A 137,369-nucleotide genomic window follows, 5' to 3' on the forward strand; every position below is an offset into this window, starting at 1 on the left:
GTTATCTCGTGGTTATTTGTCCAATTTGTGTAGAAACACCAAGTCTGGGTGGAAGAATGCATTAAGACAGCGTTCCCCATCTGAAGGGTCGCGACTCGCCACCGGAACACGAAAATAAAATTCCGGATCGCACAAATATCTCCCTGTCCTAATTGACAGTTTACAATTACGTATGCTATTAAATAAGCACATTTTAGTAATACTATTTTAATTGAAAAAACTTAGTTTCTACAGGGAGTCATAAGACAGTTGTATACAGGGGCGCCGATTTATAAAAATATTGGGGAGGGGGGGGGGGCTATATTGCGGGTCTTGCCCCGGGAAATTTTCAAAATTTTAGATGAAAAACAGTGAGCTTTAAAGTTTTTTAAAGCATTTTAGAGTCATATGATCAACATTAGAACCCCGAAAACTGGACTCTCGATAACTCGACACTCCGGGAAACTCGATAAGCATGACACATTTTTTGGCTTTGAAAAAAGGAACAATACATAAACACGCACGGAATTTTCGTAAAAATCTAATTTAATTTGCAGTAATAATCATGCTTATAGACAAAACGGCCTTGCTGTGCTGGTACTGCGAACGGCTGAAAGCAAGGGGAAACTACAGCCGTAATTTTTCCCGAGGACATGCAGCTTTACTGTATGGATAAATCATGATGGCGTCCTCTTGGGTAAAATATTCCGGAGGTAAAATAGTCCCCCATTCGGATCTCCGGGCGGGGACTACTCAAGAGGACGTCGTTATCAGGAGAATGAAAACTGGCGTTCTGCGGATCGGAGCGTGGAATGTCAGATCCCTTAATCGGGCAAGCAGCTTAGAAAACTTAAAAAGGGAAATGGATAGGTTAAAGTTAGATATAGTGGGAAACAGTGAAGTTCGGTGGCAGGAGGAACAAGACTTTTGGTCAGGTGAATACAGGGTTATAAATACAAAATCAAATAGGGGTAATGCAGGAGTAGGTTTAATAATGAATAAAAAAAATAGGAATGCGGGTAAGCTACTACAAACAGCATAGTCAACGCATTATTGTGGCCAAGATAGACACGAAACCCACACCTACTACAATAGTACAAGTTTATATGCCAACTAGCTCTGCAGATGATGAAGAAATTGATTAAATGTATGATGAGATAAAAGAAATTATTCAGGTAGTGAAGGGCGACGAAAATTTAATAGTCATGGGTGACTGGAATTCGAGAGTAGGAAAAGGGAGAGAAGGAAACATAGTAGGTGAATATTGATTGGGGGAAAGAAATGAAAGAGGAAGCCGTCTGGTAGAATTTTGCACAGAGCATAATTTAATCATAGCTAACACTTGGTTCAAGAATCATAAAAGAAGGTTGTACACATGGAAGAATCCTGGAAATACTAGAACGTATTAGATAGATTATATAATGGTAAGACAGAGATTTAGGAACCAGGTTTTAATTTGTAAGACATTTCCAGGGGCAGATGTGGACTCAGACCACAATCTTTTGGTTATGAACTGTAGATTAAAACTGAAGAAACTGCAAAAAGGTGGGAATTTAAGGAGATGGGACCTGGATAAACTGAAAGAACCAGAGGTTGTACAGAGTTTCAGGGAGAGCATAAGGGAACAATTTACAGGAATGGGGGAAAGAAGTACAGTAGAAGAAGAATGGGTAGCTCTGAGGGATGAAGTAGTGAAGGCAGCAGAGGATCAAGTAGGTAAAAACACGAGGACTAGTAGAACTGCTTGGGTAACAGAAGAAATACTGAATTTAATTGATGAAAGGAGAAAATATAAAAATGCAGTAAATGAAGCAAGCAAAAAGGAATACAAACGTCTCAAAAACGAGATCGACAGGAAGTGCAAAATGGCTAAGCAGGGATGGCTACAGGACAACTGTAAGGATGTAGAGGGTTATCTCACTAGGGGTAAGATAGATACTGCCTACAGGAAGATTAAAGAGACCTTTGGAGAAAAGAGAACCACTTGTATGAATATCAAGAGCTCAGATGGAAACCCAGTTCTAAGCAAAGAAGGGAAAGCAGAGAGATGGAAGGAGTTTATAGAGGGTCTATACAAGGGCGATATACTTGAGGACAGTATTATGGAAATGGAAGAGGATGCAGATGGAGATGAAATGGGAGATACGATACTGCGTGAAGATTTTGACAGAGCACTGAAAGACCTGAGTCGAAACAAGGCCCCGGGAGTAGACAACATTCCATTAGAACTACTGACGGCCTTGGGAGAGCCAGTCCTGACAAAACTCTACCATCTGGTGAGCAAGATGTATGAGACAGGCGAAATACCCTCAGACTTCAAGAAGAATATAATAATTCCAATCCCAAAGAAAGCAGGTGTTGACAGATGTGAAAATTACCGAACTATCAGTTTAATAAGTCACAGCTGCAAAATACTAACGCGAATTCTTTACAGACGAATGGTAAAACTGGTAGAAGCTGACCTCGGGGAAGATCAGTTTGGATTCCGTAGAAATATTGGAACACGTGAGGCAATACTGACCTTAAGACTTATCTTAGAAGAAAGATTAAGGAAAGGCAAACCTACATTTCTAGCATTTGTAGAGTTAGAGAAAGCTTTTGTCAATGTTGACTGGAATACTCTCTTTCAAATTCTAAAGGTGGCATGGGTAAAATACAGGGAGCGAAAGGCTATTTACAATTTGTACAGAAACCAGATGGCAGTTATAAGAGTCGAGGGGCATGATAGGGAAGCAGTGGTTGGGAAGGGAGTGAGACAGGGTTGTAGCCTCTCCCCGATGTTATTCAATCTGTATATTGAGCAAGCAGTAAAGGAAACAAAAGAAAAATTCGGAGTAGGTATTAAAATCCATGGAGAAGAAATAAAAACTTTGAGGTTCGCCGATGACATTGTAATTCTGTCAGAGACAGCAAAAGGACTTGGAAGAGCAGTTGAACGGAATGGACAGTGTCATGAAAGGAGGGTATAAGATGAACATCAACAAAAGCAAAACAAGGATAATGGAATGTAGTCGAATTAAGTCTGGTGACGCTGAGGGAATTAGATTAGGAAATGAGACACTTAAAGTAGTAAAGGAGTTTTGCTATTTGGGGAGCAAAATAACTGATGATGGTCGAAGTAGAGAGGATATAAAATGTAGACTGGCAATGGCAAGGAAAGCGTTTCTGAAGAAGAGAAATTTGTTAACATCGAGTATAGATTTAAGTGTCAGGAAGTCGTTTCTGATAGCATTTGTGTGCAGTGTAGCCATGTATGGAAGTGAAACATGGACGAAAATAGTTTGGACAAGAAGAGAATAGAAGCTTTCGAAATGTGGTGTTACAGAAGAATGCTAAAGATTAGATGGGTAGATCATATAACTAATGAGGAGGTATTGAATAGGATTGCGGAGAAGAGAAGTTTGTGGCACAACAACTAGAAGAAGGGATAGGTTGGTAGGACATGTTCTGAGGCATCAAGGGATCACCAATTTAACTTTGGAGGGCAGCGTGGAGGGTAAAAATCGTAGAGGGAGACCAAGAAATGAATAAGCTAAACAGATTGAGAAGGATGTAGGTTGCAGTAGGTACTGGGAGATGAAGAAGCTTGCACAGGATAGAGTAGCATGGAGAGCTGCATCAAACCAGTCTCAGGACCGAAGACTACAACAACAACAATATGTGTAATATCTGAACGAGCATTCTGTCACAGACAATCCGTTTTATAATTTTTTTGGTAACTGGTTCCGTCTGAGTGTAGCGTTTGGGTTTATGGTGGGAGTAACAGTTGCAGATAACAATGGATCTCCGACTGTCATTGTTCCCTAGCAGATCATTCATCCGAGTTTCTCCTGTCCCAGGCGTCGGACTTCGTAGCCTAGTAAGAAACTAGTTTACAAAAAGGGACGGTAGGGAAGCGACAGACAGTGAAAGTCGGGATAATCTGGCGAAGCATATATTCAGGAATGAACACATACATTCACAAGTATTCGTAATTTGTTACTCACGGAATGTAGCCGCTGGGCGAGCACACTGGCTGTAGGACAAGTAGAAAGCACACAGGATCTCTCACAAACCTGCCTTGAGTATGAAGACCAGTCCCCAGAGAGAGCACAGAAATGAAGTAGCGGCATCAATATAACCAGAGAAACTAATGTTGGCTGACGCTAACAGCAGCAACAGGCATCGGCCAAGACAGTTTACTGCGCTACATACCGGTCTGCAGCGCTAGTACCTTGCGTAAAGACGTAGCGGAGCGCTTCAGAAACATCACGAGTGGTTCCCGGATGGCTAAAAGTATGCAGTTCCCAGGGCAACGGGAAGCACTAGCCATCAAATGGCATTAACTGCCGAACACTGAAATTTGCTGTATTGATTCTTCTCGTAACGGCATCGTAATGGGGCTGGTGAGCTGCTCTCCAGGTTATTTAAAGCTCGGTCGATGAGCTACAGTGCACCTCAGCGGTACGCGAAAAGGTGCTCGTAACCAACCTAAAAGGGATGAGAGATGGAACCGCTCCTGCTGTTCTGACCGCAGAGTTCGGCCCCTCACGTTGGTTGCCCTGAACCGGCGAGAATTCTCAGAAGGCAGAAGACTGAGGAGACTCTGTGTACATCTACATCTACATGGTTACTCTGCAATTCACACTTAAGTGCCTGGCAGAGGGTTCATCGAACCATTTTCATACTACTTCTCTAGCATTCCACTCTCGAATGACGCGTGGGAAAAAGGAACACCTAAATCTTTCCGTTCGAGCTCTGATTTCTCTTATTTTATTATGATGATCATTTCTCCCTAAGTAGGTGGGTGTCGACAAAATATTTTCGCATTCGGAAGAGAAAGTTGGTGATTGAAATTTCGCAAGCAGATCTCGCCGCAAAGAAAACCGCCTTTGTTTCAGTGACTGCCACCGCAACTCGAATATCGTATCAGTGACAGTCTCCCCCCTACTGCGCGATAACACGAAACGAGCTGCCCTTCTTTGCAATTTTTCGATGTCCTCCGTCAATCCTACCTGGTAAGGATCCCACACCGCGCAGCAATATTCAAGCCGAGGACGGACAAGTCTAATGTAGGCTGTCTCTTTACTGGGTTTGTTACATAAGTGTTCTGCTGACAAAGCGCAGTCTTTGTTTCGCCTTCCCCATAATACAGGGTGATTCAAAAAGAATACCACAACTTTAAAAATGTGTATTTAATGAAAGAAACATAATATAACCTTCTGTTATACATCATTACAAAGAGTATTTAAAAAGGTTTTTTTTTCACTCAAAAACAAGTTCAGAGATGTTCAATATGGCCCCCTCCAGACACACGAGCAATATCAACCCGATACTCCAACTCGTTCCCCACTCTCTGTAGCATATCAGGCGTAACAGTTTGGATAGCTGCTGTTATTTCTCGTTTCAAATCATCAATGGTAGCTGGGAGAGGTGGCCGAAACACCATATCCTTAACATACCCCCATAAGAAAAAATCGCAGGGGGTAAGATCAGGGCTTCTTGGAGGCCAGTGATGAAGTGCTCTGTCACGGGCTGCCTGGCGGCCGATCCATCCATAACTAACCTTTTTCGTAGGACTCTCCATACAGTTGATTGTGGAATTTGCAGCTCTCTGCTAGCTCTGCGAGTCGATTTTCCTGGGCTGCGAACAAATGCTTGCTGGATGCGTGCTACATTTTCATCACTCGTTCTCGGCCGTCCAGAACTTTTCCCTTTGCACAAACACCCATTCTCTGTAAACTGTTTATACCAACGTTTAATACACCACCTATCAGGAGGTTTAACACCATACTTCGTTCGAAATGCACGCTGAACAACTGTCGTCGATTCACTTCTGCCGTACTGAATAACACAAAAAGCTTTCTGTTGAGCGGTCGCCATCTTAGCATCAGCTGACGCTGACGCCTAGTCAACAGCGCCTCAAGCGAACAAATGTACAACTAAATGAAACTTCATAGCTCCCTTAATTCGCCGACAGATAGTGCTTAGCTCTGCCTTTTGTCGTTGCAGAGTTTTAAATTACTAAAGTTGTGGTATTCTTTTTGAATCACCCTGTATTATCTATGTGGTCTTTCCAACTTAAGTTGCTCGTAATTGTAATTCCTAGATATTCAGTCGAACTGACAGCCCTTAGATTTGTGCCATTTATCGTATACCCAAAATTTATCAGATTTCTTTTAGTACCCATGGGGATGAACTCGCACTTGTCATTGTTTAGTGCCAATTGGTACTTTTCGCACCATACAGAAATTCTCTCTAGATCATTTTGTAATTGGAATTGATCGTCTTATGATTTCACTAGACGGTAAATTACTGCGATATCGGCAAACAATCTAAGGGGGCTGCTCAGATTATCGCCTAGATCATTTATGTAAATCAGGAACAGCAGAGGGCCTATGACACAACCTTGCGGAACGCCAAATATCACTTCTCTTCTACTGGATGATTTACCGTCCATCACTACGAACTGTGACCTCTCTGAGAAGAAATCACGAATCTAGTAAGACAACTGAGACGATACTCCATATACACGCAATTTGATTAATAGTCGCTTTTGAGGAACGGTATCAAAAACCTTCTGGAAATCTTGGACTATGTAGTCTATGTGAGATCCCTTGTCGACAGCACTCATTACTTCATGGGAATAAAGAGCTAGCTGCGTTGCATAAGAACGATATTAAGACTCAGTGTTGGTTATGTGTCAATAAGTTATTTTCTTCAAGGTGATTCATAATGTTCGAATACAGTATATGCTCCAAAATCCTACTGCAAATTGAGGTCAGTGATATGGGTCTGTGATTCATTGGGTTACTCCTATTTCCTTTCTTGAATATTGGTGTGACCTGTGCTACTTTCCAGTCTTTAAGAACTGACCTTTCGTCAAGTGAGCGGTTGTATATGATTGCTAAGAAAGGCGCTATTGTGTCTGCATATTCTGAAAGTAACCTGATTGGTATACCATCTGGACCGGAAGAATTGCCTTTCTTAAGTGATTTGAGTTGTTTCGCAACATCTAAGATATCTACTTTTATGTCACTCACGCTAACAGCTGTTCTGGTTTCGAATTCTGGAATATTTACTTCGTCTTCTTTCGTGAAGGAATTACGGAAAACCTCCGCCACAGCCTGCTCCAACGACGATTTCAAATAACGGCCAGAACAGCAAGCTAGATTTCGCCATCTTCGACCTTTTCTATATTAATTTAACGGGGAATCTAGAAAATATACTGCCCCCTCTAACCGATGGTCCTCTACGTAGACCGTACCTCGGTACTGTCTGTGGACTTGGGAAAATTAATTTAGTGATATTAATTCATTGATCAAGCATTATGACTTGTTAATTAATTCTTCGAACGGTGGGAGCTGGGTATCAGTTTACTCAGAATTTCATATGGAGTTCGAATCTATAATCAGAATTAAAGGAATCGTTTTATTTATTGGTGTTGAGGATTGGTCTGGACAGATGCTGTGGCACTGACACGTGCTTGACAAAGTCACTGCGTTACATGAGTGTCGAAACTGTATCTTAAGATTGGCGTAGACTGGGCGGTGCTTTTGCATCGAACAAGTGTTAAAAAAAGATGCGGCCAAACTTTCAGGAAACATTCCTCACACACAAATAAAGAAAAGATGTTATGTGGTCATGTGTCCGGAAACGCTTAATTTCCATGTTAGAGCTAATTTTAGTTTCGTCAGTATGTACTGTACTTCCTCGATTCACCGCCAGTTGGCCCAATTGAAGGAAGGTAATGTTGACTTCGGTGCTTGTGTTGACATGCGACTCATTGCTCTACAGTGCTAGCATCAAGCACATCAGTAGGTAGCATCAACAGTTTAGTGTTCATCACGAACGTGGTTTTGCAGTCAGTGCAATGTTTACAAATGCGGAGTTGGCAGATGCCCATTTGATGTATGGATTAGCACGGGGCAATACCCGTGGCGCGGTACGTTTGTATCGAGACAGATTTCCAGAACGAAGGTGTCCCGACAGGAAGACGTTCGAAGCAATTGATCGGCGTCTTAGGGAGCACGGAACATTCCAGCCTATGACTCGCGACTGGGGAAGACCTAGAACGACGAGGACACCTGCAATGGACGAGGCAATTCTTCGTGCAGTTGACGATAACCCTAATGTCAGCGTCAGAGAAATTGCTGCTGTACAAGGTAACGTTGACCACGTCACTGTATGGAGAGTGCTACGGGAGAACCAGTTGTTTCCGTACCATGTACAGCGTGTGCAGGCACTATCAGCAGCTGATTGGCCTCCACGGGTACACTTCTGCGAATGGTTCATCCAACAATGTTTCAATCCTCATTTCAGTGCAAATGTTCTCTTTACGGATGAGGTTTCATTCCAACGTGATCAAATTGTAAATTTTCACAATCAACATGTGTGGGCTGACGAGAATTCGCACGCAATTGTGCAATCACGTCATCAACACAGATTTTCTGTGAACGTTTGGGCAGGCATTGTTGGTGATGTCTTGATTGGGCCCTATGTTCTTCCACCTACGCTCAAAGGAGCACGTTATCATGATTTCATACGGGATACTCTAACTGTGCTGCTAGAACATGTGCCTTTACAAGTACGACACAACATGTGGTTCATGCACGATGGAGCTCCTGCACATTTCAGTCGAAGTGTTCCTACGCTTCTCAACAACAGATTCGGTGACCGATGGATTGGTAAAGGCGGACCAATTCCATGGCCTCCACGCTCTCCTGACCTCAACCCTCTTGACTTTCATTTATGAGGGCATTTGAAAGCTCTTATCTACGCAACCCCGGTACCAGATGTAGAGACTTTTCTTGCTCGTATTGTGGACGGCTGTGATACAATACGCCATTCTGCAGCGCTGCATCAGCGCATCAGGGATTCCATGCGACGGAGGGTGGATGCATGTATCCTCGCTAACGGAGGACATTTTGAACATTTCCTGTAACAAAGTGTTTGAAGTCACGCTGGTACGTTCTGTTGCTGTGTGTTTCCATTCCACGATTAATGTGATTTGAAGAGAAGTAATAAAATGAGCTCTAACATGGATAGTAAGCGTTTCCGGACACATGTCCGCATAACATATTTTTACTCTTTGTGTGTGAGGAATGTTTCCTGAAAGTTTGGCCGTACCCTCTATAGCTTGTCCAGTTGAGCAACACTAATTCGTTGCTAACAGAGAAGGCTTGCGTTCGAGCTGCAGAAGACGAGGAGATCACCGCAAAGTGAGTGTAAATTTTCTGTAGGACGAACAATAAGAGCTGCGACGTTGTAAATTGGGGTGTCAAATGTGTTTGTGTTAAGTTGCGACATTTAAATTAGTCGAGTTTTGTCACTAGAGCTTGACAACTGTGTTTCATCTAGAGATATCCATGGCACTTACAGGGTCAAATTTCAAATTTGCCTCGACCGATAATCGTGAGAAAAAGTTTTACCTTGCTATTTTTCATGGTCGCAAGTGAATATTTTTCTAGTTCCGACATCACTTATTGGTCAAAGTCAACTAGGCTTTATAGTTTTATAAAAAATTCCGTAAGTGACAAGCTCCTGTCACCCCTTGGTAACTCCTTCGTTAATGTCGTCTGTCATCATTTCGTACCGCGCATTGTCATACGGCTGAAGCTGCTATTGTACAGCAGCATGCGTTCCTGTCTAAGTTCCATTGTAATCCTCCAAGTGATAATAACATCCTTAGGTGGTATCAGTAAGTTTGCAGACACTAGCTGTCTTTACAAGAGGTAGACTATGGGACGACCAGGAGTGACTCAAGAACATGGTGGATGACTGAGAGAGTGTTTCATGACCAGCCCCAAGAAATCAGTTCGGAAGGCTAGACCTGGATTAGTGATTTCAATGTCTAGTAGCGGTACGGGGTACCCTCCGCCACTCGCCATAAGGTGAATCGCGGAGTATCGATGTAGATGTAGAAGAATCGTAAAGGGCAAAGCACCTCCAGCTTCTCGCAGCACAATAAATAACTTCCCAGCCAACCTACCATCCAGTCGGCATGATTCTATAGAAATGCGTTACGGCATTGATGTTAGTTAATCTTGACACAACTCCCTTGGTACCTCTGATTTAAGGATACGTCCTTATCGTTTTACAGTTGTTACGAGTTGCAAGAGCTACAGCTTAAGGTTTACATGCCAACTTTGCAAACTAAATGTTTAAATGTTGAGTGCTATTGACAAGGGATTTCAAATTGATTCCGTATTTGTAGATTTCCAAAAGTCTTTTGACACTGTGCCGCACAAGCGGCTTGTAGTGAAATTGCGTGCTTATGGAATATGGTCTCAGTTATGTGACTGGAGACAGAGAGGTCACAGTTCGTAGTAACTGACGGAAAGTCATCAAGTAAAACAGAAGTGATTTCTGACGTTCCCCAAGGTAGTGTTATAGGCCCTTTGCTGGCCCTTATCTATATAAACGTTTTAGGAGGCAATCTGAGCAGCCGGCTTGGTTCGTTTGCAGATGATCCTGTCGTTTATCATGTAGTCAACTCATCAGAAGATCAAAACAAACTGCAAAACGATTTAGAAAAGATATCTGAATGGTGCGAAAATTGGCAGTTGACCCTAAATAATGAAATGTGTGAGGTCATCCACATGAATGATAAAAGGAATCGGTTGAAGTTTGGTTACACAATAAATCAGTCAGATCTTAAGGCCGCAAATTCAACTAAGTACCTAGAAATTACAATTACGAGCAGTTTAAATTGGAAAGAACACATAGAAAATGTTGTGGGGAAGACGAAGCAAAGACTGCGTTTTATTCGCAGAACACTCAGAAAACGTAGCAGATCTACTAAAAGACTGCCTAACTATGCTTGTAAGTCCTCTTTTGGAGTACTGCTGCGCGGTGTGGGATCTTTACCAGATAGGACTGACGGAGTACATCGAGAAGGTTCAAAGAATAGCAGAACGTTTTGTATTAGCGCGAAGTAGGGGAGAGAGCGTCACGGACACGATAGAGGACTTGGGGCGGACGTCGTCAAAACAAAGTCGTTTTTCGTTGCGGCGGAATCTTTTCACGAAATTTCAGTCACCAACTTTCTCCTCCGAATGCGAAAATATTTCGTTGACGCCGACCTACATAGGAAGAAACGGTCATCATAATAAAATAAGGGAAATTAGAGCTCGCACGGGAAGATTAGGTGTTCGTTGTTTTCGCGCGCTGTTCGACAGTGGAAAGAGAACTATTGTAAAGGTGGTTCGATGAACCCTGTACCGGGCACTTAAGTGTGATTTCCAGAGTATCCATGTAGATGTAGATGTAGATGAAGGTTCTGTGGATCGTTTATCTTCAATAATTAAGGGATATTGCACCTGTGGAACGATGAACGCATCTGTGGGTTAACCAAGTTGCCATGAAATGCAACAAGTGCAGTGAGACTCCCGAAATTATTTTGTTATTTGTGCCACATCACGGCAGAAAGTTTATGGGCCTTTTTTTCGGTGAAGCAACTGCAACTGGCATTTCATATCTTGATGCACCAGAACTATGACCCCTCGACTGGAAGAAGTTGAACCGCAGAACTTATGCTAGCAAGATGACGTGCTGCCTCACTGACACGACTGAGTACGTGATTAAAAACGACGGCGCTAGGGGCCAGGTGACACAACCTGTTTCGTATGACCTGGACGTTCATCCGATCTGACGCCATGCGAGTTTTGACTTCGGGGACTCATGAAAGATCATGTGTATGTGACTCCGCTACCATCTAATCTTCCCGATTTAAAGAAACAGGACTGAAGCGGTTATCGCAACAAATTTACTCGAGACACAATGATCAATTTTTGAGGAGAATTCGGCTATCGACTCGACGTGTACCGTGTGTCATGAATGGCGCTCATATTGAACACCTGTAAGAAAAATTGTTTGTTTTGCTCTTTCATTTGATGTATTATTTACAGTTGTAAGTTGAATTACTGAATGCTACAAAGTCTTAAAATCCCGATTTTCAGTTTGAAACACTCGGTATAATATGAGAATTGTCGCAAGATGTGCTTCGAACTGTCGTCACAGGAATGTAGTAGCTACACACTTTGACAGCTATGATGAGTCGTGTTTCAAAGTGAAAGCCCTTCACACATGGTTATTGTTGACTTGAAGTAATCCACTGGAAGAAAGCAAAGTACTATTTTGCACTGAAATTAGTAGAAAAGGGCCGAAGGCTGAGTAGCCAGTGCTACGAAACGTGCATCTTCAAGTATACTGGTGTCCAAAATTAAAGTAACAAACCGCTATTTCCCCGCCCTACGTCTAATTTACGATATAATCGTGCAAATTGTCAACATACATCCGTATGATCATGGTCTGCACGGAAGATGGCTTTCCGGTCAACGGACATTCTCGCCAACGATGACGTCAGGGCTCCTACCAAATGGCCAAAAGGGGTAGTGTGTGCCGGATAGTCCCACATCCACAATCGCTGTGTGCACAGTCACAGGTAGTGCAGAATGGCACAGAGAAGAAGCCCTCCAGACACTGTGGTGGAGGGCCACAGGAAGGATGGAAGCAGGACAGTCGCAAGATGATGTAGCCTGGCGGCTTAAAGTGAATCGTTCTGTTGCTCCTCCGTGGTATCGGCAGTTTATAGAGACCGAAACTGTATACCGAAGACCAGGGCAGGGCCGACCGTTTGTGACATCAGAGAGAGAGAGAGAGAGAGAGAGAGAGAGAGGACAGTTATTTGGCTGCAAGGGCTCGACGGTACCGCCTTAGCACTGCACGGCAACTGGCATCTGACCTCTCAACATCCACTGGACGTGTTGTATCGAGGCAAACGCTGTACAGAAGACTTCGACAGAGTGGCCTTTATTGCCGGAGACCTGCTGATTGAGTGCCTCTGACGTGTCTTCACAGAAGGGAACGTCTAGAGTCGAGTCGCCAAGCCGGTTGGTGTGGCCGAGCGGTTGTAGGCGCTTCAGTCTGGAGCCGCGCGACCGCTACGGTCGCAGGTTCGAATCCTGCCTCGGGCACGGATGTGTGTGATGTCCTTAGGTTAGTTAGGTTTAAGTAGTTCTGAGTTCTAGGGGACTGATGACCACAGATGTTAAGTCCCATAGCACTCAGAGCCATTTTTCGAGTCGCCAGCGTACTACCTGGGTCGAGTATCATGACATCTTGGGACCTCACGTGCTGCTGTTGTGAGGTGGTGTGGGCCCAGACTTCGCGCTGACGTACGATAATGATCGACATCATAGAGCAAGAGCTGTTGATGTTTCCTTGGAAACGGAAGATACTGCACTCACGGCGTGGCCTGTTCGCTCTCCAAATTTGAACCCCTTAGAGCGTGTCTGGGGTGCACTTTGGAGACGGGTTGTATCACGTCAACATCAAATGGTTCAAATGGCTCTGAGCGCTATGGGACTTAACGTCTGTGGTCATCACTCCCCTAGAACTTAGAACTACTTAAACCTAACTAACCTAAAGACATCACACACATCCATGCCCGAGGCAGGATTCGAACCTGCGACCTTAGCAGTCGCGCGGTTCCGGACTGAGCGCCTAGAACCGCTAGACCACCGCGGCCGGCACGTCAACATCCACCAAGCACTCTCCAAGACTTGCGAGCAGCTCTGCAGGAAGAATGAGCGTTATTGCCTCGGCGTGAGCCTAACGACATCATTCACAGCATTCCCCGACGTTGCTGCCAAAGGTAGTTACACCCCATACTGAGCACATTAACTGTGTGCAAATCCGTTGAGTTCGGAAGAAAAACGAAGAACATTTATGTCTATCATTATACATGTTGCAGCTGTTGACGATCTGAATTTTTTACATTGATTCTACTATACTACCACATATTTATGTTGTTTCGTGCCAAAATAAACGCAACCTTGCAAAATTTCCGTTTGTTGCTTTAATTTTGGACACCAGTGTATTTATATCTTTCAGAATGAGATTTTCACTCTACTGCGGAGTGTGCGCTTATATGAAACTTCCTGGTAGATTAAAACTGTGTGCCGGACCGAGACTCGAACTCGGGACCATTGCCTTTCGCGGGCAAGTGCTCTACCATCTGAGCTACCCAAGCACGACTCACGACCCCTCCTCACAGCTTCAGTTCTGCCAGTACCTCGTCTCCTACCTTCCAAACTTCACAGAAGCTCTTCTGCAAACCTTGTAGAACTAGCACTCCTGGAAGAAAGAATATTGCGGAGACGTGGCTTAGCCACAGCCTGGTGGATGTTTCCAGAATGAGATTTTCACTTTGCAGCGGAGTGTGCGCTGATATGAAACTTCCTGGTAGACTAAAACTGTGTGCCGGACCGAGACTCGAACTCGGGACCTTTGCCTTTCACGGGCAAGTGCTCTACCAACTGAGCTACCCAAGCACGACTCACGATACATCCTCACAGCTTCAATTCTGCCAGTACCTCGTCTCCTACCTTCCAAACTTTTTTATTTATATCTTTTATGAAAATAAAGAACCTGCCTTTGCTTTTATGCGAATTACGGCCATCCTTCCAAAAATAGTGAATGATAAAATGTCCCTGGCAACTGAACAGGGCGTAACAGAGTGAGACATCAGTACGAACGGCAGTGGGATTAGCTCCTCTGTGTTGCCACAGACGGTGAGTGTGTGCTGGAGTAGCAAGCGTTGTCGTGTCACAGCGAGACACAGACTTTCAAAAACGTCCACCAGCCTGGCGTCTTCAAGTGACGTCGTCGTCCCAGCACAGAAGACCACCCAAATATTGAGTACAGGGTTTAATGTAACTACCAAGGTGCGCTCTAAGGCTCTCTCTTACGTAAATAATGAAGTGCGTATGTCATTGCCAGGAGATCCTATGGATAGTCTGGCTGCCTGGACCATACACTATGCTTTAAACAACACCTTCTTAACTTAGCTCAAAAGTTGAAACAACATCCTCCATAAGCTATGCGGAACTACCTGGGGATATTCAGCAACCACCGTGCGGTCTTCAGCTCTGGGCTTGGTGTACTCAAGTGCTGAGTATTGTGCACCCGTTTGGATGAACAGTCATCATACAAGGCTTGTTGACACCCGGCTGAACGCCATTGGCTTCCACTGTTAACCAGTATAATGCCTCCTGATCTAGGCAGACGTACTGCCCTTATGAGAGAATTCCGCAAGATCTCCAGGAATTCTAACCTACCTGTGCATAGCGACCTTCCACTTTTAAATCGTAAGAGACTGAAATCAGCCCGCATCTCGTGGTCGTGCGGTAGCGTTCTCGCTTCCCACGACCGGGTTCCCGGGTTCGATTCCCGGCGGGGTCAGGGATTTTCTCTGCCTCGTGATGGCTGGGTGTTGTGTGCTGTCCTTAGGTTAGTTAGGTTTAAGTAGTTCTAAGTTCTAGGGGACTTTTGACCACAGCAGTTGAGTCCCATAGTGCTCAGAGCCATTTGAACCATTTGACTGAAATCACGCCATCCAACTCTGTGCGATGCTGCTGACATGGTTGCTAAGGATTTCAAATCTCTTGAAGAATGGATAGGTCGGTGCGTCTGCGTGCTAAACTTCCAAGTGGATTCGACCTACCACGCAAGACCTGGACTACTCTCAACAGAATCCGTAACGGCCATGGCCAATCCAGGGATGCTCTCTTTAAGTGGAAGAAGCTGCCTGATCCAGCCTGTCATTGCGGGGCTCCATACCAGACTGTTCACCACATTGTCAGTGAATGCAGGATTCGAGCCTATCACGGTGCTGAAGAGGGCTTCCTGCTAGCAACTCCAGATGCAGTGCGCTGGATTGAATGACTTGATATTCAATTGTAAAGGCAACCTTAAGTTTATTGTGTGTCAGCGTGTACATATGTATGTGTAATTTAATTTTATGATATGTCTGTATTAGCCATAAGCTAAATAAAAAAATGAAGTGCGTAGTTTAATGGGATGCAGCAATATATTTTATTATGTAAAATTCTTCATATAAAATTTCAAACTGGGGAACGATATCACGTAATAACGGGTAAGACTACTGAAATCACACGCAAAGTTACTAACCATTGTTATCGAGCAAAGTACGACTCATTTCCACTTGCAAACTGAATAGTGAACATTGTTGACATTTCATAAACCAAATTACTTTCATTAACTGCAGTCATACACTGCACTGGTCGCAGAGCCGGATCTTCGACGCGCACTCCTATCCATCCCTCCTAACTGTTCAGCTACACCACTTAACGAGTGAACCCTCCGGAGCGAAGCTCTGCACTAGTTGTTCATCCCGCGCTAGGCCGATGACGCACAAAGTGATTCGGCTCTTTCTAGTTACTCACGTGTTATTCTAAAATTTGACAATAAAAAGATGTTTTGATTATGTAATGATGACACAGTATTAAGACATTCATCCATACTCTTATAAACAAGGTCTCAATGTTAATTTGGCAGAAATTGATAAACGAAAACACGAGTTTTGGTGCGCAGGCCAGAGAGTAATGCTCCGTCTTTTTTTATTATAGCAGCTGTCAGAACGCATGTCGATTCAGCTGGCGCCGCTTTCCACGACAGGGGTGATTGAGAAGGCAACTGCGCCATAAATTTCCTCCAGATTTATGGTCTATGCAGGGCTTGACCAAAACTGAAACTGACAGAAGTGGCAGCTCCATACGGTCAAGTGTTCATACGAAACAGCGTTTTTGGCGATGGTCGGGCCAGATATTTATGTTAGCGACGTTTCGATGTAGCGGAAAGAGTACAAAATGTTAATCCGAGGGTCGTGGGTTCGAGTCTCCAAGCGGAAATTTTTTAACTTCAATTTTTACGTTACTTACACTGCAAAAAACCGAAATAATGACCATCATACTGTATTCAATAATATTTTCGTAAAAGGCGTGAAAAGGAAACTTGCACCGAGGATTCACAAAATCGGCGGATAAGCATTCAGAAAAATATACGCGTAGGAATGTCGCCATTACTTCATCAAAATCTGAACTTTCACAGTCTTATACAATTATTTTTTACTAAAGTGATGAAGCACTGCGTGCAACAGCGTCGTTGGGGAAGACTCGTGGGGAAGACAGACAAATTCACAATTACACGACGAGATTTTCTACGACGAAGGGGGACTGCCACCGTGCAGTATCAAAGTGATCTCCCCAAGTGCACTCCGCTAGAGCAAACCAGTGGTGTATTTTTATTGCCAGGTAAAGAATATCATCAAAAAGCTTCAAAAGTGCTCTTTCCTCACACAGAGATGAAAAGAAACCACATCCCGAGAAGACTGTATAAACACACATTCCACTGTCTGACCGCCTGCGAAATGAAGTGTTACGCGTGGTTTGCTGTCAAACTGTATGATGAGAGACAAACTTTTGTGAATGTAAACCAAGTTTGCTTTTCCGCAGAAACTTTACAACTTCCACATAACTGTAAAAATGTGGCGTTTTTAACGAGTGCAAGATGCTGGGAAAGTTACTGACTCCCCTATTTTTACAATGAATATCGCACCGGCACGTATAAATCGTCAACTGTAAAGTAATGAAAGTATCTAATTTTGTATACGAATTTCTTGCGTGCGTGGTACAGACTTTTCCTGGAAATTTATTTGCAATCACAAATTTTCCTTCGTCTTTCCTTTTCGTGCATTTGATGACAACATTATTAAATACACTCCTGGAAATTGAAATAAGAACACCGTGAATTCATTGTCCCAGGAAGGGGAAACTTTATTGACACATTCCTGGGGTCAGATACATCACATGATCACACTGACAGAACCACAGGCACATAGACACAGGCAACAGAGCATGCACAATGTCGGCACTAGTACAGTGTATATCCACCTTTCGCAGCAATGCAGGCTGCTATTCTCCCATGGAGACGATCGTAGAGATGCTGGATGTAGTCCTGTGGAACGGCTTGCCATGCCATTTCCACCTGGCGCCTCAGTTGGACCAGCGTTCGTGCTGGACGTGCAGACCGCGTGAGACGACGCTTCATCCAGTCCCAAACATGCTCAATGGGGGACAGATCCGGAGATCTTGCTGGCCAGGGTAGTTGACTTACACCTTCTAGACCACGTTGGGTGGCACGGGATACATGCGGACGTGCATTGTCCTGTTGGAACAGCAAGTTCCCTTGCCGGTCTAGGAATGGTAGAACGATGGGTTCGATGACGGTTTGGATGTACCGTGCACTATTCAGTGTCCCCTCGACGATCACCAGTGGTGTACGGCCGGTGTAGGAGATCGCTCCCCACACCATGATGCCGGGTGTTGGCCCTGTGTGCCTCGGTCGTATGCAGTCCTGATTGTGGCGCTCACCTGCACGGCGCCAAACACGCATACGACCATCATTGGCACCAAGGCAGAAGCGACTCTCATCGCTGAAGACGACACGTCTCCATTCGTCCCTCCATTCACGCCTGTCGCGACACCACTGGAGGCGGGCTGCACGATGTTGGGGCGTGAGCGGAAGACGGCCTAACGGTGTGCGGGACCGTATCCCAGCTTCATGGAGACGGTTGCGAATGGTCCTCGCCGATACCCCAGGAGCAACAGTGTCCCTAATTTGCTGGGAAGTGGCGGTGCGGTCCCCTACGGCACTGCGTAGGATCCTACGGTCTTGGCGTGCATCCGTGCGTCGCTGCGGTCCGGTCCCAGGTCGACGGGCACGTGCACCTTCCGCCGACCACTGGCGACAACATCGATGTACTGTGGAGACCTCACGCCCCACGTGTTGAGCAATTCGGCGGTACGTCCACCCGGCCTCCCGCATGCCCACTATACGCCCTCGCTCAAAGTCCGTCAACTGCACATACGGTTCACGTCCACGCTGTCGCGGCATGCTACCAGTGTTAAAGACTGCGATGGAGCTCCGTATGCCACGGCAAACTGGCTGACACTGACGGCGGCGGTGCACAAATGCTGCGCAGCTAGCGCCATTCGACGGCCAACACCGCGGTTCCTGGTGTGTCCGCTGTGCCGTGCGTGTGATCATTGCTTGTACAGCCCTCTCGCAGTGTCCGGAGCAAGTATGGTGGGTCTGACACACCGGTGTCAATGTGTTCTTTTTTCCATTTCCAGGAGTGTATATTATATTGAGCATTATTTCGTTTTATTTGCAGTAAGACGCAAAAAGTGAAAACAGAAAAAAAATTTCCCACACATGGACTCGACCCAGCTACACTGGGATTATTGTTCTGTACTCTTTCCACTGCGCCAACCTCGTCCCAGAAATGGCTGATGCTTCCCCCGATCTGGATCTGCCACTTCTGTCACTATCATTAGTGGCCAAGCCCTTCCTATACCATAAATTTGGACGAAATCTGTGACGATGAGTAGGCGCGGTCCCCTTGTGACAAGAATATCGTTTGTCGTTCTACCTCACTCAGCTTAATGGCGTCATGAGTGACTTACTACTGTATCTCTGCTCAAGTGAGATGTGGCAAGAGGGAATAAAGCTATGCCTCCAAGAGCCAGAAATATTACAATACGATGAAGACAAAGTTACGTGACGAACTCTCACGCGCTTGTTGCAGTCCGTAGCGCTCACGATCGAGGATCCCGAGAACCGACGGGCAGTACCGAAGATTCCCGAAGTCTGCGAGCACGCCGGAGGCAGCCGCGATCGGGCTGTAGACATCACAACTCAGTGACCCTCTTCTCCTTTACTTACGCGACTTCACAACCGATCGTTTCCAGGTGGCTTCTAGCAGTATGGTATTTCATTCCGTGAACGAAGGGCTCAACACCCTCTAGAGCAGGGCTTCACAACATACGTGCTCGCGGAGCAAGCTGTGAGCAGCAAGGCGCGAGCACGGACCAGCGCGAGCACGCTACCCCCACTACCGGACCAGAGCGGAGAGTGGGGAGAGTCACGTGGGGCACACAACAGCTGCCGCCAGTCAATGTAAATCCGCGGCCACCTGCAGGGATGTCACTCACGAATTATTACTGCGACAATTGAAACAAATAAAGGAGAATATACACGTGCCACATAATTTTATTAGCTTAGTGTATGCCTCTACATTCGTATTAATTTGTGAACTATTACACAATAAAAGGTGTCACTGAAGTGTGGGATTCTCGATTATCTTGTACTTTTTGCCCTTTACAATTGCGTCTATGTTCGGAGTAATTGTTCTTGTGCATCGTAGGCGCAGCGTGCAGTTTAAATTTCGATCAGACAATGCGTTTCTCAGGCGCGTCTTGTTACATTTCATTGCAGAGAACAGTTGTTCACAAACATACCTGGAACCGATCATTTATATTATTGTAGCCGCCAGTTTGTGCAAACGGCGAAATCTATCCTGAGGGAAGTGTATGTAGAATTCCAAAATGTTTTTCTTGTTCTGAAATTTGTCTCTGTGTTCTCTGTCACACTGCAGGTCAAGAATTTCTAGTTGCAGCTCAGGACGAATCAAGCCATAAAATCTATACAGATATTTGCAAGCTGGCTCTGGACGTCGTCTGCCATGTCCTGTATGGGACGCATAATGGTCATGTTAAGTATCAAAGGTGGGTCAGATATGATAGTCGGATGCTTCTATAGACCACCTGCATCAGCAACCGTAGTAGTTGAGCGCCTCAGAGAGAACCTGCAGAACGTCGTGAAGAAGTTTCGTGATCATACTATTGTAATAGGGGGAGACTTCAATCTACCAGGTATAGAATGGGATAGTCACACAATCAGAACTGGAGCCAGGGACAGAGACTCTTGTGACATTATCCTGACTGCCTTGTCCGAGAATTACTTCGAGCAGATAGTTAGAGAACCAACTCGTGAAGCTAACGTTTTAGACCTCATAGCAACAAATAGACCGGAACTTTTCGACTCCGTGAATGTAGAAGAGGGTATCAGTGATCATAAGTCAGTGGTTGCATCAATGACTACAAGTGTAATAAGAAATGCCAAGAAAGGAAGGAAAATATATTTGCTTAACAAGAGTGATAGGGCACAAATCGCAGAATATCTGAGTGACCACCATCAAACGTTCATTTCTGAGGAAGAGGATGTGGAACAAAAATGGAAAAAATTCAGAAACATCGTCCAGTACGCCTTAGATAAGTTCGTACCGACTAAGGTCCAAAGCGAGGGGAAAGATCCACCGTGGTATAACAATCATGTACGAAAGGTACTACGGAAACAAAGAAAGCTTCATCATAGGTTTAAGAGTAGTCGAATCATAGCTGATAAGGAAAAGCTGAACGAAGCGAAAAAGAGCGTAAAGAGAGCAATGAGAGAAGCATTCAACGAATTCGAACATAAAACATTGGCAAACAATCTAAACAAGAACCCTAAAAAGTTTTGGTCATATGTAAAATCGGTAAGCGGATCTAAATCCCCTATTCAGTCACTCGTTGACCACGATGGCACCGAAACAGAGGACGACCGAAGAAAGGCAGAAATACTGAATTCAGTGTTCCGAAACTGTTTCACTGCGGAAAATCGTAACACGGTCCCTTACTTCGGCCGTCGCACGGACGCCAAAATGGAAAATATTGAAATAAACGATATCGGAATTGAAAAACAACTGCTATCACTTAGTAGCGGAAAAGCATCCGGACCAGACGAGATACCCGTAAGATTCTACAGTGATTATGCTAAAGAACTTGCCCCCTTTCTATCAGCAATTTATCGTAGATCTCTGGAAGAACGTAAAGTACCTAGCGACTGGAAGAAAGCGCAGGTCGTTCCCATTTTCAAGAAGGGTCATAAATCAGATGCGAATAATTATAGGCCTATTTCGCTTACGTCAATCTGTTGTAGAATAATGGAACATGTTTTATGTTCTCGTATTATGACGTTCTTAGATAATACAAATCTCCTTCATCATAACCAACATGGATTCCGCAAACAGAGATCATGTGAAACTCAGCTCGCCCTATTTGTCCAAGAAATTCACAGTGCCGTAGACACTGGCGAGCAGATTGATGCCGTATTCCTGGACTTCAGGAAGGCATTTGATACGGTTCCGCACTTACGTTTAGTGAAAAAAATACGAGCTTACGGAATATCGGACCAGGTTTGTGATTGGATTCAGGATTTCCTAGAAGAAAGAACACAACATGTCATTCTTAACGGTTCAAAATCTGCAGATGTAGAGGTAATTTCGGGAGTACCGCAAGGAAGCGTGATAGGACCTTTATTGTTTACAATATACATAAATGACTTAGTTGACAACATCGGTAGCTCCGTGAGGCTATTTGCAGATGACACGGTTGTCTACAAGAAAGTAGCAACATCAGAAGACTCGTACGTACTCCAGGAAGACCTGCAGAGGATTAATGAATGGTGCGACGGCTGGCAGCTTTCCCTAAACGTAGATAAATGTAATATAATGCGCATACATAGGGGCAGAAATCCATTCCAGTACGATTATGCCATAGGTGGTAAATCATTGGAAGCGGTAACGACCGTAAAATACATAGGAGTTACTATCCGGAGCAATCTGAAGTGGAATGATCACATAAAACAAATAGTGGGAAAAGCAGGCGCCAGGTTGAGATTCATAGGAAGAATTCTAAGAAAATGTGACTCATCGACGAAAGAAGTAGCTTACAAAACGCTTGTTCGTCCGATTCTTGAGTATTGCTCATCAGTATGGGACCCTTACCAGGTTGGATTAATAGAAGAGATAGACATGATCCAGCGAAAAGCAGCGCGATTCGTCATGGGGACATTTAGTCAGCGCGAGAGCGTTACGGAGATGCTGAACAAGCTCCAGTGGCGGACACTTCAAGAAAGGCGTTACGCAATACGGAGAGGTTTATTATCGAAATTACGAGAGAGCACATTCCGGGAAGAGATGGGCAACATATTACTACCGCCCACATATATCTCGCGTAATGATCACAACGAAAAGATCCGAGAAATTAGAGCAAATACGGAGACTTACAAGCAGTCGTTCTTCCCACGCACAATTCGTGAATGGAACAGGGAAGGGGGGATCAGATAGTGGTACAATAAGTACCCTCCGCCACACACCGTAAGGTGGCTCGCGGAGTATAAATGTAGATGTAGATGTAGATGTTAGATAATGGCACAATCCGAAACTGTTCAACTTGAGATGGACACAAATGTTCCGCTGCAACTACCAAACATTCTTTTATTAAATCGCCATCAGTGAAGGGGCGCAGGGATTTTGCTAAAAGCAAAGCAATTTTGTAACTCACTCTGAGAGCTGCCTCAGTTGATTTTCCTTCGTCGTCCAGATCTTCTTCGGATAGCTTTCTTTTAAGTTTAATAACTTCCTGTGCACGATCTGGTCCATCACATTTTCCACTTCCGTAGTTTTTCGCGTGGTACGACATATAATGTCGCTGCAAATTAAATTTCCTAAAAGAATTCAGCGTTTTGTGACATACAAAACATTTTGCAACACCATCTTTTTCTGTAAACAGATACAATTCCTCCCAACTGCGAAAGCATGGTTGGGGTTACACAATGGCAACTTGACATGATTCTTAACCAGCGAAGTGACTGTTAGAGCTGATCGTAGTACTTTAAACGTTACACAGTCAGCGCTATTTCAATAGGCAAGCTGCGGCCCTATTCAAACGTGCGCGCGCATTTCCCCTCCTTCCCCTCCCTCCCTACTCCACGACCTTGCACCTGCTTGCGAGCACGTGCCTGAGCAGACGCGAGTACTCGCGCTCAAAACCGGCCAGTTGTTAAGCCCTGCTCTAGAGTCTCTCAGCACAATTCCCCGAGAGTTTCGGAAATCTGTTACCCTTCCGCTGTGTCTGTACCCTCGGGTGAGGGTTACAAACACACGTAGTTTGCCACAGAATTCGCAGACTACAGCAACTGACTCTGTCCCTTGAAGAGGAAATCTGAGGCAGTAAAGGATATTTGATTTCCTGCTCAGTCTCGATCATGAGTGGCTATTGACTTCGTCCGTACTTTCAGGCGTTCCCAATTAATTACGAGACGTGGGGTTCAACATTAATAAAACAGGTTAAAGATTAACAAAAAAATGGACCAAATGGCTCTGAGCACTATGGGACCTAACATCTGAGGTCATCAGTCGCCTAGAACTTAGAACTACTTAAACCTAACTAACCTGAGGACATCACACACATCCATGCCCGAGGTAGGATTCGAACCTGCGACTTTAGCAGTCGCGCTGTTCCGGACTGAAAAGATTAACAATGAGATGTATTATATCAGAATACACAGACATAAAGCCGAGGGCAGCTTCTACCTACATCTACATTTATACTCCGCAAGCCACCCAACTGTGTGTGGCGGAGGGCACTTTACGTGCCACTGTCATTACCTCCCTTTCCTGTTCCAGTCGCGTATGGTTTGCGGGAAGAACGACTGTCTGAAAGCCTCCGTGCGCGCTCTAATCTCTCTAATTTTACATTCGTGATCTCCTCGGGAGGTATAAGTAGGGGGAAGTAATATATTCGATACCTCATCCAGAAACGCACCCTCTCGAAACCTGGCGAGCAAGCTACACCGCGATGCAGAGCGCCTCTCTTGCAGACTCTGCCACTTGAGTTTATTAAACATCTCCGTAACGCTATCACGGTTACCAAATAACCCTGTGATGAAACGCGCCGCTCTTCTTTGGATCTTCTCTATCTCCTCCGTCAACCCGATCTGGTACGGATCCCACACTGATGAGCAATACTCAAGTATAGGTCGAACGAGTGTTTTGTAAGCCACCTCCTTTGTTGATGGACTACATTTTCTAAGCACTATCCCAATAAATCTCAACCTGGTACCCGCCTTACCAACAATTAATTTTATATGATCATTCCACTTCAAATCGTTCCGCACGCATACTCCCAGATATTTTACAGAAGTAACTGCTACCAGTGTTCGTTCCGCTATCATATAATCATACAATAAAGGATCCTTCTTTCTATGTATTCGCAATACATTACATTTGTCTATGTTAAGGGACAGTTGCCACTCCCTGCACCAAGTGCCTATCTGCTGCAGATCTTCCTGCATTTCGCTACAATTTTCTAATGCTGCAACTTCTCTGTATACTACAGCATCATCCGCGAAAAGCCGCATGGAACTTCCGACACTATCTACTAGGTCATTTATATATATTGTGAAAAGCAATGGTCCCATAACACTCCCCTGTGGCACGCCAGAGGTTACTTTAACGTCTGTAGACGTCTCTCCATTGATAACAACATGCTGTGTTCTGTTTGCTAAAAACTCTTCAATCCAGCCACACAGCTGGTCTGATAATCCGTAGGCTCTTACTTTGTTTATCAGGCGACAGTGCGGAACTGTATCGAACGCCTTCCGGAAGTCGAGAAAAATAGCATCTACCTGGGAGCCTGTATCTAATATTTTCTGGGTCTCATGAACAAATAACGCGAGTTGGGTCTCACACGATCGCTGTTTCCGGAATCCATGTTGATTCCTACATAGTAGATTCTGAGTTTCCAAAAACGACATGATACTCGAGCAAAAAACATGTTCTAAAATTCTACAACAGATCGACGTCAGAGATATAGGTCTATAGTTTTGCGCATCTGCTCGACGACCCTTCTTGAAGACTGGGACTACCTGTGCTCTTTTCCAATCATTTGGAACCCTCCGTTCCTCTAGAGACTTGCGGTACACGGCTGTTAGAAGGGGGGCAAGTTCTTTCGCGTACTCTGTGTGGAATCGAATTGGTATCCCGTCAGGTCCAATGGACTTTGTTGAGTGATTCCAGTTGCTTTTCTATTCCTTGGACACTGATTTCGATGTCAGCCATTTTTTTGTTTGTGCGAGGATTTAGAGAAGGAACTGCAGTGCGGTCTTCCTCTGTGAAACAGCTTTGGAAAAAGGTGTTTAGTATTTCAGCTTTACGCGTGTCATTCTCTGTTTCAATGCCATCATCATCCCGGAGTGTCTGGATATGCTGTTTCGAGCCACTTACTGATTTAACGTAAGACCAGAACTTCCTAGGATTTTCTGTCGTCGGTACATAGAATTTTACTTTCGAATTCACTGAACGCTTCTCGCATAGCCCTCCTTACGCTAACTTTGACATCGCTTAGCTTCTGTTTGTCTGAGAGGTTTTGGCTGCGTTTAAACTTTGAGTGAAGCTCTCTTTGCTTTCGCAGTAGTTTCCTAACTTCGTTGTTGTACCACGGTGGGTTTTTCCCGTCCCTCACAGTTTTACTCGGCACGTGCCTGTCTAAAACGCATTTTACGATTGCCTTGAACTTTTCCCATAAACACTCAACATTGTCAGTGTCGGAACAGAAATTTTCGTTTTGATCTGTTAGGTAGTCTGAAAGCTGCCTTCTATTACTCTTGCTAAACAGATAAACCTTCCTCCCTTTTTTTATATTCCTATTAACTTCCATATTCAGGGATGCTGCAACGGCCTTATGATCACTGATTCCCTGTTCTGCACTTACAGAGTCGAAAAGTTCGGGTCTGTTTGTTATCAGTAGGTCCAAGATGTTATCTCCACGAGTCGGTTCTCTATTTAATTGCTCGAAGTAATTTTCGGATAGTGCACTCAGTATAATGTCACTCGATGCTCTGTCCCTACCACCCGTCCTAAACATCTGAGTGTCCCAGTCTATATCTGGTAAATTGAAATCTCCATCTACGACTATAACATGCTAAGGAAATTTATGTGAAATGTATTCCAAATTTTCTCTCAGTTGTTCTGCCACTAACGCTGCTGAGTCGGGAGGTCGGTAAAAGGAGCTAATTATTAACCTAGCTCGGTTGTTGAGTGTAACCTCCACCCATAATAATTCACAGGAACTATCCACTTCTACTTCACTACAGGATAAACTACTACTAACAGCGACGAACACTCCACCACCGGCTGCATGCAATCTATCCTTCCTAAACACCGTCTGTACCTTTGTAAAAATTTCGGCAGAATTTATCTCTGGCTTAAGCCAGCTTTCTGTACCTATAACGATTTCAGCTTCGGTGCTTTCTATCAGCGCTTGAAGTTCCGGTACTTTACCAACGCAGCTTCGACAGTTGACAATTACAATACCGATTGCTGCTTGGTCCCCGCATGTCCTGACTTTGCCCCGCACCCGTTGAGGCTGTTGCCCTTTCTGTACTTGCCCAAGGCCATCTAACCTAAAAAACCGCCCAGCCCACGCCACACAACCCCTGCTACCCGTGTAGCCGCTTGTTGCGTGTAGTGGACTCCTGACCTATCCAGCGGAACCCGAAACCCCACCACCCTATGGCGCAAGTCACTGACGTTCTAATACAACTCTCATACAAGGGAGACTTTGACAGATATATCAACCGATGAATACTGGAATCAATACATGAAACTCCAAGATGCCACTCCAGGCGGGTGTAAAATGAATGTGCGCAACGGAAAATAATAAACGCTAAAATGATGATTTGGCCCTGTTTAACTACCCCCTGAAGCAGATCTTAGGATCTCTTAATTCTATAAATTACAATGTAAACATAAATGGATGATGAAGGCAACTAGTACTGCTAAATTATAAACATTGTTCCGGCTTATATATTTATTGTAGATTAAAAAAACCTTTATATTACAAAGTCTACATTTCATAAGTAAAATTACTAATCAGTTGCCCAACTCTGCCCCTTATTATGACTGCGCGGTCTAATATCAGTAACGCGAAAGGACTGACATCGTCTACGTACCAAACACTAGAAGACACTACTTTCAAAGATGATCTACGGTGGCGTGGAACCTCAGTGGAAATAAACTAATGTGATCACAGCTGTTTGAATTTGATAGCCCTAATAAGCCGAAGCAATTTGCGATATCACCGTATGTACTGCGTCCGGTGCGTCGAAGTGATGGTTCTCGTACTCGTCTGCGACGATGGAAGAACTCCAGCCACAAATAAACTCTTTCAAACACTAGGACGGCAGAAGGCGGTCCTCTGACTGATATACTCTAATACTGTCTTCTCCTCTCTGTGTTCTACAGACGAGAAACGCGCACTCCCAACCACAAGGACGGAGTTCAGGTAACGTCTCAACGTAAGTATAGACAGAAGAAGTGCACTGAATTACCGAACGCTGCGTACTCAACGACGACTTCCCACCCGGAGGTGAAGTCCAGAATCGTATAGGTTCGCAACAGTACAGTTCCTAACTGTTCTAACTATAAACTATACTGAGAGCAAAGACAGCAAGTCCGTCTGTACCAACAAAAGCTGATATCGCGCGACCGTCACACACGGGCGCTCACAATGGAAGGCCTCTCCTCTCCAGTGCTGGCTTCCCAGCAAGACTCGGCTCCCCATCATCGTAATTCCGAAAACGAATCATATTCCCGAAACCACTAAGTATTCTCTCTCTCTACAGATTGCTCCGAACGCCGACTAATCATATTTTAGTCTTTTGTCGTCCAGCGCGGAAAGTTTGCGAGGAAAAACCTATACTCGTACAATAGTACGCTTCTGAGTAAAAATCCTTGGAAATAAGCCAGCCTGCGTGGTTTCCGAGGTGCCGCTTCTTCGTTCCTCTCATCTGCGTCCAAGATTTCCGTAGTTTCCGAAGTGTAATCCTTCCGGTTTGGCTACAACACCATGGCCGGTCGCGACTCTATTGTGCTCCAGCGCTTAGGTGCTACGACGTCCGTCTTGCTATTTCCTGTGTTTAAGCAGGACCAACACACCTGTGTGGGCCTCCCACCCAGGGCTTCAGTTCCGGCTGCCGTTTCATTTCCACTGTCGTTCCAACCTCTACTAGTATGATAATAAAGACACTCCGCCACCTTTCATGCAATAAGCATTAACAGTTATTTACAAGCGTATGTGACAATGTCAGTCTCCTTTAGATAGTCATATATATGACATACTACCTACCAAATAATACCGAATGTGGTTGTAGATCACGGTAAATCACGTGGATGAGTGCTTGTAAGGTACGAAATTATAGACACCTTACAAAACTTCTACGTTTTCTTGTGCTTTCGTCCCGTATCAGCATCTGTATTTACAGAAATGGTACAGTTACTTTAAGGGGTGCTCGAAATGCGCATCTTGTCGCCACCCCATTACCCCCAGAATGGTACGTGTGATCCCCAAACTGTGTGCACTGTTATTTGTGTGAAAGTGAGTGAAAGTTTTCTAAATTTTGCGAACTGAGTAACTGAGGGGGGTCTTTGGTACCACCCAGTATTCACCTAGCGGAATGTGGGAAACCGCCTAAATACCACAGACAGGCCGGCCGGCAGACTGAGCCTCGTTAAATTCGCCGGCTGGATTCGACCCCTATACGGCGCATCTCGCCTTCCCGGAAGCGGCACTTGCTAGGGGTAGGCAGAGGAGGAGGGAGGGGGAGAGAAGGAGGGAGAGAGAGAGAGCGAGAGAGAAACTGGAAGAGAGGGAGCTGAATCCTCGAGTTATCAATCGAGGTGACAAAGGGAATGGTTCCGGCGACTTTTTACCGCATTGCTCGAGAAATCCTCTCACGACAGCAGCATAAGGTACTATCACTAGGCGTATGAAAACGGTGACACCTGAGTTAGAGAGACATGGCTGTCTTCTGCTCAAGCACAACTGTAATCTGACACAACTCACGAAGTGCCAACAGCAGAGCGCGTTCACACCGGAGTCGTCTGGACGCATCCGAAGAGGAGCTGGGAAATGGTGAGACACGAGTGTCGTATGACCTCACAAGGAACGCCTTGAGTGCGAGGTCGCAAGTTCAGTCTTTAGCTATTGTTGTGTTGTGCTGGTTGTGTCAACAGCTTTGACAGGAAAAACGTTAGCTGCTAATGACTCGCCACGTGCATCTGCAAGGCGACAGAAAATGAGTGTCGGGTAGGTATGTACATCTATGTTATGTACGTATTACACTTCACAAAATTGACATCGTCGGCATTCAAGAAATGTTCAAAACAAAACATTAACATGCGCCATGATCAACGAATAAAAAACGGCGCGCCACAGTGATCACAAAGGTTCACCCCATCAAGATCGAAGGCGAACTCATTGGGAGTTACAAACCATGCAGGACGTTCAGGTAGGTATCCACTCTTAAAGAAAGCATATACACTACTGGCCATTAAAATTGCTACACCACGAAGATGACGTGCTACAGACGCGAAATTTAACCGACAGGAAGAAGAAGCTGTGATATGCAAATAATTAGCTTTTCAGAGCATTCACACAAGCCTGGCGCCGATGGCGACACCTACAACGTGCTCACATGAGGAAAGTTTCCAACCGATTTATCATACACAAACAGCAGTTGACTGGCGTTTCCTGGTGAAACGTTGTTGAGATGCCTCATGTAAGGAGAAGAAATGCGTACCATCACGTTTCCGACTTTGATAAAGGTCGGATTGTAGCCTATCGCGATTGCGGTTTATCGTATCGCGACATTGCTGCTCACGTTGGTCCAGATCCAATGACTGTCAGCAGAATATGGAATCGGTGGGTTCAGGAGTGTAATACGGAACGCCGTGCTGGCCTCGTATCACTAGCAGTCGAGATGACAGGCATCTTATCCGCATGGCTGTAACGGATCGTGCAGCCACGAGTCAACAGATGAGGACGTTTGGAAGACAACAACCATCTGCACGAACAGTTCGACGACGTTTGCAGCAGCCTGAACTATCAGCTCGGAGACCATGGCTGCAGTTACCCTTGACGCTGCATCACAGGCAGGAGTGCCTACGATGGTCTACTCAACGACGAACCTGGGTGCAGGAATGGCAAAACGTCATTTTTTCGGATGAATCGAGGTTCTGTTTACAGCATCATGATGGTCGCATCCGTGTTTGGCGACACTGCGGTGAACGCACATTGGAAGCGTGTATTCTTCATCGCCATACTGGCGTATCACCCAGCGTGAAGCTATGGGGTGCCATTGGTTACACATCTCAGTCACCTCTTGTTCGTATTGACGGCACTTTGAACAGTGGACGTTACATTTCAGATGTTTTACGACCCGTGGCTCTATCCTTCATTCGATCCCTCGGAAACTCTACATTTCAACAGGATAATGCACGACCGCGTGTTGCAGGTCCTGTACAGGCCTTTCTGGATACAGAAAATGTTCGACTGCTGCCCTGACCAGCACATTCTCCAGATCTCTCACCAATTGAAAACGTCTGGTCAACGGTGGCAGAGCAACTGGCTCGTCCCAATACGCCAGTCACTACTCTTGATGAAGTATGGTATCGTGTTGAAGCTGCATGGGCAGCTGTACCTGTACACGCCATCCAGGCTCTGTTTGACTCGATGCCCAGGCGTATGAAGGCCGTTATTACGGCCAGAGGTGGTTCTTCTGGGTACTGATTTCTCAGGATCTATGCACCCAAATTGCGTGAAAATGTAATCACATGTCAGTTCTAGTATAACATATTTGTCCAATGAATACCCATTTATCATCTGCATTTCTTCTTGGTGTAGCAATTTTAATGGCCAGTAGTGTACAAAGTCATTCAGGAAGATATGCAAATATTTTAATACGCTATTCTACAAGTATCCGGGATCTCCTGCTTACATGGCAGACGCTCTATCCATCTGAGCCACCGAAGGCACAGAAGATAGCGCGACTGCAGGGACTTACATCTTGCACGCTTCCCGTGAGATTCACATTCCCAACTGTCCACAACCTACATTCGTAATGTTCCGAAAGGATATTTGCCCATTCACTCATTACTCGCGCCAACTAAGGTGACGATTCACGTAGAAAGGAACGATAATTAATCGAAACCCTCAGCTGCCAACATCCCGAGTTCGAGTCCCGGTCGGGGTACACATTTTCGGCTGTCCCTATTGAGGTATATCAACAAACCTGTTGACAACTGAGGGTTTCAATTAATTATCATTTATTTCTAAAGAAGCTGCATGGCCATCATTGGTGTCTGTTATTTATGAATAGTTACTATCTTCATATGAAGAAAATCTTCAGTACAAACAAAGACGCTATGACGACGTTAGAGGACTTCTCGTATTTCGAGATGGGCGTGTTCAAACGCTTCCTTATCGTGGAGGGGGCTCCGATTTCAGAGCTAGAGGATGGCACGGATTAGGTGTGTGAGGGGCTTTCAGTAAGTAATGCAACACATTTTTTTCCTTGGCCAATTTCCATTAAAGTGCGGAATTTGGTATGAAACATCGTGGAGTATTCCCACTTCAGCACCTATGGTTTCAAGAAGCTCCAGTAGGTGCCAGCACTATACATGGCCTTCAAAGTGGCGTCTGTAACGGAGATATGTTCCAAGCAGAGAGATGTCACTGCTTTTTTTAGCGGAAAACAAGAGCATCGCAGATATTCATAGGCGCTTGTAGAGTGTCTACAGAGGCTTGGCAGTGAACAGAACTACAATGAGTCATAACAAGGTTGCACAAACGTGTTCGGTTTGGAACATGCGGACACTCGCATTCGAGATCATCGATAGATCATAATCTCTCGCTGCTTAGCTGGGCGTCTCTGTTGGTAGTGCTGACCCACTCGTCCACAAAAATTCATTGGAATGTTCTTCCTTAGCTGCCCTACAGCCAGGACCGCACCTACCGACTTTCATCTGTTTAGCCCAATGAAGGATGCACTCCGCAAGAAACGATACATGGATGATGGAGAGGTTACTAATGCAGCAAGATGTTGGCTCAGACATCGACCGGTAGAGTGGTACCATGTGGACATACAGGCGCTTCCAGTTAAGTGGCGTAAGGCCGTCGCATTGAACGGAAATTACATCAAAAAATAGGGTTTTGTAGCCAAAAGAGTGAGGAATAATATGATGCATTGGAATCGTGAATAAATCCAACATGCTTCCAGAAAATAAATATGTTGCATTGCTTATTGAGCACCCCGCGAATGTACTGCAGTTGAGAACACACAAAAGACACCAATCAACCACCCACGTGATGTGGAATGGGATTTAGACACAGGTGAACCATATACATCCCTCTGTTGATCAATAGTCCTCATCGGCCATAGTTTCAACACAAAGATGTTGCCTTGTCATGTTCATTAAGCTCCTCATTACTTACCAATGCTCATACTCACAGACATGACCTCCCAGAAGAAGTCCAGCTTGAAATACACTCTAAAACAAAAACAAAAAACAAAAAAAAAAAATGAGCCACCTCGAAGGAATTATCCGAATGGGGTGGAAATCGGTAGCTGTGACAAACGAATGGTTGCAATTTCAGAAAAAAATGGATGATTTATTCAACAGAAGGAGCTGCACGAATACAGCAAGTCAGTAACGCTTTGGTCCACCTCTGGCTCTTATGCAAGCAGTTATTCGGCTTGGCAGTGATTGATAGAGTTGAATGTCCTCCTGAGGGATACCATGCCAAATTCTGTCCAATTGACGAGATAGATCGTCAAAATCCCAAGCTGATTGGAGGGCCCGGCCCACAATTCTACAAATCAAATGTTCAAATGTGTATGAAATCTTATGGGACTTAACTGCTAAGGTCATCAGTCCCTAAGCTTACACACTACTTAACCTAAATTATCATAAGGACAAACACACACACCCATGCCCGAGAGTGGACTCGAACCTCTGTCGGGATCAGCTGCACAGCACAATGCTCCAAATGTTCTTAGTTGCGGAGAGATCCGGTAACCTTATTGGCCAAGGTAGTGTTTGGCAAGCAGCAGAAGCTCTCACCATGTGCAGGCAGGCGGTATCTAGATGAAATTTAAGCCCAGGATGGCTTGCTATGAAGAGGACAAAACAGGGCATAGAATACTGTCGACTTAATGCTGCGCTGTAATGGTGCCACTGATGACAACCAAATGGGTTTTGCCACGAATGACAACCCAGACCTTCACTCTACATTGTGCCCCACTACTGTCCAGGGCGTCCCCAGGCACGCCTTCAGCCTGGAATCTCATTTACTGGATTAGAATTATCTTCAGTGATGTCCTGATGACCAGCCAAGATGCCTCTGGAGACGCCCTGAACGGTGGTGTTGTACGAACCTGATTGTCCCCCTCCATATGCACTGACAGACAAGAGTGATGATCTGGGGTGCCATTTTTCTTATAGCAGAACTAATTCGGTTTCCATTCACAGTACCCTTACAGCACAGCGGTACATCGACAAAATTCTGAGACAGTTTTGTTGCCATTCATGGCACGCTATCATGAGCTCACATTTCAGGATGATGATGCTCGCTTGCCCATGGCAAGAGTTTCTGCTGCTTCTCTTCGTGCTTGTCAAACCGTACCTTGGCTGGCAAGGTCGCAGGATCTCTCCCCAATTGAGAATGTTCGGATCATTATGGGCAAGGCCCTCCAATCAGCTCAGGATTTTGACGATCTAATGCACCAGTTTGGCAGAATTTGGCATGATCTCCCTCTGGATAACATCCAACAACTTTTTCAATCAATGCCAAACTGAATAACTGCTTGCCCCGCTTGCATAAGGGCGAGGTGTGTCCCAACAAATTATTGAGTTGCTCAGTCTGTAAATCTCTTCCTCTTACATAAATCATCCCATTTTTCTGAAACTGTGATGATTTATCTGTCTATACATGTACATCACATTTACACATTTCAGTCCCATTCAGATAATTCTTTTGCTTCTTCTTCTTCTTCTTCTTCTTAGTGTGTGAATACTTCATCTTGTTGATATTCAACTGTGCCACCTGTTACATTTGCTTATCTGGAAGGAATTATGACCCTTATGGGCTGCATCAAAATTACTTCTATGAATTTCTGTCTCCACACAGCTAATGTTCTATCTAATCGAATTTTGCTTTATCCATAAGGACAGTAGGCTAAGTAACATTACTAAATTTGTTTGCAGGGATGTGAAGAGTAGCTAATGTCCTGGGCCCCAGTTTACCCACAACTCATCCAAATCAATGCATTTTGGATTCCACTAGCCTCCAACTTATGTGTCACATATAACACTACCACAATTGACTGTAGTTCAGATAATTGTGTGTGGACAGTGTTGGTGAAATTTTCGTTTGGCCTTATTACCAGTGTTTTGACAAGTATTAGGTGTTATTTATGGCAAAAGTTGATCAACACTGCTACATAAATGGTGGTAATACTTTACCTAATACAAATATTGTCAACTCTCTTACTGATTGTTCTTTCTAATTTCTAATACGTTGACGAATTTCTCCATTCGGAATTTCAAGACAGCTCTTCAACACCCTTCAGCCCATGGAATCAGTTTATGAGTTTTGTCAGCCTTTACTTACATTTCCAAATCACAAATCAGAAGCAGTTGTCTTCCCTCTCACTTTTTAGATTTGTTGCATTGAATAATCTGATTACTTTGGAAGCCCTAAGACCGCAAGGTAAATGAGGATACTTCTGTGGCAAATGAGGACACTTCCATGGTAAAAGAGGATCCTGCCCAAACCCAAGGTACTTTCTTGATGAAACATCTTCAAGTGCCACTCAGTCTCTTAATAACTGGAAAGTTATTTCACAGAGAAGCAGGAGAAACAGCTGCAACAGACCACATTGAGAACTGGAAAGTTGGGTATTTGGGTGCTGACCACACAATCCATCACTGTCTTTGGCAGAGAATAAAACAGTGGTCAGTTGGCAGATATTCTATAGAATATGGTAAGTGATGTCACTAACAGACTTCTCAGTTGGATTCCAACAGTTTTTCATAATGTACTGCACATGAGTTCACTTAAGGAATTCATTTACTAATTGTGTAAAAGGTGACACAAAGGCTATTACCTCAGTTAGTGCACCATCCAGGACTTTACACAGGTTAATGTCACTAGCCGGCAATGTGTAGGTCTCAGATGATCATCTCAGGATAGTATTTGTAATGTGATTGTTGTTGTTGTTGTTGTTGTTGTTGCTGCTGCTGCTGTTGCAGTCTTCAGTCCAAAGACTGGTTTGCTACAGTTCTCCATGTTACTCTATCCTCTGCAAGCCTCTTCATTTCCAAGTGACTACTGCAACTTACACCCTTCTGAATCTGCTTACTGCCACTGTCTCTTCGACTCTCTGCAATTTTTACCCCCCACACTTCCCTCCAGTACTAAATTGGTGATCCCTTAATGTCTCAGAATGTGTCCTATCAATTGATCCCTTCTTGTCAGGTTGTGCCACAAATTTCTTTCTCCCCAATTCATTTTAGTATGCCGTCGTTAGTTACATCGTCTACTCACCTAATCTTCAGCATTCTTCTGTAGCATCAAATTTCAAAAGCTTCTTTTCTCCCTTAATGTGATAGTTGTTAGTTGTAGATGATCTTGTGACCTTTTTCTTGTTATGTTTGTGTGCATCTTGCAGTCAATCTTGTTTTTTTAATAGGAGTGCTTTCCATTTCATGGACACTTCATCACTGCATGTGTTTATTGTTTTGCCTGCATAGTAAACATGCTTTCAGTGGTAAGTTTTGTATTTCAGTGATAGCCCTAACCTCACTTTTTCATATGACTAGTAACTATGAGAAAGCTGTCTACAATCAGGAACCTAGCACCACATTTGGTCTGGTCTGGTAATTGAGAGGATATGAAATCTTCATAATTGAAAGAAAAACAGCCCTCTGTCACTATTTTTAACAAATTAACCCAGTTAAAAATAGTGACCGAGGGCTGTTTTTCTTTCAATTGTAACTATTCACGGTCTCTGAACGTGCAGCCACGTACAAAATTTTGAAATCTTCATGTTAAGAAGAAAAGGAATAAATGTGAGCATTATGTAGTCCTTCAGCAATCAAGGTGAGAGTCTACTTAAAGAGAATATGATGAGGCTGAGTAATTTCATTGCTTAAAATAATGAACAGATTATCTTGAAAATGTGTTACTTGGTTGAATGTTTTACATTTACTAAAAATTCAACAAGTGACATACACACATGAAGATAAAATGTTAAAAGGTAATTATTAATTTCTATCTTTTACAGACAGTTCAGTCACTGGTGACTAATACAAAGGAAGAAACAAACAAGGTGCAGAGAAATTGAAGTAGCCAGCAGAGATAGAAAATACTGCTTATGACAAGCAGCAAATATAAGCCGGCAGCCAGGTGTGTTCATACCTTGAGGTGCTGAGAAAGGATGTATCAGGCCTGGTGGCAAGAAGATGCTGAGAGACAAAGTGATCTTAGGCGGAGGTTGCACAATGTGCAGCATTGTTTTCAATGAAAGTGACGAGGATGCAAGGTGGTCATGTATGGTGGTAATGTGGGGCAATAACTATACCGCGACACATTCATTCACAACACACAGCAATTTTAATATAATGTTTTACTAAGAGAGATCTACCAATTGTGACAGACATGTCAACAATAATACTAATAACACAATGTGTGTATCGGGCACAAAATATAAGTAAGTTTAGTTAAAACATTGTTACACTTGTCCAAGATAATATATATTAGTGTGTGAACATAGTTTTAGATGTTTTTCTGTGAATTTGTATAGGGGACACTATGCTCTGAGGTGATGTGGGTTTGTGGTTGCCACAAAATGGGTGCATATGAAATCTGCGATAGAGTGCTGCCTGGATATTTCTTTGTGTGTTTCATTCTTTGTCAGAGGTTGTCTCAACATTTCAGATATGTTCTATTGGTAGGTCAGGTTCCTGAAGAAGCACTCATGTGTTTCTAATAATGCACATTAAAATTGGTGTATGATTTAATGTTCACCTATTTTGGAGATATTAACAATTTATGTAGTTTTGACTATTTTATTGGCTATGTGGAAGATTCATATCATCACTGTATGTTTATTGCTATGACATATGCAAAGTGGAGCACATTCTTCCATGGAATATCTCTCAAGTCTAATCTATTATTCAATTAAAGAATGTTGAAGGATTTGACAATTAATACAAATTTAGATACTTTAAGATGTGCACTGGGCTGAAATCATTATAGCAAAAAATATTGGTTTTTCAAAAGCACTTCTGGCTGATTATGTAACTGTTTGGTCTCAAAAAATCCTGGGTTTAGCTCTGCATGTGAGTGTCTCCAAGTACCACTGCATCCACTAAGTGTGATCATTATGTAATCCTTCAACAATCAAGGCAAGAGTCTACTTAAAGAGAACATGATGAGGCTGAGTAATTTCATTGCTTAAAACAATGAACAGATTATCTCGAAAATGCGTTACTTGGTTGACTTTTGATGTACGTTTCACCCATGTAGAACACAGTGGACTCGGACCTGGAAGTCGACTTCATTTGCTGCAGTTCTTTCAAGTGGCCCACAGTTTCATCTGAAATTCAGTACACACATTTATACAAGTCTATAACAGCACCACCAGCTATGGCCAGTGACAGCATGTATTTACTGTGGGAGATTTTAAGCAGACTGTCACCTGCATGTGTTGTATGGGTATTTGATACACAAACCTTTGTTACTTTGAGCATGAACCATAAGCTACAACTAGAGAAGTTGAATCTTGTGATATTTGGAGTAGTGTAGGTCACACATAAGCCATTAAGGAAGGAAAGTATTTCCTATGAAACTTTTCATTGTTTTGATGAAAGTAACACTGATTCTAGAAGCTTGTGATTCATTATCTTCAGCCCTTTTTTTAGGTGTAGTTTAGCAATTTGCATTCATGTTACATTGCATATTTACACTTTAAACAGTTATGCTAAGAGCTGAAGTGTCTTCAAGAATAGCACGTCTAATATAATCTACATAAAAATCAACTCAACATCTTGGCCTTGATGTGCCATTCAGTCGCAGCCTGCCACAGTGTCATCCATTGCTGATCATATCGTTTGTATGCAGTATGGTGGGCCATGCTTGCAGCCCTTTTAACAACTACCACTTCACTGTATCATGTAACTATACATTGTACAAGTTGCACAAGGTGTGTTCAAAAAGTAATGGGAATTTTATTTTACTTGTAGCTTTTGTATGATTCAGTGTGTGTTGGTAAACATATCTGGAAAGTATTTGTACACTGTTGGCCATATAGGATATGTAATCTGTTAACTGTCAAAAAAGGTTACATGTGTTTTGGTAATATCACTGTTTATTTATTTGGTATGAAAACAGATGAAAGGACTTTTACTAAATTTTAGTATAAGAATGGAATAAACTGCACTGAAGTTAACCATTTATTAAAGTACCTAGTGTGTTTCCTTTTCAGAAAGTCAACAGAATGTTATCTATAAAACTGCAGCAGGTGTCTGGAGTTTCTTTTCTTCCTAAATAAGCTGTGGAGAGAATCTGAATAAAATATGATAAACAGCAAGACTATGGAGTTGATTATTAAAATTTTATATACATATATTTTCCACCTTTGTACAACAGGTAATATACATTGATCAAACTTAATACCTAATACTTTTACTAATAAAATAACAATATATCATACATATGAAAAACTGCATCTACAAGTATACATAATATACAACTACGCAAAACTGTAGTCTCATCTTACACATTTTAGTAACAGAGGGCAAAGAATATGAAGATTCAGGGAAGTAACAGTTCAGCCATTACAAATAATAATAATAATAATAATAATAATAATAATAATAATAATAATTAGGAACTAATAAGCATATAAGTACAAACAGAAGGATCAGAAGAATGCTAGTCCTCACAATATGGCTACAACTGGCCAAATGCACAAAACAATATTTACAACTGGATATTTCAAGAAGTAACCTTCAAAACTGATTTTAAAGAAAATATCATTACATACTAATGTTTCAGATCTTTAAATGATCTCTCAGCTGTACATGGGTAAAAGAATTTTTCCAATCTCACAAACTGAGCAGTTCACACAGTATTTATGAAAATACTTTTTACCAATTATAGTCTTTTCAGTTTTTCTATACCTTAAAAGACAATATGAGACATTTTACAGAAGCATCAAGTACACTGCATTTGAAAAAAAAAACATTGACAATATATGTTTAATACATGTACTTCTCTCACACAGTCAGAAACAGCTCAATAGTGAAGAGACATCTCACAAGAGAAAACTATGTTAAATTCAGCTTAAGAGTTATTTATTAGCAGAGTTTCTTCTTGAGGGTTTATTCTTATCATGTGAAACAAAATTTCCAGAGTTTAATGCTAAAGCAGATGCCGTGCTTGTTGCTGGAACATTTTTTGAGGCACTGTTACTAGCTTCCAGTAGCCTCTGATGCAAGAATGGCATTTTACTGCTCAAAGAATTGTTTGCTGAGGTGGATGGCACATTCTGTGGTGCATTTGACGGAGAGCAGTTTCTGCGTTGCTGTCTGAATTGAAGAGTTGATGGGTTTGGGATGTGACGAACTGTTTGACTGGGTCCAGGGTTCCTGTGTTCAGGCACGAGATTCCTTTTTGCTCTATCGTACGCTATTTCAGAACTGGTAGGGGTAAATGTCTTGTACAGTGGATGTGGATTGTAAGTAGGACTTAAGCACCCAAAATTTGCCATCACCTGATGTGTAGGAGAAAGTGGTGAACTAGCAGGTGTCGTTGGAGACAAGGGAATAGGAGATCGTGGATCAGGATATTCTTTTGGTCCAGTGGGACTGGTTTCTGGATAACAAACTGAAGGTGTGTGGACATGGCTCATGTGGACACCAGGCTGCATCCTCACATTTCTTCCATACATCATTTGTGATGCAGGACTGTTAACATTTTGATTTGAGGCAGCAGCAGCAGCAGCAGCAGCAGCAGCTGTATGGGCAGCTTTGGTTTTCTGTTGGATGTTTTGATATAGCTGTTGCTTGACCGATTTTTCAGTTTCATCTTTAGCATTACAATACTGCATTGATGCACCAGACAGTGTGTTTCGGTTCACCATAAAGGCCGGATTTGTCACAGCAGGGTGAATTCCATCATTTGAAATACCACGTGCTGCTTGTGAGGAGGTCAGCGTACCACGCAAAGCGGAGGAGAGTGCTGTACCCAGTGCACTCGCAATACCAGCCTGTGGAAGATTCTGAGGTGGTGCATTAGCACTAAAATGATGCTGGAAGTGTTGGAAGTTTGAGGCGAGAGTCGAACAGAGAGAGGCTCTATTTTGTGCAATCTGAGCTGCAGTAACATACGATTTTGGTGGCTGTAATTCATTCGGAGTCTGGTTCAACGATTCTGGCGATGATACCTTATACCTTGTCGATTTTTCTGACAAATCCAATACTGCTTCTCCAGCACGAGTATTTTTATTTGATGTATTTTCAGAAGATTTACTGTTAACATTGTTCGACGCATTGGTTGTTGTAGCAACGGGTTTCCGAGAACTGCTAGAAACTGCTTCACTTTTAGTACTAGTTGGTATTATTTGTAAACCATTTTTTGTCACTGTTTCTGTGGGAAAATTCTGTGCCTGAGAGACTACGTTTTGTAGAAGCTGTGGTGGTTTCAAAAGTGGTAAATTAGCTGGTTTCCTTTTTGGGGTGAAATATGGGCTGCCTACACTAATTCTTTTACTCCTGTCAGTAGCTGCAGAGTGCTGAGCGCCCGAAGGTTTGACCGGCAGTATCTCGAGGGAGGGCCTTTTATTCTTAGTGGAATTGCTTGTGTCAGTCCTCTGTTTTGGTTTTAAATTAGAATTGAGCCTACTAATTGTAATGGAAGGAGGTGGAACAATTGTATTTTCTTTGGGTTTTATTGTAAGCTCATATAAATTTCCCGCTTTAGGTTTTTTATCGGTCTTACTGGCAACAGTCTGTGGTATCACAGGGTTTGAATTGTTGCCTTTGGGTGCACACTGTTGATGAGAATTGTTACTACTGTTAACAGGACTGACAACATTTCCAGTTCTGTTGTTGACAGAATGGGAAGCAGATAAAGTCTTATGAGAAATCACTTTATCATGTCTATTTGTCTCTGACCAACTTTTCTGCCCACTCTTGGGCTCTGTAACTTTCTCCTTTGAGATTCGTTCAGCACCTTTCATTTCGTGGCCAGCAGGTAGAGGAACTTCTGGGAATTTTTGTCCCCCCTCTTTAGATTTGGCTTGTGAGCTGTCACTGGTTTCTGATACTTTGTTTGAATTATTCTTTGGCTCATCTGTGACTATTTTTTCTTCATTAGCACTCTTCTGAAGCTCTTGCGATTGTACACCATTTTCATTCATAATTTCATCATCTTCACGATCAGACACTCTCGATGTTACTTCATCATCCTCATGCTCTGAAACTCTTAAAATTAATTCATCTTCCTCAGAGAAATCATCAAATTCTGAGTAATTACTTGACTTATCAGAGTAATTACTGTCTTTGTCACCTGCTTTGGAAGATTTATTGGAGCTCGTGCTTTCCTTGGAAGACATGTGTTCTTTTTTCGAGTTTTCTTTGCATTGTACAAGTTCATTTTTTACAGCACTGTCGGTAGCCATTTTTGAAGGATTTGTAATGAGAGGAGTATGGTCTGTTTGGCTATTCTGAATATTAATAGCTTTAACTTCATTTTGCAACGTTTTTCCACTTCTGCTATGAGTATTTGGTACCTTTGTACCATCTACAATGTCAATGCTCAAAGAGCTATGAGAACTAGCTTCTTTTGTATTGTTAGTTGTCAAGGATGTTGTGCCAGAGTTATTCTGCGAACTACTAAGTGCATAAGTCTGACTGCCATCTGTACAATTGTTAGTGTCATGTGTTTTATCGGTAATTTCATTTTCATTTACATTATTGACAGTTTTCAGAGATCCTGCATCTGTCTCTCTTGAAAGATCAGCATTAACACCTACCGCTGTTAGCCCATTAACCTTCCCACCAATAACATGCTCTTTGTCAGTTTTCTCACAAGTCTCTGAGAATCTTCTCTTCCTACTTGGTGTGACAACTTTTTTCCAGATCACACTTGAGCTCTGATTATTTTGACATGTTTTACAATCATCCCTATGAAGTGGAGATGAGTCATGAAGTTCTGTCTTGCCTTCATCTAATGACGGCACAGCCACTATGTTTGAAATGTCACCACTGGAATGAGTGGCAGCACCATAATCAATGTCAAACTTTTTAATAAGTACTGAATGCATGATTCGTCTTTTCCTATCTTTACGAGAAGTATGTTTTGATTTGCATCTCCCTTTGTTGCAGTTCATATTTCTGAAGCCTACCAAACCATATACTTTACTGACCATGCATTTTCGACGGACACTTGATGATAGTGGCTCTAGTGTTTTGAAAAGTGCAGTTCCTTTTAACTGCATTCTCCTCTGCTTCATTACCTTGTTTCGATATCTCATCTTTGCTTTTAGTTTACTACTTCCTGAAACTTTTTGTTCCCTATGTTTGCTTATCAATTCCATATTATTGTTGACTTTGTGTTTCATGTCTCTGAAACCATTATTCACCTCAGGTCGCTCAGTCTCATAATTGTTAACAGAGGCATTCACTGCATCTGCAGTCTTAAGAAATTTTGTGCTTTGTCTTTCAGTTGTACATGTTCTCTTTTTAGATTCCACTATATTACCATCTGTACCTTCCAGTCCTTCCAACACATCTTTGCCTTCCCCTATGTTCTCATTTAGCACTAAGCTCTGTTCTTGCTCTACACACAGTCTCTTTGATGGAGGAACATATTCTGCTGCAACTGGACATTTTGATTCCTTTACTATTTTGTCTCGCTTTTCACTACTTACCACATTAACATTTTGCTGACAGTTGTTGAGAATTTGGCCATTCCCATCTACTTTTAAGTCAACTGTTGCACTTACTCCACCTTTCTGTTCTGTGACTCCAATCATACTCGAAGATCGATTACCAGAAACTGATGGTAACTGACTGCCTTCTTGGTTTAGAACACTATTATCCACAATAGAGACATCACGGAATTGCTCTCTAACACTGCACTGTGTATTGTGCCTATTATCAAAAACATCTGAATTATTGCATTTGGAGGAGGTAATTCTTGGAGGAGACATCATCGTTCTGCTATGACGTCTTGTGGATACCAACTTCCCATATGTAGCAGTTTGCTGTGATGCAGCACCTTCATTATGAGGAGTACAAGAGTTGTAGGAAGAATCATGTTTGGGAGACGCTACAGCACTTTTACAGATAGGAATCCTCTCCCTTCCACTGTCTGAAATTACTTCACCTAAACTGTCTTGCGTTGCGCCGAGTTTGATCTTTAAAGATTCACACGGTGTTCTTAGGTTTTCTTCCACGCAAAAGGTATCGCCTTTAGTTGCAACTGCAACTCCAACTTCTGCTGTAGGAGTTGCATCCTCTGAAAAAGTAACAGGAACAAAAGGCATACTGACACCATTATTGTCTTTGGTTGAGGCTCCTGTTTGATGAGTAACTCTTTCAGGAGAAGCACTTTTCTCAGTCATTTGTTGATTAATGTCTTCACATTCAGTCACACTATTACTTTGGTAATTACTAGTAGAAGCAATGGAATCAAGTTCCATTTCTAAGAGATGACCTGCTCTCAGCATATCATCATCAAGGGATGCAAAAGAAATTTTGTCTTTACGTGTCCCACTTCGTGCCCTTCGGCCCCGTCCTCTACCCTTCCCTCTTTTACTCTTTGTTGTAACATCAAATTCTTCACTTACTGCAGGCACAATAGATGACGGTTCAGGTGAGTCAATGCAAACAGATACATTGGGTGTAGACTGCGATCTGGAAAGCTTGCTCCGGGTCGGTGCAACAGGTTGTTTTTTCTTCATTGCCGATTTCCTTTTGTATTGTCTCCGACTCTTTTTTTGCACGGAAGATGCATTCTGAGCACTAACATTCTGTTCTGCGGGATCCTGAAGGTATATTCTGAAGCCAAACTCCACAGTTTTGTACTGAAATACAAAAATATATAAATTACACAAGTGAAAAAAATTTCCTTATCTTGTATTCACTTTATACAAGTCACACTTCAAAAATGGACTCACCTTGTCCAGAGAGAAAATATACATGACATCTTTAAGAGTAAAGTTTTGTGGCAGACACTCGTCATTATAAATTATATCCACCCTATGGGCTTCACTGAGTCCATATTTCATTCTTATAAAGTGCTGCAAATATTTTATGCGAACTGCAGCTGGACAATTGAGGTACCGTTTCTGGAAAAGAAAACCATTTCATTAACATTTACTTCATGGCATCAATAAGGAATTCAGTCACCCCTTCCCCACCATTCTGCTGTCTCCTCCTCTTACCAGCAGGCATAGGATTTACAGAGGTATTATTGTCAAAAGGAAAATACTATGAAATACTTACTGCTTCTTTATCTTCCTTGTTTATATCACCACCACCACCACCCTCATTTTCCACACTGAAAAGGAAAGACCGGATTACTTATTAATATTAGATAACAAAAACGTTTCTGTGCTTTAATCAACCATAATGTATCTAATAGAAAATGGAACACACACACACACACACACACACACACACACACACACACACACACACACACACAAACCAACCAAAGAATGAAACAGGTAATTAATAATTCTCACTTTATCAACCAATTTGTCACACAGCTCATGCAAGCATTTCCAGCCATTTTGGTTAATAACCAAAAACGATTCCAAATTCACTGTCACTCACCATTCATCATATTGCAGTGAAATATTTATTTTGAACTCGTCTGTAAGTATGTTCTTTGCCGGCTTAGGTAATCGACGCTGCTGTGGGTCCTGCTGTCCAAACGTTTTACGACGTTCTCTCTCTTTGCGGTAAAGTCCAGGCACCATCTTATACACCAGAGTTTGCAGAGTATGGTCTCTCCTATTAAAAAAGAGGTTTATATTATTGCTGTTTGCCATTTAAATAGTAAGTGTGACAATAAAAATTGTTTTTCATTACATAAGGTGAAAACTCTTGATACTTTCCCGAAATTTTACTGTTTGAAAGAAGTCATTATTTACAAAATGTCTTTTTCTTTGAGAGTCTTTTGTAAATGGGAGAATGGTAATGTAAAATTTGTGTTTATCTCATACTGTCAATACATTTACCATTCATTGATGGAAGTATGGTTATATGGGGTATCAAACAAAATATTTGACAGGATTGAGAATTTATGGTAGGGATGATGCAGCATGTTATCTTGACTGAAGAATCATTGACATACGTTGAATTAACTTCAGGCATGCCCCAGTGAAGTGTGTTGGGATGCTTTTGTTTGTGTTGTGAATTTATACCTGGAAGACAATGGAAACCTCAGACTTTTGATGAATGACTCCTTTATTTATAAAGAAATACTGAATGAAAAAACTGCAAAAATATCCAGTCAGACCATAAGATTTGTAAGCAATGCCAAGACTGATGACTTCTTTTAGATGTTCAGGAATGCGAAATTGTGCTCCTAACTTAATACAGAGAAATAGTATCTTATGCTTATTACATCAGGAAGTCACAAGTGGTGTCATACAAGTAACTGCGTGTAAAATTTGAAAGATATAAAATGGATTGATTCTGTAGGCTTAGTCATAGCAGACTTCAGTTCAATGACAAGATACTGGGAAAATACAGTTACTCTACAAAGGAGACTGCTTACAAATAAGTGGGGCAGTCCATTTTTGAATACGGTTTAAAATTGGCAGCGCATTTTAGAATACTGTTTAAGTTTGAGGGACCCATACTAAATAGGACTAAAGGTATAGAAAGGGAGGCAGCACTGACCACACCAGTTTCCGATTTACTGAAGAATCTCAAAGAGATGCTGAAAACTTCATTTGTCAGATGCTTCAAGAAAGATCTCATTTATCCTGCAAGAATCGGTATTAAGTCAAGGATCTGAAGATATATTTCACCCCCCCCCCCCCCACATATCACTCCCATATGGAATGAGAAGACATGACTAATCACAGAAACCACAGAGGCATTTACGCTATGATTGTTCCCACACTGCAAACACAATTTTAATGAGAAGAAGCCTTAAAAAGAAGTGCTATGCTAAGCACACTCTACCATCAACATCAGAGTGGTTACTTGCAAACATGTGTGTAGGTATAGATGTGTACTATGAATGACCCCTACTTCTAATTATATAAATAACGTGGTGACAGTTATAGAAATTTTTGACATTAATTCCATGCCAGTTAAGTTTTACCCTCTAACACTTTAAGACCAACCCTCATGTGACACATCTAACTGTCACACTGAAACCTGTATAACTTTTATGCCAGCCAGGCAAATTCTGAACTACTTGCGTGTTATCTCTATGACCTCAATTTTACATCCAGAGAAGAAGAATGGTACTGAAGTGTGTACTGCAAAACTGTCCGACCTATACAGCAATGAAATTACTTGCAAGACAAAGTTGACATTTTTCTACTAAGATGCCTTTGTCTCTCTAACCACAAAATGAACTCTATTCTTCACTATGAACACTTATTAGCCTTGTGACGACAGTCGAATTTAGTCGAAGAACTGATAGATGCAATACTGTATCCTTTGTATCACACATGTTAGTATCCATCATCATTTCAATGTGGTACATTCACGAGTTTCGCACTACAGTGCTTCACTAAATAGGCACCTAATGTGTAATGAAATACTGACTACAATCCAAGCAAGAAACAGGGTATATTTTTCAGCTGGTAAATTACTCACATGTAAGTTTGTTTCAAGCACAACGATGACCATAACACAAACACAGCAATAATCCAGTCATGAAGCTGAGACACCAACCTTTACCCAAGAGATGGAGAAGTTGCAGTTACCTTAAAAAACACAGTCTTCATGCCGACACTTTAACCAATACGAAAAGAAGACAGGCAGAGATGTAGTAGAAATAGTTATTTGCAGAGCACTAGTGGGGAACCAGGAATGATAACACAAGTTGAACAAAGTAATTAGCTTGTTATGATCACGTAACGTGAGATGTCTGGAGAGAGAGTGAAGAAATAGCATCAGAAAAGACATCGCTAAGCTGAGGCTAGATAAAGAAGAGTACGCTGATGGGAAAATGATGGGTGGGGCTAACTGATGGAGCAAAGGGATAAACTTTGGTTTGACTGGCCGCCACAAGCAAGCAAATAATGAAGTATTTGGTACAGACTGTTAATAAACAAATAAGTCTTTCTTTCTTATTATTCCTCTCCTTATATCTCTACCTGCCACACTTCCCCTCATACCGGTCAGCTCTGTAGTGTCTCAAATGAACTACAAATAACCTCCACCCATGTTAAGGCATCCACATTACACACACTTTACGAAACGTCCAAATGACAGCGAAATGACAAACTTTGAATAAATCAATATAAACGACCAATTTTGAATAGTTTTGCAACAAAATGGTCATCAGTCGTTAATGTATAAGATGTTTGAAGAAAGCGAGAATTACCTGAGGCCGTGGAGTGGAGGGTCAAATCTGCGGAGGATTTGTTCACACGTTGGACAGAACGAATTGCTTCGCAGATGCAGTATTATACAACTTCGGCAAACTGGAAAAAGAGAAACACAAATGTAATAAACTTACCAACAAACAAAATTTATTTATTTAACTATACTTTTACATAAGACTTTACTTTGCTACGTATTTCTTTCAAGCATTTAATGTCCTGAGAGTATACATTTGAGGCGACTGGAAGCAGTCACAATATCGTAAATAACGAGGGCATTGCAGTGAGATTTTTCGCATCCCAGAGACAGATTTATTAGATTTTGGGTCGAAGGAACATTTCAGGACTACAAAGACAAGTGTAACCCATCGGCTTTACACAACTGAAAAGTGCTGCACCAGGAGTAACTTCCCACACAGTCCTCACCGTAATGTTTACCACCAGGCTCATCCCCAAAAGTAACCGAAAACTTCAGGGAAAACTTCAGTTCATTGGTCCAGCCGCACCGTCATCACTGGAGGAGATTTTAGTCAACCATCAATCAACTGAGAAAATTACAGTTTGGAAAGCAGTGGGCGCGACAAGACGCCCTCGAAACATTACTAAAAGCAATAGACCTGTCCTGTGTGAAGATGCCCGTTTTGAATGAAATTGGGGACAGTCATCAAGGTATAGTTACGCTGAAGAAAGCACCTTCCCACAAAATCAATCGCGTGTGAAATGGCTGAACTTCCATTAACCATTCTTTTAAAAATCTTGGCGATTTTGCGAACTGAAGTGCCACGTATTCAATGAGACCCCACTGGGAATTTGTCATGAGGAAGATCATGGACTGAGAGGTTAATGCTGGCTTGATTCCTATCAGACGTCCACTGAAAAATTCGGCCAAATAAGCCTCTACCAATTAATGACGGATATTTATACACAGCACGTTAAATTCGTTTATGCTGAGGGTCAAATGTCAATCCCTGCACACAGTGCCCATCCACAGCACGTCTTCCTGCACTTCGCCACAGTTTTCTAGAGTGTCAACTTTTCTATATAAAATAGCATCACCTGCAAATAACCAAATGTAACTTTCAACATTATCCACTAGGTCTGTGGGACCTTCAGTTCAAGGCTCTGAGGCGGAGAACACCCCCCCCCCCCCCCCACACACACACACACACCCCGAAAGCAAGAGTAAAATATATTTTTCATTAACGATTACAGAAGTCAAATAATCAGGAAGTACTGCCAATGTTTCCACTCGGATTTACGTAAGGACAGTCAACAGTTTTCGTGCTTTTGATTTCGAGAGATATTTTTGAAACAGGTAATATGCATTAGGTCGCGCCTTCAAATGCCAGTTCTTGTCACACAGATATTAGGGGCACTGGCTTCTGCCGATTACAGATCTCAAGGGCTTCCAAAAAGCTCAAAAAACAGAGCCTAATAGAGTTGTACCACCTGTGTAGTGGCACATCCTCCTCTAGCATTACTTTTCCTGAACAGTACTTGTCGATACCAATATAGTTTTTCGAATTTTGGACAGGTCAGTATTATCTCAGTTGCTTTTCTGAAAACTTTCTTATATTTTTATACACAGTACGTTATATTTCAAGATGAAATTTACGAAAAGAAACTACTTTATAAAATATTTTAGTTTCCATGTTAAAATCGAGAAGTACTAGTTCTGAATGTACAGTTCAAAAAAAATTTTTAGAAACATTTGAAATTACGCACACAATTTGCACATTTAAAATCCCTATTATTAATTATACAATCCTGAACCGTTTACTATGTTTATTTCTGGATTCATTTATGAAATAATAATCGAAATTAATAATGTAACGAAAACTAGTAGGAATTCATTTGCTAAGAAAAATTTTAAACCCTTTGGAATATGGTTATTTTCGCAGAGTGGAGAGTCGTCCTTGTTATTACCCCTCTTATACATTGAATTGATGTTACTTAGTTCCAGTACGATGAGTGTAGAGGAATGAAGTGTGAAGTTTAAACGGAATGTAAATTGTGCTCTGGCTAAGTATGTGCATGGATAAGTAGATTAATGAAGAAAAACCCGCTGTGGTTTAACAACAAAATTCAAGAAATGCTGAAGAAGCAAAGGCTGTTGCATTCTCGGTTCAAAAGGAAACGCACAAACGGCGACAGGTAAGGGATGGTAAAGATTCGTGCGGCTGTAAAAAGATCGATGCGAGAGGTATGCAACTACCACTTTCATACCTTAGCAGAAGTTCTTGCCGACAATCACAGGAAAATTCTAGTCCCGTGTAAAATCGCTTAGAGGGTAGAAGGCTTCTATTCTAAGACTCCTGTAGGCCCAGTTCACACAGAAATGGCGTGCCACGGATGCCGAGTTGTTTCGCGCCACATCCATCTTAAATGTAGCAATTCACACGGAGATGGCGTGGCGGAGACGCATCGCTTCGTGGTATGCGCCACGTCCATTTGTCGCCACGAGTGGTACATCAAAGGGGAGCGTGGCGGAGCCATCCAAGTGGCTTGCTGGTTTCATTAATCTAAGTCATCTGATATACCTCAAAAAATCTATTTTATGCAGACGAAGCAAAGCTACATTCGTCTCTGTAGATAGTTTCTCAGTAAAACTATTACAAGGGTGAGTCAAATGAAACCTTAAATATTTTTTAAATATTATTTATTGTGCAGAAGGGGTATAAAGCTGTATCACTTTTCAACATAATCTCCCCCACGCTCAATGCAAGTCCTCCAGCGCTTACAAAGTGCACAAATTCCTTTAGAAAAAAATTCTTTTGGTAGTCCACGCAACTACTCATGGAGCGCGTGGCGTACCTCTTCATCGGGACGGAACTTCTTTCCTCCCATTGCGTCTTTGAGTGGTCCAAACATGTGGAAATCACTTGGGGCCAGATTTGGTGAGTATGGTGGATGAGGAAGACACTCAAAATGCAGGTCTGTGATTGTTGCAACTGTTTTACGGGCAGCGTGGGGCCTTCCATTGTCATGTTGCAAAAGGACACCTGCAGACACCAATCCACGTCGCTTTGATTTGATTGCAGGCCGCAGATCATTTTTTAGGAGATCTGTATATGATGCTCTGGTGACAGGGGTCCCTCTAGGCATGTAATGCTCCAAAATGACGCCTTTTTCGTCCCAAAAGAGTGTCAGCATAACCTTCCCTGCTGATGGTTCTGCTCGAAAATTCTTTCGTTTTGGTAATGAGGAATGGCGCTATTCTTTGTTCGCTCTCTTCGTTTCCGGTTGGTGGAAGTGAACCCAGGTTTCATCCCCAGTAACGATTCTTGCAAGGAAGCCATCACCTCGTTCAAAGCGCCGAAGAAGTTCTTCACAACCATCAACACGTCGTTCTTTCATTTCAGGAGTCAGCTGCCGTGGCACCCATCTTGCAGACACTTTGCGAAATTGGAGCACACCATGCACAATGTGGTGTGCTGGGCCATGACTAATCTTTAAACATGCTGCAATGTCATTCAGTGTCACTCGGTGGTTTTCCTTCACTATGGCTTCAACTGCTGCAATGTTCTGTGGAGTCACAACTCGTTGTGCCTGACTTGGACAAGGAGCATCTTCCACTAAAGTTACACCATTTGCGAACTTCCTACTCCATTCGCAGACTTGCTGCTGTGACAAACATGCATCACCCTACTGAACCTTCATTAGTCGATGAATTTCAATAGGTTTCACACCTTCACTACGCAAAACCGAATAACAGAACGCTGTTCTTCCCTGGTGCAAGTCGCAAGTGGGACGGCCATCTTTATACTGATACCGCGACGGCATGTGTGCATCTGCACTATGCTGCCACCTACAGGCCATTCTGCACGCTGTTTATAGCACGCTTACCATCTTACAGGATAAAGGCGCGAAATTTCGATTTGTTATTACAAATTTAAGGTTTTCATTTGACTCACCCTCGTACTTCTCACCTAAAAAAATAAAATACCATTGTGTTCTCCACTTTGCAGTCTGTCTTATTCGATTTTGAAGAAGTATTCGGAACAAAAATTCGGCATCTTATAATCTATCACAGCTTGGTAGTGAACTGGTATTATTTTCGCCATTTCCCATAGTTATTGTGATACTTCAAAAAGAAGTAAACCACCAGGCATATTCAGGGAAGTTTGCAGTGAAGAACTTAGTCGCCGGCCAGTTTAAATTTGTGAGTTTGAGGATGTAGGCTTCTGCGTACCAAATATATCTAACATATCGAAATTGGTTTCAACGGTGGAAGGAGAGCGATACCTCTTTCCGGTCCCGAGCAAAAATGTGACTAGTTTTTTTATGTTTAGCCGCCACGAGCTACGACGCACAACACTCAACGCTATGACCGCGCATACTGCATAAAGGCTCAAATGGCTCTGAGCACTATGCGACTTAACTTCTGAGGTCATCAGCCGCTTCATGCTTAAAATGGCCACGCACAGATATATATTCGACGACTGAAATTATCTTGCGATTTTCTCAGTAACGCTCGAGAAGTACGCGCTACTGCTTACACATTTTGTTGTCCTCAAAGAGTACTACGATTGTACGAAGTTTACAGTAAATCCGCGTACCAAACGTCGTGGCCTCCCCTTGTTAGAACTACTTAAACCTAACTAACGTAAGGACATCACACACATCCACGCCCGAGCCACAAGTGCTCGGTCACAATCCCATACAAAACACTACGAGAAACATTAGGAAAGTCATGCCGCAGGGAGGAAATCGTAAAGCGTCTGTTTTCTCTCACTTTATTGTCCACGTCCTGCACCAAACTTTCATTAACGAAACGAAGGACGCCCGCTCCGTTGTTCATCATGCACATTTGTGCGGCCATCTTTAAACGCTCTCACCCACATTCTTACCATTCCACCACTCAATGTTTTCTCCGTAAGCTGCACAGATCTCACGATGAATACCGGTCGCTTTTAGGCCTTTAGCACTAAGAAATCTTATAGCAGCCCGTACTTCACAGTCGGCGGGACTCACAATTATCGGAGGCATCTTAAATACTCAATACACAACGTAAACAAGGAAGAATCAGATTGTAATGGCGTCAGTGCGTAGATTAAGGTACAGGCTTTTATGCCTTCTGTATTCATCTCTTTGTCTCCCTCTATGAGTTTCACCCTCCACGCTGCCCTCCAATGCTAAATTTGTGATCCCTTGATGCCTCAGAACATGTCCTACCAACCGTTCCCTTCTTCTCGTCAAGTTGTGCCACAAACTCCTCTTCTCCCAAATTCTATTCAATACCTCCACATTAGTTATGTGATCTACCCACCTTATCTTCAGCATTCTTCTGTAGCACCACATTTCGAAAGCTTCTATTCTCTTCCTGTCCAAACTGTTTATCGTCCAATTTCACTTCCATACATGGATACACTCCTTACAAATACTATCAGAAATGACTTCCTGACACTTAAACCTATACTCGATGTTAACAAATTTCTCTTCTTCAGAAACGCCTTCCTTGCCATTGCCAGTCTACATTTCATATCCTCTCTACTTCGACCATCATCAGTTATTTTGCTGCCCAAATAGCAAAACTCCTTTACTACTTTAAGTGTCTCATTTCCTAATCTAATTCCCTCGGCATCGCCCGACTTAATTTGACTACATTCCATTATCTTCGTTTTGCTTTTGTTGATGTTCATCTTATACCCTCCTTTCAAGACACTGTCCATTCCGATTAACTGCTCCTCCAAGTCCTTTGCTGTCTCTGACAGAATTACAATGTCATCGGCGAACCTCAAAGTTTTTATTTCTTCTCCATGGATTTTAATACCTACTCCGAATTTTTCTTTTGTTTCCTTTACTGCTTGCTCAATATACAGATTGAATAACATCGGGGAGAGGCTACAACCCTGTCTCACTCCCTTCCCAACCACTGCTTCCCTTTCACGCTTACTTTCTGGACATGCCTTCTATTACACTCTGTTAAGTTGTTGATTAGGCGACAGCGTGTACTTACAAGAGTGCATGCAGTCGACGATGGTGGTGGCGTCGATGAGGTATCCGCTGCACAGGCCGCACGTCAGGTACGGGTTGACTGGGTGAAGCAGCGGCCAGCCGCTCGGACCTGCCGCAACAACAACACTGCCATTAGCGTGGTAGCTACGGGCTGAATCGCCGGACACTTTTTATACTACTTTACTTACACACAGTTACATTTCGGGCTGTCACCCTATATTTAGTTAGCGAATACATGTAAATCGAGTCATTACTAAGCTTATGTGGACTATTTCGAAAGACGCAGCTGCCTTTTTACTGACAAGGGAACCTCCCCATCGCACCCCCCTCAGATTTAGTTATAAGTTGGCACAGTCGATAGTCCTTGAAAAACTGAACACAGATCAATCGAGAAAACAGGAAGAAGTTGTGTGGAACTATGAAAAAAATTAGTAAAATATACAAATTGAGTAGTCCATGTACAAGATAGGCAACATCAAGGACTATCTGAATTAAGGAGCGCCGTGGTCCCGTGGTTAGCGTGAGTAGCTGCGGAACGAGAGGTCCTTGGTTCAAGTCTTTCCTCGACCGAGAATTTTTCTTTCTTTATTTTTGCAGAGCTATGATCTGTCAGTTCATTCATTGACTTCTCTGTTCACTGTAATAAGTTTAGTGTCTGTGTTTTGCGACCGCACTGCAAAACCGTGCGATTAGTAGACGAAAGGACGTGCTCTCCAATGGGAACCGAAAACATTTGATCGCAGGGTCATAGGTCAACCGATTCCTCCACAGGAAAACACATCTGATATATTCTATACGACACTGGAGACGTCATGTGCGTCACATGAGAGGAATATGTTGTCGACCCACCTAACTTGTACACCTAGCGAATGGGTAAAAAGATTCTTCTACCTTGCCCGATTTAGGTTTTCTTGTGGATGTGATAATCACTCCCAAAAAAGTGATGAAAACATAAGAGTTTGTCACATAAACTGAAAATAATAAATTAAACTTTTCACTCGAGGGAAGACTTGAACCTAGGACCTCGCGTTCCATAGCTGCTCTCGTTAACCACGGGACCACGGCGCTCCTTGACTTTCATTGTCCTTGATGTTTCCTATCTTCGCATGGACTACTCAGTTTGTATATTTTACTAATTTTTTGCATAGTTCCACACAACTTCTTCCTGTTTTCTCGATTGATCTATGTTCAGTTTTTCAAGGCCTATCCACTGTGCCAACTTATAACTAAATCTGAAGGGGGTGCGATGGGGAGGTTCCCTTGTGAGCACTGCCAAGTCTCTATATCGCATTTATATGCATGGCGCACACACCTGCAGATTCCTCTCGATACTTAACAATCGCACCAAAAAGTATTGGCACACGTGCGTATTTATCGTTGCTGGTTACAAACGCCCCACCTTCCGGTACACAGCACATGTAGGTGCTACCTCACATACCAGACATTACAATTCTGCCCACAGCGCCTACCATTAACAAAGAAATGCAGTGTTAAGGGCAAACATGTATCTCCTCTGCACACAGAAATTATTGGCACAGAACGTGGCTTTTAGGTATATTGCTGGGTTTTCAGCGAGGCCTACGAGAAAGACAGGCCGCGGCGCGTACGTCACGAAGGTAGACCGTGCTTGCTCGCTCGTTCGTTCAAATCAGCAGACAAACTACGTTTCTACACCTGTTAACTCGTAACTAGGCGTGCTCGTACAAACGAAAACTGAATCTTCTACTGCAATCCGCTATATGGAATCTTACTGTTGTTAGTCCTATAATGATGGGAAGTCCATGGGCCTATTTATAATTTGTTACGGCTGTACTGGCGTATAATAAAATCATGCTAAAATGGTTACCAGTTGCATGAGGCACCACTTCCAGCATTTAATGAGTACTGTTAAGCAGAAGAGAGTAAATGCTATTAACAAGCCGTTATACGATTTATATCGAGTATTAATCTTCAATTAAATGTTGCTGTAATACTGTTAATCAGTAAGACTTCATAATAGTATATTCCAGTGGAAGATGCAATTCTCGTTTGTACTTAAACGCGCAGCTGCGAGTTAACAGGTTTAGAAATTCATTTTGTCTGCTGAGCTGAGCGAGTTCAGGACTACCTTCGTGACGTAAGCGCCGCGGCCTGTCTTTCTCGTGGGCCTCGGTTTTCAGGTACCGGAACGCCATCTGCTGACGTAATAGACACTGTGTTGTTGACGGTCCAGTCGCTAGTATGTTGCTGTATTGCGCGACAGTGGTCAGCATGGGGCCGAAGAAGGAACATTCAGTGGCGTTGCGTGAGAGAGTGGTATTGCTCCATTCACAAGGCAGAAACTATCGACAAATCAGAGCAGAGGTGTCTGTTAGCTACACCACGGTACGAGCCATTATTCATAAATATAAAGAGACTGGAGCAACAGTGAATAAGTGTCGTCCTGGACGTCCAAAAGTGCTTACAACCCGAGAGCGTCGCCGTCTCATCGCATTTGCTCGGAAGGAACCAGCTACAACTGCAGCAACTATTGCTGAGGTTGTCCAGACAACGTCCGATAAGACGGTTAGTGATCGAACTATACGAAATGTGTTGAATGAGGCTGACATGCATGGACGTTCTCCCAGGAAAAAGCTGTACGTATCGGAAATTAACCATCAGAAACGCCTGCAGTTTGCCAAGGACTACATCATCAGGAAGCCGATGGAGTTTTGGAACACTGTGATATTTAGCGACGACACGAAGTTCAATCTGTTCGGATTTGATGCAAGAAAGAAAGTTTGGAGCAAGCCGAATACGCACTTCGACATCACACATGCATCCCACACTCAAACACCGTGGGGGCGGTATCATGGTCTGGGGCTGTATGGCGGAGTCCGGCGTTGGAAATCTAGCTGTAATCCACGGTACAATGGATCATATCAGATACATCGAAGTGTTGCGAGGTAATTTACACGCTAATGCACAGACATTGGGCCTTACTGGGGTGTTTCATTTCCAGCACGACAACGACCCAAAACATACCACCATGAAATCCCGGGAGTGGGTACTGTACAATGCCCCCGGAAGGGTTCTAACACCACCTCAGAGCCCTGTGGGCTCATCTTGACACACAAGTCAGAAAAAGGCGTCCGACCGGTAAAAGCGACCTGGAGAAAGTGCTCCTGGAGGAATGGTCGAAAATTACCCCTGATATCACCCGCTTTCCTAGGCGTTTACGTGCTGTTATAGATGCTAAAGGGGCGCACAATAGCTATTAGAAGGCGAACATCAATGAAGAAAACCAACACACTGTCCGATTCATACGCGTGTGCCAATACTTTTGTGGATGCAGAAGAGCGATGTTTATTTTCATAACACTGTATGTTACTTTACGGACAAGTGATTTGGACATATTTGTAACCTATGTAATGTAAGGTGGCACGTGTCTGGGTTCTGTTCTGAAATATACGTTTCGTTTAACATACAACCACTAAAATGTAACTTTGCCAATACTTTTTGGTGCGATTGTATACAGCGCAGCGTTCGCCAAGTGTCTGACTTATGCATTTGTTTACACCGGAAAACACATCCGAAGTTACAATTTTTGTGAATGTCTGAAAAATATTGCTAAATATTTGAAGAATAAATATTACTGATCTTAAAACATGATTTATACTTCTGTGCGAGTAAAAATGTCACATTCCTTGTATGTCAAGCAACTAGTATGACACCACGTCAGGACTGTGAATTAGATCTTGTCTATATCCTCTGTTAATCCAACGCGATAAGAGTCCCAGATTGATGAGCAGAACTCGAGGATCGATCGTGCAAGTGTTTTCCAAGCTACTTCTTTCCTGCAAGGACTAAATTTTCTTAATAATCTTTCTATGCATCTCCATCTATCATCTTTTCCCACTCACTCCACTTCAGCTAGCTCCGGAAGTTTACTAAAATGCATTTTACGATAGCTTCTATTTTGTGTAATTGTACAGTAGTCGTTTTTTTTCTTTTATGTATGCCCTTATTTGCGTTCAGGGGCAACTGCCAGTCACTGCACCATTGGTCAGTTACGCAGGTGTTACTCAATTTCGCTGGTCTTCTGTCGCTGCTACCTTCTCATGGACAACCGCGTCATGTACAAGCACCCGCAGGGAACTTCGGGGGTTGTTCACTAGACCATTTTTACATATTGTATACATGAACGCTACTATAGCACTTCCTTGTAGTACTGCCAGTATTTTTTTTTCACTCTACGACGATGCGTAACTTTATTAAAAGCTTTCCTGAAATTATGTAACAAGACATCCACGTGAGCGAAGGTGTGTACGGCATGCTCGATTTCGCGAGCGAAAAGAGCGAGGTGAGTTTCATAAAACCTCTGTTTTAGGAATCCATGTTGACTTTTTCCAGGCGACATTTTCGTTCTCTAAAAACTTTGTAATACGTGAGCGTTAAGACATATTCTACACTTGTACGACAGATTAACGTCAGCAACATACAGTTATAATTATGTACAACTGTCCTAAGACCTTTCTTAAAAACAGGAATGACCTGCCATTCTTTCAAGTCGCGCCAGGTAACTTTCGTTGCTCTAGTAACGTACGATAAACCGCTATTTAGAATGAGAGCAAGTTCTTCCGCATAAGCTTTTTACAAGCATACAGGTGTCTGATCTGGTTCTGTTGCCTTCTCACTGCCAAGCCATTTTAATTAGTTTTCTATTCCGCGAACATTTGTCTCAATATCCGTCATTTAGGTGCGATGATTGAAAAGGGGGACCGTATTACGATCTTCCGCGGTGAACAGTTTCGGAAGAATGAATGCAGTATTTCGGCCTTATCTCCGTCATCTTCCGTTTCAATGCCGCTACGGTCACTGAGTGCCCGGAAGATAATTTCGATCTGCCCATTGATTTTACGAAAGACCGTAACTACTTGCGGTTTTTAGTCAGATCGGGAGGCAAAATTTTGGTTTAAACATCATTGAATGCTCCTCTCATTGCTGTCCTTAACCTCATTTTCGCTTCGTTCGCCTCTTGTTTGACAACTAGGTTTTCACTTCTCTTGGTCTGGATTTGAAGCTTTCTTCGCTTGCGTTGTATCTTTCTCACACGGCTATAAAACCATTTTGGTTTTTTTATCCCTTAAAATTTTGCTAGCAACATACTTCTCTCAGGTTTACTGAATGATGATTTTGAATTTTATTATTTTATTTATTTTATCAAGCATTTGTTGTTTCAACAAAAACGAACGAAATTAGGTAACAACTCTGGAAAATACGTCAACGAGAGACAGATTTCACGGCTTTCTCCGGCAAAGAATCTACGGATTCACGTGCTGTGTGAGGAGTGGCTTTGTAATCATTAACAGCGAAGCGACGTTTTCGTTCAAGGATGGTGAACAACTTTTTTATACCGTTTGGCATAAAGTATTCAACTGTGTAAACCAAGGGTTTTGACGTGCCCAGTGCAAGCAGAGGAACAGTTGATTACACCCCATGTTATTGTTTTTATGCAAACACGGACCACTGCAAAAGTTTCAAGATAAAATATTAGTTGGTTTTTGCTTAGTTCCCAACTCACAAACTTGTATCCAACGTTCATGTCCCGATACCGTCTTGCATTCCAACTTTATATTTCAAATGTTCAAATGTGTGAATACCTAAGGGACCAAACTGTTGAGGTCATCGGACCCTAGACCTACACACTACTTAAACTAACAAACTAAGAACACACCCATGCCGAGGGAGGACTCGAACCTCCGGCGGATTTTATATTTCCTCGATTGAAAGTTTTCAGCATTTCGTTACATCAAATAGTGCGGGCCTGCTTTTAAGCTCCAGTTAAAAATTTGCAGAATCCGTCGGGAACAGATCGTTTTCATACTTCAATGTTGGTGTAAAATCGAATGAACTCCCATTTTCGACACGTCTAATGATGCCCTGTATGACGCTGAGTCACATGCTGACCCCCTTCAAAAATATTGCGCACAGCAATCATCTTTCAGAACAACAAACGATTTCGGTCGACCTTCACGAGATACACCACCGACGGAAGAGGGACCAAAAGATTCTGCAGACCTATTTAAAAATCCTCTTCTGAACGTTATTTATTACCGAAAACTAAAGATGCGATGCCATATAACATCGACGAGAAAGAAAAACATTCAACTAAAACTTTCGCGTGAAATCTGCATTTTCTTTAAACGCTGTAAAAATATTTTGGCCTATTTCTCAGCTGCCACTATTTTAACAACAAATGACAAATTTTAAAACAATAATAATGCCCCATGTCAGTTGCGCGATGTAGAAAGACCATCACATCACACAAAATGGAGGAATGCCGAGTCAAGCCGGCTAACAAGTTGATGCGCGTACAGAAAGATAGTCATACGCGACACTTACAGGTAGTCTGGAAGAAGCACATTCTCAATTGGCCACGCAAGACGTAGATGTGCTCGCTTCTAACTGGTCCCACAGAGCATGCCATTCAGTTCAGTGTGGAACAGTTTCCATTGCAAATACTTACGGAGACGCGGTAGAGTTACCGTTGTATGCACAGCACTGCGGCTCTCTTAACGCGCAATGCGCCGTGGAAAAATGCAGGAAACCGTGCTCCAGACAAGACAATTCCAAGTGGACGAAACACTGGCGTGGGATGAGTTCTGTACCCAATATGAAGCATAACGACCCAGAAATGACAGTTCGAAAGCCAGATAATATCCTAGTTCGTGCAGCTCTGTAACGAAGCCCACAGTGACCTGTTTGTTGCCATTCCAAAATATTAAGAATACCGCACACGTTTTTGCAGAGGATTGTGTAACAGGGTTTTGAAATTTTATTCTTACTAGCTGCTAGTACTCAACAGTTGCGGCCGGGAGATGAAAGTGGGTAGGTGGGCACAATTGCTGCACGTTGCTGGGCACAATTGACACGGATCTTGAAAAATCTTGCTGTGTCTGACGAGGCAAATTTTCGTCTGAATGTGTTTGTCAATACCACACAGAAGCAAACCCGCAGTTCACTGATCTAACAGCCCAGGGTACCCTAAAGCTCGTCTTATGGTGTGCTGCTGGCGAGTAAATTGAAATCTTTTGGGCACATTTAGACTAACTACTGGCGACTGCGTGTCAGTTCCAAGCGATATGCGGTCATAATTAACAATATTTTCATTGCAAGACTGCACTAACATTGTTGTCTAAGCGTTATACGGCCCATAACTCAATGACGAATGATATATAAACTTCGATTACTTTCATTAGTCGGTGATATCCCATGACCGGCGATGTCACCTGGTCTCCAACCCCCGTTTTTTTTTCTGTGCCGTAATCTCAAGAACGAAGTTTTTTATAGTGAATTCACAATACTGACAAGATGAAAGCCGCAAACCGGAAAGCGATCCCATTCCTCAAGAATTGATTGAGAAAGTTATGAAAAGTTCCCGTGAACTACTTCAGCAATACTTCACCAATGACGAAAGACATTTGCGTGATGTACTTCTTTAGAAGTAAGTAAATGCATTTTCAGTAATGGTTGTGTGTCGAACAGTTATCTGTAAGAAATATTGGTGGAATTATGCGCGAAATCTCCTACTAATCAAATGAAAATATATACTTCCCGTGAGCCACCTCGTACAAGAAACACCAAAAGTAATCCTTTGGCAACGAACAATTCAGACCGCTAAAATTTAGGCACCAAGTCACGGATATTAGCCGAAAAAAATAGGAAACCGTAATGCATAATCAGCATGAAATCAGCTCAGTTACCAAAGAAGAAAGTCAAAGATATTCACACCTAAGCTTGTTAAGTCAATTTTATACGCGACAGGAAAATACAACCTTCAGGTTATACAATGAGTGCAAGGAAAGAAAACTGAAAACCCTTACAGGTGAATTTTTATTTGCGATCTTTATTAGAAACATTAATAACTGAAATTACATTTCATGTGTATGACTCAAAACTGGCGCTTCGCGAGGACGTGCCTGCTCAAGTTCTCGTGCGAGCCAGATTCGCGCGCCGCGCGGCCGTTGAAAAAGCAGTGCGCGTGCACCGGCTTGTACGCGGCGGCCGCTCATTGGTGGACTCGTCGCGACTGTGGCGCCTCGCGTGGCCGGCTCGCCCACTAACCGCCGTGCGTGAGCGCGCCACGTTCCATGACTGCGATCACGCGACTGTACGCAGCGGCAACCGCTTTTTGTCTCGCATCCACCGGAGAATACGCAAGTCGTCAGGAATAACTGCAGAGCATTATTCAGGTTGCGAACCGCACTATCTTCAAAATTTGGTCCTTCAATTACAATACAATACATGCACTACACGTGTAAATTAACATAGAAAGTGTTCCTACTCGAGCGCCCAGTGCTGTGAATCATGGAGTTGTTTTATTCGAGATATAATGTATCTACAAGCTGCCAAGTGAGTGCTGAAGCAGTCTTCCGACGCTTTCTAATCATACGGATAATAACTCGAGAAATATCAGCGCATCTATTTAAGCTGTTTAGTTTGGCCACAGATCGTGATTAAATAATTTCGGTTTGCACTAGTAACTCCGAACAATGTTTTTCGACATTCCCTCCTCTTACTTCGACAGGTGCTGAAACGTATTCCGGATTCCACGTCTTTTCGAGTCACAAGAAACCTGCTGAATGGTAAAAACATGCGGTTTAATGCCAAGAACGACATTACTGCACAATTACGAGCAGATAGCCTCAGAATGCTTTGCCATAAATACAAAATGTCCGACCAAAAAATTTTAAATAAAGATAGAACTTCATGAAAATCGTGGGCCTGATCAAAGAAAATGGTTAATTCCGGAAGCGACACAACCAGGAACTCAATACAAAGACTCATGTCGTAGGAGATGGTCTTTTCTATGGGCTCACTGTTCGAATGGATCCTAAAAGTCTGAGTAATCGGGTCTACCTCCATTTTTGGAACAACAAACCCAAGGAGGCGGTGTTCTTCGAAATAGAAAATTACACGCAAGAACTGGGGATAAAATTGCAGGATATTCGTAAGCGCATTCCGCTCACGGGGAGATTCCAAGGGCACCTCGATTTCCAAGATAACACAAAACTTACTGCTGTAACGCGTTTGGAATACCTTTTATTCATCTTCTGATGGCTTTATTTATGCTACTTTGTTGTAACAGATACTTCGGCAAAGAAGTCTGTAACTGATACATAACGTTCAAAGTAATTGCAACCGTGCAAAAATTCGTTTTCTAGTGGAACCCGATCAGTCTCTAACTAAACAACGAGGCACACGGAAAGGGACGATGCTGGCGGTTCTGTTACCCTCGAGTCCAATATGTTCGCGATGTGCATATCCATAGGCTCAATCTGTGGTGTCGCTCTGTCATGGAAATAACTAACCCGCAATAATAGCATTTTAGAACAACTTTTAATTAAAAAGTTGTTAAAGTGGCTTCTAATGTTTATCATTAAGTTTTACTATAAGCGTTACGGTTCAATGAACTTACGAGTTAATTATAAGAATATTCGTTTGACACTATCACTTTTAAATTTATTTCTTTTTATAGGCATTAGTTTTTAGTTTACGTTGGCCCTTAATAACAGGTTACGCGGGAAAATATAAAAATCGTCTTATTACAACGATAATTTTGTTACGCCGATGACCACAATTAGGGGTAGAGACGCCGCGGCAGTTCTGTGTATCGCGCTACCAAATTGGCTACAACCGTCATAATAGTAGAAGTGAGTCGACAAATTTTTGGAGTCGTTTATAATTTGTAGTAATATAGGTACTATGACCTAAGAAACTTCTTATATCATAAAATTCATTCTTATTTTTTAAGGAAACTCATTTGTTTATTTGACGTTCGGGGTGATCCTATGAAATTGCTTTGGCGTCACTAGTCAGTACGGTATGCCTCAAACGCTACTAATGTTAGGACACTGTATGGTTCGCGAACTATCTCGTTAACAAATAAAGGTCCCCGAAAAGGATTTGCCCAAGCTTCACGAACTCGAGAACCCGCGGCTCCGGAGATGAAGTAAAAGTTATAGGTTCTGGTTGGGATGAAACGAGATATAGAAGAAAAAAATCTATGTGGAAAGGCTAAAGGATTTTGCCAATTGAAGCGCCCACTTTTGACCCGACGCAAATGGGAATCTGAAATCACTATATGAAATTAACATCACAAAAGTTAATAACTGATAAAATAATGTATTAATGCTCGAATTTTGTAATTCTTGTGGTAGCTTGTTGAAAATAGACGCACGAGAGTGAAGAAGGTGCGCTCCAATACATTATCATCTGCCCAGCCGCGTAGGCTCGTACAAAATAATCACATCTATGTCTCACGATTCTGAGTCTGCGCAAATCTTTTCCTTGGTACATTTCCTTCACCCTTCTGTACCGAATTCGCCTTGCACATCGTAATAGCGGTACCACTTTTATGTTCACTTGCGCTGTTAACTACAGACGTCTTTTGCGTACTATGAAAGAAATTAGTTCAAAGAAACGAATCACTTGACGAGAACGGATCACGAGTTGCATCATTGGCTGGAATTATCTGCGGAGCGTCAAGGCCCCTGCAAACGACCAGACTCGTTTATACATCGCTGTCTCCTATCCACGAGTTTACCAATCAAGCGTGCACGTGTACCAACCAACTCTGAAATTTAACCTCACTTTTGAAACAGCTATTACGCTGCTGCGAAGTGTTTCAGACTGCACTTCGTTAATCATAAGAATAAACCTACGTAAACAAACACAAACGCGATGATTGGTCGATAGTCGTAGCACACGTACACTGCTGTTGTTACGCTCTTAGAAGTACGTCCTACTTGTGTGTTAGATATCTTGCCACAATTTTACTGTAAATGAAATTTTATGATATTATCATGCAGTAACAGCTGCCAACGTTTTGTTAATCATACTTTAGCAATGTATTTTTTTATTTCAAACATCGTGTATAGTCGCTGCCTCTATCGACTCTACTCGTTGTGCTCTGTTTGCCGCGTTGCTAACAGGTAAAGTGAAAATGGCTACGCTGTTTCCTGCTACGTGCGTGAAACACCATTAAAATGGCGAGAGACAGGTTTTACTTAATGGTTTCCACAAGTTAACAGAAAAAGTCTGTTTTGAAGTTTTCCTTTCGGCGCAGACAGTTAATGCGTGCCTTAATCGATAGTAATGGAGAAAAGTAAAAGGATATTTTGTGTATCGCTGGTACGTATCTTGCAGGGGACTTCTCTCTTTGCTCGATATTTTTCGTTCAGCTTGAATACCCACACCATTTAAATATAAAAATTCGTGAAATACATGCTAATTTACACATACCTAATCAGATGCTGCGTATTTGCATTTGATTCCGTATCGCAGCTATAGAACTGATCTGCATTCAAGTTAAGGGACTCATCGCAGTAAATAACAAGACGTGTGATCTGACAGATGTACTGGAACTATTGCACGAATATTTTGTCACACATTACTGGCGAACGCTTGCGTGATGCAGAATAGGATTGTCGTAGAAGATGAGGAGAATATGTTGCGCTTTGGTGGTTTTACGGGTTCTTTGGCTGGTCACCTGGTTATCAACGTAACCGATGAAAATTCCAGTACGTATTACTCGGATTGGGATTTGGAAAGACTTCAGAAATTACCAGACAGCTGACTTTAATACCTTCACTGGCTTTATATTTAATTATAGGGTGAAATCCCAGCGATACTCTTTTACGCCACACACGGAACACGAAAAAAAAATTAAGTTAGGAATTTTCATCGCTCTTGTTTCTGATTGCAGTACTATGTTAGCTAAGAACGAGAGCATTTTATGTTTTCGGTCTGGTCCCGAAAGAAGCGTATTGACGGAGTTTTAACGTATATTAATTCACTCAGTTGACAAATTAAATGCCGTTCGAAGGTATTTTGTTTCTTTGGCGTCTCTTTTTACGTCTCCGCTGCAACTTTTCACGTCGCTGCAGGTTAGTTCGACCAGCCTACTGGCCACTGCTGTTCAATGTAAACGCGACGATGAAGCTGTTGTCCCGTATTTTCGCCGATTATATGTGCGTATAACGCACAGCACAAAACGTATGCTCAATATCGCACTTGGCTGTACTACAGACGGCTTGGCTTCTGCCCCACTCAAACAAAATCCAACGACATTCTACAAACTCAGAAGAATGCATGGTGTAATGTCCACATTAGGCTTATTCTTTGATGAGCATATTATAGTGGGAATGGCTACCAACGCAGACAGCATTTATTGGATCGACTCTAGCACTGTGTATAAAGAAGAAAAAAAGTGATAGGTTGAAATTTGGAGATAAATATAGCCATTAAAATTTAATGGAAGTTCATTAAAATACCACAACGGAGAAACATATACAGGTTGACCCAAGAGTCCGATAACAAAAATTCAATACTTCTCGGCATAATGTAGGGTACAGAAGTAAAAATTGATATACATGCTCGAAATGACGTGGAATTTGATTGAAACCAAAAAAAGTGCACAAAATGACCAACAGAGGACGCTTCATATGATGCGAAAGCAGTGATTATCAGAACTAATTTTTAGCTCTTTATAACTAATGCTCAACATGTCAGCCGTCATTCTTCAACAATAGCTGCAGTTAGGGAACGACTTCACCATGCGGACATGACCCCGCTAAAGTCTCTATTTCTTCCTCAATTGTCCGGGCTGCAGTACTTACTTGTGTCTGGTCGCCCACTAGGGGCTGATCGTCTTAACAACCCGTGGGTTCGAACAGTGATCATTTTCTTCACAGCGACACTTTTCTCACGACGTTCACCCGTTCGAATAACCTTCTTATGGCTGCAGTGACGGATTCTCCAGTGTGATAGCAAAGCTTCACGAACAGTGTCGTTTTCTGTTAAACACAATAGGCCGCGCACACGTCTGCCTCTCTCAGTACAGTTCATTTTATACACGATTCTCATGCGGCGGGACTCGCGTGTTGCCGTCCAGCGCCAACTGTTTGCTAGTTTTTACACACTTTTTTCGTTTCAGCGAAACCCCAACTCATTTCAGACGTGCGTGTCAGTTTTTACCCATCTGCCTACCTTATCCCGTGGAATTACTGCACTTTCAAATTTGAACGGACTTCTGGGGAAGCTTGTGCATTGTCCGCGAAAGAACCACCACGCTTCGATTTTTTTTAATTTTTTTAAATTTTTGTTCTACTGAACTCCCGCTTGTTATGAGCAGCATACTGATTTTCTTCTAACGTCTTCTCGCGTATCATTCGACGGGGAAAAACGCAACACCTCTATCATTTTGATAATTGCCAGTTATCTTTCGGTTTTATCCGCATAATCTTGATAGAGTTTACAAAATTTTGGAAAATCACTATACTGTGAAAAAAATCTTTCTCGCGCTGCGAAAAATCACAAACAACATCCGATATCTTGGCAGAAATAAAGTTCGACAAATATCTTGATCGCTGACTGTGGCTTTCAAACAAAGGCGGACAAAGCAGAAGAAGTGACGAAGCTCGTCCTCTGACTGTTACTTTAGTAGCTCTTTTGTGAACGACTAGCTACACATTATTTTGTTATTCGGATTGCAGTACACAATCAGCGTAAGAATTCTCACGTCTTAAACGACTCAGCAATATCTCCCCAGCAGATATACATCTATACAGGAGCAGAACTAATCGAAGGAGATGTGAGGACTCCTGCTTCGTGTTATGACACCTAAATTTGGAGAAAGCAGGAAATTGAGCTGTTTTTGTGTTCATGCGCCCACAGCTGCAGTTCTACGAATATCACAGCAGTGTGCGATTTGCAGGGGGGATGGGGGGGGATTCCCCCCCCCCCCCCTCTGCATCAGATCACCCCTCCTCTGGCTTTAGTTTATGCATCCCAACCTGGGATGTTTATTTCCCACGCACTGGAGTAAAACTTTACATATAATTTAAATTTGTGGAGCCGAACACTGGAAGTTTTTAATACAGTCTTACTATTAACACTATTAATATGTTTGCTTATTAAATTTGAAAAAGTGTTATGTAGTAGTTAAGCATTTCAAAACATTTGGAACTAAATCTTCATTCTCATGTTGTCATTGTTGCTTTCGTCTAAGGTGAGTCATCTGTTTACTTGCGAGGGAAGTAGTGTGGCAGTCATACCGCAGCAGTCGTACCGCAGAGTTAGGTGAGCTGGGGGCTGAAAGTCCCACCCCGGACCCTGACACAGGGTGGTGACCGGCCCGGTACCTGTGCGAACATTTACCGTTAGGTTACCTTTTGGCAACGGTATGGCGCGGACTAACGCGCCTGGGACGCAAGCACACATTACTAAATAACGCACCATCGTCTGCGTCTAGTTCCTAGGATACTATTTCGTGGACCTTCTTTAAATACTCTTCTCTTCCACCACCGTTTTCTTTTCCTTTGGTTTTCATTTCCGTTCTTAGCTGCATATGCAAGTACCAAGTAGGCCGCCGCTGCGATACTTTATCATCCTTTATACTGCAAGATCGAAACACGTGTGACACAAATTCTGTTGCTTTGGTATAAATTAACCTGCCGCATGCAACATACGTCGCAAGATGTTGCCTGTTGTAGCATGCTACAAGACGACGCACGCCACATTTCCGTAGCATGCCACAATGTTGCAAGACGTCGCCCCAGCGTAAACGAGGCTTTAGAGCCAGGTCTGTATTGTATGGTGGATGTGATGTGTTGAGTACGAAACTAAAACCTGCAATCAGGTCCAAACGTCGTGGAAAACTGAAGAGGTGTCATCCTGCAGCAAGATAACGCTCGTTCATATTCTGCCAAACGGACAGCCGACGTAATAAAGGAGTTGAGATTCGGGGTGCTGGAACATCCACCACACAGTACAGACCTGGCTCCAAGTGATTTTCACATGTTTGGACCCTTAACGGAAGCACTACAGAGGAGAAGATTTGAAAGTGATGAAGACGTAATTGCTGCGGTGCAAAATTGGTTACAGATGCAACCGAAAAAACGTATTTTCTAATGAAATAAAAAAAACTCGTAAAACGTCGGGAAAACTGCATTGAAGTCCAGGGACGTTACGTAGAAAAATAACGCATGTTTCAGTTTTCTATCATCAGAATAAGTACAGCTTTTCACAAATGTGCCTTTACTTTTTGAATTCCCGTCGTATACATGTATGTAGATGATTTTGTAAATAAGCTTTACCTATAATGTACTTTTAAAGACATAACAAGGGATGGCTTTTCTGATACTGCATACGCGTGAATAGTGAGTTTCGGCATTAACATCTATTTATAAGTAACTGTTTAATCATGGGTAACGCCACGGTCCAAGCTAGTAACATATGTAATTATACTAACCCCCTAAGACATCCCCCCACTGGTAAAAGCACAAATCGCACGCTATATCACAGTGGTTCCCAACATGTTGATAGTTACCCCCTGAGGGGGTAATATGTAATTTTTTGCGGTGCAAAAACAAAAAGGACCAACTGTGTTCCGGATACCAACATAATTTTTAAAAGATCATTACTATTATCACTGTTTAGTAAAACCTTAGCACTAAAGTAATCAACCTAGTAAAAATACTAACATTAATGCGTGACACAATTTGGTGGAGGTTTCAGCTTTGAAATTAATGTAGGCCACGAACATCTTCCTCACTTTGTTCATACACTGCGCACAATTTGTACCACGCATCCACGACAGGAAATTACGACATATACATCACATGTGCTTGATATCGTATGAAAACGCATTGCCCGAGTTGCTACGTAGTTCCCGCAATAGATCAGAAATTCCTTCCTTATTAACTTCGGAACAACGAACTAACTACTGACGGCACAGAGGAACAGTGACTAGACATAATGTCTGCCTTGCTACTGTAGCGTCCATACATTACTATTATTAGTGCCACATGTCAGCCATACAGCATTGGCAGAGTTCCGCCAGCTCGTAAGTATGGAGTCCCGCACACAAGCGGTCTACGAACAGTATGCCTACGTATAGTGGATCTTGGGTATGGATGAAACAAGCGTCGCTAGGGGGAGGTCTGTAGCAAAGGCGGTATGTTTCACAAGTGTCTACGCTCTCTATGGATATAGCTTCCTTTCCTGAGAAATAGTTGCGGGTAGCACCCGCGACGTATTTAAAATTCCCTTATCATGCTACAAAAGAAGGTTGTTAAAAGTTAATACGAGTACGAGTTGTCTCATTATTTCGTGGTTTAATGAATCACCTACGAAAACTGCGTATCATTTCGTCATTTTGAGAATGATTGTTCAAAGAAAAATCTTTTTCGACCCAAAGATTAGCTAGGCGCTAACGTTGAGTATGATGGGTGGAATGATCAGATACTACTTAATACCTGATTGCATTCTCATAAAGGTTGTGGCCACTGGACCATCATCTGGGCTATGACTTCTTTTGCAACTGCAGAGACATCTAAATAAAGACTTTTGCAATTAAAAGATGCCTTACAGCAAAATTATTACGTTTGCTTTTATCTGATCAACAAAAATACAACCAATAATTCGAAGATAAATTTTGAGGTACAAACTTTTCGGAAAACATAGGACACTGCTTCATAATACAAACAGTGCTCGGTAAACTTTTTGCCTCTACTTCGACCCACCCTCCATGGTGGTGCACAACACTAAGGTACGATGTGAACAGGACCGATAGGAGTGGACCAGCTGACACGGCAGAAAATCCACCATCGAATACAAGAGTGTCCGGATTGACGGTTCCCTAGCAGCACGGCATCTCGACCTAACGTACAAGTTTGCACGGAAATCTGTACTGCGGTTATCGCATGAAATGCACCTGCCCTTAGGCAGATAATACTTTCTTTCTTCGAATAATTTCACTATACAGCTACTGAATTTTGCCTTTGCCGCCAGCGTGTCCAGACACTGGGGCATAAACTTTTCCCTAAGGACGAAACAAAGTCGCTTTTAACGCTACACTGTGTTTATTGAAACCGTTGTTCGACGTTTACTCTTGCTCATTTATCTACATAATCGGCATAATTCAAAAATGTTTATTAACAAGCTAGAGTTATGCTCTAGGCGGTTGTAACACGTTACGAGAAACCACAATAAAAAGTATACATATACGAAACTGCTAACAAAAGAAACCTACCAATTACATGAATCAGCTACCTCAGTCTTGTGGTACTTAACAACATTTGTGCTATGACAAGCTATCATCAAGCTATGGGATTACTGACACACAGCTTTTGCAGTCTTTTTTCAGGAAACTGTCTTTGTGACGGGTAAGATACCAGGCGCTGTATCTGCCGAAAAATCTGCCTGCCATGTTGAAGCTAATGAAGAAATTCGATGCCATGGCTAAGTCACTTCTGTTTGAAAACTAAACGAGGTATCATTCGAAAAAGCTAACAAATGCCGTGCACCGCTTACACAGAAGCTACGAACTAACCTTGCATATTTTAAATTTTACTAAACTAAATGGCTCTAAGCACAACGGGACTTAACATCTGAGGTCATCACTCCCCTAGAACTTAGAACTACTTAAACCTAACTAACCTAAGGACATCACACACATCCATGCCCGAGGCAGGATTCGAACCTGCGACCGTAGCGGTCGCGCGGTTCCAGACTGAAGCGCCTAGAACCGCTCGGCCACACCGGCCGGCCTTTACTAAACTAGAATCAAGCCAACATACCAGGTAGAACGCAACGAAGCAACTAACCGAGAGCAAAAGTAAAGAAATTTATGAAAATACAGCTGTACAATGCATGTTCTAAGAGCAAAGAGCCAAAGACAGTACTAACCAAAAACGAAATCAAATTACGGTGACGTTGCCTTACAACTAACTGCCGATTCTATTTATACTAACTGCAACGTATACAGGGCCAGACTTCAAAGGCAAAAAGTAAGAAATGTAAACTACGAAAATATTAGAAACGAAAAAATGTGTTGGCGATTCCCAATACTTATTCACTCATATTCATGGGCTCTCTGAAATCACTATTTCGTTCCTGTGAAGCTTTAGTACGGAGGAACAAGAACTTAGGCGTTCTGCATAGAAATCTACTACAACATTTATGTTTTCCGCTCTCTAGCTACCTTCAGTCACTGAGATGCAAGCTGGTTGTTAAATTTCAGGACACGATGCTAGTCATTTTGAGTGAGTTTGAGGGTTGTAAAGCAAACAGCAACAAAAATTTGATCGCACCGCTTGGCAGAGGGAAAATGTAAGCTTGGTATCAAATGTACTTTGGAAACTATTTTCTTTTATTAGTAGGTGACTTACTACAGATTTCAAAATTTTAAAAAACGAATTGTCTTAAGCCGACGTCGGGCTTATCCAATGAAATACGAATCAGATATCAAGAAAACATACTTCAAGGAAAAAACGTAAATATTATGCTTCATGCGGAGAATATCAACAACAATTTTACTTCGACAACTATTCTAAACTCCTTAATGTTTTTAGAGCGGATTAGAAGCCATATTTAGAAGTTACGTTTTTAGGACTTTTCACTTTAATATTACCACTAAACGCTTTAACAAAAAATAACCGTAGTTTTAATGAAACGCATAAAATGAACGCAGCTTTATATTCCGTCAACCAAAAAAAATTATTAGAAAAGAGAGAAAACTAAAGAATATGGTGCTAACATTATACGAATAACTTACTTAAGAAGAAACCAGGCGCGTGATACTTCTTTCGCAGAAAAAAGCTGAACGAGACACGTAAGACGTCATTATTGAACCACACAGTAAGAATATCTGTGGAGGAGGCACAGAGTACCGAGATGTCGCCAATATCAAACTGTAATTGTCACATAATTTCAGTGAAACGCTTCTTTTCCCAATTTTGCGCTGTAATATAAAATTATTTGTTTATTTATTTATTAGTAACAGCTATGGAGAATAACTTATCGCTGCGGATGTAAATCTAAATACGCGAAAGCGAGGAAATAACGCAGCACAAAATCACGTGACCTGGAAGGCGACAAAAACCCTGTTATGTCGGTCTCTATGTATCAAATCAGAGATGATATCGCCGTATTCATAAAGCCTTGTGAAACAGATTAAGTAAGCTGGTTGTCGTCAAGCATGCTGAAACGTGAGTACTCTTAGGATATTCCTGCATTACCAAATACAGATAATTTTCTAACGCTGTGCAACAGCTCAATGAAAGTATTTTCATTTAACGTGTATAAAGCAAAGGATGATGTCCGATTAATTTTCATTCAGAGAATTTATTGTGAATTATGGCTCAACAGAAGACGGTTCTGCTTAAGAATTCATTATAACCACAGATTTTGTTGTATGTCGCGTATGTTTATAGTGAAAGAAGAAATCAACAGTTTCCGGAAATGAAGACCTTATGTAAAAAACAGACAATTCTTCCGCTACAAATGCTATCAGACTGTTTCCCTCAAACTTGACGTGGATTTTGCTACAAAATTATTTTCACCATACGACATTACTATTTAATGAAAATATTTTTAATCTTGCGTATCCGACAAGATAGAAAATTTCGTAGACGTGTTTACTGAAGCTTCATTAGGAGTTTTTTTATAACTAATTTCAGCATTAAAAATAACTTGCATAGAGGAGTAAAGCAATGTTCGGTATTGAAGGTGCCCTGCAGGCTTTATACATTTTATAAACGACAGTTTATATATAGGACTAGGACAATGAAATAGTCTCGTTAGTGAAGGACTAAATTAGTGTGAGCGTGTATAGAGAATGCACTGCGCAAGTTTGTCAGATACAACTACTTGATACCATGAAGACAATTCACTTTATCCTGTGCATTCGTTGTATGATTTATATTACGATTCATGAACAATCTTTCAAAGTAACGCGCCTATATTACAAATGGTTGTGCCGGTTTCTTGGTTCACAATCACACTTGGCAGGTTGCCTACCTAACGGCATGTAGGGCAATGAAAATCTCATTTTTCAATATTTCGCTTAGTTATTAACCGAATTTAAAATTTTAAAATCTATTCATCTTATGTTAGAAGTTTAACACAGTATAATACAAGTATTACAATTAGAAACTGTATGGATATCTTGAGGCAGCGCAATTCTCTCGAAATTAATCACATTATATTCATCCAGTATTTGAGAATGTCTGCACTTAGCCACTTTCACAAGCTTTCCACCTAACTTCAAACCTATACAAAACTTTTACTCGCTGACACCCTTCCTCCACTCCTAACAGACACAAAATGATGAGAAAAGATAATCACTTACTTGATTTCCGCAATTCATGTTCATGCCGAATCAGGCACGACGCTTTATTTATTTGCAGACATTTTTTACATATGTACCTGCGGTATTACATAATTGTACGGCACACACACACGTGAGAAACTAGCTTTTGCTTAAAACGGAGCGCCAGTTACTCATCCTGTTTTCCATAATGAAGCACCAGCGAGTTCCAAAAAAATTTAATCCTAATTTCAAATATTCGGTAAACTTTTTTTCACCTACAATCTTGACGTGAAATATTTAACATATTAACTTAATTAGAAGTTTGAAGCTGTTTTATGAGTGAAGTTGGATTCTTTAAAGCAGGTATGGGCAACCTCTGATAACCCACTGGCCTCACGCAAACTTTGTTGGTGAATAATGCGGAGAAGTGTTGTTAAATTGACTCAATATTTAATCCGCCAGTCTTTTTTTTTTTCACACACGATTACAGTTTTAGCTGTCAAATTTATTTTATTTTCTGAGGATTGCTTCCCCCGGCCCAATTATTAGATTGTGATCCCTTAAATTCTAGCGAAAGTAAAGAACTCTGTATTTTGCGAAAATTTAGATTTCCACATATCTGTACGTATTATAAACCTCCAAATTCCCTAGAGGCGGCCGGAATGGCCGAGCGGTTCTAGGCGCTACAGTCTGGAATCGCACGACCGCTACGGTCGCAGGTTCGAACGCTGTCTCGGGCATGGATGTGTGTGATGTCCTTAGGTTTGTTAGGTTTAATTAGGTCTAAGTTCTAGGGGACTGATGACCTCAGAAGTTAAGTCCCATAGTGCTCAGAGCCATTTTTTAAATTCCCTGGAGTTTCTGAGTAATGTATTGAATATTCTCGTTCGCGAGATCAATAGTTGTACAGAGGTTTGTATATGTTCCCTGCAGTTTAGAGTGAGTACGCACTACATCACAGTAAAAATAGGAATCTTAGAAGAATCATTCAGTTGTTTACTTCACCACAGACTATTAACTGACAACGAACGTCGAGTAATTCTTTCGCTTTGTGATAAAAAGAGGAATTATAGGTGTGATTTGTGAAGACGTGCCGATCCAAAGCCCCAAGAATTCGCAGAGTCGGTCACTGCCGTCTCAAAGATTCCGAAATGCGGCACATGAGCGAATCTTATACACCGACTAGCCTGTATGCCGATGGGTCTTTCAACGTAGAGAGTGGCTCACGAAAAACACACTCCTCGCCAGTCACGCACGAAATGTTGTCCGCCACGAGCAGATACAGCGAGAAACAGATAAAAATAATTAGATAATAAAGAAATAAATAACCTAATTCGAGCAACAGCTTCGAAACAATAGATGACAATTGGCGGGCGAAAGTGAGCGGTCTATGGAGCATAAGCTTGGGTGGCGAAGGAAATCGGCAGATTTTCTAAAGGAACCACCCCGGCATTTGCCTTAGGCTGTTAAGGAAAACCACGAAAAACCAAGCACTGGACGGACGCCGGAGTACTGAATACGAAGCCAATACGCTGCATTGCCTAATCCCACCTAGAAGGTTGATTGCAATGGTCAGCGAGGAAACTTCCTTTACAGTGTTGCAAAAATTTTCATTTGCACACCCAGAGGCGCTTCGCCTTTCAACGACGCATCCTCGGTGTCCCAGAATATTACGTAATTTTTCGTTTTCCATATTAATTTTTAGATTCCCATCAACTCACGTAAATATTTTTAAAAAATGAGAAGGGGCGGTATAACGTTTGCTCCGTTACTTTAAAATCTTGCAGTTTTTCCTCCCTGTCGAAAACTGCACGATCTTTCAGTACATTACGAAATATGTCATTTTATTATAAAAATGTTTACACGAATTATTTTAAATCAGAAAACCAATATGTCAAAACAGAAAATTATCTAATATTCCAGGGCACCCACTGAGGACGCGTTGTTAAAAAAGACGAAAAGCGTCTGGGTGTATAAAAAGGATACACGTGAAGCTTTAAACTACTGCTGCGAGAAACTTGTTAGCCCAAAGATGATTAGGCCTATTACAAGGTGCCTTTAGGCGGCAAATGGAAACAGAAGTAATTGTGAGTACAAGTTACACGTTCTCTCCTAACGCCCGTTCTAGAAACGACCAGAGGTACAAAACATCACAATGTGGACGCAGGCGGTAACTACTGATGATGCCAGATTTCTCAGCAGAAGTCAGTGGTTCGAAGCCCACACTGCGCTTACTTACGTGCACAGTTCGCGGTACAACGCGTAATAGCGACCTAGGGAACCGGTTGGTTACTGCGAATCCTCACCCAAAAACAATTAACTATCACGTGTGTGTTCTAGAGCACTTATCGAAACTACAGCACTGATTTAGCTAAATAATTAGGTATCTGGAGAAATCTAAGAACTGAGAAACTAGCCGCAAATATTGTTGCATTCCTACATTAAGCTACAGCTACGAACACAGAATGTAGTGAAAAGAGGTTGCTGCAACAAGCGAACAACACACAGGAAAGGCTGAAAGGCCAAGCGTCATCAATCTTCCCCTCCCCCCCCCCCCCTCAATAGGAGTGACGGAGGGGGGAAGGGCACAAGAGGGGATTTATTAATGTAAGAGAAGGGGCCATGGCGAGAGGGGGAAGGGAGGGGTGGGGGTCCGGCGTGAGGTCACGCCACGGGCCGTGGTAGGCGCAGCGACCGCCGATCCAACACCAAGGTCGCGTTGGGCGCCCGTGTCATCAAGATGGCCGCCGCGCGCCGCGCTCGTCCGCACGCGCCGCCGCCATATTGCCGCCGCTGCTCCACTTTCTTTTTCAGTCATACCGCGCGCGTTGCTTATATATTTCATTCTCCCATCACACAATAAGTTGGATTTACAACCCACTGACGTTTATTAAGTGAGAAAAATAATGAGATTAAGAATATTAAATTTCTAGAAACGTGAAAAACAAATTTATCCATGTCTATGATATAGAAAACGACCTAATTACACACACGTATTTTTAAAGCTTTTACGACTGTCGCAGATATGGAAAATGTACCTTTTACACTTTCGATACCTATCGATATGTCGGCGCCAATATTTCTAGGAAGACAATTTTCGAACAAAGCTGATACATTAAAACTTTCAGTATATAGGTTATTTAGATGTTTCCGTTGCAGACATGTTCTTCAACGCAGTTATACACCTTCATTTTCGCATATCATTGTTAAGATACTGCCTCACAAACCGTTTTGGATGGAAAGAGACCTGTCAGCAACGGACAATTAATATCACGTTCGAAAGCTTTCAAACTACTCGATTTTGTGCATGACACTTTGCTGACGGTTAGTTATCGAAATTTAAGCAATGCCGTTTTTGGGCTACTGCTAGTAAAAAGGTTTCATGGTCTTACTATATGTTAAACTGAATAAATCAGTGTATTATTTATGAAAACGCTATGTAGATGAAGAGATTTTTCTTTTTTTAACTTCCAGTTTCCTCCTTCATTTAAAAGTTTTTTCGTTTCTTTTATTTTTTAGGAAGTAACAGTTTCTTCCCTTCCCTAGATGCTCACCGAGCATAATAAAATCTTCATTAAACTCTGCTACAGACTGAATTGTAGTTTGTAAAATGCAAATTTTAAAGCTGTTAACCTGAATTGATTACGCAAAACTTTCTAATAAAAAAAATATTTATAACTGGAAACGTAGTAGAAATAGGAGGGGGGGGGAAATCCGAAAAACCGAAAATTACCCGTAGGTTTCAGCAACACATGGAAATACATGATCACGTAGTCTGTCAACGTACGTGTTACGCCCGACATTTGCGTAAGTGCGAATATTTTACTATTACCGCGTTTTCTAGTATACGAACTTCGACTTAGCATTATCGTCAAAATCTGCTTCTTGTGGTCTTTTAGTTTTCACAGCAAGTTGACATGATAGCTTCCTTTCGTCAGGACTATGTGCTTTGATATATCCTGTGAAGACGTCTGTACTTAAGTAGAAATATTCGGTTATGTCATGTCGTCGCAGTTCTATCACGCATTTCTCATAAAGTCTTTCATCTACAGAGGTGCGGCATGGCGCTGATATCTTTTCGCATTGATTCTCCATTTAGGAGGACCGCATGTTACGGAAAAATACATGTTTCGTACTAATCGTTTAATTATATGTATGTTTTTGGATGGGGCCCGCCTTTAGCAAAACCCAGTTTTGTTTTATATCCCACTACAAAAACCTAACGACCAAAGAAAATCACACTATGTGGTAAAGTATGAATACATAAATTTGTGTGTTCTTCAGAAATGTGTAATTACGATTTTAGAAACTAATATTTATATGTGTACAAACAGTAAAGAACATTCTTTATGTTTACCAGCCATCGAATAAAAGCCCACTGTTGATGCCGCAACTGCAGTGAAACATGTTTAGTATGGGATATAAAACAAAATTGTGTTTTGCTTAAGGCGGACCCCATCCAAAAACATATATATTGTGAAAGCAACACGGACAAAAGAGCTTCTTCCTCAGGACGATTAAATCGTTTGATTGTTTTCAAAACGTTATTTGCCTCTAAAACTTATACTTTTCCTTGGGTTGGAATAAGTTCTGGAATCAACTGTTCTACTCTGATGTTGGCATCTCAAAAACATGGTTCTAGAGGTGGTGAGAATTATTCTCCACATATTTCTTATTTGACGTAAGGAACCAAAAGGAAGTCGTCGAGGACTCACGTGAATACGAGCGTAGATATTACTTCGACGTTGTTCTCCGCCAAATAATCCTTTGACGTGTTGTGTGATAGCAATCATTGTCACGAAGAATGATGTTAACGTAAAGCAATGATCGCGACAACTCATTTTCTTGCAAGTGTTTCGCGAACGAACAACTTTCATCGAGTTTGATTCATCTCGGAACACTAGCAGTTATTCGCTGCTCAGTTTTCGGCTTGCGGTAATATACCCAAGTTTGGTATCGTATTAGAGTGTTATATACCAATTTACATTTCCTCGATTAGAACTGCTGAGCATTTCCAATCGTGAAGTGAAGCAGGCCTGTTTTTCAGCTTCGGTCAATTTGCGTGGAATCCACTTGGAACATATGTTTCACAGCTAAACGTACGTGCAAAATCGAATGTACTGTACTCTTCAACACGCCTAATGATTCCTCCGTCATCCAGATTCGTCTCACGGCAATGCGCTTCACTCATGTCGCGCGCAGTTGGAACAACAAATTGAAGTTGACAGTCACTGCATCCATTGCCAACGTAAGCAGGGCCACGCTGAAATTTTGCGAATTAGTGATAAGCTGTCTGGAGGTAACTCATTACCTATTACGAAGTAATTAGAGTCACTGTTGATAGGGCACGCCCTTGTTAACATCGTATTTTTTGTAAATAATAGATTTTGGCTATCGGTCGTCCTTTTTAAATTTTATTGGCAGCTCTAGATTTCAGCTAGAAACTAGCCATTCTCAATGCACTATCATTTTTGATCAATGCATGTAATGCCTGTTGGTCGGGCTTCATCCACAGTTCATTGAATATTCGTTGTGTATTCAATGAATTGTGGATGAAGCCCGACCAACAGGCATTACACGCAATGACCAAAAATGATAGTGCATTGAGAATGGCTAGTTTCTAGCTGAAATTTAGATCTGCCAATAAAATTTTAAAAGGACGAGTGATAGCCAAAATCTATTATTTACAAGTCAATATAGACTAACAATCGCTGAGTGCAACACTCTTCTGAATGGAAGGTAACCTGATCGTATTTTTTATTAATTTTTTTCGTCAGCTATTGGCCAGTTTCTAATCTGCGCTGCTTTAACAACAGCAAGGGACAATTTTAAAACAATAGTTAATGGAACATCTCAATACCGATGCCCAGACGTCATTTGTAAAAACTTGACAGAAGACCTTCCTGTATCTCCGTACTCTTGACAGTTGTCTGCACCCAACTGACGTACCGTATTCCGGGACATTTTCAGTGATCGTTTTTGCTGTTTGCATCATCGACACCCAAGTACACATAACATGCAGAAGCTGCAATAACGGATTTACTGAATTGCCATTTAAAATGTCTACTTAGCAGAGTGATCAGTGATATGAAATGAAATGTCGTGTGGCTAGGGCCTCCCGCCTGGTGCAGGTCTTTCGAGTTGACGCCACTTCACTTCAGCGACCTGCGCGTCGATGGGGATGAAATGATGATGATTAGGACAACACAACACCCAGTCCCTGAGCGGAGAAAATCTCCGACCCAGCCGGGAATCGAACCCGGGACCTTAGGATTGACATTCCGTCACGCTGACCACTCAGCTACCGGGGCCGGACAGAGTTATCAGTAAAATGCTATGTTTGTTACTCTTTAAAAATAATTTTAGTGTCTCTCAGACATTTTAGCTCACCCACATCATGTATACTCAGCAAGCCACCTTACGGTGTGTGGCGTAGGATACTTTCTTTATCACTATCACTTTGTCTCTCCCGTTCCAGTCGCGGATGGTTCACTCGAGTAGGTAGTTGGTAAGACTCCTCCGTGCGAGCTTGAATTCCTCTACTTTTACCTTCGTCGTCTTTACGCGAGGTATACGTGGGAAGAAGCAATATCCACGGTGATTCTGTGATGATATTAGAAATTTTCAGGGATGGTGGAGAAGTGTAAATGTATGAATTTGAGGTAAAGGACACTGGTCAGGAAACTAAGGAGTCGAAAATCGCTCTGATGCTTCTAATAGTGGACTACACGAGCAGGTACTGTACTGTTGTTGCCAAGATTGTAGGATAGGAAACGTCAATTTGGCATTTTTACCTGTCTCCGTCATCCCTGAAAGTTTGTACATCACAGAGTCACCTACATCTACATTGGTTGACTCTTCTAGGTACATACGATCACGGAACTGCACCGATAAATCACACTGTGATGCAAATTTCCTCTCTTGCAGCGTCTGCCACTGGGAGTTGGTTGAGCAAAATGAAGCTGTAACAAAACGTGCTGCTCTTCTTTGGGTCTTCACAATTTCCTCTATCAATCTTAACTGGTACGGACTCTAGCCTGCCAAGCAACATGTTACCTATTGTTAGAACGAGGGTTTTGTAAGGTAGGGCCTACTTCCTTTTTGGATGGATTACACTTTCTGATAATTATTCCACAGTATCTCAGTGTGGCAGCTGCCTATACTACGATTAGCTGCGTCGCCATTCCACTTCAAATCGCTCCGTAATGTTTTATGGGTATGACTGATTTCACTGTTTGTTCTGCATTAATGTACTCACACAATAGAGCGTCTTTCCGTCTCTTTCATGAAGGCAGTAGTCAAAATTTGCCTCTGCTTCTCGAATAAGCCTGCGAAGAACTCCTTTTAGAGCAGACTCAATTATCTGATCCCATTTCTGGACGTCGCCGATTCATATACCATGGCTTTATTGACTCCTAACAATAATAATGTTTTATGTGCTGTTTCGGTTGTCAGTTACCGATCTTTAGATTGATTCTCATACAAGGTCAGCGGCTCGGAAGGATTCACACGTCACAGATGAGATGTTAAAATACACTTAACTACGGCCCTTGTTCCACAGGGAGTATGATTTCCTGTAAATTTACATGACGGTTCCCAAGTAGGCGGGCGCCGTTGGTTGCTAATAGGTTTGTGTGGAGAAAGTTGAGCACGTTTTCTGATGACGGCTCCAGTGAGCTTTTTCTTCCAAGATTCTTTGACTTATTTGCACTGCCAGGAATCCTGTCGGTGTTTCACGTCACAACTTGGATGTGCTGACACACTGTAAAGACTCTTTGTTGGCACGTAGATTCCCACTGTTTTCACTGCCGCGAACAGTTAAATAGGGCACTACAGAAATCACTGCTGCTTTAATTGATGTACGAGATGAAACAGTCGTGCTTACACACTGTAAAAACACAATTATTAAAATAAATGTTTCTACATTTATATCTACACTGTGCAAAGCACTGAAGTGCATGACAGAGGGTACGTCCCTTTGTACTGGTTACTAGGGTTTCTTCCCGTTCCATTCACGTATGAGGCGCAGGAAGCATGACCGTTTGAATGCCCCTGTTCGTGCAGTAATTATTCTAATCTTATCCTCACGATCTTTGTGGGAGATACGTGGGTGATTGTATGTTCCTGGAGTCATCATTCAAAGCCGGTTCTTGCCACTTTGTAATAAACTCTCTCAGGATAGGTATTTGTATGAGTTTGCCGATTCCAACAGTAACTCACTGATACTATAGTCATAGGATACTTAATGCTTTTCCGTTTTATTAAGTGCACAATTTTACTTTTTTTTACGTCCTGAAACACCGGCAAAAGTTTCGAGAGTTGTATGCGTCGAGTAAGCAAATATATTCGCTATCCTATTAAACGTTGTGTGTTACAATTACTGTAAACGTACGAGCACTTCCAGTTCCCGATTATATGGGCTCGGATTATTATCCGTGCATATTTTGCGACATTTTATATCTACAACTATTCTTTTATAGCTAGAACGAATGGTTTTGTTTATAATACCAATTTGTGTTTGCGAAGACGTATCCGCGAGTGGTTAACAGCCATGGCTAGGAAACGGTATTTAAGCAGCTAAAGTGACGCCGATGTAGTGGACAAAGTGTATTCGGCAAATGAAAAGAGAAAAGACGAGGACTCTATTATGATACACACCGAGACACTGAAATGCGTTGCCATGTTTTTGGAGTATGCACGAAATAATTCGCGCGACTATACCGACAACTCTTCTATCATGAAAACTGCACGTGTTTTACGGTTTCAAATCCACATGAACACAGCTAATCGGGAGTATGCTGTAGTTCAAGCGTAAAACTGTAATCAAATGCACACTTATTAACACAGCGCAGCGAGTTAAAAAAAAGGTTTCACATGAACGGTAACGTCGATTTGCCATGAAACTCTGCAAACCAACGTGAGGTGCATGGCAGAGGGTACGTACCATTGTGCCAGTTATTTAGGTTTCTTCCCGATCCATCACGTATAAAGCGTGGGAAGAATGAATGCGTGCAGTAATTATTCCAATCTTATCCCCACGATCCCTGTGAAAGCGATACGTAGCGGGTTGTAGTATATTCCTAGAGTCATCATTTATATCTGGTTCTTGAATTTTTGTTAATACTTTCTCGGGATAGTTTGCACTTCAGTAGTATTGCTGACGCTCCTTTCTTTTGCTCTGTACATAGCTCATCATCAAAAGAGCTAATAACGCTAACGACTTGCGAACGTCGGCAGTTAGAACAGACACGTTGCCAACATACAAGTTGCAGCAGAGTGTGGTAGCACTGGCAGGCAAGCTAGCCGGCTGCGCGAGACGCGGCCAGGGCGGCAGCAGGGTAGTAGCAGTGGCGGTGGCGGTGGAGGAGCCACACTTGCTTCGCGCGCTGGCTGCCAGGCGGCGCGCCGGTCGCGCCTCAATGACGGCCCAAGGGCGCCGCTGCTCTGTTTACGCTGAGCTGCGCAGCCGTCTCTGCGCACCCCGCCGCCGCCGGCCGGGCCTGCACGTCCGCCTCTTACGTAACGACGCGCCTCGCTGCGCTGCCAATCTGGGACTCGATGACGGCTGAGGAACGCTAACGTCCCTGGCATTGCTGCCTCAGACGGGCCAGGAATTTCTCGCCCAAACTGCTGCAGCGCCTGTACTCTCGTCAATCGTCTCGAGTGACAATTGGCGGCATGTACAACCAGCCCCGAATACATCGACCAAACCCTCGAAACCACACTTTGAAGTGTATGGCAGAGGGTAGTTAGCACGCTACCGCCATATTACAGTTCCTTCCCATTCTAAACGTGTGGCAAGAACGCCTCCGTGTGTGCTGTAACCTCGTAGTCGCGAACGCTCGGGGATCGATACGCAGGGGGATGAAGAGTAAACGCCCATTCTTCACTAAATACCATCTCATCAGTCTTTGTAAGCAGTCTGTCATGGCGATACGTGGCGTCTATCTTCAAGAGTCTGACAATTTAGGTTTTCCAGCATTTCCGTTACGTTCTTCCGTGACCCAAACAGGCCTGTGATCATTCGTGTGGTCCATGCGTGTTTAAGTTCAGTATCTATCGTTAGCCCAGTTTGCTAACGGAAGACAAGAATTCCTTATCGATGTCTGCGACCGTGATGCACTTATCAGAAAACTATCTAACCCGGCAATGCTTCGCAACTGCTAAATATGTATGGGAATTGGATAAACGCCCCCTGTTTATCTCCCCCCCCCCCAACTCTCCTCCCTCTGTCCATTAGCTCCTCCCACCTCTATTTCCATCTCCTCCTCCTCCTCCTCCTCCTCCCTCCCTCCCCGTCTCTCTCTCTCTCTCTCTCTCTCTCTCTCTCTCTCTCTCTCTCTCTCTTCCCCCCCCCTCTCTCTCTCTCTCTCTCTCTCTCTCTCTCCAGCTTCATTACCTCCCCCCGTCCATTTTCTCTTCTCTCTTCCACTGACCTTGAGGGCTATTTATTATTACAACCAACGATTTGGAACTGAAGCAGCTTAAAATAAGTGGGTAAATCGGTTGGGGTCATTGAAATACGCGGTGTGAGAGAGACGTCTCCTGCTGCTGGTACTGTCAGAATAGTAGCTTCAAAGGCAGTATTTCGCATTGCTTTAATTTGTAACTAGGCAAAATCTATAGCCTACGTCCGAGAGAATGTTTATTAGAGTATCGTATAGAACTTCTCAAAATTTCTTCTAACACATTTTCCTCTACATCTACATACATACTCCGCAATCCACCATACGGTGCGTGGCGGAGGGTACCTCGTACCACAACTAGCATCTTCTCTCCCTGTTGCACTCCCAAACAGAACGAGGGAAAAATGACTGCCTATATGTCTTTGTACGAGCCCTAATCTCTCTTATCTTTGTGGTCTTTTCGCGAAATGTAAGTTGGCGGCAGTAAAATTGTACTGCAGTCAGCCTCAAATGCTGGTTCTCTAAATTTCCTCAGTAGCGATTCTCGAAAAGAACGCCTCCTTTCCTCTAGAGACTCCCACCCGAGTTCCTGAAGCAATTCCGTAACACTCGCATGATGATCAAACCTACCAGTAACAAATCTAGCAGCCCGCCTCTGAATTCCTTCTATGTCCTCCCTCAATCCGACCTGATAGGGATCCCAAACGCTCGAGCAGTACTCAAGAATATGTGGTATTCGTGTTTTACAAGCGGTCTCCTTCACAGATGAACCACATCTTCTCAAAATTTTACCAACGAACCGAAGACGACTATCCGCCTTCCCCACAACTGCCATTGCATGCTTGTCCCACTTCATATCGCTCTGCAATGTTACGCCCAAATATTTAATCGACTTGACTGTGTCAAGCGCTACACTACTAATATAGTATTCAAACGTTACGGGATTCTTTTTCCTATTCATCTGCATTAATTTACATTTATCTATATTTAGAGTTAGCTGCCATTCTTTACACCAATCACAAATCCTGTCCAAGTCATCTTGTATCCTCCTACAGTCACTCAACGACGACACCTTCCCGTACACCACACCTCTTCAAATATGTATGTATTTAAAATAAATGTTCCATGTGCGTCTGAATGTTCATACACTATCGTTTAAAAATGTGAAGTAAATCGGCTAAGATGTGTTCGAGATTTTTGCAAACAACATTTCCCCTGAAACTTTCTGGCAGATTAAAACTGTGTGCCGGACCGAGACTCGAACTCGAATTCTCAGGAGAGCTTCTGTCAAGTTTGGAAGGTAGGAGGCGAGATACTGGCAGAAGTAAAGCTGTGAGTGCCGGGCGAGAGTCGTGCTTCGGTAGCTCAGATGGTAGAGCAAAGGCAAAGGTCCCGAGTTAGAGTCTCGGTCCGGCACACAGTTTTAATCTGCCAGGAAGTTTCATATCAGCGCACACTCCGCTGCAGAGTGAAAATCTCATTCTGGAAACATTTCCCCTTTATACCGCATATATTAGATATATATATATATAGTGTGAACATTAATAAAACCGACAAACTGTTTGGACGGACCGCTGACTGGAAATGGACGAAGAAAGGTCCTCTGAACACGTGTCCCGAATTGCATCGTTGGCACGGTAGATGGCGCTGACGAATGGCAGTTCCTCTGACCACGTGCCGTGTGTTCCTTGTGTGACTGACGCAGCGTACTGAAGCAACAGAATAGTCCGCTATTTATACCGGGAACGAGACGAGATGGTGTTTATGTACGGCCAAGCAGATGGAAACGGTCGAGAGCCAAAAGAAGTTCCCTCACAGACAGCAACCACATCACACAACATTTAAAGCCCTTTTTGTGGGTCCTTTGAGACAGACGAACGCGCCGGCGGAACGTGCGTACATCAGATTTGGAGGAGCGCGTTCTACACTGTATTGAGACGAACCCTAGTGCAAGCTCCGGCCAAGTGGCCCGCCAACATGGTGTAAGGCAAAGTATGATTGTGCGTATCCTGTATGACAACCAATATCTATATGACCTGCAATCCCAGGAGGGCCACTGTGACGCAGCTCTGTACTGTGTTCTGGGACGATGTGCTGTCGTTGCACGGCACACCGTCCGTTTCCGGACACATGTTCATAAGCACTTTTTCCTCCATCTCCAGTCAGGAATCCGTGCCTGCAGTTTGTCGGTTTTATTAACGTTCACCCTGTGTATTAAACAGTATGTAACCTACGTCCGTCTGAACGTCTAGAGCATTGTGTAAAAATTTGAAGTAAATAGGACGAGAACTTTTCCAGATTTTCGGTAACAATATTAAACAACGACTTGTCTTTATATAGTGGTATAGTCTGTCTGTTTACATCGCACTTTATTTGTTCTAATGGATAACGCGTTTGCCGCGCGAGATTAGCCGAGGGTTCTCAGGCGCTGCAGTCATGGACTGTGCGGCTGGTCCCGGCGGAGGTTCGAGTCCTCCCTCGGGCATGGGTGTGTGTGTTTGTCCTTAGGATAATTTAGATTAAGTAGTGTGTAAGCTTAGGGAGACCTTAGCAGTTAAGTCCCATAAGATTTCACAAACGTTTGACATTTATTTATTTATTGATATTTTTTTCTTTTTTTTTATAACGCGTTTTGGCACATTGGCTGTAATGAAATCTTTCGTAAGACAAGAAAGCTCTGATGATGGTAGACTGCCGAAACGTGTATCCATTTGAAGAAATGAAGTGCAGTCTAGACAGACAACTTTTGTAATCGATAACACCACTTACGGATTAGGCCTTAGGCCTGTTCCGACTGGCCGAGTGCTGCCTGCAAGACAACAGGAGTTCTAAGATGGTGGTACATGTCATCAGTATGTCACCAATTCCGACAGCCGTTATTGGCTGAATCGTGGTTACGCCGCTGCTTCGTTATTCGAGAGCAGTTCCTCACCCGGTCTCACAAGGGCTGAGTGGTATTCTGACCAGACCTTCCTGCCTCACAAAAAAATCTGAGGAGACACCAGGACGCGAACCAGGCTCCTCCCTCACCGAATACAAAGACGGAACCTTTTTCCTCTGTGGTGTCCGCAGCGGCGAGACGGTGGGGTGTCCAAGTCATCTCTTCTGTCATCGAGGGTTGAACACCCTTCAATTACAGAATATGCCTCTGGTGAGTCCATGCCGTGCTGTATCATCAATCTCTTCTCACACCCAGCGCACCCCATTGCTCTGGAGGATGCGAAATGCGGAATCATTCGTGTACAAGGTACAAGCATTATTTAATATGGGACACACACACTTTAGCAGTATTCTAATATGGGACGCACTAATGATTTATAAGCAGTCCTTTCTAGACTGCATTTCCCCAGTATCTGGCCAATGACTAAGTTTGCTACATGCCTTACCTACGATTGAATTTGTAAGATCGTCCGATTTCGTATCCCTCCAAATTGTTACACCCAGACATTTGTATGAGTTGACTGGTTCCAGTTCTGAATCTTGGATATAGTAGTCACAGCCCACTACGTTTTTCGTTTTGTAAGAAACGTCATTTCAGATTTCATTACATTTAAGAGAACATCTACATAAATACTCCGCAAGCCACGGTGCATGGTGAAGAGTACCCCGTGCCACCACTAGTCTTTTCCTTTCATTTTCCACTGGCAAATAGAGTGAGCGAAAAAGACTGTAAGAGCTTCCGTACGAGCACTAATTTCCCTTACCTTCGTGGTCCTTGTGCGAAACATTCGGGAGGACGACGGTTCAATCCCGCATCCGGCCATCCTGATTTAGGTTTTCCGTGATTTCCCTAAATCGCTCCAGGCAAATGCCGGGATGGTTCCTTTCAGAGGGCACGGCCGACTTCCTTCCCCGTCCTTCCCTAATCTGATGAGACCGATGACCTCGCTGTCTGGTCTCCTTCCCCAACACAACCCAACCCAACTCCCTTGCGGGAAATGTACGTTGGCGCAAGTAGCATCGTTCAGCAGCCAGCTTCACATAACGCTTCTCTAAATTTTCTCCAATGTCGTCGTCTTTCCAGGGATTCCCATTCGAGTTCGCGAAACATCTCCGTATTACTCGTGTGCTCGTCTAACCTACCGGTAACAAATCTTCCGCTCGTCTCTGAATTACTTCGGTGTCTTTCTTTAGCCCGACCCGGTGCGGATCCCCAACATTGGAACATTACTCAAGAATGGGTTCTACACACAGTCCCCCTACTAGACGAGTTACACTTCCTTAAAATACTCCCAAGAATTCGAAGTCGACCGCTCGCCTTCCCCATTATCGCCTTTCCGCGCTCGTTCCTTTTCAAATCGCTTTGCGTCGTTACGCCTAGATATTTAATCGACGTGGCTGCGTCAAACAATGCTGTATCCGAACATTAAGAGATTGTTTTTCCTGCTCAGCAGCATTCACCTACATTTTTCAACATTTAGACCCAGCTGCCATTTATCACACCAACTAGAAATTCTGTATCCTCATACAATCACACAAGTTGTGGATCTTAGTGGACCAGTTTGAAATCTTTACAATATCTGACTGAATTTTTTGTGCAGCTTTTTTCAGACAGTACTTGATTTGAAGTTACTTCACGATATGCGTCAGGTATGAGACTGCCATATAATTAAATTACAACACAAACAACGTGCTTCCCTGGGACGTGCCTGAAGTTACTCCTACTCCCGCCCACCACTCCCCATCTAAGGTAACATGCAGCGGCCAGCCTATCGACAGTCACCCGTTCCGTTTGATACGAAGTATCAATGTACTTCTGTTAGTAATCGTTGAACTAGTACCGAGTCAAATGCTCTTTGAAGTCATACCATACTGCATCCAATCAAAAATGGTTCAAATGGCTCTGAGCACTATGGGACTCAACTGCTGAGGTCATTAGTCCCCTAGAACTTAGAACTAGTTAAACCTAACTAACCTAAGGACATCACAAACATCCATGCCCGAGGGAGGATTCGAACCTGCGACCGTAGCGGTCTTGCGGTTCCAGACTGCAGCGCCTTTAACCGCACGGCCACTTCGGCCGGCTGCATCCAATCGATCTCCATAATTTATAGCATGCAGAACGTCACGTGACAAAAGCGCAAGTAGGGGTCCGCATCATCGTTGTTTTCGTAATTCATGCTGGTTACCATCGAGGAGGTCATTCTGTTCGATGAATGATAATATGGTTGAGCTCAGAATATGTTTTAATAATTTACATCAGTGAGACTGGGCGATGGTTTTCTGGATCACTTCCGTTACCCTTCTTATAGACGGCTGAGTTTGAGTCTGTTTTTTTTTCCTAATCACTGGTCCAAGCACGCATAAAAGTGACTTACAACCCGGATTTTCTATCAAGAACACGTTATATGTTTGTTTTTCCCCTGGAGTTCTCGTAGACACCACGAATGCAAGATTACACTAATACACGGGCGAAAAAAATTTAGTACGCCCTTTCAGAGGTTTCCAATTCACCCTACATTTATTGTTGGAAAAGTGCATATGGGGTACATGAAGTGATTACATATACAAATCAATAGCACAAGGTACCGAGTATGAACAAGTGCTGAAACAGCCATCCTACTACGTGGTGTAGCCTCCACGGACGACAACGCAAGCGCTGACTTTCGCATCTGGTCGATTGTACAGACCGTCACTCGTGTCCTGGGTACGTTATTACCACGCCCACTCCACCTGTTCACGAAGTTCTCCTGTAATGGCTCTGAGCACTATGGGACTTAACATCTGAGGTCATCAGTCCCGTAGAACTTAGAACTACTTAAACCTAACCAACCTGAGGACAGCACACACATCCATGCCCGAGGCAGGATTCGAACCTGCGATCGTAGCAGCAGCGCGGTTCCGGACTGATGCGCCTAGAACCGCTCGGTTACAGCGGCCGGCCACATAGTTCTGTAAGACTTGTTAGATAAGGTGTCGCACGAGTCACTTCTCGTCACATCACATTCCACACGTGCTCTAATGGCGCCAAGTCCGGAGATCGTGCTGCCCAGAGAAACTGCTGCACGTCTTGCATAACTCGTCGAGTTTCAGGGGCAGTGTGTGGGCGAGCGTTATCCTATTGGAACAACAAAACATTTTTCTGTTGTACGAAGGGTCTAACAACGTTCTGCACGTACCTAGCGCTGGTTAGCGTCCCCTCCAGAAACACCAAACGTGAACGAGAGTTGTGGCTTATCGCATCCCACACTATAAAGCCTGCGTTGGCATGGTTGAACTACAGACAAGCCGTGTACTTCCTTCCTGGTGGAATTAGTGGAACTGATTGGCTGTCGGACCCCCTCCGTCTAATAGGCGCTGCTCAGGCACGGTTGTTTACATCTTTGGACGGGTTTAGTTACATCTCTGAACATTCAAAGTCACTGTGTCTATGATGCAATATCCGCTGTCAACGTCTATCTTCAGGAGTTCTGGGAACCGGGTTGCTGCGAAACTTTTTTTGATGTGTGTATAAAGGTTGAACAAGAGACAAAAAAGATTGCATACCGCCTTCTGCCCGTTTTGTTCGTACACTTCTCTCTTTGTCTTCTCCTGTTGCTGTAAGACAGACACAGAGAGAGAGGAGAGAGAGAGAGAGAGAGAGAGAGAGAGAGAGAGAGAGAGAGAGAGGAGATGCAGCGGCGGGGCTGTGTTTGTTTGGGGAGTCTGCGGTGACGCACAGGATACGGCGCCGTGCGCGCGCCTGCGTCACGGCCGGCCACAGCGACACCACGCCGCCTCCGTCCCAGTCTTCAATCCGCCAGCGCGCAACTAACAAGGGAACCTCCCCATCGCACCCCCCCCCCTCAGATTTAGTTATAAGTTGGCACAGTGGATAGGCCTTGAAAAACTGAACACAGATCAATCGAGAAAACAGGAAGAAGTTTTGTGGAACTACGAAAAAATAAGCAAAATATACAAACTGAGTAGTCCATGCGCAACATAAGCAACATCAAGGAGACGCTGAGCTGAGGAGCGCCGTGGTCCCGTGGTTAGCTTGAGCAGCTGCGGAACGAGAGATCCTTGGTTCAAGTCTCCCCTCGAGTGAAAAGTTTACTTCCTTTATTTTCGCAAAACTATTATCTGTCCGTTCGTTCATTGGCGTCTCTGTTCACTGTAATAAGTTTAGTGTCTGTATTTTGCGACCGCACCGCAAAACCGTGCGATTAGTGGACGAAAGGACGTGCCTCTCCAATGGCAACCGAAAACATTTGATCGCAAGGTCATAGGTCAACCGATTCCTCCACAGGAAAACACGTCTGATATATTCTATACGACACTGGTGACGGCATGTGCGTCACAGGAATATGTTGTCGACCCATCTAACTTGTACACTTGGCGAATGGGTAAAAAGATTCTTGTGCCTTGCCCGATTTAGGTTTTCTTTTGGATGTGATAATCACTCCCAAAAAAGTGATCGCATCGGACGGACGAACGGACAGATAATAATTGTCTGAAAATAAAAAATTTAAATTTTCTCCGGAGGGAAGACTTGAACCAAGGACCTCTCGTTCCGCAGCTGCTCACCCTAACCACGGGACCACGGCGCTCCTCATCTCACGTTTTCCTTGATGTTGCCTATGTTACGCATGGACTACTCAGTTTGTATATTTTGCTTATTCTTTTCATACTTCCACACAACTTCTTCCTGTTTTCTCGATTGATCTGTGTTCAGTTTTTCAAGGCCTATCCACTGTGCCAACTTATAACTAAATCTGAGGGGGGTGCGATGGGGAGGTTCCCTTGCAAGTCGTCGCTTTCCATCCGGCCATCTAGAGCTATCGTATGATGCGATAAGGAAACTGATGACGCGGTCATTTGACGAAAGGCAGCGCACTGACGTTGACACTGCGTGTGCTTAGACAGGATGACTCAAAAAGAACACATTTCGGTTGTTTATGACAGACAAATCATAAAAGACAGGAACACACTGCACGTGCCACCGAATAGAGAAAGATTCAGAGTTTCGACACAGCTGCGCTGTTTGTTTCTACCAACACTGCGACCACATCACAAGCGAAATCATTTCTTGTGTTGGAATTTACACGATGTCAATCCACTGTTTGAGTGCAACGTGCTCTCCGCCATCGATTCAGCTAGAAGTCGCCTCTACACAAGGAGAATTAAGACTGGCATACAAAATTCGTGGCAGTTGGTTGTATATACAAACGGAAGAGCACTGTTCGCCCATGAACGTCTCATAAAAATGTCGAGCATATCCGAGATACGTTCACACGAAACCCTCGAAAGTCCCCAAGACGAGAAGGCCTTCCAGCTTCCTGAAACAACGGTGTGGCGTATTCTGAAACACCTGCGTACGAAACCATACAAGAGGCAGTTACTGCAGCAATTGCGACCCGGCGACATCAAACGATGTTAACAATTTAGTATTTGAGTTCTCCTGTGTATGCCAGAGGAAACCACCTACAAACTACTCTTCTCTTCGGAAGAATCGACGTTGCACCTCTGGGGTGAAGTAACTCGCCATGATTTAAGAATTTGTGGGTCACAAAATCCTGGTGTAGTCGTCGAACATAAAAGAGACTCGCCAAAACATAATGTATTGCGTGCCATTTCTGTTCAAGGAATGTCATACCTGGATATGTCGCAAAATTGGCTGTTTCTTCAACTTCACGAAAATTCCAATGATTCCATTTTTATGCGTGGCGGCGCCCCGCCTCACTTTCACCTTGAGGTTCGGCTTTATCTTAACGACAGCATCCCACAACGATGGATTGGGAGAGGTGGACAAAAAAGCTTTAATTTTTTTTTTTTTTTTTGCGCGCCCAGGTCACCCGACCTCACACACAGATTAATTTTTTTGTCCCACTTATGGCAACTACTCATCGAGAGCTGAGAAATCTAATTGTCGAAGCTAACGATTTAGTAAACAGGCACCTGTTGATTCAAGTGTGGAACAAAATGGACTACCGTTTAGATGTTTCGAGCAATGTTTGGCGCTCATGTTAAATGTATGGGACAGTCTCCTTGCGGACAAAAAACTTTGAACCTTCCTCCATCCAGTGACATGCGCAATGAGTTTCTATCTTTCACTGTTTGACTGTGATGAACAACTGAAATCTGTTCCTTCGTTTAGAATCGCCCTGTAAAATTTACGTGCCATACCGGGAAGATGGTAGCCGAACTATCGCTTGGCAGATTCTTTTTGCAAAAGTGTTTTTCCGAGATTATTATATTTGTAAAAGAAAAACAAATATTTTTTGATTTGTTTAAGTCTGCATGCTTTTGTGGCCGTCAACATCTTTAAAATTCTTCGTATACAATCGCCGGTGTGACTGCCGCGTTGCGATATTCTTCAAGGATCTTCAGGTGTTTCTGGTCAGCTAAGGTCCTATAGAAGATCATACCTTGCGATCTCGTTTATATTTCATGAACGAAGAGTGACATGGAAACGAGCTCTATCCCGCGCAACAGGACACGTTATATTAACGTGTATTTATTCCACTTTACTCTTCTATCATCCAAGATAATGAAGCAAGTGCTTTTTTTGAAACAGTAAACGTTTTACTGTATTACTGTATTTGTCTTCTGTACTGTCTACGTTTCGGCTTTCATGCCATTTTCAAGTAGAGTGCTCAAAGTTCTTAGACCATTTACATGTCTCATCTGTTAAGGGCCGCGCGGGATTAGCCGAGCAGTCTTAGGCGCTGCAGTCGTGGACTGTGCGGCTGGTCCCGGCGGAGGTTCGAGTCCTCGATCGGGCATGGGTGTGTGTGTTTGTCCTTAGGGTAATTCAGGTTAAGTGGTGTGTAAGCTTAGGGACTGATGACCTCAGCAGTTAACTCCCATAAGATTTCACTCACATTTGAACACATTTGTTAAGGCAGTCCAAAGCAGGTAAACAAGACTAACATACGTCTTTACGATATAACGCCAGTACAGTAGGCCTATCTTTTTGTTGCGTATTGTATCGACGGATGACAGTTGCATCTTAAAGACATGTATACAATCGAAGCAAAACAGTTGAGATGGTATGAGCGTGTACGTCGTATGGATGAGGATAGATGGCCCATGGTGATGAAGAAATGGATTGCAACGAATTTTTGTCCTTACTTTAATGCTACAAGTGGTGTCACTCTATAAAGCTCTACCCGTTTGACATAACCACTCACTCCATTCTCTAATATTGTAGTTCACAGTTTACAGTGGCGAATACTATCATAGGCTTTCTTAGTTTCAGTGAAAACCATATCCGTCTCAGAATCCCTCTCCAATCTTTGTCCACGAGCTGTTTTAGGCAAAACGTATCTCCCCGTACGGAAGAGTTGGGAAAGTGTAGCGAACAGGACTCCCAAGTATTTCCATATGTTTATTACTACTTTTTCTGTGGTAATCACGACCAGTGCTAGTAGCTTCGTAATGCTGAGCCAAAATCCCAACTGTCGTTCAGCAGTAGATATGGAGTTTAAAGCGAGAATACAATGTTAGCATGGCCACAATGAGGGTTAGAGCGGCCCAGTGTTTGGATTTATAGAGCGTCTATCAGTTTTTGATCATAAGGACCTTTTTAGTTAATAAATAGCTGACTCAAGTGAACATCTGATGCAGAGTTTTACTATTGTAGCTAATCTGTTCTACGCAACTGTGAACTCTTTATAGAGCCAGTCGTGTGCCGAGTTGTACCATGGCTTGGAGTCGCGTTGAACAGTAGAGCCCCCTATAACCAGGTGGGTTAATCAGTTCCGAAGTCGGACGAAGGCAACGGCACACCATGCTCTGCAAAAACGGTTTTGTTCAGAAAAACCTTCAGGTTTCTGATGGCTTTACTTTCTTCTTGCTGCAGCTGCAAGCACACTCAGTATGCCGGTGCTGACACCGATTGTGTGCGTCTCGTACAACGTCTTCTGAATTTATTTTACATTGAAGGAAAAAAATTAAAACACCAATGAGGAGTTGTTCGACAGAAACGAAACTTAGTAGGCGTGTTTCTACATCTGAAACATGACGTGTATTCAAATTTCGCACCAGTTGCATAGGAGTGACGCTTATAGTGCTACTGCGAGGATTCAAATCAGGTCTGCTGACTGGCTGTAGCGAGCTGATCTGACTAAAGAATGCCTTTAAGACGACAAAGAAGACCATATCAACAGCACACTGGGTTTGAATGATGTCGTGTAACAGGGTTACGAGAAGCTGTTTTCCTGCCGCGATACTGCAGAATGACTTAGCAGGAATGCAGCCGCTGTACATGATTTCTGGCAGCGGTGGCCACGGGAAGGTACGGTCGCCAGAAGACCGAGCTCGGGACGGCCACACGGCACTACCGAGAGCGAAGACCGTAGTTTTCAGCGTACGGCCCTGGCGTATCGTACTGCATCTGCAGCAGCAATTTGAGCAGCGGCTGGCACCATAGTGACACAGCGAACTGTTACAAAGCGTTACTTAAAAGACAGCTCCGAGCTAGACATCCTGTAGTGTGTATTCCACTGAGCCCAATCCAGCGCCGTTTGTGACTTCACTGGCGTTAAGGGAGAGCTCATTGCAGGGCGAAGTCGTGATCTATTATGTTTTCTGACGAACGCCGGTCCTGGGTCGGTGCCAGTGATGGCCCTGTATTGGTTAGTGACGTCACACTAGTCGCCTTGTCCGCCACACTCCGCGAACACTCGGCTCCGTACAGTGCCCTGCCCACGGGAATTCAATGTTTAATTGAAAAGATACCCACTGAAGTTCTTAATTTTGTAGTGTGGTATTGAGAACTTGCAAGAGGCACTTGTAAGACTTGCAGTGTCACGTGCTGCGACGTACAAGCCACGACCTGTGTTTCTCGTAGGGCCTCGCGAAGAGGCCAGGCAAGCGCCTGCGAGGAACCTGTCTGTGGCCTAGATACACCTGAGATACACCGGGAGTTGTGGTTTGAGGTGCGAATTCATGTGACACCAGAAGCACTCTCATGGTAATCCCGCGCACCCTGACTGGCCAGTTCGACCTGTTGTGCTGCCGTGCGTGAACAGCATTCCAGGGTGTGTTTTCCAACAGCATAACGCTCGTCCACACACCGCTGTTGTAACCCGACATGCTCTAAAGAGTGTCGACAAGTTGCTTTGACCTGATCGGTCACCACATCTGTCCCCAGCAGAGCACATATAGGGCATCATCGGGCGGCAACTCCAGCGTCATACATAACAAGCATTAAGCGTCCCAGTATTGACCGACCAATTTGAACAAGCATGGAACTTCATCCCACTGACACCCTGCGCCTGTACAACACTACACATGCACGTTTGAATGCTTGCATTCAACATCCTGGCGGTTACACCGGATATTAATATACCAGCATTTCACATTTGCAATGGCTTATCTCGCGCTTACATTAACCTGTATTGTGTTTGCGAAGACGTATCCGCGAGTGGTTAACAGCCATGGCTAGGAAACGGTATTTAAGCAGCTAAAGTGACGCCGATGTAGTGGACAAAGTGTATTCGGCAAATGAAGAGAGAAAAGACGAGAATGATACACACCGAGACACTGAAATGCGTTGCCATGTTTTTGGAGTATGCACGAAATAATTCGCGCGACTATACCGACAACTCCTCTATCATGAAAACTGCACGTGTTTTACGGTTTCAAGTCCACATGAACACGGCTAATCGGGAGTTTGCTGTAGTTCAAGCGTAAAACTGTAATCAAATGCACACTTATTAACACAGCGCATCGAGTTAAAAAAAAGGTTTCACATGAACGGAAACGTCGATTTGCCATGAAACTCTGCAAACCAACGTGAGGTGCATGGCAGAGGGTACGTACCATTGTGCCAGTTATTTAGGTTTCTTCCCGATCCATCACGTATAAAGCGTGGGAAGAATGAATGCGTGCAGTAATTATTCCAATCTTATCCCCACGATCCCTGTGAAAGCGATACGTAGGGGGTTGTAGTATATTCCTAGAGCCATCATTTAAATCTGGTTCTTGAAAGTTTGTTAATACTTTCTCGGGATAGTTTGCACTTCAGTAGTATTGCTGACGCTCCTTTCTTTTGCACATTAACCTTGGTATTTAATCATTTCGTTATCTCTTGGTGTTCATATTTATTTCCGTCAGTGTGTTGCAAATATTTTCGGCCCGGTAGCCGAGTGGTAAAATGCCCTACTATAGTTCCAAGAAGCACGCATGCCATGTGAAATAATCTTCACGTGACCAGTTAGAAGTGCTGTTGTATTTTGTAACACGATGGTTACTCCACTTAAACAGGCCTGAAGATGACAATGTATTATCGAAACTGGTAGCCTAAAAACAAAACCTAAATAACGGCGACTGGGATTGTATTATTGGAAACTGACCAGCCGTAGTCCCACACTCCAGACAGAGGATGATTTACATTCATAGTTACAAAGGTCTCCGGTTCGACTCTCGGCCAGTCCTGAGTCACTTCTTTCACCTCTGGCACAGTTTGGTAATATGAGAAACGCCCAGATGCACATTTGTTCTGAGTCCATGGAATCTCACTGTAACTGGCTGGGTTAGTCAGTACGACGGTCAGAGCAAGCCAGCGGCATACCACCGCCAACAGGACTGTGTCTGGTAAAGTACTGTGGTGTACAAACCACTTTTATTTATATTTTTTGAGGCTGTGAGTTTTGCGAAATGTATGCTTTATACAGATCCACTATTTCCTTAAAAGGTATGTTCGCCGTAGCTGAACAGTGTGTGACTGCCACGCGGAAGATCAGGTTTCGACTTCCGTACTGTCTGGGATTTTTCGTTGCTGGGAGGACTGAGCCGTGTGTGGCCAATCGAGGAACTACTTGCTGGTCCCAAGGTCTGGACTGCTAGTAAAGCGGTGTGCTGATCCCAAACTTGCCCATACTGCATCAAAATGACTGCACACCACCTAGTCGTCCGGTTGTGATCGCGGTGTTGTGTTTGTTTATGTTGCTCTACGGCTTTTCGTGTCTTATTTCTACATAATTAATATTGCCAATACGTTCCAATTTTGTTGCACTGATCCCACTAATATTTATGGCCGTTGTTTCCATCTTTATCGGAGACCGATCTGAATTTTTTAATCGACGGAAACTCAATAAAATTAAAAAAATCCTTGTTTAATGAAATATGATGACTAGAATAACGCAATGTTTAAAGTTTGATCGCAATTTTGTTCTTTAATTTACAATTGGTTTTGATGGATGTAAGCATCATCATATGCATCTGTCTTCCTAAACTAGTAGACAAAACAGAGAACAAGAGAGGCACTGTCAAAATACTGTGCAGTATGCTGCAGGTGACCCCACTTTACGAGTAATTTGTGTTTATCACAGTTTTACTATGTTTTCAAAGATTTTGACGGTACAGATGACAACTCTGCAGAGCTCCTACAAAACAGCAGTGACGATCAACAGTAGACTGTTTACTGTGGTATCTTAATGTTAAAAAGATGATATCACACGACCTGACTTTCCAAAAGTAGAATTAGTGCATTACCCAACACAGTAAATGCAAATGACTGTACAAATTTTAGAATACTAGTTCTGCCATAAGCATCAAAAATATCACTATTAATGTCTACAGAGACTACTAAAAAGAAAACAGGTTAGAGAAACGAACATGGAAAGCAATATTGGCACTATAAAAAATTTTGGAAAGATTAGAACTGGACAGAAAACAATGTGTAGCGTTTATTGACCTAGACAAGGCATCTGATACGGTTGACTGGAAGTCACTGTTTAAAGCAATGCGTAATGTAGGACTTCACTGGAAGGACAGGCGACTAAATTTGAGTACATTAAGTTTTTGTACCGAACTGGATGTTAATGGTAGCTTGCAGAAGTCAAAAGGCGAATGAGGCAGGATATCCTCTGTCAGCCTGCGTATTTAATATGGAAAGACGACGGAAATCAATATTAATGGTATGCATATTCACTGCATCAGATTTGTCGATGATATTACATTGGTGGGAGAGACAGAGAACCAAGTAAAATGCTAAAGGTTTTGAATCAGAGATAACAAAACTAAAAACGAATAAATACCAAGAAGACAAAAGGTATGGTTATAGAGAAGAAAGTAGGTAGGTAAGACTGACTTGAGAATAGGCAATGAGAAACACAGAAGTAAACGAATTTCGTCCATCTTGGTAGTATTGTGGAGTAAAACAAATTCGCCTCAAGGAGATTAAGAGACCACTAACATTGTTCAAGAGGGATTCCGAAAATAAGAATCTTCTATTGAACGAGTGCACCAGCTAGCACATTAAGAAAAATTCTGTGAAGACCGGTGTTAGGAGTGTCTTCACATACGAAAGTGATAACCTCGACGTTAGAAATGCAGGAGAAAGCCGGTCTCGAAGCTGTGGAAATGTGGTTCTACGGCAGACGAACTAATTCGACTGGCAGATGAACTAATGAGATGGTTCTACAGAAATCAGAAGAACCGAAAGCTATACAACGGAAATCAAAACTCACTGGACACTTAGACATGGCTTTGTTTCAAAACCATTTTCATGGACAAGACTGGAGGGAAGAAAACCAAATGGCGACCGAGAACATGCTAGATAAAAAATAGGAGCAGGTAGGTGGGGTGTCCTTTATACAGGGTGTTTACAAATGAATATCGGGGTTCAAAATGGTTCAAATGGCTCTGAGCACTATGGGACTCAACTTCTGACGTCACCAGTCCACTAGAACTTAGAACTACTTAAACCTAACTAACCTAAGGACAACACACACATTCATGCCCGAGGCAGGATTCGAACCTGCGACCGTAGCGGTCTCGCGGTTCCAGACTGTAACGCCTAGAACCGCACAGCCACTCCGGCCGGCGAATATCGGGGTTTTAACGCTTTATAATATTTATTTTATTATACTTACAGTTATAAATGATGTGTCAAATGAAAGAGCAACTGAAACAGTTTTACCAAGAACCTTATAAATGTTCAATGTGAGCACCATTTGTCACACGGCACACATTAAGTTTGTAGCCGAGTTCTTCCCAGACGTTGATAAGTGTGTCTTCAGTGACTGTAGCAACAGCTGCTTCAATCCGGTTTCTTAATTCAGGGAGGTCTGGTAGTAGCGGAGGCACGTACACACGATCCTTGATAAAGCCCCAAAGGAAAAACTCGGATGGCGTTAGATCGAGTGAACGTGGCCATGCGAAGCAAGCCGTGTCAACGTTTGCGAAGAACTCGGCTATTGACTTAATGTCTGCCGTGTGACGACAAACGGTGCTGACACTGAACATTTACAAGGTTCTTGCTAAAACTGTGAGTTGCTCTTTCATTTGACATACCATTTATAACTAAGTTTAATAAGTATTATAAAATGTTGAAACGGCGATATTCATTTATAAACACGCTGTATACTGAGGTAACACATGGCATAGGATAGTTGCTAATATCGTGTCGGACGTAGTGCAGCAATTCGATGTGGCATGGACTCCGTAAGTCGTTGAATAACGTGCCATACTGCCTCACAGCCGTCTATAATCGCGAAAGTATTGCCAGTGCATGATTTTGTGCATGAACTAACGTATCGATTATTTCCCGAAAGTGTTCGAGGTGACTCACGTTGGACGATCTGGATGGTCAAATAATTCGCTCGAATCGTCGAGAATGTTCTTCCAACCAAACGCGATAAAATTGTGGCCCAGTAACATGGCACAATGTCATGCATAAAAATTCCATCGTTGTTCGGGAATATGAAGTCCATGAATGGCTGCAAATGGTCTACAACCAGCTGAACAGAATCATTTCCAGTTAATGACCGGTTGCCGCGGGGGATTAGCCGAGCGGCCTAAGGCGCTGCAGTCATGGACTGTGCGGCTGGTCCCGGGGGAGGTTCGAGTCCTCCCTTGGGCATAGGTGTGTGTGTGTGTGTGTGTGTGTGTGTGTGTGTGTGTGTGTGTGTGTGTGTGTGTCTTTAGGATAATTTAGGTTAAGTAGTGTGTAAGCTTAGAGACTGATGACCTTAATAGTTAAGTCCCATAAGATTTCAAACTTTTTTTTTTAATGACCGGTTGAGTTGGATAAGAGAACGCAGTCCATTCAATTTTTTATACAGCCCCACACTATTATAGAGGCACCACCAGCTTGCATAGGGCCTTGTTGACAACTTGAGTCCCTGGCTTCTTGGAGTCTGCGCCGCATCTGAATCCGACTATCAACTCTTAACAGCTGAAATAGGGTCCAGACGGTACGTTCACGAGCCTAGGAAGAGGCGCTCAAAGCAACATCGTGCTGCTGGCAGAAGCACTCGCGTCTTTCGTGTACCGCCATAGCCCATTAACGCCAAATTTGGCGCCACTATGCTAACGGATACGCTAATCGTACGTCCCACGTTGATCTCTGCGGTTATTTCACATAGTACTGCTTGTCTGTTGGCACTGTACGCAAACGGCTCTGCTCTCGGTCGTTAAGTGAAGGACGTCGTGGACTGCGTTGTTAGTAGTGAGAGGTAATGCCTGAAATGTCATATACTCGGGACGCTCGTAACACAGTGAATCAGTGAATATTGAATATTGAATTCCCTAACGATCTCCGAAATGGAATGTCCCCTGCGTCTAGCAACAACTACCAACCCGCGTGTGAAGTCTTAATTCGAGTCGTGCGGCTGTAATCACGTCAGAAACCTTTTCACATGAGTACCAGAGTACTAATGACAGGTCCGCCACGGCAATGGCCTTTTATAACCTGTGTTCGCGATAGTGCCGCTATCTATTTACATGCACATCGCTATTCCGCGACTTCTCTCACCTCAGTATGTACAGATATAAAGAGGACTGCTGAAGACAGGAATCTGTGGCTGCAGAGAGAAGGGTTAGCCTTTAGAAAGAAGAAGATAGTACGCATTTAGGCTTGGAGGGTTTTACGATTAATATTGTGGGAGGAGAGACGCATCTCACGGCAATCACGCAGGTGGAATACGGTGATAAAGCAAAGGAAAACGACTGACCTGTGGGCGCGGGCTGGAGGCGGCGCGAGAGCGGCACGTTGTCGGCGCCGTCGGCGTCGCTGTCGGAGGCGGCGGCCTCGTCGGCGGAGAGCGCGCCCAGGCCGAGCGGCGCGGCGGCGGCGCGGTCGGGCGGCGGCGGCAGCGAGCAGCGGTGCCTGGCGCCCCGCCGCAGCAGCACCACGCCCTTGGCGTCGGTGCGCAGCGACGCGGGGCAGCCGCGCGTCGCGCACGTCCAGCGCACGCTGCCGTCCGCGTTGGCGCGCGCGCGCGTGTAGCGCCGCCCGGCCACCACCAGGTCCACGCCGCCGGCGCCGCCGCCCACGCCGCCCACGGCGCCGCCCACGCTGCAGCCACTGCTCCAGCTCGCCCCGCTGCTCACGCTCGCCGCCGGGCTGCAGTCGCGGCCGCCGCGCGCGCCTCGCAGCGGCATCGCTCTGAAACACGGAAAACACGCACTGCGACACGCGAACTCGTTCCCGATCTCACTTGACTTGGTTGGTTGGCTGTTGCAGTTAAAGGGACCAAACTGCGAGCTGATGATTCGCTTCATCCTATACAGGGTGTTACAAAAAGCTACGGCCAAACTTTCAGGAAACATTCCTCACACACAAATAAAGAAAAGATGTTATGTGGACATGTGTCCGGAAACGCTTAATTTCCATGTTAGAGCTCATTTTAGTTTCGTCAGTATGTACTGTACTTCCTCGATTCACCGCCAGTTGGCCCAATTGAAGGAAGGTAATGTTGACTTCGGTGCTTGTTTTGACATGCGACTCATTGCTCTACAGCCGGCCGCGGTGGTCTCGCGGTTCTAGGCGCGCAGTCAGGAACGGTGCGACTGCTACGGTCGCAGGTTCGAATCCTGCCTCGGGCATGGATGTGTGTGATGTCCTTAGGTTAGTTAGGTTTAAGTAGTTCTAAGTTCTAGGGGACTGATGACCACAGCAGTTGAGTCCCATAGTGCTCAGAGCCATTTGAACCATTTTAGCCATTGCTCTACAGTTCTAGCATCAAGCACATCAGTACGTAGCATCAACAGGTTAGTGTTCATCACGAAAGTGGTTTTGCAGTCAGTGCAATGTTTACAAATACGGAATTGGCAGATGCCCATTTGATGTATGGATTAGCACGGGGCAATAGCCGTGGCGCGGTACGTTTATATCGAGACAGATTTCCAGAACGAAGGTGTCCCGACAGGAAGACGTTCGAAGCAATTGATCGGCGTCTTAGGGAGCACGGAGCATTCCAGCCTATGACTCGGGACTGGGGAAGACCTAGAACGACGAGGATACCTGCAATGGACGAGGCAATTCTTCGTGCAGTTGACGATAAGCCAAATGTCAACGTCAGAGAAGTTGCTGCTGTACAAGGTAACGTTGACCACGCCACTGTATGGAGAGTGCTACGGGAGAACCAGTTGTTTCCGTACCGTGTACAGCGTGTGCAGGCACTATCAGCAGATGATTGGCCTCCACGGGTACACTTCTGCGAATGGTTCATCCAACAGTGTGTCAATCCTCATTTCAGTGCAAATGTTCTCTTTACGGACGAGGCTTCATTCCAACGTGATCAAATTGTAAATTTTCAGAATCAACATGTGTGGGCTGACGAGAATCCGCACGCAATTGTGCAATCACGTCATCAACACAGATTTTCTGTGAACGTTTGGGCAGGCATTGTTGGTGATGTCTTGATCGGGCCCCATGTTCTTCCACCTACGCTCAATGGAGCACGTTATCATGATTTCATACGGGGCACTCTACCTGTGCTGCTAGAACATGTGCCTTTACAAGTACGACACAACATGTGGTTCATGCACGATGGAGCTCCTGCACATTTCAGTCGAAGTGTTCGTACGCTTCTCAACAACAGATTCGTTGACCGATGGATTGGTAAAGGCGGACCAATTCCATGGCCTCGACGCTCTCCTGACCTCAACCCTCTTGACTTTCATTTATGGGGGCATTTGAAAGCTCTTGTCTACGCAACCCCGGTACCAAATGTAGAGACCCTTCGTGCTCGTATTGTGGACGGCTGTGATACAATACGCCATTCTCCCGGGCTGCATCAACCCATCAGGGATTCCATGCGACGGAGGGTGGATGTATGTATCCTCGCTAACGGAGGACATTTTGAACATTTCCTGTGACAAAGTGTTTGAAGTCACGCTGGTACGTTCTGTTGCTGTGTGTTTCCATTCCATGATTAATGTGATTTGAAGAGAAGTAATAAAATGAGCTCTAACATGGAAAGTAAGCGTTTCCAGACACATGTCCACATAACATATTTTCTTTCTTTTTGTGTGAGGAATGTTTCCTGAAAGTTTGGCCGTACCTTTTTGTAACACCTTGTATGTATCGAACCGGGAATAGCCCTGAGAAGGATACAAAAGGCAAATCTCGGGAAGCCCGACAGTAAGCAAGATACAGAGAGAGAGAGAGAGAGAGAGAGAGAGAGAGAGAGAGAGAGAGAGAGAGAGATAAAATCGAGGACTAATAGGAGAGGAGTGAGAGTGGGCGAGCCGCTCTGGCCAGAATGCAGTTTGAGCTCCTCAGAGTTCGGCACGAGCCGAGAGACGCACCCTCCGAATCCCACCAGCATCATCTCCCCGTGTTACCCCAAGGATTGGCTGGTTGGTCGATTTGGCGGAGGGGACCAATCAGCGAGGTCTTCGGTCCCATCATATTAGGGAAGGATGGCGAAGAAAGTCGGCCGTACCCTTTCCGAAGAACCATCCCGGCATTTGCGTGAAGCGATTTAGGAAAATCGCGGAAATCCTGAATCAGGATGGCGGGACGCGGGTTTGAACCGTTTTCCTCTCGAACGCGAGTCCATGGTGCTAACCACTGCGCGAACTCGGTCGGTACCCCAAGGAAACAAACATAGCCAAGATGAAGAAAGATTAGGAAAAAAACATTAAAAACGGCAAACAAAAGAACACGGAGAACGAAAGTGTGGGCAGGGTAGGGGCCGGGCCAGACCAAACCGCCGAGCTAGGGCCGCCATGGGAACCCTGGGCTAGAGCACGCGAGACGTGCCTCAGGCAGTCAGTTTGGCCGAACTGCCCCACCTCACAGAGTAGAAGCGACCTCCACCTTACTTGGACTGCCTGTGCCACGCCTAGACGCTTGCAACCTACATTCAGTCCTCTCCGTACACTTGACCCATCCTTCGATGAATTTCCCTTCCCCGCACTCCTTCCGCCTTAGAGAAACGCAGTACACCCCTTTGCTGTTCTATTGAAGCCCGCATTTTACAGTTTCCAGCGCGGCTGAGTGCGTGTGCGCCCACGTACCTCTAGCGGCGGTACCTCTTACAGGGACCATTTCTTCCGTAGGCAATGGCATCCCCATCCCTTCAGAGGTTTTCATTTTACAGCCTCCGCTTTGTTTCTTTTTAAATAGCCGTAAAGAGTCGCAGGTTGCTGATATAAACTATCAGACTGATACAAAGAGGTGGCAAGCGACATGTAACTTATGGTCCATGTAACTTATGCTCGGTGGTCCTCCGACTCATCAAGCAGCGAAAGACCACGAAACAGTGTAGCAGGAAAGGAAAGAAACGAGGGTCAAATGATTCAAATGGCACTATTTGACTTAACATCTGTCATCAATCCCCTAGAACTACTTAAACCTAAATAACCTAAGGACATCACATACATCGATGACCTAGGCAGGATTCGAACCTGCGACCGTAGCAGTTGCGCGGTTCCGGACTGAAGCGCCTAGAACCGGTCGGCAACAGCAGCCGGCAAGAAACGAGGAAATAACTCTGTCCTGCGTGTCAAAAAAAAAGATGGGGGAGCGTGCCATGGGAGTGGGGGGAGGGGGGGGGGGCACTACAACTATCCAATGAGCGAAGGAGTGAAGGCATCGCCGATAAAATGTTTTTTCCGTCAACTCGCAACGTGCACCGCGCATCGCCAGCACGTCGTGCAGACGGCTGCTTACGCCCTCGAGCACGCGGATGATGAAAGGAACGTCTCAGTATACTTGCGACCGAACGAAAATACGCGGCAACGCGTGCGCGCATGAGGTTGGTGTTCGCTACAACACGAGAACTACTAAAGTTCTGAAAGCCAAAAACACAGTTTTGGCAAAAAGCTAAACATTTGCTCGAAACAACAGACGTTAACACATGCACTGTTAACACAGACATTTTACCGAAAATAGAATCGGACAGTAGTGTTGCTCGAACAGTCCACAGGTATACTGCCGGTTCATAGTGTCCAACGGGCACAATATTTCGGCGATCCGACATGTCGCCATCGTCAGGTGCGCTGACGAACTGAGCTCCTGAGGGCGGGCGGCCGATTTAAATCCCCTCCCCCCACGGGCCGCTCTCTTCACCGTCCGCCTCCGCGCGCCGGCGGTCGGGAAGACGTGGGCGTCGGAATCTGTCGTAGCGTCGATGTGCTTGCTACGTCCGCCCTGGTCGCCAGTCACACTTCTTGCTGAGAGTCTTCTGAATTACATTCAATGGCGGGTCCCAAGCCTTGCTGAGATTGTAGCCGCAATCTCGGTTGATGAGATCTTCCGTGGTGCGAATTTCGATAGCCTCCCTTATAACGCTGTCCCAATATTTAGAGGTCTGAGCCAGGATCTTGGTACGCTCATAATCCATCTAGTGTTTCTTGGACAACTCGGACAAACAGTGCTCTGCTACCGCCGACTTATTTGGATATTTCAGTCGAATGTGCCTTTGATGTTCTCGGCAACGACCTTCGATGGTGCGTACTGTTTTCCGATGTAAGTCTTCCCACAATCACAGGGCATTTGGTATACGCCGGCCTTCCTCAAACCGAGGTCATCTTTCACACTTCCCAATAGTGCCCGTGTTTTATTGGGCGGGCAAAAGACGGTTTTGACTCGGTGTTTCTTTAGTATACGGCCGATTTTGCCCGATAGTGCCATTGTACGGAAGCCAGCAAGTAAGTAGGTGCCCTAATGTTGCTGACAACGTTCTTCTCTTATTCGTCCTCAGGCGCAAATACGGAATTTCAATACAGTGATTAAAATACAGCGCAATAGAATACCTCTGGTACTGATATGCACAATTTTAACATGCAACCAGGTTAGCAGTTTACGATTCGTAACGACTCAGCAAGTGCTCACGTGTTTACATCGAATGTTTGATTCAGCTAAAGACACCATTCCATTAAAACTATGTCTGAAGTATTTTTTCAATAATCTAATGATTCATCCACTGTATTCATTTACATTCAAAACTTTATTTTCTTTTTATTCTCAGAAGAAAGACGACACTGTGTCCGCTATCGCTTAGTCGAAATTTGGCACACTACCTTTGAGATTTTATGATGAATTTTATTAAAGTGGTAAGTTGCGAATCGAAAGTAGCTTGCGTTTATATTTAATATTTCTAGGAAGTACTGGCATTCTTGAGAATGCTGTAAAGGTGTGATTAACCCGAAGGTCGCACTGGATAGCACAGTGCTTTGCTAGGCATGATGCTCCTGAAAGTGGCCTGCTATTGCCTTCCTCTGACCTTTGGACGCTTACGCACCCAGTTCCAGCGGGGCAAACACTTTGATGCGGACTCCGGTCCACGGAGGCACGTTTCACATACGCGCATCATTGCCAGAGGTGAAAGGTGCCCAAAAAGGGACGCAAACAGTGCTAGGAATGACTAATATCTTGCCCCACACTTACTCGCTTGGACACTGAGTCACGCCTGAAGTCAACATGGATTTTAGAAAGTTATAAGAACAACAGTCTGAAGAAGATAGAAAAATACAGAGATAAGCATTCTTGCATGCACGCACACACACACACACACACACACACACACACACACACACACACACCATCGTTTCTGATTACTTTTTCTTTACGGTTGCCTCTCAATTACGTGTAACCATGCCGAGTGTCTACCAGCCCCTGTACAAAATGTGGCACTGCACGCAATTAGCGTACTAAAACTGTCGATGCTTTCTCGAAATAAAATGAAACACTTTACGAAGGGCCCCGAGGCAACGCATTTGCTAATGTGAAGAGCTGTAAGAAACGTACCGGTACACAGTAACTGTGGACCAAAAATTACAGTATACTGTCCTCTAGGACGTGAAAGGGAAAATAAATACGCAATCGATCCACTTTCCCGCTCTATTTTCATACAGATGTGACTGACTCGAAGACGTACGTTGTCCTGGATGGGGAGTGTTAATCAGAACGAAGATAACGCCGGCAGTTCCCCGGGGAACTGTATAGGATGGTTTCTGCTCTCCATGTACAACAACCATCTGCTGGACACGGTGTGCAGTATTCGTTCTGTAACTGCTGAAAGATCAGGATGATTCGACTGAATTCCTGTTTGGTGCGACCCGGCCGCTGTGGTCGAGCGGTTTTAGGAGCTTCAGTCCGGAACCACGTGGCTGCTACGGTCGCAGGTTGGAATCCTGCCTGGATGTTTGTGATGTCCTTAGGTTAGTTAGGTTCAAGTAGTTTTTAAGTATAGGGGACTGATGACCTCAGATGTTAAGTCCCATAGTGCTTAGAGCCATCTGAACCATTTCTATTTGGTGCGATCATTTGGAGGCCTGCTGTGAATATGGTGGTTAAAAGAATAGATAGGAGAAACATTCCTGTAATGTTGGAATACAGAGTTGATGGTACGCTGCTAGCTCCAGTCAAGTCGACTAAAGGCCTGATAGCGCATCTGTACTGTAGAATGCTGGTGCCACCCATTCTTGAGTGCTGCCCGAGTGTTTGGGATTGCCGCCAATTCTGACGAAAGGACGATATCGAACCAGTTCACATACTGGGTGCTAAATTTGTTACCACAACTGGCGAGAAGAAGACGCCCTTTTTTAGTGAAACGCTATTGAGGGCGTTTAGACAACCAATTTCTGCGTCAAACTGCAGATTTTTATAAAAGAGGCCATTATCAAGTGCAAATTTTTGTGGCTTTAAGCCATGTTAACTTAAAATGAACTGACAAATTTATATGTCGTTGTAATTACTATCAAATACATTCGTGACGCTGTTACAAATTGCGAGCACACATATCCATATGTCATAAAACAACAGTAATCTGCCGCTGCAGTTTAGTGCATAAGTGACTAGTGATGTGCTAACGAACATGAGTGTCTACAGACTATGTTGTTTTATGACATATGGATATGTGCGCTCGCAATACGTAACAGCGTCACGAATGAATTTAATAGTAATGACAACGACATATACATGTACCAGCTCATTTTAAAGCCACAAAAATCTGCACCTGATAATGGCCTAAGGCCGAAATTGCAATCGTGAAATAAAGAAAGCGTTACAGTCACTGGCCTAAATATGATGCCTTTTATAAAGTTCTACATGACTGTGAATCCCAGGTATAAAAGGTTAATAAACTGCAGGTTAATAAACTGCAGAACCGTTGCTTCCAACATTCACGTTGCTTCACGACCGTGAGAACAATATATGAGAGGTAGGATTCGTACATATGCGCCTTCTGCTCGCCCCACTGGCGAATGGAACACAGAAGGAAATGGCTATCAGTTCAGAAACTGAATCTGCCCTGAAGCAACGTATATGTTCCTCAGCTAAGAAAAGCTGTACAAAATTAGCTGCATTATAAACGTCAACAGGACGCTCACACCTCTCTCTCTCTCTCTCTCTCTCTCTCTCTCTCTCTCTCTCTCTCTCTCTAGTGCCCATTTACGGTCTTAATTCAGCCCTCATACTGAAAGAACCAGACTTTTCATTCATCAGTTAATAAACAGTTTACCAAAATCACACGTTGTTTAATTGTTCTGAATGGTCTCTCAAATAGCGTGCATATCATCACTTTTGAACGCCACGTTTGCGATTATGAATGCGCGAAACATCAAGCACAATTTAACCCCCCGGAAGAAAGTGTTCATCCTCATTGAAAAATAGGAAATTTTCGTAGACGCCTTCCACGAACGGTCATGAACATTCACTGATATATCAAATTCTCCGAAAAACCACTGTAACTCAATCCACGCCAAACAGTCTACAGTACCGGGCTTCGTGACCTTTCACCACACGAGCTGACCACGGACTCCCCGGCTCGTGAAATCAGTCTCCCAGAACCAAAGCGCGCGAGATATGTCTTCTCTGATTGGCCCAGTGGCACAGTAGCCACTCAGCTTAATATTTCGGTTCACGTAAGTCGGTACTGCTGTCCTCTTTGCAATAATCGCTGTTCCGATATCAGTTTAGATGAGATTACACAGTAACACTTCCCTCGAAAGGAAACAAAAGAATATATTTAATTGCCTGAAGGATTAAACCAAGTTTTATATTTGTACAACAACAAAAACTTGCTGCTTACAGTTAGTATTTTGCCCCCATCTATGTGACTCACATCAAGGCCGAACATCGGGTTCCTGCGCTCACTCACATTGTTATTCAGTTTCAATCATTCCTACTTCACATACATTTCGCATACATCCCCTGATTCACTAAGACAGCGCAACAGATCGCAATTATATACGACATATTGGATAAAGAATTACTTTCTGTAAATTGAGAATATTAAGTAATCTACACTGTTAAATATAATACTGTTTAACTATTTTGGTGACAACTGAGCTTAAGTCCTCATCTGATGTACTTTTAGAAACATGTTGAAGTGTCTGATGTGGAATGTAAAGTTATAAATTTTAGCTCTGTAGGTGATTTTGAATATTTTGCGAATTATTTCATATAACAGAGTCGTAAAACAGTGGTCAGCTCACGTCGTGAAAGGTCACGTAGCCCGGTACTCTACGCGCTTTCGCGAAGATTGAGTTAGTGTTTTTTCGGAGAATTTGATTTATCAGTGAATGTTCATGATCGTCCGTGGATGGCTAAGAAAATTTTCAGCTTTTCGAAAGGCTCTACAAAAATTTCATACCGTCTGCTTTACAGTGTCCGTAGATGTATAAAGATTCCAGTCCGAAAGAAGAACATGTAGAAGAAAACCACTTCCCCGCACGAGTGTACATACTGAAGACCAGAAATAGCCGGTAATGGAGATCGCTGTTGTCGCTGCAAGGCGGAGAAACCGGTTTTGGAGTGCGCGCACTCGACGAGTCAGCCGAAAGTAAACTCTTGATTCGCGCGCCAATTAGGCGCTCCGTGGAGGCACTGACGCACGCTGAAGCAAGCAGTGAGCTCCCTGCAACCGCCTACATCCGCACAGGTTCACAGGTAACAGACACTGAGGAACAAGTGAGACCGGCTGGCGTGAACGAGGCGCCAGGGACTGCCTCAATTATACTGTTACGTAGGGTGTCTTGCGCAGCGTAAACGCGACGAACAGGTATGAGGAGGAATAAGGACATATACCATAACCTTATATCCAACGCCGTTCTAAGAAAGAAAAAAGTAAAGTTGGATGACAGTAAATTCTTTTATCAAACGCAAAATTTCATGAAATCTGCGGAACACAAAAAGACGGCACTGCCTCTAAATCTTTTGGCTCGTGAGATGTTGACAGCTTATTTCAAATCAAATCACAGTGAAGAATTTTATTCGGAATTATTGAAACTGACGGAGTATGAATTAGCAATTCCAGGCCGAGACCCCAACCATGAAATGGCTTTCTCTTTCATAAAGGCACAGTGGCCATAGGAACGCAATAGACTGTAAACCGACGCGATCACAAACATTCTGTGATTACCAATTGTGTCAGAGTTCCACGAAATGATTTATACGAATAGCAACGTTCTTGATAACGAAGGTCGAACTGACAAATATTAATTCGTAACTACAGATTGTTCTTTCTTCGTAAGTGTAACAAATTACCAAAGTTTTCTGACAGACGATTATCTTAGAAAGAACACTGATCAATTAATAATACTGAGCACTTAGTTGCTATCGTAGTAGCCAAATTATAAGGCTGTCTACTGATTGTTGTTTTAGTTTATGTACTTTGAGATTTAACTCAGTAAAAACTAACTAACTAATCACCCTTAAATGATTGAAAATAGCCAAATCACTATGTCCATGTAAACCGATAGTCCAGCAAAATGTCCGGCCAAACGTAACTGTGAGTCCGGCTTTCCTATTTCAGGACCTGGCAGTTCTCAGCGTTACTGGAAAAGAGCGCAGTTCACTCTTGTTCATAAAAAGAGTAAAATACCGATACAGCTGACGTCCGTGTGTTGCAATGTCCTCGAGCATATTTTGAGATCAAAAATTACATTCGTTTCTTGGAAAAAAGAAAACAAAACAAAAACTAACTCTCTCTCAGAAGAAGCACGAACCACAGCTTGCTTTATACACTCATCTCAAAAAGGTGATCTGGTAGATTTCGCATGCTTAGATTTCCAGAAGGCATTCCATACTATACTACTTCGCCCTCTACTAATCACGATGTAGACATACGGAATATCTTTGCAGATCTGTGACTGTCTCGATGACTATTTGACTCAGCAAGCACGTTATGCTGCAATACGAATAGCCAACACGAACAAAAGCAACATCGAGTGTTCATTAAGTAGCGTAACAGATATTTAATGATGGAATTAAGGCGTTCTCAACAGGATAACATTGCTGCTGGTAAACATATAGTAGTATAATTGGTGGTCCACGAAACTCTTCTGATCCTAACGTTTCGTCCAGGACTGCGCTGGACATCTCCTCCGCTGAGTCTTGACGACTGATATAGGTCGGACGTCTGAGAGTGACATACATATTGTAGAAGAAGGGGCGTGGCCGGAGTCACGCGTCATATGCACAGATGATCCTTGTCAAAGAAAAAACTTAACCGTTGATCGTCGTTTTGTTAGAGATAAAAACTGTTTAGTGATTCTGAAGAGCTGCTGTCCATATATCGCTTAGTTTCTCTTCTTTCCTATTAAAATTATCCCTATGTTTATACACGGTGGTCCACTGATCGTGACCGGGCCAAATATCTCACGAAATAAGCGTCAAACGAAAAAACTACAAAGAACGAAATTTCTCTAGCTTGAAGAGGGAAACCAGATGGCGCTATGGTTGGCCCGCTAGATAGCGCTGCCATCAACTGCGTTTTTTTTTTAATAGGAACCCCCCTTTTTTATTACATATTCGTGTAGTACGTAAAGAAATATGAATGTTTTAGTTGGACCAATTTTTTCGCTTTGTGATAGATGGCGCTGTAATAGTCACAAACGTATAAGTACGTGATATCACGTAACATTCCGCCAGTGCGAACGGTATTTGCTTCGTGATACATTAACCGTGTTAAAACGGACCGTTTACCAATTGCGGAAAAGGTCGATATCGTGTTGATGTATGGCTATAGTGATCAAAGTGCCCAACGGGCGTGTGCTATGTATGCTGCTCGGTATCCTGGACGACATCAAACAGAGTTTGACAGAATCTATTTCGAAACTTCCTGGCAGATTAAAACTGTGCGCCCGACCGAACTCGAACTCTGGATATTTGCCTTTCGCGGGCGACTTCGGGTCTCGGTCGGGGACTCAGTTTTAATCTGCCAGGAAGTTTCATATCAGCGCACACTCCGCTGCAGAGTGAAAATCTCATTCTGGAGAATCTATTTTGCTTTGGGATGAAAAAGGTGGAGGACCGCTGGACCAAGAGTATAGGAGGCTATGTCGAGAAGTACGGTGAGTTGTTTACGAAATATTTTTTCTCGCGTTTTACCTGTCACGCCAACGTCGGAATACACACGGGTTGCAGAGGCCCACGTGCAACAATTTGTCGCGAACGGTGTGCTGTGAAACACTTGCGCATGTACCAGCATTGTACTCCTCCATCAGATACATCAGAGATCGCCGCCTATCCTGCACTACACTGTGTGTGGCCCCACTTCAATGTTGTGAGATGAGGCGTGGGCGTCGAACACACCTTACGGGCTACTCGCGGTGTCGCCACACTTGTCACGGGCTGTTGACGACAGTAGCACGCCGACATCCGACCAGCTACGCCGTTTCCGAAATGCTCGCTCCCGGGCGCAGGGCAGCGAGAATCTGCCAGACGTCAGTGTTATGTCAGAGGACTTGCGGGCCGTGTCGTCGCCTCGGCGGAGTTCTGACACTTGGCTTAGCGCAGAACGCGGCGCGACGCGGCTGCTGGGTGCGCGTTGTGCGGGCGGCCGGCGTGCCCTTGCAGCGGGCCACGAAAGCGGCGGCGCGCGGCTTGCGGCCTGCGCTGTGACCCGGCTGCGCTGCTCGGCTCGGCGCCGTGGCGCGGCGCGCTTTCTCCGCATGACCTGGCAGCTTCAGCTTCGCCCATTCTGCCGGCTCGCTTTTTCTCCGGCTTGTTTGCGCTGCGCCGCGCCACGGCACCGTGTCTCTGTACAGCTCTGGCTGTACGAGCTGACAATTAGCCTAGCTGCTGCTGCTGCTGCTGCTGTTGCTGCTGCTGCTCCTCAGACAGCATCTCCTGCGGCGTGCTACGTTATCCACTAACAAGGCCTTAAAAATACACTACTGGCCATTAAAATTGCTACACTACGAACATGACGTGCTACAGACAATTTAACCGACAGGAAGACGATGCTGTGATATGCAAATGATTAGCTTTTCAGAGCATTCACACAAGGTTGGCGCCGGTGGCGACACCTACAACGTGGAAAGTTTCCAACCGATTTCTCATACACAAACAGCAGTTGACCGGCGTTGCCTGGTGAAACGTTGCTGTGATGCCTCGTGTAAGGAGGAGAAATGTGTACCATCACGTTTCAGACTTTGATAAAGGTCGGATTGTAGCCTATCGCGATTGCGGTTTATCGTATCGCGACATTGCTGCTCGCGTTGGTCGAGATCCAATGACTGTTAGCAGAATATGGAATCGGTGGGTTCAGGAGGGTAATACGGCACGCCGCGCTGGATCCCAACGGCCTCGTATCACTAGCAGTCGAGATGACAGGCATCTTATCCGCAAATGGCTCTGAGCACTATGGGACTCAACTACTGAGGTCATAAGTCCCCTAGAACTTAGAACTACTTAAACCTAACTAACCTAAGGACAACACACACATCCATGCCCGAGGCAGGATTCGAACCTGCGACCGTAGCGGTCGCGCGGTTCCAGACTGTAGCGCCAGAACCGCTCGGCCACTAGCGGCCGGCATCTTATCCGAATGGCTGTAACGGATCGTGCAGCCACGTCTCGATCCCTGAGTGAACAGATGGGGACGTTTGCAAGACAACAACTATCTGCACGAACAGTTCGACGACGTTTGCAGCAGCACGGACTATCAGCTCGGAGACCATGGCTGCGGTTACCCTTGACGCTGCATTACAGACAGGAGCGCCTGCGATGGTGTACTCAACGACGAACCTGCGTGGGCAATGGCAAAACTTCATTTTTTCGGATGAATCCAGGTTCTGTTTACAGCATCGTGATGGTCGCATCCGTTTTTGGCGACATCGCGGTGAACGCACGTTGGAAGCGTGTATTCGTCATCGCCATACTGGCGTATCACCTGGCGTGATGGTATGGGGTGCCATTGGTTGCACGTCTCGATCCCCTCTTGTTCGCACTGACGGCACTTTGAACAGTGGACGTTATATTTCAGATGTGTTACGACTCGCGGTTCTACCCTTCATTCGATCGCTGCGAAACCAACATTTCAGCGGGATAATGCACGGCCGCATGTTGCAGGTCCTGTACGGGCCTTTCTGGATACAGAAAATTTTCGACTGCTGCCCTGGTGAGCACATTCTCCAGATCTCTCACCAATTGAAATCGTCTGGTCAATGGTGGCAGAGCAACTGGCTCGTCATAATACGCCAGTGACTACTCTTGATGAACTGTGGTATCGTGTTGAAGCTGCATGGGCAGTTGTACCTGTGCATGGCATCCAAGCTCTGACTCAACGCCCAGGCATATCAAGGCCGTTATTACGGCCAGAGGTGGTTGTTCTGGGTACTGATTTCTCAGGATCTATGCACCCAAATTGCGTGAAAATTGTAATCACATGTCAGTTCTAGTATAATATATTTTTCCAATGAATACCCGTTTATCATCTGGATTTCTTCTTGGTGTAGCAATTTTCATGACCGGTAGTGTAACTACTACGTGTTGTAAACTATTCTCCACACACGTACTGGTGGTTGTTCGCCACTGCATCTCTCTAAAGGATGCCGTTATCGCCCGAACAATGAGCGTGGGTTGTGTTTGATGACACATTACTGGCCAGGTAACGGAGCGCGCGCCGCATACCAAACGGTTATTCCGCTAACACACACAACAGTTAAAATTCATTTTACAACGTCACGTTTTGTGTCGTAGATCTGAAGGTAAAGTGGCCTACTGGATTCATTTCTGTATTTTGACTCGGGTGCACCGAAAAAAAAAAAAATTTTGCTTCTGTCCGCTGGCGCGTTAAACAGCTGTCAAAAATACGCAAGTGCGGAAAACGGCACGTCACCGATGAACTGTTACTCTTCTGACACAGTCTCTAACTGCTGAATATGTAGTGCGTTAGAGTTACTATCTCACAACGCACTATTCTTCACAGCTGAGTGTGTGTGAAATCTTATGGGACTTAACTACTAAGGTCATCAGTCCCTAAGCTTACACGCTACTTAACCTAAATTATCCTTGGGACAAACACACACACACACACACACACACACACACACACACACACACACACACACACACACACGCGCGCGCCCGAGGGAGAACTCGAACCTCCGCCGGGACCAGCCGCAGTGTCCATGACTGCAGCGCCTCAGACCGCTCGGCTAATCCCGCGCGGCTACAGCTGAGTGTATCGGCAAGAATAACTACCAGGGATTTTTTGTTAGTTGCGCAGATACATATCACTTGTCGTTCTGACTCGCTATGAACACTGTCTGATATACACTGAAGAGCCAAAGAAACTGGTACACCTGCCTAATACCGTCAACACCCCCGCAAACACGCGCAAGTGCCGCAACAAGACATGACATGGGTTCGACTAATGTCGAAAGTAGTGCTGGAGGGAACTGACACCATGAATCCTGCAGGGCTGTCCATGAATCCGTAATATTACAGGCGATGGAGATCTCTTCTGAGCAGCACGTTGCTAGGCATCTCAGATATGGTCAATATGTTCATGTCTGGCGAGTTTGGTGGCCAGCGGAAATGTTTAAACTCAGAAGAGTGTTCCCAGAGCCACTCTGTACCAATTTTGTACGTGTGTCGCATTGTTCTACTGGAATTGCCCAAGTCCGTCAGAATGCATAATGGACATGAATGGATGCAGGTGATCGAACAGGATGCTTATGTACGTGTCACCTGCCAGAGTCGTATCTAGACGTATCAGGGGTCCTGTATCACTCCAACTGCACACGGCCCACGCCATTATAGGGCATCCACTACCTTGAACAGTCCCCTACTGACATGCAGGGTCCATTGATTCATGAGGTTGTCTCTCCCATACTTGTCTCTCCCATACTTGTCTCTCCCATACTTGTCTCTCCCATACTTGTCTCTCCCATACTTGTCTCTCCCATACTTGTCTCTCCCATACTTGTCTCTCCCATACTTGTCTCTCCCATACTTGTCTCTCCCATACTTGTCTCTCCCATACTTGTCTCTCCCATACTTGTCTCTCCCATACTTGTCTCTCCCATACTTGTCTCTCCCATACTTGTCTCTCCCATACTTGTCTCTCCCATACTTGTCTCTCCCATACTTGTCTCTCCCATACTTGTCTCTCCCATACTTGTCTCTCCCATACTTGTCTCTCCCATACTTGTCTCTCCCATACTTGTCTCTCCCATACTTGTCTCTCCCATACTTGTCTCTCCCATACTTGTCTCTCCCATACTTGTCTCTCCCATACTTGTCTCTCCCATACTTGTCTCTCCCATACTTGTCTCTCCCATACTTGTCTCTCCCATACTTGTCTCTCCCATACTTGTCTCTCCCATACTTGTCTCCCATACCCGTCGTACACCTCCATCTGCTCCATACCATTTGAAACGAGACTCGTCCAAACAGGCAACATGTTTCCAGTCATCGATAGACCAACGTCGGTGTTGACGGGCAGAGCCGAGAGGCGAGGCGTAAAGCTTTGTGTCGCGCAGTGATCACGAGTACACGAGTGGGCCTCGGGCTCCGAAACCCCATATTGATGACATTTCGTTGAATGGTTCGCAGGCTGACACTTGGGTTGATGGCACAGCATTGAAATCTGCAACAATTTGCGGAAGGGTTGGACTTCTTTCACGTTGAACAATTCTCTTCAGTCGTCGTTGGTCCGGTTCTTGCAGATCTTTCTTGCCGCAGCGATGGCGGAGGTTTGATGTTTTGCTGAATTCCTGATATTCACGGTACACTCGTGAAATGGACTTTTCCCGCTCAGGCCACTCGGGCCGCCTACTGCGCGCTCGAAACATGTCTGGGATATCGAAATGGGCTGGAAGATTGCCAATGGTGCTGACTTTGCCCAAGCCGAGCACGAATTGCATGCTGGGAAAAAACATGACTGTTGAAATGTATTCGGTTACTACGAGTCGCTAACGACTTGCTCCGATCAGAATAAGAAATTAGAGAAATACGGCAACTACGGACTCGCCAAAGAAGACTGGCTAATAACGAAGCCTTTCAAGGCAGTACCCAAACTGTACTACTGTCCCCTGGAAGCTCGTTGCTCAGTAACGGATACATACGATACGCAACAGCCCTATCAAATAGCTATTCCACATTTACAAGAATACTCGGCAAGCCATTGCTTAATGTTGAACTTCGTAGCGATTTTCTGTCTCCTCCAGAACTCAAAGCGGAAAAGTGACTATGCTCTGTAAGTGACCTAATCTTCGCTATCTTGCTGTTTGTGTGCGATGTTGACAGCAGTGTATCCAATACTGCTTCTCTAAATTTAGCCGAGAGAATTTCGCAACAAACATTTCATTCAAAATCGCCTAACATCTGTTAGGATACCGTGTGGGCTACACCAATCTGTTAAGACCCTACCAGCTAGTCTCTGACTTCGTCCGATGCGTGTCGTCAAATAGACTTGGAGGACTCCTAACACTGGAACACTACTCCACAACTGCTCGCAGTCGCATCTTGTTCGCGATTTTCTTCACGGACGCAGCGCACTTTCACAGGAGCCTTCCAACATATTTGTGTCTCCCTTCCCTCTTCCGTAACTTAATTCCGGGTGTACGCTCCTTTTCAAAGGTGTCGATTTTTGGTAAACCTCACGAATGCTACGACTATACATGTGACGTGCTCAAGTTATTCAACATCAATCTTGCAGTCTCATACTGTTGTGTTCTCTCTCTTTCTTATTGCATTATCTTACCTCTGTTTACACATAATGGCAGCTGACATTCATTACGGCTAGCGGAAATTTTGTCCGCGTCTTTTAAATTCCTTACGGTTTGGCAACGAACGTACTTTCTCGAAAACAGCATAATCAGCAAATAATATGAACCTGTCTGATTAATGGTTGATGTGCAGTGAGAACATTAAAAAGCTCCTGTTACGCTTCACTGGGGCCCAACCGACTGTTACTTTCGCTTCTGTGGATTATGCTGTGTTAGGGTAGTCAAACATCCATCGATCTGATCGTCTGTCTCCGTATGATGGTGTGACTCTGTATGGTGGTACAACATGCAGTGTGTGGTTTTCATGGTTGGTTCAAATGGCTCTGAGAACTATAGGACTTAACATCTGAGGTCATCAATTCCCTAGAACTTAGAACTACTTAAACCTAACCAACCTAAGGACACCGCACACATCTATGCCCGAGGCAGGATTCTAACCTGCGACCGTAGTAGTAGCACGGTTCCAGACTGAAGCGCCTAGAACCGCTCGGCCACACCGGCCGGCCGGTTGTCATGATCAGTAAAAAGGGCAGAAATTATGGCTCTCTGGCTCTGAGCACTATGTGACTTAACAGCTATGGTCATCAGTCCCCTAGAACTTAGAACTACTTAAACCTAACTAACCTAAGGACATCACACAACACCCAGCCATCACGAGGCAGAGAAAATCCCTGACCCCGCCGGGAATCGAACCCGGGAACCCGGGCGTGGGAAGCGAGAACGCTACCGCACGACCACGAGATGCGGGCGCAGAAATTATGTTTATGTTGATCTGTATTCCAGTTTTCTGTACAGGTTCCGGAACTCTCGATGCAAAACTTTTTTTTTTTTTTTTTTTATGTGTGTAGTAACCCACTGACAGCCTCAGGTTCCGACGTCATCCACTACGATATTTGTACACATTATGAACGGCACTGCGTTGTTCAAGCCAATAATCGTGTTAAAAGCAGCTGTTCCACTGTATACGTGCGCATTTATGCTCTGCAGGCCGTACTGATTTTGCTTGATCGACTTTGTGCCTTTTCTTCTGTAGTGGTAGATGATACATCAGGACGGGCGTATATTACCCTATAAACGCTGGTTCGAGAATGTTTCTCCACCTCGTGTGACACTGCAGCTTAGCGGAGCGGAACAGACGCTTCAATCGACCTTCAGCCAGCCTAAAAAAAGGAGTCAGCAGACCGCGTCGTCTGGCGGCAGAAAAACACACAGTGACCTTCCCACTACAACGAAGTGCACTCCAAATATTCGGCCCTATCGAAATACGTATCCACAGCAATACCACTGTAGTGGCAACAGAAATCTGTGACACTGTTGCCAAAATGATGCGTCACAGTCGCCTCCAGTTCGAATAGAGCCTGGACACAGCCTGATAACATCAAACCTCTAGTTACGCAAACTTCAAGCGTTTTTACCCGTCTATGTGGCACTGGGTCTGTTAATGATAAATTACAAGAAACTTCTGACTAACAGGAGCCAAAATTAATTTTTTCTTATCAAACAACTTAAATACGATACTAAATGTCATGGGCACTTGAACAGAATCTGTTTTGCCGTGAAGGTTATGTGCCACTTGACAAGTATAGTGTAATTCTGTGAGGATCAGGTGGTGCAATGATTAAGCAAGATGAATGCCAAGATGAATGTTCTAAAAAAAATTGCCCTCAACTTCTCAAATACAACTTCTCAATACATGACAGGCGTGCGTAACGCAATAATGTTTCGGAAGCTTAATCTACAAATGATAGCAGAAAAAAAGGCTCTGCGATGGTCAGACCTTGGCTATTCCCAGGAACATGTGGTTGAATGGCAGATGATTGATTATAAACACCTCCTACTAAATCACCAGCTTGTCGTTAGCCGCCAAAAATTTCTGTTCCTGGCAGCATTGTCACTGATAATACAACACTCCTGTGAAGAGGAGGAGGAGATTAGTGTTTAACGTCCTGTCGACAACGAGGTCATTAGAGACGGAGCACAAGCTCGGATTGGGGAAGGAAATCGGCCGTGCCCTTGCAAAGGAACCATCCCGGCATTTGCCTGAAGTGATCTAGGGAAATCACGGAAAACCTAAATCAGGATGGCCGGATGCTCGATTGAAGCGACGTCCTCCCGAATGCGCGTTCAGTGAGCTCACCACTGCGCCACCTCGCTCGGTCCTGCGAAGAGAATTCAATAATATCTGGGTCTTCATTCTGAGCACACTTTAATGGTTCAACGACACGAATGAAGTACTGAATAGAGGCGAAAACTCTGTGTAAAAGGTACATCAGCATTCACCGAGCCCACATTTTGACTGGAAGTGTTTGCTTTGGGTCAGCCTCACTGCGTTATAAAAGCGCAATAAATGGTAGTTTAAAGTAATCAAGACACGTCTTCGAGCACTAATTTCGACCAACGAATTTCTCGTTTATCGACGCTTTGCCGTAATTAATGAAACCGATTTTGTGAAATTGTGAGAATCTTGTTACGATTCGCCATATACTCCATACTGTTTAGTGACACAGTTCATTAACCAAATTTAAGTTATTGATCGTAATGTTAAATCATACTAACGCACTACACTATTCAGTGTAATAACCGTGGCATTGTGTATTTGTAAATCTATCTCGAGACGAACGCTGATAGATTTGTGTCGTATTTTCCACGACAGTGCTTTGAAGCCAAAACAGTGTCACTCCATCCTAAATTGGGTAATAATGGTGATTTGAAACAATTATCGATCGCATGTAAAACAAATAGTAATCTTAAGTCTATTACCCCCGTTATTACTGCGTATATTCGCATCCCCACAGGAACGCGTTTATAGGTTAACAGAGTACTGCGTAATATGGACATCAGGACATCACGGGGCACCTTTCCGGCGCCTTCCTCCGGATGATGATTATATATAATCCTTACAGCCTTGCCCAAGACATTCCCTCCCCCCCCCTCCCCCCCCCCCCCGGAGATCCGAATGGGGGAATTGAAACTCCGGAAAATTTTGAATTGGTCGTAGCCATATTTTAATTTGGGAATCCTGTATGGGATCGTTAATGCAGTGGTTTCCCGTTACCTTCTGCATCCTCCTGCCGTTGACCATGTTAATGGTTCCTCCGCCTTTAGGGACAATCTCTCATCCCTGCGACAAGAGCGTGCCCCTTCCTTACCCGTTCATCCGCCCCTTACTGGCCGTTGGCACTTGATAAGGTTGGTCTCCTTATACCGGGAGCCATTCGGATAACAGCCATGTGTTAGAAAAGAAATTATATATATATATATATATATATATATATATATATATATATATATATATATATATATATATATCTACAATAGGAGTGGATTTTAAATACAGTCAATATGATCCTCGCTGCGGTTGTCCTTCGAATCAGACGTTATCAGCATAAAAACACCTGAGGTAGTACCCGACAAGTCATAGGAATATCGAAATGAAAGGCAAATGTTGACGTAAATAAAAAAAAGCTATGTGGAAAAGTAGAAGAGGAGTGTACTGATTTATTTGTGCTAGGATTTCCGTCTGAATGCGACGTCTTAACAAGGAAATAAGTGTACAGCAAGCTACAGAGCACAATAAGGCAATATTACACCTATGCAAACAATTCTCCGGATACAAGTTTTCCTCACGGTTGGTGGTCAGTTCCTATGGCACCAAACTGCTGAGGTCATCGGTTCCTAGGCTTACACACTACTTAATCTAACTTAAACTAACTTACGCTAAGGACAACGCACACACTCATGCATCGAGGGAGGACTCGAACCTCCGACGGGGACAGCCGCGCCAACCGTGGCAAGGCGCCCCAGACCGCGCGGCTATACTCATGTTATTTGATCTTTATGAATGACATTTTTGTTAAAGTAAGAGGAGAGGGGGGGGGGGGGGGTGTTTCGAGGGAGGTGACCAGACAGCGAGGTCATCGGTGTCATCGGATTAGGGAAGGATGGAGAAGGAAGTCGGCTCCATTTGCCTGGAGCGATTTAGGGAAATCACGGAAAACCTAAATCAGGATGGCCGGACGCGGGATTGAACCGTCATCCTCCCGAATGCGAGTCCGGTGTGCTAACCACTGCGCCACTTCGCTCGGTGTTAAAGTTAGAGGTTCTCAGGAATAGTAACATGCAAGTAATTTAAGACAGTATTGTCCTGGAGCGAAAATAAAATAGAAATGATGCCAACTGCCACTTCTTCTAAACAGAGACTTCGAGTCCAGAAAGAACAGTTGCAGTTCGAGAACCTATCCCAGTCGTACTGTCTGTGCAATTGTGTGTGATCTTCAAGGAGTTTCTGCAAAAATCGAGGTTTTAAATTCGCTTGCACAGGGCTGGCTCGCTGCAGTTTTGCAGGGCGTGCTGCTGTCGAAACGTCGGCGGTTGTAGACGCCGTCAGCCGACTGCATTCCCGTCAGTTATGTGAGCACTGTACACGCCGGGAGAAGCTGTGGTGTCCCAGTGCAGCCGGTTACTTGCGCGGCTCGGTGGCACAGCCTCGTTTGCGCGCGGCGCCTCCCTCGCTCGCTGCCGCTGCTGCGCTACTGTTGCGTAGCTGCCCGGGGCCCTTAGCAGCGGCCGGTGCACCAACTTTCCGGGGCAGCCCGGCGCGGTGGACCGGTTCTGCACTCGAAAATGACGTACGGGCAGAGCCGGGCGCGTGAAAGCGCACTTAGCGGCGGGCCGGTCACGCCGACCCGAGCCGGGGCTGACGGACAAGCTGGCCGGCGAGCGACTGCCGCCACTGCGATTTAACAACTGGCGCCACCACCTCTAGTTATCAAACAGGCAAACTGCGCATATATACGGGTCCTACCCGCGCTCACGAGCGCCGCTCTTATCACAGCGAGCATCACCGTCTTTCAGTATCGAAAGTTACTTTGTATCGCAAACAGTTACCTGAGGCATTTTTAGCAGTCTGTATAATTTCTCGAACGCAAAATTCCAACACGCTCATACTAGAAACACTCACTTGCCTTCTTCGGGGAACATGTCTTATGGGACTTAACTGCTAAGGTCATCAGTCCCTAAGCTTACACATTACTTAACCTAAACTATCCTAAGGACTCGAACCTCCGCCGGGACCAGCCGCACAGTCCATGACTGCAGCGCCTTGGACCGCTCGGTTAATCCCGCGCGGCGCTAGGCTGCCTAACGAATAGTGTTGTAAGCTTGTGGGGTGCCTGCTCAAAGTGCGGCTCGCTGGTGATCGTCGATCTCTGTCTACTTTCGTGACATTAAGGGTGGGTAGGACGTCAAACGGGCCGACTTGGAGCAGGAGAGTCACCACAGGACATTTTAATTTCTACTGTCTATGCTTTTACAAATAAATTCATAAAACTTTTTCACCATGACCAGGAAGGATTGAGGACTCACACTCATCACGGTAGAAGTTCAAAAACGTAGCAAAATACCTTTGTTTACATGTGAAATTTCATCATTTTTTCACTTATTACTGGCTGCATTTGTTGCTACAGGTACACTTTTCTTCCTAACTAAGAGAGATTCTTCGATGAATTTTTCGTAGCATACAAACAGTAGTTACATTTGTACGAAACTCTTGAATTTTCAAAATCTATTAAAAACTGTGGAGAAAATTGAGAAAATTAACTATAAAACTTGAGTTTTTTCTAAACATGAAGTTTAAAATGTAACAGTTCATTCATTTTTTCGTAAGTTAAATAACTTCTAGAGTTTCATACAGCTGTAACTATGGTTTGTATGCTGTGCAAAAGTCATCGAAGAATCTCTCTTACTTAGGAAGAAAAGTGTACCTATGGCAACAAACGCAGCCAGTAGTAAGTGAAAAAAATGATGAAATTTCACATGTAAAAAAAATGTGTTTTGTTACGTTTTCGAGCTTCCACTGCTATGAGTATGACTCCTGAATCCTTCCTGGTCATGCTGTTAAAGTTTTATGAATTTATTTGTAAACGTATAGACAGTGGAAATTAAAATGTCCTGTGGTTCCTCTCCTGCTCCACGTCGGCCCGTTTGACGGCCTACCCCCCTTACCATCATTCTGTTGTTTATTTTATGAATGGCTGTTGTAATAAAATGATGTTGCCCATAAGAACATTAGTTTGAACAACTATGGACGACATAGGTCTTTATAGATTTATTTTATTAGTAATCAACCAATGGAAAATCCAAGATGGAATGTAACAATATTATGCGAAGAAAATTTGCTACTCACCATATAGCGGAGATGCTGAGTCGCAGATAGGCACAACACAAAGATTTTGAAATGACAATTAAATCAAGACCCTAAGCTGTCGACAGGCGTTGATATATATCAACGGGGACAGTTGAAAATGTGTGCCCCAACCGGGACTCGAACCCGGGATCTCCTGCTTACATGGCTGACACTATCCATATGAGCCACCGAGGGCATAGGGGATAGTGCGACTGCAGGGATTTATCCCTTGCACGCTCCCCGTGAGACTCAAATTCCCAACTTAATGTCCACACACTACAATCGTAGTGCCCCTGCCCATTACACTCATTACCGCGGCAGACAATCTTACCGAGTCCCGTAAGAGTTCGGCCAATGCGTGTGCATCCAGCACAGAAGAAGGTCAATGGCCGGTTAGCCTTAACTATATATGAAGATGGTATATGTTCTTTCGAACATGTCCGAAAGAACAGATACCATCTTCATAAAAAGATTTTGCCTGAGACTGCAGTCGTGTGTGTGAATTGCGTTTGCGTGAGTGTGTCTATTGTTGACAAAGGCCATTGGCCGAAAGATTTAAGTGTGAAAACCTTTTTGTTGTGCCTATCTGCGACTCAGCATCTCTGCTATATGGTGAGTAGCAACTAATATTGTAATATTTTATTAATAATTGATATTTGAATCGTAAAAGACACACCAATAAGGGCAAAATTAAATTTTTAGGCGAAATCTCCAAGAGTTCTGAGATCAAAAATGGCGTAAGGGAGAGATGTGGACTGTCCCCATTGCTGTTCAATTGTGTGCTAGAAAAGGTAATCGGGGAATAGAAGACAAGAACAGAACAAGGAATTAAAGGAATAACAACTGGGAGAAAAGGGTATAATCTGAGTTTTTATTGTCTGGCTTTTGCAGATGACCTCTCCGTCTATGCTGAATCTATAGTGGATGCAACAATGCAGGCCTATATATATATCTTTTGAAAAACAGAATACATGACAGATGTGAAAGAAACAACTAAATATATGGAAACTGATTATGGCAGAATAAAAATGGCTACAAAATTTAAATATGTACCTGAAGTAACACAACCAAATGCTTTAGACGGAGAAGTTAATATAGCAAGAGCAAGGAAAATGCAGGTCGCATTTCAACTAAAAAACACCTGCAGAACAAGAAATCTATTTTCATAAATGCAAAACTTCGGCACTACAATACTATCACTAAACCAGAAGCCTTTATGTATCAGAATGCCTTTCGTTACATATAGCTAAACAATCAAATGAAATAGAAGAAAGCAAAGGTACATAAATCAGGAAAATTTTGGGATCAAAATATGAGAATGGGAAATGGAAATTAAGAAGCAATATGGACGTTTATCAACAGATATAGCGAATATCGGACACGATCAGGAAGAGAAGAGTTACATTCTATGTACACGTCAAAAGACTGGACGAACACAGAATAAAGAATTTTTAACTTCTTTGACAGAAACCACAAAACATCAGTGACGTAGATAAAAGAAGTTACAGCAGACCTGAAGAAAATGGAAGTAATGGAAAAAGAAATAGTAGAAAGAGGCAGTTTCAGAGCAAAAGTAAAAGATTTCAACGGCTTCCAAGAGAAAATAAAGAAAAAGATAGCTGCAATATGGAAAGAAGAAAGAATAGAAAAACATAGGGAAAGAATGAAAAATTACTGGAAAGAAAGAAAGGAAGGCGAAACGAAAGAATACGTAAGTTATTCCATGCGGTACTTAGTAGGCAAAACCAATATTAAAAAAATTGATATTTGAAATTAGCTGCCCATGTCTGCAGAAATGCCCGCTGCTTCTCCTAGCCCCCGGACAGCACACCGACCACCAACTCGAGCTTTCTCATGCTCTGGTTGCAGGTGTCACTGTTGGGTGAGCATACCCGCCTATTGCTTCTTGACAATACTGCTACAGCAGCGAACGTAACTTTGCAGTCGTCGGGCAAATAATGGCAATGTTGTAGAATTCGTTGAGCACATTTCCTGCTAAAGCCTTTGGCACTGCAGACAGGAGAATGTTGTTGTGAATACTTGACAGGAGAGCCGTTCTATACCACATAGTAAGAGTAATGCCACAAAAGTACAGAGACTTCGAATTGCCACGGCCAGAAAAGTGTGTTAAAGTAACAACAGATTTAAGCTTACGAAAAGGGTGCAGTTTGTCTCCGAACATTTTCATATCTACATTGATAATATATTAAGAGAATGGCTAAATGAAACAGACTTTTAACCCATTACTTTAACTAACACTCTTTGCTGATGAACAATCACTTATAGCAAAAATTACTGCCAAGGGAAATACCGTGTCCTTCAAAAAGGAAAAAGACATACCGAAAAAGTGCTATCTTGTCAAAAGTAGACGTATTGAGAACAGTGGCTGTCTTACAGTTTATAAGGCTCGTAATTCATACAGCAACCAAGGCCCAAGTACTGTTTGCGAAAGCTTATTCAAAACGAACCATTACCGGTTTCGGATTTATTGCATATCCATCTTCAGATGGCTCTTACAGGTTTCCTTGCTGGGACCTCATTTCGTACTCTCATATGGTTCAAATGACTGAGCACTATGGAACTTAACACCTGAGGTCACCAGTCCCCTAGAACTTAGAACTACTTCAACCTAACTAACCTAAGGACATCACACACATCCATGCCCGAAGCAGGATTCGAACCTGCGACCGTAGCGGTCGCGCGGTTCCAGACTGTAGCGCCTAGAACTGCTCGGCCACATCGGCCGGCCTCGTACTCTCAACTAGCTGTCAAAATTATAAACCTTACAACATTGATAAAATTTAAAGATTCAGTTATATTACTGGGACCATATACACAACAGTGAATAAAAAGGCGAGGAAAAAAACAGTAAAATTCTACAAAAAAAATAGCATCTATGCTTCTTGGCAGTGAGACTGACAGTAACAGCTGGAAATGAATGAAGTATCGAAGCCGCGGAAACGAATTTAAGAAGAGCACTTGGCTATACACTATCTGATACTATTAGGAATACAATAGTGTTTCGAGGCCTAGCACTTGCAAGCATAAAGGAACAGATCAAGGAGTACAGAAATAAATTGAGAATCGCGTCACACGAATGAATGCAAAAAGAGTACTTAAAGCAGTAATAAATTATCGACTAATATGGAGCAGATCAATAGATAGGTAGAACAAGAAGTAACCAACCACAAAAAATAGGGCAACTGAACAAGAGTATGTAACTGGTTGAATTAAAAGGAAGATATATGCCTAATTCGCTCTTTGTAGTACGACACGACAGTGCCATGCTCTGCGGTTATAGTCACGTCTGCCGCACTTCCAGTTACTCGAATGCTCAGTGAATGCAAGAAACAGGGTACAGCATATGAAGAAATACTTTGATAACAACGGGATTATCAGCAAAGCTGTCAAGAACTGAAATATCTTTGAATTGTGTTCGATGTGCCACCAGGTTGTGAGAAGGATACAGAACACAGGATAAACCCCCGACGCAAAGTATCTGAATACCGTGGAGAAAATCCATAACTGTGACATTACGAAAGCTATTACACAATCACTGATGTTAAGTCTACAAGTCGGAGACAAAACATGTTAGCAAAAAAGGAGTTAAAACACTGGAGACAATTGTAATGATAAAATATTCATACGTGTTGGAATATAAGAAAGGAGACAATAGGACCAAAACTTAAGAACCTGCAATCTGTTTAGCACCACTGCCTGTTTTCAATGCAGCTGCTAATGTCTATCTGAAAACTGTATTCCGTAGACAGGCGGAAGTGCAGCAGTACGACGGCACGGGGGACTGCTGAAGCAACAGTATTCCAAGAGCGACATTCAACCCGGGGCCGGCGCGTATCGCAGAAAATAAACCTCCCGCTGACTTGCGTGATGATAGAAACCAGTTACTCTCTTACATGTTCTTAGGGAAACAGAATTACGGAGTAAGACAAGAAAGAGAATCCCTGCAGTGCGTCAAGCAGAGCGTGTCGACGTGCAACACGGCAGCGCAGGACGCAAGAAATGCAGGCGGGCCTGACTAGGAGACAATAGCCGCTCTGGAGAAGAAAGCAACTCACTGTGGGGAGCAGCACGCTACCGTAGCTGAGCGTGGCGAGTTAAATGTATGCATTTACAATACTTTCCTGTCCGAGGTACTTGGCTTTAAAGGAAATGCAAGTCCAGTTAATGTGCTATACATTTTTGAAGGGCAGCTTGACTTTATAGCAACAAGGACGTGCTGGAGATGGAGTACTATTGCTTCCCTCCGAACCGTGGTTGGCGTCTGAGCTGTTAGGTCCCGTTCGCCCCAGACACTATCTTGGAAATTCCGACATATTAAAACCGCCTAATTGCGGAAACCGAGGTCATAAATTTCATTACTGAAACTGTGCTATTAATTTCTACTCTAACCACCACCTCTAAACTTGTGACATATTGAAAAAAAGAACAGAGGCAAATATTTGCCGCAAATATGATTAAACCACAACCTCGTAAACTGTGACATATTTGGAAAAAAGTGAAATGTTTGTGACGACCAAGATAAGACTTACCGAGCTAATCGGCAACCATATACTACCTCCCGAATTGCTACGACCACTGATAACGAACTGTCATCAACAGAACACAACGGTAGGCCCGTGGACACAGTAGATGAATTTTAACTACTTACATTAACTTTACACTACATACTTACCTTATTTGATATGAACATATATACATGAACATATGACGCTCACGTATCTTTCACTTAGCAATAATGACAATGAACCATAGTATTAAAATTATAAAGGAAATTGTTTTCATGTTGTGAAAGGAAATTTTTTTCCCCATGTTGTGAAAGGAAATTTTTTTCCCCATGTTGTGAAAGGAAATTTTTTTCCCCATGTTGTGAAAGGAAATTTTTTTCCCCATGTTGTGAAAGGAAATTTTTTTCCCCATGTTGTGAAAGGAAATTTTTTTCCCCATGTTGTGAAACGAAATTTTTTTCCCCATGTTGTGAAACGAAATTTTTTTCCCCATGTTGTGAAACGAAATTTTTTTCCCCATGTTGTGAAACGAAATTTTTTTCCCCATGTTGTGAAACGAAATTTTTTTCCCCATGTTGTGAAACGAAATTTTTTTCCCCATGTTGTGAAACGAAATTTTTTTCCCCATGTTGTGAAACGAAATTTTTTTCCCCATGTTGTGAAACGAAATTTTTTTCCCCATGTTGTGAAACGAAATTTTTTTCCCCATGTTGTGAAACGAAATTTTTTTCCCCATGTTGTGAAACGAAATTTTTTTCCCCATGTTGTGAAACGAAATTTTTTTCCCCATGTTGTGAAACGAAATTTTTTTCCCCATGTTGTGAAACGAAATTTTTTTCCCCATGTTGTGAAACGAAATTTTTTTCCCCATGTTGTGAAACGAAATTTTTTTCCCCATGTTGTGAAACGAAATTTTTTTCCCCATGTTGTGAAACGAAATTTTTTTCCCCATGTTGTGAGAGGAAATTTTTTTCCCCATGTTGTGAGAGGAAATTTTTTTCCCCATGTTGTGAAAGGAAATTTTTTTCCCCATGTTGTGAAAGGAAATTTTTTTCCCCATGTTGTGAAAGGAAATTTTTTTCCCCATGTTGTGAAAGGAAATTTTTTTCCCCATGTTGTGAAAGGAAATTTTTTTCCCCATGTTGTGAAAGGAAATTTTTTTCCCCATGTTGTCAAACGAATTTTTTTCCCCATGTTGTCAAACGAATTTTTTTCCCCATGTTGTCAAACGAATTTTTTTCCCCATGTTGTCAAACGAATTTTTTTTCCCATGTTGTCAAACGAATTTTTTTCCCCATGTTGTTAAACGAATTTTTTTCCCATGTTGTCAAACGAATTTTTTTTCCCATGTTGTCAAACGAATTTTTTTTCCCATGTTGTCGAAGGAAATTTTTTTCATTTTGTGAAGTCTCATATATATAGGGCGCGTTAGGCGTGGAAGTTATATATAGCCATATACAGCTTATGTCTCCTTTATGGGTACATAGTCCCATACTTCAATATAACAACGCATGTACATTATAGAAATGATTTTTAAATTCTCTGTTTGTAATTTGGTTTTATGTTTTATCTCGTTTCTGAACATCTGGTCATAAACAAAAATTTCGAGATTGCGTGCGACAGAAATCAAGTACGACCACTCCTGTTCGAAAAAATTAGGCATTGCGGTTGTTCGAGCACCTCCAGTTCCTTTCATCAGTATACAGTTGCCGAGCAAGTGCCGTAGTTCGGACGGGTGTATCACAGGACCTTTCGTCTACCTTTTTTGGAATCAAATTTCACTCCGCAGGACACCATCCGTGTGGTGTGTTGGGCTACTGGGTACTTGTAAACGTAACATTCCCTCTCTGTCGTGTTTTGGCGACTGTGGATATGAAAGAAAATCATGGCAGCGGAAGGCAAGGGGGGGGGGGGGTTTGCTGACACAGCGGCAACCTATACTACTGCTCTCTTTAAACGCCGTCCCATCTCCAGATCTACATTTTCCTTGATCTTCTTACACACGAGGGATCCTCTGAATAGACCACAGCATCAGGCAGATCTGCCTTTAATAATCTCTGAGCGTGAGACTACAAGCTTCCTTCGTATTGCGAGAGGGCCGCCGAAGTGCGTGTGGCAGTCCGCTGGACAGCAGCCTTGTCTCGAGAACAGCAAGTAGAACCACCAGCTGGCCGGCCGGAGTGGCCGTGCGGTTCTAGGCGCTACAGTCTGGAGCCGAGCGACCGCTACGGTCGCAGGTTCGAATCCTGCCTCGGGCATGGATGTGTGTGATGTCCTTAGGTTAGTTAGGTTTAATTAGTTCTAAGTTCTAGGCGACTGATGACCTCAGAAGTTAAGTCGCATAGTGCTCAGAGCCATTTGAACCACCAGCTAGGTGTATGCTGTGTCCCAGGACACTGGCGCATGCCTTTTCTCTGCGCTCTTCTCACGGGTAAACACTAGCGATGTGATATGTTATCACTACTCTTACCGAGCTGGTCTCGCGAATCAAACAGCACCTTCCAGCAGTGGCTGGCTTCTCTGTGTCCGGAAGCAACTCACTGCCAGCCAGAGGAAGGCATCTGCGTTCGAGTCTCAGCCTGGTACACACATTTAATGTGTCACATATAATCAACTCATTCGACACTGAAAGAGGGGACAGGGGGACAGACAAGAACATACCATATTACTAAACCTACTCCCAACTGTCCTAGAGGAAATTATCAGATACGGAGACTCTGAAAATAAGGAGGCAGAAGGGCTGTGGTATGAACCACCTCCGATTTACTCCTGAGCTAATATAGCTAACATATAACAACGAATGAAAGTACTTTATATAAATCACTTTCGGCAGAAGACATAAATAGCAAGAGGTTCCTCTGAAAAAAATCGTGTCATGAACACATATTCATTAAAAGACAATTCGCTTTTCCACACTGGATATTGTGTTATCACTCATTTATTCCTTACGACCAGCTGAATGCGGCGATGTGAAATTTTCAAGTTTTGACTCATTTCAACTCTGTGTAGGAACGTGTGTCTTTTAGGTACGCAGCTGCTGACGTAGTAGATCCTGACGAAAAGAAAGAGCCATACTCATCGCCCATTTAAGTAACACTAGTTTCTTAGCCGCTTACGTACATGTCTAAATCAACCCATGAAGGGCAACGTTCTGTGGAACACACCACTAGTTTTATGTTTACGGCAGTAGTGTTATTTAAGTAGATGCCTAGGATGGAACTTTGTTGCCGTTCGCGTCTACTACGCCAGCAGTTATATATGTAAATGACAGTTGAACATTTATAAAACACAAACAGGACGAGAGCGTAGAATTACGACGTTGTGAGTATGAGCTGGGAAACGGTACATCGCCGTAATCAGCTGATCGTATGAAATACATGACTGATGACATAGCAGCCAAGGTGGAAAAGCGATTTCTCTTTAACAGAATCAGTAACAATAATGCTGAAAAATGTGTAATCAACATATCGAAAAGAAAAAGAGTAGAACTTAATAACGAAAAAGAGAACCAGTTGGGTTTCTGTATTTTGTGCAGTGAAGACAGTAACTCGATGGACAGCAAAAGCAACAAACAGAAGAATAAAAATTGCCTGAAGCGCTTAGGGAGGATTTTCAAAAATTAAGTTTCCGATCTGTGTGGAAGCGAACGCTTACAGTCAGTGGATATTACCAGTTTGGACTTACGACAGGAAGGCTACTCAGCGAGAAACACAGCTACCGCCTCCCCTGTTCCATTGTCAAATGGTGTGTGTGTGTGTGTGTGTGTGTGTGTGTGTGTGTGTGTGTGTGTGTGTGTGAGGACGTACTTATGCTGCTCGGTTCTCCTTGGAATGTGCCCTCTCGGAATTTGGACAGTAAATCTGCCCCTGATGCAAGTCGCCTCTTGTAGCTACTGCCGCTTCAGTTTGTGGAGCATCTGCGTAACTCTCTCGCGCTTATTAAAGCAATCTGTGACGAACTGCGCCGCTCTCCACTGGATCTCTCTCTTCTATTAAACCAAACTGGTAAGGGTCTCGGACCGATGATCAGTGCTCGAGAATCGGCATTATGAGCGTTTTGTAAACCAGTTTTTTCGTGGTTGAATTAGAAGTTCTTCCTATGAGTCTAACTCTGGAATTTAATTTTTTTTAAAAAATAAATAATCCCCTCCTACTTATTTTACGGCACTTAATACGTCCTGTAATTCATAGCCAATTCTGTAATCGAACGGCCGGCCGGAGTGGCCGAGCGGTTCTAGGCGCTTCAGTCTGGAACCGCGCGACCGCTACGGTCGCAGGTTCGAATCCTGCCTCAGGCATGGATGTGTGTGATGTCCTTAGGTTAGTTAGGTTTAAGTAGTTCTAAGTTCTAAGGGACTAATGACCTCAGATGTTAAGTCCCATAGTGATCAGAGCCATGTGAACCTTGGCTGATCTTTTGCAGGTGTTCCTGCATTTCGCTATATTTATATATATTGCAAAAAGCAAGGTTTCTCTTTGCCAATCCCTAAGTACCCTTCGTTGCTAGGCGATCTACGTTAAACGCTACTAGAAGGGGTAAACTATGTATTTCACAATATCTCCCCAGTCGTGGTGCCTTTCCACTCACTCTCGAGCGATTTCAGTTAATTTTCTTTTTCTGAACACTTATCTCAGTGTTTTCCATCTTCTTCGTGAGATGGTTGAAAGGACAAATCGTATCACCATATTCCGCAGTGAGAGAATTTGGAAACACCGACTTCAGTATTTCGATCTACTTTCAGTCATCTTACGATTTGTTGCCAGTATGATCACATAGCGACTGAATAAAGGACTGCGATCCGCTTACTGACAACCTAACTTCTTAGGGCTTCAGTTCAGATCTTTGTTGATCCATTACGGACTGGGACAACGGCTGACATGTATTTCTTGATACAATAATTTACCAACAGATCGGCTGAGCAAAATTTAATTTAGAATCACTCAACGTTTCTCTCACTGCTCTTCTTACGCACATTTTCGCTACGTTCAGCTTTCGTTCGTTACTAGGCTCTGATTTGTCTAAAATCTGTGACGAAGCTCTTTCTGTTTTCGTTGCAACTTCATCTCGAGCACGGTTATTGAAACACGGCGGGTTTTTGCCACCAGTCAACTTTGTTCAGGGCGCTAGGCGACGTGTTATCGAAATGCTTTGGAATTTCGTTTCTTTTGTGCCCCACATTTTCATACCCAGAGCTGAATATCTGATGTTGACCGCCAATATACTATGCAATTTGCTGGTCATTCCTAGCTTACTTTAACACTGTGAGAGATGGCAGACGGGGAGTTTTGACAGATGACGTGGCACGCTTTCCGGCACAGGCTGGCATAGCTGGCGCGGAGGTGGCGTGTGTCTGAGCAGCAGGCGACACGGCAACCCCTGCTGCTGGTCGAATACGACGGCCGCGGAGTTAGCCGTCTGACAAATTTCACAGCACCAAGTAAGAACAGACAACGGCTCCGTACGCAACAGAGAATCGGGGCGTAGACGCACATCTACACACCCACCCTGCACAAATAACGGTGCTTTAGATAGTGATGAAAGATGTGAATGTACCTTTCAGCTTTTAAAATTACTAACTTCTATACGCCTGATGCGATCTTAAAGAACACAGACTGCTTGAAAAGTATTATCGGAAAACCGTTTCTGAACTGCTATTAAAGCAATACAGCTTGAGTTATGATACAGATTCTTGATTCCAAGGGTTAAAAAACAAATTTTATGCAAAATAAGTTGCAGGAACATATGTAGGGGCACCTTTAGGCAAACTACGACTATCTGTAAATGTTGAACTATTCCTGTGTTTAATATAAATAATTGTGAATAGTTGTACTGTTGACTGAGTAAGACGCAAAACGGGCCGAGGTGTTCTAGGCGCTACAGTCTGGAACCGCGCGACCGCTACGGTCGCATGTTTGAATCCTGCCTCGGGCATGAATGTGTGTGATGTCCTTAGGTGTTAGTTAGGTTTAAGTAGTTCTAAGTTCTAGGGGACTGATGACCTCCGATGTTAAGTCCCACAGTGCTCAGAGCCATTTGACCCATTTTTAAGACGCAAATAACTCAAAAAATCATGCACCCAGCAAAAAACTAATGTCACCACGGAAAAACTGCTCAAATTCCAGCTATAATTCATGTGTAACACTTAAGGTGGCGAGAAGTTAAATACAGCTTTTATTTGTTAGAAGGTTCATGTACAACAAACGAAAAACATTAAGCTGCGTTTTTTGATAAATAAGACTATGGAAACGCGCATTTTAGCACCTCAAAGGGATCAGAGCACTAGCACGTGTCATGTAGAGTATTTCTGTGTGTAGCTATTACAATGACATGTACAGTACGTGTAATTTTGAGGCTTCTGCAACAACAGGTGGAGCGTATAAAATAGCTTTTGACAGCTCAACTCTGAACAGCAGAGCAGTGAAATTTCAGCTTTGGTTCGTGGGCTTTTAAATTATCCACAACATATTTTCGAACTTGAATTCCGATCAGCAACGTTGTGTGCCGTACGTAGCGCAGCCTCAATCCGGCAAGTTACCCGAAGTTAACAGAACACACATACGAAGCCAACAAACTTTATTGGTGGTCACAATTAAGCCCCTCTGACACACAGAGACAGTGTCCGGAAAGATACCCACTTAGTTTGTCGTAATTCCTAATAACATCTGTACTCACTGAAGCTATTGGGGGCTACTAATAGACAGGAAAGCAAAATGCAGTGTGAAGTGTAATTATGACAACGAAAATGAAACGGAGATGAAGACATTTAGCCAGGCGAAAAGATGGTAGAAAGGCTAAGTATTTCAAGTGAGATGGAAAGACTGGCGTGGCAATTAATGATACGTGAATAAACATTAGAACACATGCAAGATCGATATGGAAGCATATAGCTGAACACTGTATTCGTGCAGTTGTCTTAGAGACGTTTAGTCACCAGTGGACGTCGAATGTGCGTAGATGATGAACCTGTCGTCGTGTCGTCGTCTGTGTTACGCCAGTGCCATGTCCGTTTTGATCTTCTATGGTATACAGGGTGATTCAAAAAGAATACCACAACTTTAGGAATTTAAAACTCTGCA

At 43.5% G+C, this 137,369-nt stretch overlaps 1 protein-coding gene and 1 non-coding gene across 2 annotated transcripts; both read right to left on the bottom strand.

Annotated features, from left to right (window-relative positions):
* Positions 1-14,220: 14,220 nt before the first annotated feature.
* On the bottom strand, positions 14,221-14,295 carry Trnas-uga (transfer RNA serine (anticodon UGA)). The gene has a single exon. It is a non-coding gene; the product is annotated as a tRNA-Ser (tRNA).
* A 24,735-nt stretch (positions 14,296-39,030) lies between these two features.
* Positions 39,031-114,691, bottom strand: LOC126263517 (uncharacterized). Its single transcript, XM_049960609.1, has 10 exons — positions 114,640-114,691; positions 114,314-114,578; positions 102,501-102,772; positions 102,339-102,386; positions 53,933-54,040; positions 47,976-48,075; positions 45,236-45,415; positions 44,903-44,957; positions 44,575-44,745; positions 39,031-44,481 (listed from the first exon to the last, which is right to left on the bottom strand). Exons 1-10 carry the CDS (start codon positions 114,689-114,691, stop codon positions 39,742-39,744), a joined length of 5,991 nt encoding a protein of 1,996 aa, XP_049816566.1. The 3' UTR covers positions 39,031-39,741.
* Between the last annotated feature and the right edge of the window lie 22,678 nt (positions 114,692-137,369).

Source organism: Schistocerca nitens, chromosome 6 (genome assembly GCF_023898315.1).
Source record: "Schistocerca nitens isolate TAMUIC-IGC-003100 chromosome 6, iqSchNite1.1, whole genome shotgun sequence".
In the NCBI taxonomy this organism is placed as follows: domain Eukaryota; kingdom Metazoa; phylum Arthropoda; class Insecta; order Orthoptera; family Acrididae; genus Schistocerca; species Schistocerca nitens.

What these genes read in the sequence shown, in the direction of transcription:
- LOC126263517 (XM_049960609.1), bottom strand. Translation starts at nt 114,691, where the DNA reads ATGCTGTCTGAGGAGCAGCAGCAGCAACAGCAGCAGCAGCAGCAGCAG. An exon ending in CCGAGGCGACGACACGGCCC is followed by an intron (nt 102,773 to 114,313) that starts GCAAGTCCTCTG and finishes TCCGTGTTTCAG; the next exon opens with AGCGATGCCGCTGCGAGGCG. An exon ending in TCACTGCAATATGATGAATG is followed by an intron (nt 44,958 to 45,235) that starts GTGAGTGACAGT and finishes TTTCCTTTTCAG; the next exon opens with TGTGGAAAATGAGGGTGGTG.